At 43.6% G+C, this 121,997-nt stretch overlaps 2 protein-coding genes across 3 annotated transcripts; one reads left to right on the top strand and one right to left on the bottom strand.

Annotated features, from left to right (window-relative positions):
• The first annotated feature begins 33,629 nt into the window (after positions 1-33,629).
• Gne (glucosamine (UDP-N-acetyl)-2-epimerase/N-acetylmannosamine kinase) lies at positions 33,630-72,843 on the top strand. Of its 2 annotated transcripts, none has more exons than XM_048333392.1 (12): positions 33,630-33,978; positions 50,681-50,886; positions 53,371-53,822; positions 57,166-57,318; positions 60,538-60,750; positions 63,817-63,904; positions 64,695-64,905; positions 65,844-65,973; positions 66,312-66,533; positions 67,386-67,568; positions 69,935-70,051; positions 70,719-72,843. In XM_048333392.1, exons 1-12 carry the CDS (start codon positions 33,928-33,930, stop codon positions 70,952-70,954), a joined length of 2,262 nt encoding a protein of 753 aa, XP_048189349.1. In that variant the 5' UTR covers positions 33,630-33,927; the 3' UTR covers positions 70,955-72,843. The 2 variants fall into 2 exon arrangements, with proteins under 2 accessions (XP_048189349.1, XP_048189432.1); XM_048333475.1 differs by lacking the exon at positions 33,630-33,978 and adding an exon at positions 42,361-42,640.
• Positions 72,844-75,210: 2,367 nt separating this feature from the next.
• On the bottom strand, positions 75,211-99,230 carry Clta (clathrin light chain A). The gene is made up of 5 exons (XM_048333569.1): positions 98,883-99,230; positions 88,357-88,394; positions 87,074-87,191; positions 82,728-82,839; positions 75,211-75,659 (listed from the first exon to the last, which is right to left on the bottom strand). Exons 1-5 carry the CDS (start codon positions 99,097-99,099, stop codon positions 75,488-75,490), a joined length of 657 nt encoding a protein of 218 aa, XP_048189526.1. The 5' UTR covers positions 99,100-99,230; the 3' UTR covers positions 75,211-75,487.
• Between the last annotated feature and the right edge of the window lie 22,767 nt (positions 99,231-121,997).

Genomic DNA, 121,997 nt, shown 5'->3' with positions numbered 1-121,997 from the left:
CAGTGCCCTGAGGCTGCTGTCTTAGATAGTTGACATTTTTAATGTCACTCAACATGTAATTTCAATATGTAAGCAGCATATTACTGAGGTATTCTGTTTTTTCATACCAGTTCTCATCATGTGTAAGGACACTTAAAGCACACTCATCTTGGACCAGCCATGCCATTAATGGTAACACTCACATGTAATCCAAGGGTCAGGAGTTTCAAAACAGCCTGAGCTACCCTTCCCTACCTAGTCTCAAGCCGGTGTTTTGTGCTCCAAGCTAGCACTCTACCACTTGAGCCACAGCCTTTTTTTTTTTTTTTTAATTGGTGCTAAAAATCTCTCAGACTTTCCTGCCTATGCTGGCTTCAAACTGCAGTCCTCAAATCTCAACCTCCTGAGTTGCTAGTATTAGAGGCATTAGCCCAGCCTAATCTCTAGCATTCTTTCCTTCCAATTTGGGCCCAGAAGAATGGCTTCTGAAAAGAAGGCAAGCAGAAGAGCTATTCTGCTATCAAGTTAGTGGTGATTCAAGAACACACCAGCATTCACAAGTTCATCCAGGGAGTGGCTTCAAGAAGTATGCCCTTCGACTCACACCCATTTGCCTTGAAGAAAGTGGGAACTTGAGATGTGTGCACTGAAACCAAGCTAAAAACAAAAAGAAATGCCCCATAGTGTATGTGTGATTTATCCAGAAAATGTAACAAGGGTGAAGATTGACCAAACAAGCTCTGTTCTAGTAACATTCCTGTTACTACTGCCAAAAAAATCTACAGAGTGGATGAGAACTAATTATCAATGTTATAAAACTGCCAAAAATAAAAACTGGTAGGATAGGTGTGTGGTTCAGGCAAGTTAAAGAGGCCAGTGTGAACAACATGGTGAGACCATGTTTAAAAACAAAACAGCACTGGTGGCTCATGCCTCTAATCCTAGCTACTCAGGAAGCTGAGGTCTAATGATCAAGGTTCAAAGCCAGCCTGGGCAGAAAAGACATCTCCAATTAACCACTAGAAAACCAGAAGTGGCACTGTGGCTCAAAGTGGTAGAGTTCTAGCCTTGAGCAAATAATTGCTCAGGGACAACACCCAGCCACTGAATTCAAGGCCCACAACCAAAACAACAAAACTAATGGTAGGCCATACTCTAATCTACTTAATAGAAATACAGTTATGCATACACAATGGCAAATTTTCATCATCGTAAATGAACCAGAGACATTGCATATGTTAAACAAATTGGAATTGGAAGCATTGAGCACCAGCTACGAGTGGAAAAGTCACGTGAGTGTGAGGCTAGGCTATGAGTCCAAGTCCCAGTATAGGAGTGAGCATGCACACATACAAAATAACGGTGTAGGGGCCAGGGATGTGGTTCTGTGGTAGCGTGCTTGCCTAGCATGCATGAAACCCTGGGTTCGATTCCTCAGTACCACATAAACAGAAAAGGCCAGAAGTGGTGCTGTGGCTCAAGTGGTAGAGTGCTAGCCTTGAGCAAAAGAAGCTCAGGGACAGTGCCCAGGCCCTGCATTCAAGCCCAATACCAGCAAAGAAAACACTAAACCTCCAAATCAAACATTTCCCCTATTTCAAAATACTTGTTTTAAACTTGCTTTTTTAAGTTAAGAATATGTGCCAGACATAGTACTACATGCCTGGAATTGCAGCACTAAATAGGTGGAGGCAGGAGGATCTCAAGTTTGAGACCAGCCTAGTTACATAATGAGATCCTTTTCCAACACCACCTTCCAAAAAAAGCAGTTTTCTGTAATATTAACCTGTGCAAATGGTAAACAGTGAAATCATGGTGATTTCATGCTCTTGTACAAAATGAAATGCACAGATCATGATTGATAATGGTTATAAATCTAAATTGGTCTAGGCTGGGTGTACACACCTCTAATCTCAGCACTCAGGAGGCCAAGCAAGAATATCAAGATTTTATCTCCCAACTAACCAGCAAAAAGCAGAAGTGGAAGTATGTCTCACATAGCAGAGTGCCAGCCTTGAGCTGGGTTTTTGCTGGTATGAGACATTGAACTCAGAGCCTCACACTCTTAGTGTCCTTGTGGAGCTGACACTCTACCACTTGAACCATACTTTCACCCTGGCTTTTTGCTAGTTATTTTAGAGATGGAATCTCTCAGACTTTTCTAGCTAGCCTCCAAATCTCAGCCACCTGAGTAGCTAGAATTGTAGGTGTGAGCCACCAGCACCTGGCACTGCTTGTTTCCTAATACCGCTTCCAGCCCTGCCCCTATGGCTTTCATAGTGACCTTCTCACTATATCTTCTTTGGATCTCAGCTTTTCCTCTTTCCTATCTATGTTTCTTTTTCCGTGGCTCAATTCTAAGGCTAGAACAACCTGGGGTACATCCCCAGCCTCTGTCTTCCCACGCTGCCCTTAGACTGAATTGTCTCCTAATGAATGCCCTGTTAGGCCTCCAATTCACTTTGTCCAACTATCAACGTGCCCTTTCCCCGTCCTGTATTCTCTGGTTCCATAGCTCAGCACCCCAACCAGACACAGGGGAGTCATCTTGGCTTCCTCCTCCCTCACCCCCTCTTCCTCGCCTACATGTAGTGAATGGTGATTTGTTTCCATGTGTTCCCCAGTCTCAGCTCACATCTGTCACCTGCATTTTCATGGCCTCACTTCTGGTTCCCCCAAATGCAAACCTCACTGTGGCTCCCTTCATCACCCACTCCCACCCACTGCCTTAAGCCCCCGAACCTCCTCCTAGCAGGGCCTCCTCCTCTTTTGACAGAATGATTGCCTTTTCCAGGAAGTCTTTCCTGAACCAGCATGGCATCCAGTGAGCTGCTCCAACACCACACTCCCTCCACTGAAGAAACCTTGCTAAACTGTCCCTTCCATTCTCGGGGCTTTGGACACACTTGTGCTGTGTTCCTCATGTCTTCACTTCCAGGACCCAGAACAGGGCCTGCCCCTCAGGTAAAGTGAATAGATGTTTCTAGAATGAAGGGCTGGATAGTGAACTCGGGTTTGAGTGGTGAGGCAGCAAGTAGGGGTGAATATCAGGAGAAGCAGGTGTTGGAGTGTGAGGAGAGGAATGTGAGTGAATAAGGAGGCCATCCTGAGGTCCCAGGGGTGCGCACATGCCAAGTGTCCCTTGGATGAAAGGACCTAGAGCACAAGAGAAGGGTTTGCTGGGCACCAGTGGCTCACGCCTGCAATCCCACTCAGGAGGCTGAGATCTGAGGATCATGGTTCGAAGCCAGCCCGCGCAGGAAAGTCTGTGAGGATGTTCTCTCCAGTAAACTACTCAGAAAAAGCTGGAAGTGGCACTGTGGCTCAAGTGGTAGAGTGCTAGCCTTGAGCACAGAGAGGCTCAGGGACAGAGCCCAGGCCCTGTGTTCAAGCCTCAGGACTGGAGAGAGAAAGAAGCCTGGTCCCTTGGGTGTTAGGGGTGTTCCACTATGGCAGCTGCAGCAAGGCTGGCTCACAGCAAGTCTTGGTGGGATGGCATCCCACCACCTTCCTGTGGGAAGATTATACCTCCCTCAGATTACACCCCAGAACAAAACCTTCAGAAGGGCCCTCAGGGAGGAACGTGGCCTCCCGGACATAGGAAGGCTGGCTAGGAGCCAGCCCCCCACCTTCTGCAGGAACTGGAGTGTCCTGTTCTGGGTAAGGCTCCACGTGGCTCACACCTGGCAGAAAGTAAACAGACACTGCCAAGACATGCCAGGGAGAGGCTGTGTCTACTCCCACTGCTCTCCTAGTTCTGAGTGACCCACCGTTCCTGGATTTGGGGATCAAGTGGATTCCTTTCATGTCACTAATAGCCCAGTTAGTGAGCATTGCACCCACAAACCACACAAATGAGAGGACCACCATTAGAAAGCCTGGCCCTGTGCAGGGAGCACAAATGCCAGGAGCTCCCTGGGAGCCCAGGCTGCAGCAGAACTACTGTCCAGAGACACCTTACCTGTCCCACAGGGGCTGGCTGCCATGACTCTTCCTAGGAATCCACCACGCAAGCCTCCCCTGGAGCTCTGGACCGCACTGGAGGAAATGTCCCAGAGTTCCATCTCACCAAGATGTGAACCAGGCACTGCTGGCTCTTGCTTGTAATCCTGTCTACTTCTCAGGCTGAGTTTTGAGGATCAGTTCAAGCCAGCCCAGGTCTGTGAGACTCTTCTCTCCAATTAACTACCAAAAAAAAAAAAAAGCTGGAAATGGCTCAAGTGGAAGTGATAGCCTTGAGCAAAAGCTCAGGGACAGTACCCAGGCCCTGAGTTCTAGACCAGTTCCAGCACACACACACACACACACACACACACACACACACACACACACACACACACACACACACACACGAAGGCAAATAGAAGGTCCTAAACAGCTATTTCCTTTTTTTTTTTTTTAAGCTGTTTTGATCAAGCTGGTGCTCTATTTGAGCCATAGCTTCACTTCCAGGTTTTTGGGTGGTTAACTGAAGCGTCTCAGGGATTTTTCTGCCCCAGACTGGCTTCAAACTATGATCCTCAGATCTCAGCCTCCTAAGTAGCAAGGGTTACAGAGCTGAGCCACCAGCACGCAGCTGAGCAGCTGTTTGATTAGGGTTGTCTGTGCATTGGTGGATTGAACCACTGCAGAGGTTGCCTGACCAATGTCCACTTTAGAAAGAAATGGTAAACCGCAGAAGCTGAAGCCTCAAAACTCCCGGCAGCAGCCCTCATGCAACCAGTCTGACTAAGCTCACAAGCCTTGGGCCTCTCTTCTGTTCTCCATTGTCAACTCAGCTCCCAATAATCTGACTCAACTGACAGCCAGGAGAAACCCTTCTGAATAACATAACCCCCACCCCAGCCAGTGGGCAGATCTTCTCCAGAATTCTGGATCCAAAGGGGGGAAAAAAAGTGACTTTAGTGGCCACTTTGTTTTTTCTGCCACAATACCCAAGGAAGCAGGAAAGCCTATTTGCAGAAAGAGGAAAGAAAAGAATGAAGCAGGGCTGGGAATATGGCCTAGTGGTAGAGTGTTTGCATCACATTCATGAAGCCCTGGGTTCAATTCCTCAGCACCACATGTATAGAAAAAGCCACAAGTGGTACTGTAGCTCAAGTGGTAGAGTGCTACCTTGAGCAAAAAGCCAGGGACAGTACTTAGGCCCTGAGTTCAAGCCCCAGGACTGGCAAAAAAAAAAAAAAAAAAAAGAACAAAGCAGAAACAGCAGTGTAGATGAGAGGAGAGAATTCTCATAACACTTGGTCCCCTTGTCCTTGTCTTTCCTGAATCCCAATCACACATTTTCCTTTTTTCTTGTTCTTTTCTCCTTGTTTGTTTGGTAAGGTTTGAACACTTGTGAGGCAAGCACTATACTGTTTGAGCCATGCCTTCCGCCCTTTTGGCTCTGATTAGTTTTGAAATAGAGTCTCACTTTTTGCGTACAGGTTAGCCTGGACTGTAATCCTCCTGTGAACACTTTCACAATAGCTGGGATGACACTTGTCATGACACTTGCCAGTGCACACAGACTTTTCTGTTGAGAAGGGGTTTTGCACACTCATTGCCTAAACTGGCTTCCAATTGTGATCCTCCTGAGCTACACTTTTGGAGTACCTTAAGATTATAGACATGAGGGACTGGGAATATGGCATAGTGGCAAGAGTGCTTGCCTCATATACATGAAGCCGCCCTGGGTTTGATTCCCCAGCACCACATACATAGAAAATGACCAGAAATGGCGCTGTGGCTCAAGTGGCAGAGTGCTAGCTTTGAGCAAAAAGAAGCCAGGGACAGTGCTCAGGCCCTGAGTTCAAGGCCCAGTACTGGCCAAAAAAAAGAAAAAAAAAAAAGATTATAGACATGTGCTACCAGTGCCCAGCCACATTTCCCATGTTTTGACACAGCTAACCATCTCCAACACAGAGAACCCTAATAGCAGAAAGGTGCCCCTATTTAGCTCTACGCCCACAAGTAATTTGCTTGATTGCTTTGAGCACCATTTCCTTCTCATCCAGCAGGTTTGGATAGTAAGATTCTCCATTGGATCAAAGGAACCAAATTAAATCATTTAGTGCAAGTGTAAGTACTAATTACTGAACCCCCCACAAGGCAAGCTCTAACCTTCCCTGGGATACCAAAGGTTTGGTTGGAAAGAATATTCTGAAGTCATTCACATACTGATGATAAATAGATGGTGCCTAGAATTAGATGGGAAATATCCTTTTTTTTTTTTTTTTGTCTCCTAAAAGAGGACTGAAGCATTCTGTTTCTTTTAAAGTTGAAGAGGCAACATTTTTCACTGAGCTGAGCTTAGTCTTGCATATCTAGACTTGAACTGTTTTCTTTTTTTTGCCAGTCCTGGGCCTTGGACTCAGGGCCTGAGCACTGTCCCTGGCTTCTTCCCGCTCAAGGCTAGCACTCTCCCACTTGAGTCACAGCGCCACTTCTGGCCATTTTCTGTATATGTGGTGCTGGGGAATCAAACCCAGGGCTTCATGTATACGAGGCAAGCGCTCTTGCCACTAGGCTATATCCCCAGCCCTTGAACTTTTTTCTTATTGCCTACTAGGATATCCATTTCCTAAATCCCTAAAAGTTCCTAAGCACTCATCCTGTCTTCCACTGTACCACATGTTCAAGAGGAAATTGACTGCAGCCCTGCGGTCAGAGCAGGCCCTGGAGGATAACACCATTGGTCACAACAGGGCACCAGCAGATATTGAGGAGGTCATGTGACCTAAGTAGGGCAAATTAAGATTCTTCTAATCATTCTTAGCATGTAGCCCAGAATTCTTCTGTTCCCAGGATGGAAACATGAAAGGGTGTATAACACCCGATGGCTACATGTAAGCTGTACTCGCCTCCAGATGAAGCTAACCCCATGAAAGCACTGGAGAAGTAGAAAGAAATGATGCACTGATGATATTGTTGGTCTGCTATGCTGAGAAACACCAAAATACAGTCATATTCTTTCTCCGTAAAGCTGTTTAGGAAAGCTGAAGTCCATTCCATCTGGTTTTCCAACAGTGAACACAATAAAATACAATAACTGATATAACCACAACAATATTGTCTGGACTTGTGCTCTCCTAAATAGCAGCCATTTGTTTATATAGTGCCAGGCATGGTGGTGTATGCCTATAATCGAGCACCTGGGAGGTTGAGGCAGAATGACAGAGAGTGCAAGATTAGTCTGTGTTACATAGCAACATTCCATCTCAAAGTAATAACCCAGAGCAAAGGAGGATATTCTTAGGAGAGGAACACAAAGGCTCAATGCCTATATGCTTCTTCTGATGCTATAAAAAATAATACTTATTGAAATGAACTCTAGGGAATGGAAACGGGAGGTTTTTTAAATTTGTTTTTTGTTTCCTTGTTTTCTTTTTGTCTTGTTTGCTATCTGTCTTTGGGAGGGTAAGAGGAGGGCACAGAAATGGAAGGACAAAGGGTGAACAAATGCAGCAGTGGTACTCATTAGATACTATGTTAAAAATGAACTATACAATCTGTGGGTAAAGATGGGAGGGAAAAACTGGGAGAGAGAGAGGAAAAGGGATGACAGTGTCCAAAAAGATATGTATTGTTACCTGACTTATGTAACTATAACTTCTCTGTATATCACCTGTATAATAACATTTCTTAAAAAAAAAAAACAGTACTAAGCATTTTATCAGAGCAACACTAGTATTTAAGATGAAAGGTCGGGGGGAGAAAGATGGCGCCGAGACAATAGGGAGGCACCCCGACTCGCACCAACTGAATAGCGAGCTGGGAACTCCAACACCCAACACTCCACCAAGAACCCAGCAAAACCAGCATCCAGAAGCAGTGGAGAAACGCAGGAAAACAAAAAGGAGCAAAAAAGAAGAACCGAAAACCTACACGGAGCCGGAGATTAATCGGGGCACCCTCCCCCCACCAGCCGGCCCTGGCCCAAACAGGGTCAGGCTGGGAAAGGGAAACCCGGCGATCGGCAGACAGGTTGCCAGGAGCGCAGAATCCATATAGCGGGAGACCCCACGGACACAAAGCAGGGTGCGGACCAAGACACACCCAGCAGCGACGAGAAGTTCGGGTCCACACCGGATTCGGACAAGGGAACCCAGCGCGGCAGAAAGAGGGAACGGGGGAGCCACCACGACACTTCGCCAACCCCTGAAGGGCCAACGGCGGTGCGGGACACACACACAAAGCAGCAAAAGTGAGTCCCCCATAATCCCTTCCCCCAACGGGAGACCCAAGCCCGACAAAGACGATATATCTCCCTCCCTCCCCCTCCCCACTCCCGTGGGAACAAAGATTCCCCAAATCAGGCGGGAAGCTCCCAGCAGGCACTGGGAAGCCAGTCTAGCAGGGGAAGGGCGGAACAGCCCCAAGCCCCCAAAGGTTCCTGAACTGGCAGAACCGGCCCCGTCCCCTTCCCAACAGGGGCCAGGGACGGCCGGCAGGGCAAGCCCCACCCGAGGCGCCTAGACCTTGCGGACTCTTACAACTAAAATCACAGGCGCTGGTGGGCAATACCAGCCCAGCAGGGTCACCTGAGCCTGATCTCGTTCCCCCTCCTCGAAGCGGAGGCGAGGTCTGAGGGTGCCAAGCCACACCCGGACAGTCGATCCCACTGGGCCCCACACATACTGCTTCCCCCACCCAACGGACTCGCGGGAGGGCGCAAGCACAACCCAACAACCCAGGGCTCGCTCTGGGAGGCAGACCCCACTTAAGTGCCTGTTGTAGGGGACTCACAGTGCACAGGAGGGCGGGGCCCCGGCGAAAGGGCCCGCTCTGATAGGCGTGCCCTGCACTGGTGGGCGGGGCCACAGCGACAGCACCTGCTGACGCAGACACGCCTACACAGAAGGGAGGGAAGATCTACACAGACTTCCAGATGCGCAAATCACAAAGAAACATAACTCAGTTCATCAAAGGACAAGCCAACTCGCCAGCTCCAAAAAGCAGCACGACTGGAGAGGAGATGGAGAATAAAAAAGCAAATGAGGACATGTTAACAGGAATGATCGAAACCGTCAGAAATGAAATCAGAAAACAATTCCAGGAGTTTAGAGCGGAAATCTGGAAGGACACCCAGGAAGCCAAGAAAGAAATGGAAGCAAAACTGGATACAATGCAAGCCTCGTTTAAAGAAATGGAAGCAAAAATGGATACAATGCAAGCCGCCTTTAAAGAAAATCTCCACACCCTGAGAATTGAAATGCATGAAAAAATAGATTTAAAATACAACTCTTTAAAGGAAGAAATTTCCACGATCAGAGCTGATATGACAACCATGAATAGCTCTCTGACATCCATAAACTCCGCAATTGAAACCATAACACAAAGAGTGGACCATATGGAATCCAGAATCTCTCGCCTGGACGATGAAGCAGCTGACAACAACCAGAAAATGACCACACTCCAAGAAAAGGTGAAGCTTCAGGGAAGATTACTCCAGGAACTAATGGACAAAGACAAGAGATATAATCTGCGTATAATTGGAATAGAAGAAGGAGCCGAATATCAGAGCAGAGGGCTTAATCATGTTCTCAATAAAGTTATTGCAGAAAACTTCCCCAATCTCACAGGGGACCCCATCCAGGTAACCGAAGCCTATAGGACACCTGGCAGGCCAGACCCCAGGAAAACCACCCCAAGGCACATAATATTCAAGACTACAGACCTCAAGATTAAAGAGCAAATTCTGAATTCAGCCAAAGCGAAGAAGGAAACTTTTTTCAATGGGAAGAGGATTCGAATAACATCCGACTTATCCACACAAACTTACCAAGCTCGAAGTGAGTGGAAGAACACCATCCAAGTACTTCAGAATAACAATTTACAACCTCGGATCAAATATCCAGCGAAACTGGAGTTCACATTCGAAGGGAGAACCAGATCTTTCCACACCAAAGAGGAGCTAAAGGAGTATGTGAATAAAAAACCAGCCCTACAGCGAATATTAAGAGGGGAAGCCCACCCAACAGAGATCGTAAAAGACACACAGACAGATTCAGAAAGAAACTTCAATAGCCAAAGTCCAGCAGAAACACAAGCTCACTAAAGACAAGAAGGAAAAAAAAAAAAAAAACAACAGGAAAAAACAGCCCAACAAGAAAATGGAAGGAGAAAAAACACCCTTATCCTTGATCTCTTTAAATATAAATGGCTTAAACTCCCCGATCAAGAGGAGCAGACTGGCAGAATGGATCCGCAAGCAAAAAGTTGACATCTGTTGTCTACAAGAGACCCACCTTACAGCAAGGGACAAAAACAGGCTTCGAATGAAAGGATGGAGCAAGATCTACCAAGCAAATGCACCCACCAAAACGGCAGGTGTAGCCATCCTGATCTCAGACAAGCTGGATTTCTCTTTAAAGTCCACTCAAAAAGACAAAGAAGGACACTACATATTGATACAAGGAAAAATCCAGAATCAAGACATCACGGTGATAAATGTATACTCACCGAACAAAAGAGGCCCGACATATGTCAAGCAAATTCTCACAGAATTACAGAGCAAGATAGATGCAAACACAATCATAGTGGGTGACTTTAATACTCCTCTCTCTCCAAGAGACAGATCCAACACCCAGAGGATTAGTAAGGGAGCTGAGGACCTAAATAACACCATTGCCCAAATGGATCTAACAGACCTATATAGAACCTTCCACCCTACAGAGACCCAATACACCTTCTTTTCAGCAGCCCATGGATCATATTCCAAAATAGACCACGTCATAGCCCACACAAAGAACCTCAGCAAATACAAAAGAATTGACATCATCCCATGTATTATATCTGATCACAGTGGATTAAAGGTAACCCTCAACAACAAAGGATACCACAGAGCCTATACACACTCTTGGAGGCTAAACCCCACGCTGCTATCCAACACTTGGGCCACAGATCAAATTAAAGATGAAATCAACGAATTCATAAGCCACAATGACAAAGAAAACACATCACAAAGAAACCTATGGGACACAGCTAAGGCAGTACTGAGGGGCAAGATCATTGCACTCAGTACCCACATTAAAAGAATGGAAGCAGAGCAGGTGAATACCCTCACGATGAAACTAAAACAACTGGAGAAACAAGAAATGACAGAATCTAAAATGACTAGGAGGGGAGAGATTACAAAGATTAAAGAAGAGATAAATCTGATTGAAAATAGAAAGACCATTCAACAAATAAATAAGACTAAAAGCTGGTTCTTTGAGAAAATAAACAAAATTGACAGACCCCTTGCAAGACTCACAAAAAAAAGAAGAGAAGAGACTCATATTCGTAAAATCAGGGACTCCACAGGAAAAATTACAACAAATACACACGATATTCAAACAATCATAAGGAGCTATTTCCAAAACCTCTACTCAACAAAAAACAATAATTTTACAGAAATGGATCAATTCTTAGAGAAGTACAAACTGCCCAAACTGAACCAAGAAGAAATAAATCAACTAAATAAACCAATAACTTACGGTGAGATACAGGAGGTAATCAAGAACCTCCCTACTAAGAAAAGCCCAGGCCCAGATGGATTCACCAATGAATTCTACAAAACCTTTAGTGAGGAGCTAATTCCAATACTCCTCAAACTCTTCCGCGAAATAGAAACGGAGGGAAAAATCCCGAACTCATTCTACGAAGCTAATATCATACTCATCCCCAAACCAGGCAAAGATCCAACAAAAAAAGAGAACTACAGACCAATATCACTAATGAACACAGATGCAAAGCTCCTCAATAAAATATTAGCTAACAGGATCCAGAAAGTGATCAAGAATATCATACATCATGACCAAGTAGGCTTCATCCCTCAGTCACAAGGATGGTTCAACATCCGTAAATCAATCAATGTAATTCACCACATAAACAGAACTAAAATCAAGAATCACATTGTTATCTCAGTCGATGCCCAAAAAGCCTTTGACAAAATACAACATCCATACCTATTAAAAGCTTTGGAGAGAACAGGAATAGATGGAACATTCCTCAAAACAATAAAAGCCATATACAACAGACCAACTGCTAATATCATATTAAATGGAGAGAAACTTAAATCATTCCCCCTAAACACAGGAACAAGACAAGGATGCCCACTCTCCCCACTTCTGTTCAACATAGTACTGGAATCCCTAGCCATAGCAATAAGGCAAGAGGAGGACATCAAAGGGATCCACATCGGCAAGGAAGAAATCAAGTTATCCCTATTCGCAGACGACATGATCTTATATCTCAAGGACCCAAAAAACTCAGTACCCAAACTCCTACATCTAATAAACCAATTTGGCAAAGTAGCAGGATACAAAATCAACCCACAAAAGTCAGCAGCTTTTCTGTACACCAGCAATAGACAAACAGAAAAGGAAATTATGGAAACGATTCCATTTACAGTAGCCAAAAAAAGAATAAAGTACCTAGGGATCAACTTAACCAAGGACGTGACGGACCTATTCAATGAAAACTACAAAAATCTAATAAGGGAAATCAAAGAAGACACAAGGAGATGGAAAGACCTCCCATGCTCATGGGTAGGCAGAATCAATATAGTGAAAATGGCCATACTGCCCAAATTGTTATACAAATTCAATGCAATACCTATCAAAATCCCAGCCACATTCTTCACTGAAATAGAGAAACCAATCCATAAATTCATATGGAACAGCAAAAAACCTAGAATAGCCAAAGCAATTCTAGGCAAAAAACATAGTGCAGGAGGTATCACCATACCAGACTTCAAGCTCTACTACAAGGCCATCATAACAAAAACAGCATGGTATTGGTATAAAAACAGATCGGAAGACCAGTGGATTAGAATTGAAGACCCAGAAATAAAACCGCACTCTTACAGCCAACTGATATTCGACAAAGGAGCTAAAGACATACAATGGAATAAACATAGCCTCTTCAACTACTGGTGCTGGGAGAACTGGGCAGCCATATGCAGAAAACTCAAAGTAGACCCAAGCCTATCACCATGCACCAAGATCAACTCAAAATGGATCAAGGACCTCAACATCAGACCTGAATCCTTGAAACTACTGAAGGACAGAGTAGGAAAGACACTAGAACTTATAGGCACAGGAAGGAACTTCCTGAATAGAGTCCCAGGCGCACAACAAATAGGGGAAAGACTCAACAAATGGGACTACTACAAATTAAAAAGTTTCTGCACAGCTAAGGTCATAGCCACCAAAATAGAAAGACAGCCAACGATATGGGAAAGGATATTTACCAGCACAGCAACAGACAAAGGCCTGATATCTGTCATCTACAGAGAACTCAAAAAACTAAGCCCCTCCAAGCCCAATAAACCTATTAGGAAATGGGCAAAAGAGCTAAAGAGAGACTTCACAAGAGAAGATATAAAAATGGCAAAGAAACACATGAGGAAATGTTCAACATCCCTGCTAGTAAAGGAAATGCAAATAAAAACAACCCTGAGATACCACCTCACCCCAGTTAGAATGGCCTATACTCTGAACTCAGGAAACAACAAATGCTGGAGGGGCTGTGGGGAAAGAGGAACCCTTCTCCATTGTTGGTGGGAGTGCAAATTAGTACAGCCACTTTGGAGAACAGTATGGAGGTTTCTCAAAAAGCTCAATATAGACCTACCCTATGACCCAGCCATACCACTCCTAGGCATCTATCCTAAACAGCAAAACCCAAGATATCAAAAGGACATTTGTACTTCCATGTTTATCGCAGCACAATTCACAATAGCCAAAATTTGGAAACAACCCAGATGCCCCTCCACAGATGAATGGATCCAAAAAATATGGTACTTATACACAATGGAATACTACATAGCGATTAGGAATGGTGAAATATTGTTATTTGCAGGGAAATGGTCAGAACTCGAACAAATAATGTTGAGTGAGACAAGCCTAGAACACAGAAAACAAAGGGGCATGATCTCCCTGATATATGACTGTTAACAAAGGGAGATGGAGAGACAGTAGAGACCAAGTCTGTGAACACTGTATATGTGCTTGATACATTGTATACTGCATATGGGTCTACCTGACCTAGACAAGGGATGGGAAAACAGGTTGTAAGATATCACAAGAAATGTACACAATGCCCTACTATGTAACTGCACCCTCTTTGCACAGCACCTTGTAAAAAAAAAAATTTATGTTCAATTGATAATAAAAAAAAAATTTAAAAAAAAAAAAAAAAAAAAAGATGAAAGGTCATTTATTCAAATATTTCCCTAAACACTGGAGTTCCCAACCAAAATCCTTCTCCCATGGCAACTCTCCCTGTGGGGCACTGCCCTGCAGCGCTAAGAGGCGGTCCTGGCAGGGGCTGCCTGCCCACCAGCCCCGCCTCCCGTCTCGGAGCACGTGTCTGCCAAAATGGCACCAGGCGGAACCCAGGGGGCGGTCCTGTGGGATGTGACTTTGGCCCATGGAGGAGGTCCTATGATGCCGCCCTTGGATGGACAGCTCAGATCAGCCTGTCACTAGTGTCTAGCTAGCCACTCCAGATCCCTCCCCTTCCTGCCGCCATTACTGTCATATAAACCCCTCCCCTGATTAAATCGTCGGAAATCCGAGAAGCTTTCCCCGAGATTGCCTGTGTGTCCTGCGTCCTCATTTAAGCATAAGAGGGTGGGTGGGCGTCATTGCGACTACACAATCCAAGGCTTTCACGTAGGCCGTACCCCAGCCCCACGCGAGGGTGAAAGGGCCCTACATCTCCCATCTTTTGATTTTAGCTATTGCTTGTAGTCAATACATTTTCTAGCCTCTCAAGCATTTGACTAGCTGACCCCCCAACCCCTAGGAACTCATGGGTAGAGCCACACTCCTCCTCCTCCCCTAGCTTCTCAACCTCCTCTGCTCTCAGGTTTGATTCATGGCTCCACCATCATCAAACCATTCAAGCTCAGAAAGTCAAAAAAAATCCCTAAATGTTGCCCCTTCCCTCTCCCAAACCACCCCCATGTAGCCACCCAAGTCCAAAAAATTGACCTCCTAAACATTGCTCTGATCTGCCTCTTTCTCTCTTTTATTACTGCCCTAGTCTAGGCTCTCTTTTTTGTTGTTTTCATTACTCATTTAAGTCAGAGTGATTGTTTTTCCTGATAGTAGTTCTCTTTTTAGCAGAAATCAGGATCTTGCCAAGTCGCCAGCATGTGCAGTAAAAAGGGAGATGTAGATAGGCACCAGTTGATCACACCTGTAATCCTATTCAAGAGACTGATATCTGAGGATCACAGTTCAAAACCAGGCAGGGGAGGAAAGTCCATGAGACTCTTATATCCAATTAACCACCAAAAAGCCAGAGTAGAGCTGTGTCTCAAGTGGTAGAGCCTTAGCCTTGAGCAAAACAGCACAGAGAGAGTACACAGGCTCTGAGTTCAAGCCCCAGGAGTAACACACATACACACACACACACACACACACACACACACACACACACACACTGGGATTATGTGCATAACACAATGGCATTCTCACTCATCATTAAACAATCTTTGGGAAATGATTATGTATACTAATATATATGGGAGAGTTGCTGATACTGGAATTTGGACTTAGGACCTTGTACTTGCTAGACAGGTGCTTTACACTTGAGCCTTATCTCCAGCTCTTTTTTGCGCCTATTATTTTTCAGATAAGATGTCATGTTTATGCCTAGGACTAAGATGGAATATTGCTAAATTTTTGCCTGGGTTAGTCATAAACATCAGTCTTCCTAATCTCCACCTTCTGAGTAGCAGGGATTACAGGCATGTACACCATACCCCCTGCCTGCAAAATGAGTTTTAGTAGTGGTATAAGAATCCATCATACGGGCCTCTACAATTTACCTAATCGTTTCTTGCTATTGAACTTTTCATTTGTTCTACTTTGGGCCATAAGAACCTCTGATGATCCAATTATTTTCCCACTTAACCCCACCCTCCCTTTGGTAAATTGTGACATGTCATTCTTAAACCTCCTTTCTGGCTCCCCAGCTCCTACAGGATAGAGTTCAAGGCCTTTAACACACTATCCAGGACTTGTGGAGACCTCCCCTCCTTTCTCATTTTCTCTCTTGCTAGTCTCAGTTTCATAGTTCACATCCAAGAGATGGAAAGGACTTGTGATTCCCCTACACATGCTCCACGCTGCTTCATACTACACATTTATTTTTCTTTTCGTATGAGTCCTGGGGCTTGGACTCAGGGCCTGGGCACTGTCCCAGAGCTCTTTTTTTTTGCTCAAGGCTAGCACTCTACCACCTGAGCCACAGCTCTATTTCTAGCCTTTTTTGATTAAGTGGAGATAAGAATCTCTTGGAGTTGCCTGCCTGGGCTGGTTTTGAACAATACTCCTCAGGTCTCAGCCTCCTGAGTCACTAGGAACACAGATGTGAGCCACTCAGCACCCAGCCATGCTACAAGTTTTTTTTGCCCCTGCATTGCCCTCTCCTGATTTCCCCTTCCAACCCCCTTCTTTGACTGGAAAACTTCTAATTATTCCCTGAGACTCAAGGCAGGACTCAATTCCCCCAAAAAATTACATACTAGAAAGAAACCTAGCTCCCAATGTAATATGTTAATAGCATTTGCAGATAGGGCCTTTGGGAGGAAATTAGGTTAATAAAAGACCATGGGGCTCCTTCATGCTGGTGTTAGTACACACACACACACACACACACACACACACACACACACCTTATTTTAGATAGAGTTTTACTATGTATCCCAGGCTGGCTTCCAACTGGAGATCCTTCTGCCTCAGCCTTCCAAGTTCTGGGATTGCATATGTGCACCACCATGTGCAACTGAATTAGTAGCTTTATTAGAAGAGTGGGCTGGGAATATGGCCTAATGGTAGAGTGCTTGCCTCATATACATGAAGCCCTGGGTTCGATTCCTCAGTACCACATATATAGAAAAAGCCGGAAGTGGCACTGTGGCTCAAGTGGCAGAGTACTAGCCTTGAACAAAAAGAAGCTCAGGAACAGTGACTAGGGAAGAAGGAGGAGGAGGAAGGGGGGAGGGGGGAGGAGGAGGAGGGAGGCATCATGAGATGCCCTCTGCCATGGACAATGCAGCCAGAAGCCCTCACCAGATACCAGTGCCATATTTTCAGACTTACAGATTCCAGAACTGTGAGCTAAATAAACCCCTATTAAAATTTACCTAGTATTATCTCACTGGGGCAGAATAAAGACAAAGATCTCATCCTTTCTGCCAACTGTTATGGGTCACACAAATTAACCCTGGCACACAGGGGAAGAGACTACCCAAAGGTACAAACAGCAGGAAGCTGGGTCTCAGAATCCAACCTGGACAGCAGCCCATTCACCCTGTGAATACTACATCCCTGGGAGCACCCTGTGAATACGACACCCCTGGGAGCACAGGAGAACAACAGGAAATCACAGCATATGGCCTCAAACTCTGGCACAAAAGCCTAGACAGTTCACAGCTCCAAATGTGTTACCCTTGAATTAATCATTAGATTTGTATGCCAGTACTAGGACTTGAACTCAAGGCCTCCTGCACTTAGCTTTTTACTCGAGGCTGGTGCTCTACCACTTGAGTCACAGCTTTGCTTCTGGCTTTTGCTGGTTAATTAGAGATAAGAGTCTGATGGACTTACCTGTCCAGGTTGGCTTTGAACCATGATCCTCATATCTTAGCCTCCTGAGTCGCTAGGGTAATAGGCATGAGCTATCAGCACTAGCTCAAGTAACTAATTTTGTTACATCAACCTTTTTACCAATCAAGTACATGTGACAATCTCACGGGCTTAAGGCAAGCACCAAGCACGTCCAGTGGCAAGCTTCTTCCATTGTGATGTGTGGCAAGAGAATGTGCTTAGAGACTGGTCAGAAGGTCTGGAGGTGGGGGTGGGCAGATCAGCAACTATATTACAGCCTTCCTGATGCCTGGCTTGTAATAGCTTGAGAGCTCAGGAGCTTATGGACAGGTGTGCTCACACTTACACTCACGCTGGAAGCAAGGGTGGAATTATATGTAACCACTCTTTAAGATGGATGGAATCCCTTCAGTCTCCACCTCAGCTGAGATCTCCAAGTCTGAGGATGTGGGAAAGATCTTAGCTCCCCTGTATCCCGGGGGAGGGTCTGGACCACACTTTCAGGACAGTGTTAGATATAGTACTTCCAAAGCAGCTGGCACCGACGTTCAGTCCCAGCTTACGGATGAGAGCACACAGGCTGAGGCAGTTTCTGTGTGAGGGGGGAGGTTGTTCTAGTTCTAGGCTGCCCAGTGCTTAGTACTTTAGGGGCTGAAGAGTGGGGAGAAAAACTATTAAAAAAAATAAAAAACTTCAATGTTGTCCAACATATACATGTTTAGATAGTATTTTTTTTTAACAAAGACACAGGAATAAAGAAAGGGGAAAAGGGAGGAAAGGATAGAGTGAGAGGAAGGAAAAGAAAGAATAGAAGCCGGGTGCCAGTGATTCATTCTTGTAATACTGATACTCAATAGGCTGAGATCTGAGGATCTCAGTTCAAAGCCAGCCCAAACAGACAAATCAGAGAGACTCTAATCTTGAAGCAAAAAGTTGGAACTGATGTGGCTCAAGTGGTAGAGTGCTGCTAGCCTTGAGTGTAAAAATCAAGCAAAAGTGTAAGACCCTGGATTCAAGCCCTATTATGGCGCAAAGAAAAAAAAAATATATATATATACAATGAGCACACAGTAAGTGGTTTGCCCTGAGAGCTAATGCTGGGAAAATATTTCCAGCAATGTCAGATTATTGTTATTTTAAAGTCTTTGCTGTGGGCACATTTTATTTTTAGAAGGAGAGAACAATCCAAATACAGAATTTTATAAATAATTTAATGAAATAAAGGGCTAGTTTTTCATCCCACTCTTGACAGCACTCAGGGCCCCCCCACCCCCGCCCATCCCTTCTCCTTCTTGTTCTCTCACCCTTGCTGTGCTTCATTTACCCTTAGGAAACTGAGGCACACTGAAAAAAGAGAGTTGCCTAAGATCAAGCAGGGCCTCAAAGGCAGGGCTGGAGCTGAGACATTTCCAGATGCTTGACACAAAATACCCTAAGTGATGGAAAATGACTTAAATGGAAAACACTTAACTTCCCCCCATCCCAGCCTGACAGCCATGTCTTAGAACTGTCCTTGCTGTCCACCCCACTGAATCATCTCCCCTCCTCTACCCCCTGGAAAAATGCACCATCGGACGTGCATGAGAGCCTGAGCCCAAGGCCACCGCCTGAGACTGATGGCCCTGATGAACACAGATGAGCCCTTGAAACACCTCAGTCAAAATTACGTTGCCCACTCACCTTGCCTCCATCGCACCCCACTTCCACTTGCCCTGCCCCTGACTTCACTCTTTCTGCCTAGTATTTAGAGGTCTAGTTGCAGGGGGTGGGGGGATTTGCCCTTCAGACAGGCTGAAGGAGACGATGTCACCCTTTCCAGGCTTCACTCCCAAATAAAGCCTGTTGAGTTTTCTTCCTGCCCTTTCTTTATTCTGATACTCTCATGACTCAGTTTCCTTACACTAACACCGCCACACACTTCATGGCTTTCGCTGGACCCTCTCTCACCCTTACCATGTTGATTAGCAAGAGATGGAAAGCCAGAAAACCATAAAGGAAATAACAGGCCTTTAAACTCCTGAAGTCAGGGCTGGGAATATGGCCTAGTGGCAACAGAGCCTGCCTCGTATACATGAAGCCCTGGGTTCGATTCCCCAGTACCACATATATGGAAAACGGCCAGAAGTGGCGCTGTGGCTCAAGTGGCAGAGTGCTAGCCTTGAGCAAAAGGAAGCCAGGGACAGTGCTCAGGCCCTGAGTCCAAGGCCCAGGACTGGCAAAATAAATAAATAAATAAACTCCTGAAGTCAAATTAGAAGGTAGATTATCGGTAGCAGAAATCAGTTTCTTAACTTCCCAAAGCCTTGTTTTCCTCATGTGGATTTTTTTTTTTTTTTTTTGCCAGCCCTGGGGCCTGGACTCAGGGCCTGAGCACTGTCCCTGGCTTCTTTTTTTGCTCAAGGCTAGCACTCTGCCACTTGAGCCACAACACCACTTCCGGCTTTTTCTGTGTATGTGGTGCTGAGGAATCGAACCCAGGGCTTCATGCATGCTAGGCAAGAACTCTCCCACTAAGCCACATTCCCAGCCCTCCTGATGTGGATTTCATAGTTCCTACTACCTAGCACTGATGTGGGAATTGAATTAAAGGGTAATAAGCAACAGGCACATCATAAATGGTAACTGGTTCTATGTCTCCCCTCCCCCCCCCAACTATTCAGGAGCGATTTTGAATGGGGTTCATCTGGGGTGGAGGGGCATAAAGGCACTTTTTGTTTCCCTCCCCAACCAGTGATATATCTATGTCCACTTTGAAACCATGTGGGTTTGGCTTTGTTCTTTGCTAAAAGCACTAGATTTCTAAGAAAAATGAAGAGCATACATTCTACCTTTTATACTTCTAGGTAAACATTAGCTTTCCCAAGTAAGAAACTGGAAGCTCTGTTTCCTCTCTCTCTCTCTCTCTCTGTGTGTGTGTGTGTGTGTGTGTGTGTGTGTTTCAATTGGTTGTGGGGCCTGGACACCATCCCTGAGCTACTTTGCTCAAGACTAATAACATTCTCTCAGTTTGAGACACAGCACCACTTCCAATGTTCTGGTAGTTAATCAGAGTTAAAGTCTTACGGACTTTCTTTCTTTGCCCAGGGTACCTTTGAACCTAAATCCTCAGATCTCAGCCTCCTGAATAGCAAGGATTACAGGTGTGAGCCACCAGAACCTGGCTTGGAAGCTATTTCACATAGGAATAATCTCCCTATAATCTCCACTTCATTTTTTAATCCTCTGGTGGTAATGGAGATTGAACTCAGGGCCTCTCACCTATACTGTCAAAAAAAAAGAGAGAGAGAGAAAAGACTGTTCATCATATGTGGGACATTTTTTTTAAGCCACTAAGCCTATGGGCCTTTATTTTGCAGCTGCAGGTGTCTGTTTGCTTTGAAATGGAATGCTTGCATAGTGCTAATACCATCTCTAGAGCCAGGATCTTCACTATATAAACCATCTGGGTATATTTGTTTTCCAGGGGGGGGGGGGGCGGGGGGGAGAGTCCTAACCTGAGAATCAGTTTGCTTACGTCCTAAACTTCATGTGGATGGTTAATCTTTCCCTAATGCAAGCCCCAAGCTCGTTGGCAGTGACGAGCAATGTGTGATCGAGGACCTTGAGCATGCCATTTGGACAATTCTGAGTGTTGTTTCCCTATTCTTTTGTTTTTCACAAGTTGGTGGTTTACTTCCTTGGTGCTGGGTTGGTCGGCTTCTCAAGGCTGATCCTATATCCTCCCCGCACGGCAGGATTTGCACAGGGGTCTAGGGTTAGCTTCTGCCCATGCACAGGTGTGGCGCAGCCTGGAGGGTGAGTGTCCATTGAGAGGATTCTGCTCACTCCAGCATGGTGGGTAGGTGAGTGGACTTTAGCAGACTATGGAAATTAGCCACATGCCACATGTTATAGGTGCCCTCCAGCAAATCACCCACTTCAGTGCTGCAGGTAGCCAAGGACCTGAGCATCCGCATTTCCTGAATGTAAGCAACACTTTCCTGCCCTTCCACACATTTTTCTTGATTTATTTTCTCTTTTCCTTCCCTTCCTTCCTTCCTTCCTTCCCTCCTTCCCCCTCCCTCGCTTGCTTGCTTTCTCTCTTTCTTATTTGTTTATTTGTTCTGTTTTTGTTACTAGTCCTGGGGCTTGAACTCAGGGCCTGAGCACTGTCCCTGGCTTCTTTTTGCTCAAGGCTAGCACTCTACCTCTTGAGCCACAGTGCTACTTCTGGCTTTTTTCTATATATGTGGTGCTGAGGAATCGAACCCAGGGTTTCATGTATACGAGGCAAGCACTTTACCGCTAGGCCATATTGCCAGCACCTCTTTCTCTCTTTTTTTCTTGTGTGAATACTGGGGCTTGAACTTAAGATCTAGGCACTGTCCCTTACCTCATTTGCTTAAGGATGGCGCACTACCACTTGAGCTATGGCTCAAGTGGCTCTGGCTTTTGGTGGTTAATTGGACATTCCTGGTAGGCTGGCTTCAAACCACTATCCTCAATCTAAGCCTGCTCAATAGCTAGGATGACAGATGTGAGCCACCTGTACCCAGCTTCCAACCACTTTGCAAAATAACAGATTTACTGGAAAATTAATAATATTTAATCAAATTCATCCACTTCAAGTATACAATTCAGTGGCTTCTTCATACACACAAAGCATGATGTAATCACCACAATGAATTTTAGAGCATTTTACCACCCTCCATAGAAACCATACTCAATAGTAGTCATTGTTCATTTCCCCCACGTGTGACCATCTCCCCGTCCGCAGTCCTAGGCTACCACCCCCCACTCTCTTCCTTTACCAATTTGTCCACCTAGAACATCCTATACATGGGCCTGTCTTGTGAGCAGTGTCACAAGAGGCTTATACTTTACACACTGAAAGTTTGAGGCAAACTTCTCTGGGTACATCTCCACACCCTTTTTCCAGCAGCATGCATCTCTTCCTGCCTCTGTGCCATGTTGGGTAATTCTTGCAACATTTCATACTTTTTTCATTATTCTTTTGTCATGGTGGTCTGTAATCAGTGGTGTATTACTATACTATTGCAGCTGCTATAGAATTCCACAAGCCTCACTCATGTGACTACACAGTTAACAAGTGAAGGCTGTTGCCCCATCTCTCTTTCTTTCTTTTGGACACAACAACATTGAGTTTGGACCAATTAATAATCCTACAATAACACTACCCTATTAAAAAATCCCTAAAGTGCCAGGCACTAGTGGCTTATGCCTGTAATCATAGCTACTCAGAAAGCTGAGATCTGAGGATTGCAATGCAAAGCCAGCCCGGGAAGAAAAGTCTGTGAGACTCTTATCTCCAATAAATTATTCAGAAAAAAGCTGGAAGTGGCTCTGTGGCTCAAGTGATAGAGTGCAAAAGAATCTCAGGGGCTGGGAATATGGCCTAGTGGTAGAGTGCTTGCCTCACATACATGAAGCTGTGGGTTCGATTCCTTGGCACCACATATATAGAAAAAGCAGGAAGTGGCCCTGTGGCTCAAGTGGTAGAGTGCTAGCCTTGAGCAAAAAGAAGCCAGGGACAGTGTTCAGGCCCTGAGTTCAAGCACCAGGAGTGGCAAAAAAAAAAATCTCAGGGACAGTGCCCAGGCCCAGATTTTAAGCCCCCAGGAATGGCAAAACCAAAACAAAAAACTGAAAACAAACAACAACAACAACAAAAGTTGCAGAGGGGGGGCTGGGGATATAGCCTAGTGGCAAGAGTGCCTGCCTCGGATACACGAGGCCCTAGGTTCGATTCCCCAGCACCACATATACAGAAAACGGCCAGAAGCGGCGCTGTGGCTCAAGTGGCAGAGTGCTAGCCTTGAGCGGGAAGAAGCCAGGGACAGTGCTCAGGCCCTGAGTCCAAGGCCCAGGACTGGCCAAAAAAAAAAAAAAAAAGTTGCAGAGGGAGCAAGAGCAAAGCAGGCCCAGGCCGGTCCTCCGCACTAGTCAGTTAGATCTTCCAGGCCAAGAAAAGGCTGCCAGGAGGGGCCTCCACCTGGAGGCTCAACGGCAGGGATCCACAGAAAGAACTGAGAGTCTAACCTTTACTAAAATCTAGCTGTTCTGAGGCTGAGAATATGGCCTAGTGGTAAAATGCTCACCTCATATACATGAAGCCCTGGGTTCAATTCCTCAGCACTACATATATAGAACAAGCCGGAAGTAGTGCTGTAGCTCAAGTGGCAGAGTGCTAGCCTTAAGCAAAGAGAAGTCGGGGCAGTACCCCGGCCCTGAGTTCAAGCCCCAGGACTGGCAAAAAAAACAAAAACAAAAAAAAAAAACAAGAATATTGGCCCCAGTCAGGTGTCAGTTGCTCATGCCTTTAGCCCTAGCTATTGAAGAGCTGGGATCTGAGGATTGCAGTTCAAAGCCAACCGGGGCAGGAAAGTCCAGGAGACTCTTACCTTCAATTCACCACTCAAAAAGTAGGGAGCTGTGGCTTAAGTGATAGAGAGCTAGCCTTGAGCAAAGAAGCTCAGGAACAGCACCTAGGCCCTGAGTTCAAGCCCCAGGACCAGTACACACACACACACACACACAGCCAACTGTGATCAGTTATTTAAGACTCTGTCACCGAATCACAAGAGCTTTCATATCATCTATGTGTTTTGCAGAAACCAAAAAGTATCTCTTATTTTGATGACTTCCCCTCAAAATTCACAGTTGTGGCTGGTGCCAGTGGCTCATGCCTGGAATCCTAGTTACCCAAGGAGGCTGAAATCTAAGGATCATGGTTCAAAGCCAGCCCAGGCAGAAAAATCCCCATGAGACTCTTATCTCCAATGAACCACTGAAAAATTGGAAGTGGTGCTGTGGCTCAGGTGGTAGAGCGCTAGTCTTAGGCACAAAGCACTTCCGGGACAGTGCTCAACTGACAAGGAAAAAAATCACAGTTGTCATTACGGCCTATTGTTAAGATCTTGCATTAATAGTGGGGTTTTCCCCCCTATGATGTATTTGTTTATGTTTTCAAAGTCATTGATTCTATCCCAGAGTCCTTTGTGCTTCTTTTATTAATTAAAATGATTGAGAGCCTGCTGGCTTCTCCAGCCTGCAGGAGTTCACCTCACAAAGAAAGGTTATGAACCAAGAAAAGCAGTTGGCCAAGGGAGGTTCTGAAAACACTAGAGATGTGAAGTTCCGTTTCCACATCCTTCTCAGAAGACACAGAGTCCCTTTGTTTCTCATGCCTGCTGTCCTCCAAAGTTGATCAACAGCCAACTTAGAGGACAGGACAGAGCTGTTGGGGGAGGAATGAGTGGAAGGCCAACAGGAAGGTCAGGCAGGACTAATGCCCTTGCCCCCCAATCTCATCCCTACCCTACTTCCCCCCTCCCTCCCTCCCCCCTCTCCACCTCACTCCTAACCCTTAGCACCTGGGAATCTAAGCCTGGGCTTACAGCCAGGCCAGCACTCATCAACACTTGTCTATGAGTGAGTGTCTCACAGATGAAGCCCCATAACCCCAGCCCCTTCTATCATCTGGGGAGCATGGCTTTGCCTATTCAAAACCAACCAAAAACTCAAAGAGCCCCAACATCTCCTTAGGAAGGTAAAGCTGAACTCAATGGCTTTCATTTGGATTCTACTAACATTTCAACACTGAGTCCAGCCTCAGCACTCAACACTCACTTGAATTCTGCAGTTTCCCTGTTTCACTAAGAAGGTTATTGTAGTATCCGACTGCATGTCAAGGACGTCAATTCCTGGAGTGTCCCTTCTTCCCAGTTGTTTCTGGGTGATGGGAGGGTGTGGCCAGAAACCAACAGGAAGGGGCGTGGACTGGAAGGCAGAGATTTTGTGAGCAGCTGGCTGCCCTGAAAGGGCAATTCGGGCTATAGACATCAGATACCCTGCAACAGGAATCCTCACCTGAGTAATACCCATGAATTTGTAGGTTAAGAAGTGGGATTGGCATGCATGACATCCAGGGTTCAATTCCTCAGTACCACATAAACAGAAAAAGCCAGAAGTGGCACTGTGGCTCAAGCGGTAGAATGCTAGCCTTGAGCAAAAAATCTGGGACAGTGCTTGGGCCTGAGTTCAAGCCCCATGACTGGCAAAAAAATTAGGTGGGATTGGCCCCATCCAGTGGCTCAAGCCTGTAGTCCTAGTTACTTGGGAGGGAGATATGATGTATCTCAAGATTCCATCTCAACTCAATGGCTGGGTACAGTGGTATGTGCCTATCATCCTCAGTGCCACGGAGAAGCACAAGTAGAAAGGTCACAGCCCGGGTATTCCTAGACTTAAGGCGAGACCCTACCTCAAAAATAACCCAGTGCTGGTAGCTCAGGCCTGTAATCATAGCTACTCAGGAGCCTGCGATCTCAGGATTGTTATTTGAAGCTGGCTGGGGCAGAAAGGTCCATGCGTCCCTTATCACTAATTACCAAAAAGCCAGCTGTGACTCAAGTGATAGAGCACCATCCTTGAGTGAAAAAGCTAAGTGACCGAGTTTAGGCCCTGAGTTCAAGCCCCAATACAGCATTTGGCCTGGTAGGAGAAAGAGGACACATTGAGGGAGAACTTGGACTTTCTGGTAAGCAAGTGGTTTGCACACTATTCTGAAGGCAGAAGGAAGTCTTAAAAATTTTCCAGGGCAGGAAAGAATTATATTCTCACACCCTCTATCCTTTAAGTCAACAAAGATTTATTTAACACCCAAGACTAAAGGTTGAGGGGAACATTTCCTGCTGTCAGAGAGTAACAAAGACAAAAGACCTGGGACCCTTGGTATAATTGGAGACAAGTGAAAAACAATACAAGAGAAAAATAATCATAATGGGATAAGGTAGATTGTGAAGGAGAGTGGACATGGTCAAAATATTTTATGTACATGTGTGAAAGTTGTATTTTCTACTCCAAACTTAGTCCTGAATTTGTGCAATCACCCCTCACTGGAAGTTGATGCCTTGATACCAGTTGTCTCAGGGGATTCTGTGCTGCAATTTTGTATAGATTCAATGCTTTCTGGTACAACACACTGCTGTCATTCAAAACATGATTTCTGTTTGTGTCTTCTACTCACAATTGGAATGCCTTTTCTAAGCTTTGGGGTGGGGGTGGGGCGGTTAGGGGGCTTGAATTCAGGGCCTGGGTGCTCTCCCTGAGCTTTTTTGCTCAAAACTAGCATTCTACCACTTTGAGTCACTTCCAGTTTTCTGGTGGTTAATTGTAGTTAATTGTAGTCCCTTAGACTTTCCTTCCCTGGCTGGCTTTGAACTATGACTCTCTGATCTCAGCCTCCTGAGTAGTTAGGTGTGAGCCACCAGCACCCAGCAACTTGCAGAATTCTAAATGGAGTCTTAAACAGATGCTCTATGAGAAGTTAGAAAAAAAAAAGAAAGAACACTATGTACATAATTTCCCAATTATTACGCTATGTGATTACATATATAATACTGCTTAATCCTTATGAAACTTTTGAAATAGGTATTATCACTATCCTAATTTTGTAGGTGAATAAGGAAATCTTGAATAGGGTTGGTAAGAGCCATTTGCAGGGCAAGCCATCATATAAGTGGAAAATTCCAAGCAGTGGTTCATGAACCCCCCAATAGTTCAAAGGATGAGCTGTTAGGTATGGTATTCAACAACCAGGTGAGTGAGAGGACAGCCAACGAAATGAAAGCCATAAACAAGAAAAACCGGTGCCAGTACTTGGGCAGGTGTTCTGTAATTACCCTGGAGAGCTTGAAGGCTTCAGTTAACAACTCGCCCCCCCAACACACACACACATTGTGGTCTTCCTCCCCTCCTAAGCAAGCAGGAAGTCTGTGGTCACATCAGCCGCCACACCTCCGTGTGACTATTGCAGGGCTTCGCCCTCCATGGCCGGCCAGACATGATATAGCCTCTTAGAAACAGGAGACTAGCAAAACATCAGCATGCTAAAGTCTAAAAACAGTTAGAGCCAGGCACTGGTGGCTCATGCCTGTAATCCTAGCTACTCAGGAGGCTGAGATTTGAGGATTGTAGTTTGAAGCCAGTCTGGGCAGAAAAGTCCCTAAGAGACTTATCTCCAATTCAATTAACCACTCAAAAACCAGGAGTGGAGCTATAGCTCAAAATGGTAGAGTGCTAGCCTTGAGCAAAAGAGCTCAGGAACAGCACTCAGGCCCTGAGTTCAAGCTCCGTAACTGACAGGAAAAAAAATAAAGTAAAATAAAATGAATAAAAGCAGGGTTAATATTTTCTCAATTTTCATCTCTACATTTGATCTAGTTCATAAAAAATAGAATTATTGTTACAGTTGGATGTGGTGGTGCCTACATAATCCCACTTATTCAGGAAACCCAAGAGTTCACTTCCAGCTTGGGCAATATACTACCCAAACAAACAAATAAAAATAGTATTCTATAATATCACATTAATTACATAATATGTTAATGAATAAAATATCTGAAAATGAACTTTGTTAAGAAAAACAAAGGAAATGTGAATAGAAAATTGTTAACTTAATCTTACCTCTGGTGGCTCATGTCTGTAAATCCTAGCTACTCATAGATCTGAGGATCATAGTTCAAAGCCAGCCTGGGCAAGAAAGTCCATGAGAATCTTATTTCCAATTATCCAGCAAAAAAAACTGGAAATAGAGCTGTGGCTCAAGTGGTAGAATGTTAGCCTTGAGTGAAAAAGCTAAGGGATCGTACCCAGGCCCTGAGTCCAAATTCTAGTACTGGCACATACAAAAGAAAATGATTGTTGGGATTGGGAATGTGGCCTAGTGGTAGAGTGCTTACCTTGCATACATGAAGCCCTGGGTTAGCCTTGAGCAAAAAGAAGCCAGGGACAGGGGCTGGGAACATGACCTAGTGGCAAGAATGCTTGCCTCATATACATGAAGCCCTGGGTTCGATTCCTCAGCACCACATATATAGAAAAGGCCAGAGGTGGCGCTGTGGCTCAAGTGGTAGAGTGCTAGCCTTGAGCAAAAAGAAGCCAGGGACAGTGCTCAGGCCCTGAGTCCAAGCCCCAGGACTGGCCAAAACAAAACAAAACAAACAAACAAACAAAAAGAAGCCAGGACTGCCAAAAAAAAAAAAAAGAGAGAGAGAGAGAGGAAGGAAGGAAGGAAGGAAGGAAGGAAGGAAGGAAGGAAGGAAGGAAGGAAGGAAGGAAGGAAGGAAGGAAGGAAGGAAGGAAGGGGATTTAAAAAAATTATCCTTTAGGGGCTGGGGATATAGCCTAGTGGCAAGAGTGCCTGCCTCGGATACACGAGGCCCTAGGTTCGATTCCCCAGCACCACATATGCAGAAAACGGCCAGAAGCGGCGCTGTGGCTCAAGTGGCAGAGTGCTAGCCTTGAGCGGGAAGAAGCCAGGGACAGTGCTCAGGCCCTGAGTCCAAGGCCCAGGACTGGCCAAAAAAAAAAAAAAAATTATCCTTTGGGGCTGGGAATATGGCCTAGTGGCAAGAGTGCTTGCCTCGTATACATGAGGCCCTGGGTTCGATTCCTCAGCACCACATATACAGAAAATGGCCAGAAGTGGCGCTGTGGCTCAAGTGGCAGAGTGCTAGCCTTGAGCGGGAAGAAGCCAGGGACAGTGCTCAGGCCCTGAGTTGATGGCCCAGGACTGGCCAAAAAAACAAAAACAAAAACAAAAATTATCCTTTGGTTTAAACCTACCCAATCACAGGAAAGAGTTATGAATGGTGCTGGGTGGGGGTGGGATTATAACAACCCCTAAGGATCTCCTGCCATCCCTGCTTCTCCCATCAAGGGTTCTTCTTTGTTTGTTTGGTTTGGTTTTTTTTTGCCAGTCCTGGGGCTTGAACTCAGGGCCTGAGCACTGTCCCTGGCTTCTTTTTGCTCAAGGCTAGCACTCTGCCACTTGAGCCACAGCGCCACTTCTGGACATTTTCTATATATGTGGTGCTGAGGAATCAAACCCAGGGCTTCATGTATAAGAGGCAAGCACTCTCCCACTAGGCCATATTCCCAGCCCCAAGGCTTCTTCTTACTAATCCCTTTTCATCCTCTACTTGGTAGATACCCCCTTATCTTGGATATTTTCTTTTATAAATTCAAGAACAGTTCGTGAAGGTTCTATACAGAACAGATTTGCTGGGGTAGTCCATGAAATTCTCTTTAGGCCTACTTCCTCCTCTAGCTTGCTGATTCTGACCTTCACTTGTGTTCATCTTCTCTGTGTAGGCATATTCATTTATTTATTTGCTTATTTTTGTTGTTGGTGGGGCTTGTACTCTGGGCCTGGGTGCTGTCCCTGAGCTCTTCAGCTTAAGGCTAGCACTCTACCTCTTGAGCCACAGCGCCACTTCTGGTTTTCTGGTGGTTAATTGGAGATAAGAATCTCATGGACTTTCCTGCCCTGGCTGGCTTTGAACCGCGATCCTCAGATCTCAGCCTCCTGAATAGCTAGGATTACAGGCGTGGCCACCGGCGCCCAACTGGCACATTTATTTTATATTCTTTTTTTGTCTTCTGCTTCTTTCAGTGCTATAGTTTTAGTCAAGGGCCTTGTGTTGTCAAGGAAAGCACTCTACCACTTGAGCTATGCACCCAGCCCTTTTATTTGTGTTTTGCCTTTGAGATGGTATCTTGCTATCTGCTATCTTTTTGCCTAGGCTGGACTTGAGCTCCTGTTCCTCTTTGTGCCCAACTGAGTAGCTGTGATTACAGATGTGCACCACTATCTGAGCTATTTGCTAGTCTCACAACAGTCCCCATTCCCTCACACATGGTCACGCTGCCTCACTCTGTGTCTGATGTGTTCTACAGCTCCTAGGAACTTTCTGTCTGGGTTACCCAGAGCAGCTGTTATCACCTTAGTCCAGCAGGTCCTCCTAGTACTATGAAGGAACTGGGGCCCCAGAAGCACTGGGTGCAGTTCTAGAAAAGCACTTACTCCACTGTTGTGGGCCTGCTGACTGAATAGAGAGATAGGGGACCTCCTGCAGCAGTCAGGGCCTGCTCGTTGTTTAAAACAGTGTCATCTGTGAGGGCCTCTGGGTTCCCACAAACAACACTGGAGAGCAGAGCTGCCCTGAAATAGCAGCAGGGACTAGTGTGTGCCCGAGGTGTCCTCCGCCCTTTGTTTTCCCCTTCAGCAACCCATAAGGCGCCTGGGATAATTCTGACAGATGTGGTGCCCCTGGAGCCTTTCCATTCCTGAGGTCCCATCCACAGGCCTCAGGATAAATGGCTTTACTTCCCCTCACTGGCCCAGACCTCCTTGTCCACATGGCTATGGACACAGCCTTTGGTGGACACCACTTGAAGCCCCGTGGGCCTCTGTCTGATGGGCTGACTAAGTTGGCAGAACGCACTGCAGTGGGTCTGGTCTGTCTCTTCTCTACAAAGCTCTTTGTTCTGCACCACTGGGTCATGGATCATGCTTCTCTCAGAACCCCTGGAGCTGTTTCCAGAGACTCTGAGCTTTCCTCAGGGCCTCATCACGAGCTGTTGTTCATCTGAGCTCTGAGAGGGAACAGAAATGAAGCCACACTGCTGCCTTCCTCTCCGGGGAGGCAGGCCCTGTGCTGGCTTCAGGCAGGAGATGACACAAGTAGGCTCATCAGAGACAGGAAGAATGTAAGGAGGCAGCCCTGTAGGCCAGGGGCCATGGCCTTGTGCAGTCTCCAGGGAATGGGGAGCCGGGGGATGAGGTAGGCAGAGCCTGGGGAAGGAGAAGGAAGGAGCCAAGAGGGTTAATCATCCATGACAGGCTGCAGAGGTGGATGAGGATCATGAGACATGGCTGCTGACTTTCAGGAGAGTGGTGGCACCTCACAGGGACTGGAGAAAGTTAAGGAATGCCAGCTGGCAAGTGGAGGGCCTGCAGGAAGCCTGCTCTCACAACATTGTGTTGTGAAAAGGTGACTCAGACAGGGACCCATGGAGGACTGGTTTGGGTTGGTTGGTATGTCTTGGAGAGAGAAAGGAGGGGACTGAAAATGCAAGAGACCAAATGTCAGTGAAGTAGGAAGTCACACTGGTGAGGGGCCATGGTGTTACTTGAAGTAGAGGGTGGCCCGTCTGGGGCTCTTAGTCTACAAGTGGCATCTTCAACTCCTATCTTCAAATCTTCATCTTGGGATCTTACCATACTTGATAAGTAATGTGGTGAAACAAAGGAAGCCTTTAGGCAAGGTTAGCATGACCGGCTTGCTCTGACCCTGCAGGCTCTGAGCCAATATACTGGCGTAGCTTCCTGGACACAGAGTACATGGGCACGCATGCGCAGGCTGGCCAAACCCACTTGGTCACTTGTCAGCTGAAAAAGCAAGAACACGATGTTAGAACAAGATAATTCTAACACCCCTGTCTTCACTGTATGGAGGCAAAAGTAGAAGAAATACTTCAGCCCAAGACCTGGTTTTGCACTCTGACTCACCTCCTTAGTAAATGCTTGTATGCCAGAACTTGTTCAGATATCATTCTTCTCAGTCATAGGAGTACAAGAGCCTGGGATTCATGTGGTTGCTAAAAGTCTTAGAACCAGGTAGGTCTGTGCTCCCAGATTCAGGAGGCAGAGAGGTAGGAGGATTGTGAGGCTGTGGCTAGCTGAGCTGCATAGCAAGTTATTTCTTGAAATTATTTTCATTTTAAACAATCTAAAGCCTAGAGCTGGGATGTGGTCCAATGGTAGAGTGCCTACCTGGCAAGTGGGAGACCCTGAGTTCAAAATCTGAGTATCATCAATAAAATTAATAAAAGAGCAATCTAAAACACGCTTAATAACTGGATTTTCTATAGCAGGTCTATGATAAGTTATTTGGGAGAATCAGCATTTTTCCCATAAGGAATATAGAATGTCTGTATATTTATTGAGATCTTTTCTTAAGTCTTCTCGTAAAGTTTGATATCACGTTCTTTCTAAAGTAAGTCTGATCATTTTAAATTAGGCTAATTCTTAGATACTCTTTTTCAGTGCTTCTATAAATTCAGGTTTTTGTGTTACTTAAAAAATTCATTATTACTGGCAATTTTGTAGCTAGTCACCTTGGTAAATGCTCATTAATTATAATGTTTGTTTATTGTCTTGGGATTATCTAGATAGACAACTATGCAATCCGCAGTAATATGTTTTGGTTCTCTCTAATGTTCTTCTTACTATATATTTGTTGCATGGATTAGAGTCTTTAGAACAGGCTAGGTATGGTGGTCATGCCTATAATTCTAGCTACTTGGGAGAGAAAGAGATCAGGAGCAATTTTTTTTTTTTTTTTGCCAAGTAGAATGAATAATTTTTGAGACCTTCATCTCAACAAATAAGCTGGGCTTGTACCATCTCCTAACTACATATATACATTAATCCTAACTACATGAGAGGCCATCAGTAGGAAGATTACAGCCCAAGCCTGGGAGTATGGCTAAAGTGCTAGGGAGCCTGCCCATCGAGCTTGGGAACCCCAGTTCTGCACGATATGTATTTTGTTGGTACTGCGATTTGAAATCGGGGCCTCACACTCTTGCTTAGCTTTTTTTTTTTTTTTCTTCTCACTGCTGAGCCACACTCCATTTCTGGCTTCTTGGTAGTTAATTGAAAATAAGAGTCTCATGGACTTTTCTGCCTGGGCTGGCATGGAACTGCAGTCCTCTGGCCTCAGCCTCCTAAGTAGCTAGGATTACTGGAATGAGCCTCCAGTGCTCATCAAGAATCGAGTGTATTTTTAAAACAATTTGTAAGCAAAACTTGAATCCTAAAGAGAATCATATTTGCCAACAAACCTATTACCAGCCAGTATCCATGGCCTCCAATCTGGCTGGGGGTGGGGTGGGGTGCTCCTGGGCACCAAACCTGCAAGGCACATTCTTTGTGACATGTGCTACACCTTCTATTCCAATTAGCTTAGGTAAAATGCAAGATTATCAATTTTCCTTTAATGTCATGAAACAAATGTTTCTAAATATCTGGAAGTTTGTGTTTATTGAAGAATCCTTAAAAACCAAACAACAACAACAAAAACCCTTCCAGTTTGAGCTCTTTATTTCTTTGCTAAAATTAGCATGTCAACAAATGTTTTGAATGTACCTGAGTGTGAAAAAAAGACACTTGAGCTTATGATTAAACACGTTGGGCTTTCTATTCAGAAACTCAGAAGAAAATCTTTCTAGGGGAAAAATAAAATCACTGGGTAGAACAGTGTATCAAAACCAGGGAGGTCACTCAGTTGCCAACTCTCCTCAACTTTCAAGTCACTGTCCAGGAATACAGGAAGAGTTCAGAGACACCTCCCTCTTTTTTTTTTTTTTTTCTTTCTTTTCAAGGAGGCGGAGCTGAAGGTTTAGTCTGGAATTCAGATGCTTCTTAGTGACTTGCTCTGTGGGAGCTAGACCAAGGGGAGACCAGCGAGCGGCTCTGCAACACAGGACACAAAGCTTGCACCCCCAAATGGAAACCACTGCCTGTCCCTTTAGGGAGTCGGGTGCTCTGGGACCTCATGTAAGTAATGGAGCCATTCCATAATGCTTTAACCCAGCGCTGCTGTCCAGAGGAGGAGGGAAAAGCGCTGGCTTTAACTCCGTTGCATCCATTACTTTTTTCACTGCTAATACAGGCTAGTCATTTTGTCGTTGCTATTTAGTTCAGTTACTGTGCTGAAAATCCCTGGTCTCCTTGCATTTCCAAACTGGTAGCTGAAAACAAACTCTTTTCTTCCGATTCTGCATGTTTTTGTCAGATAAATTGGGGTTGCTTTTACTTTCTTGAGTTCTCTGCCTCATAAATGCAGTTTATTTCCAAAAAGCACAATGTGTGCTATAGTTGTGTTCATTTTTCCCCCTCTTTTGAAACATGGCAGGGAGAAACTGCCTTGTTAAGACTTCCTCTCCTCAGCTACTTAACGGGCCAAACGAAGCCAAAATAAAAGGCGATTATTACCATGGTTAATTTTCATATTTGTCACTATATAAATGACAACATTCATGACCATATAAATGGTTCCCAGAGAATGTCATTTGATAATGAAGTTTGGACATAATTATTCATTGAGGCATATGGGTGGCCAGATGTTTCAGGAGATTGCCACATGTGCCCTGTAGTCATACTGTATCCAGCAGGGAGGGAATGAAGACTTACTGCAGTATTCCTGAGGCATGGAAATAACTTGATAAAAACAGTCTTTTAAAGATGTTCATCAGGTAGCAGTGCACAGGGAAGATTAGAAGAATCAGGGGACCTGGGCCAGAAGGGCAAGTGAATGCTAGGCAATCAATGACGTCAAACCTCTTTGAGACCTTATGACATCATGACAGATTTTTTATCACTTGAATACTTTACAATGCACAATATACATTGATTATAGTATAGCCTTTGGTTTTAGTTGTAGAAAAGTCAGACCCTTCAGAAATAATTCCTTACTTCTGCTGAAGAACTGAACTAGGATAGGAGGAATGGGAAGAGAAGAACACATTCTAAAAACATTTTGAAGAATCTGAAAGATCAAATGTTAGAATTTAGAGTGAAGAATATGACTTCCTGATTGAGTATAGACATAAGTGACAAGTTGGGGCTGGGAATATGGCCTAGTGGTAAATTGCTCACCTCGTATACATGAAGCCCTGGGTTCGATTCCTCAGCACCACATATATAGAAAAAAGCCGGAAGTGGCACTATGGCTCAAATGGTAGAGTGCTAGCCTTGAGCAAAAAGAAGCCAGGGACAGTGCTCAGGCTCTGAGTCCATGCCCCAGGACTGGCAACAAAAACAAGACAAATAAACAAAAAGTGACAAGTTAGGGCCATTAAAAAAATATGGGAATATGGCCTAGTGGTAGAGTGCTTGCTTCATATTCATGAAGCCTGAGTTTGATTCCTCAGCACCACATAAACAGAAAAAGCCAGACATGGCACTGTGGCTCAAGTGGTAGAGTGCTAGCTTTGAGCAAAAAAGAAGCCATGGACAGTTCTCGGGCCCTGAGTTCAAGCCCCAGGACTGGCAATAAATAAATAGTAATAATAGGGGCTGAGAAAGTGGCCTTGTAGTAGAGTGCTTGCCTAGCATACGTGAAACTCTGGGTTCAAATTCCTCAATACCACATAAACAGAATAAGCTGGAAGTGGCACTGTGGCCACTAGCCTGAGCAAAAGAAGTTCAGGGACAGTGCCCAGGCCCTAAGTTCAAGCCCCAGGGCTGGCAAAAAATAAATATAAAAAAATAAGAATAGTGGTTGGGAATGTGGTTTAGTGGTAGAGTGTTTGCCTAGCATGCATGAAGCCCTGGGTTCAATTCCTCCATACCACATACACACACAAAAAAAGCCAAAAGTGGTGCTGTGACTTAAGTGGTAGAGTGCTAGCCTTGAGCAAAAGAAGCTCAGGAATATTGCCTAGGCCTTAGTTCAAGCACCAGGACTAGCAATTAACAACAATAACAACAACAACAATAATGCCTGGTACTGGTGCTTCATGCCTTGTGCCTGTAATCCTAGCTACTCAGGAAGTGGAGTAGTTCAAAGTTCAAAGCTAGCCTGGGGAAGGAAAGCTCATGAAACTCTTATCTCCAACTAACCACTACAAAAAGCCAGAAGAAGAGGTGTGGCTCAAGCAATAAAATGCTAGTAAAAAAAATTCAGTGACAGTTCCTAGGCCCCGAGTTCAAGCTCCAGGAAAAGCACACACACACACACACACACACACACACACACACACACACACACACACACACACACTAGAATGGGTGCCAGTGGCTCCCACCTAAAATCCTAGCTACTCAGAAGGTTGGGATCTGAAGGACCTCTGTATGAAGCTAGCCAGTGCACAGAAATCTGTGAGTCCATCTCCAAAGCAAAAAGCTTGGCTGAAGGTGTGGCTCGAGTGGTAGAATACCAGATGAGCAAGCAAGCTGGGCAAAAATTAGGGCTTGAGTTGAGGGAATATCTAGCAGGAATTGGAAGGGAAGGTCAGACTGGAGTATATAGCTAAGGAGTAATTGGCTATACAGGAGTATACAGAGGTTAACATGAAAGGCCTAAGAGAGATGACATTCTAGGGCTGGGGGCAAGGCTCAAATGGTAGAGCACTTGTTCAAACCCCTGAGTTCAAACCCCAGGACTGTCCAAAATAATAAATGAAGTCCTGCAAATGGAGTCCATAGAGGACTAAGAAATATAATCATGAAAGGGTTTACATTTTGGGACAGGAAGAAAAACAGATGGTCTGAAAGGTGGAATTAGATTCATTGCAAAGTAGGGGCACAAAAGACATCAGAACAGAGGCCACGGCCTTCAGGTTCATGCGTAGGCTTTCCAGATGCATATTTGAATGGGTCTTTAGCATTCGTGAAGGGTTTTTATTTTGAGATGGGTTCTTCCTGTGTTGCCCAGGCTGATCTCAAGTTCCTGGGCTCACGTGGTCCTCCTGACTCAGCTTCTCAAGTGCTAGGGCTATAGGTGTATACATGGTGCCCAGGTTTATGTAGGTATTTAAAGGCCACTTGAACCACCACAATCTCTGTACTAGGTGCGGAGGCAGGTGGATCTCAAGTTCTGTGCCTGCCTTGACTATATAAACAAGCCCCCCCCCCCCCGTGTGTGTGTGTGTGTGTGTGTGTGTGTGTGTGTGTGTGTGTGTGTAGGTGTCCTTTACTGAGCATTGAAATCAGGGCCTACACACTGTCCCTTAGTTTTTTGTTGTTGTTGTGGGTTTTTTTTTGTTGTTGTTTTTAATCAAATCTAGTACCCTGCCACTTGAGCCATAGCTCCAATTCCAGATTTTCAGTGGTTAACTGGAGGTAAGAGTCTCACAGACTTTCCTGCCCAGGATAGCTTCAAACTGTGATCCTCAAATCTCAGCTTCCTGAGTAGCTAGGATTACAGGCGTGAGCCTCTGGCATTTGGCAACCCTGTCTTTCTTTTTTAAGCCCACTTGAGTTCTCCAGAGGAATATCCAAGTGCGACCCTTCGTTCATCCTTAGCTACATGCTACCTGCCTGGTGTGGACTAGTTTCCAGCTCCCAGAGTTCTGGACCAGTAACTTGGTTATTTCCTTAGCCTATGCTGGTAAATCATAAAATTTTGCCAAGGCATATTGCTGGTGTTGAATGCTGTTGATTTTACTAGATCTTTAAAAGTCCAAAAGAACATGCATCCTACATAACTTTTAACAAGCAGTTGTTTTCAAACATAATTGTGTTGATTCAACTTTTTATAACAGAATCACAGTTAAAAGAAAACCAGATTTTAAAATTGTTCTAGTCTTTCTAGAATAGTTGTGTCCATTAAATGTTCTGAACTTCTCTTAGTCAGGGAATGATTGTATTCTCTAGCTTATAATTCCCTAGAAGACCGGCAATAAAATAATTTATCTTCATAGACTATTAAAAAACATTTAAAAATCCTAATTAAGTGAATTCTCACGAAACCTCACAGTTATTTTATGTGTTATATATATCTCCATTATGGCTGGGAATGCTAGCATAGAGTTGGCTCGCTACCACAAGCACTGTAAAAGACCACCTGACCGTCAGGAGAAACCGATTGTTGGTTTAACAGTCTTGACATATGAATTTCAAATATGAACTTCAAAAAGGCTTCCATTTATAAATAGCTTTATCAGTAAATTTGCAAACCTATTGTTTAATCTCATGCTCTTGTAAATCTGAAGTTGACACACATGGTATAGGGAATTATTTTCAGACAATGCAATTTTCAAAAAAAAATATTTAGTTGTCCAAACGAGTTTCAATGTGTCAGTTTATAAATATATCAATGTATCTCTGTGTGTGTGTGTGCGTGTGTGTGTGTGTGTGTGTGTGTGTGTGTATGTACCAGTCTTAGGGCTTGAACTTAGGGTCTGGGCACTGTCCCTAAGCTTTTGTGCTTAAGGCTAGTGTTCTACCACTTGATCCACATCTTCACTTCTGGCTTTTTTGGGGATGGTTAACTGGAGGTAAGACTCTCACAGACTTTCCTGTCTGGGCTGGCTTCTATGATCCTCTGATCTCAACCTCTTGAGTAGCTAGAATTACAAGTGTGAGCCACTGTGCCAGGCTTTGCATCTTGATCAATATCACCCCTTCCATCTATCTCAACCCTGTCCATCCCTTCAAAATGACCAGGTTCCATTTTTCATATATGTACATTGAATATCAACGACTATATTTTAAATCCTTAAATGTCTTTCCTAGGGAAAAATTAATTTCCCTATTTAGTGTAGCTAATCATAATTATAGTCATAAGGATAATCAGTGCCAAAGGATGAGTTCTTTGTTCAGGGAGGTTATATACAATCTGGCTTATGTGGTGGTAACTGCTTTGTAAGATCTGCTTTACCTCCACACTCTATAGACCCTCTGGCCATTAAAGTATTGTAGTTGAGGTACAGATTACTTTGAAGGAACACCTTAAAAAGAGATTAAACAGGGGCTGGGGATATAGCCTAGTGGCAAGAGTGCCTGCCTCGGATACACGAGGCCCTAGGTTCGATTCCCCAGCACCACATATACAGAAAACGGCCAGAAGCGGCGCTGTGGCTCAAGTGGCAGAGTGCTAGCCTTGAGTGGGAAGACGCCAGGGACAGTGCTCAGGCCCTGAGTCCAAGGCCCAGGACTGGCCAAAAAAAAAAAAAAAAAAAAAAAAAAAAGAGATTAAACAGAATTATCCAGCTTGAAGCATCATTGATTGCTAGCGTTTTTGTTTTTGTTTTTTTTCCTGCTGATTGATTTATTTCATTATATTTGGTCAGGACAAAGAGCAAATACATGACACCATTCCTGCCTCCCCTCCCTTAGAAAGCCATATGGTGAATACTAACGTACTCCTCTTCAACTCCTACTCAGCTCCAGGGTCCATCTGATAAGAGTTCTCCAGGCAGCCATCAGCAATGAATTGGGGTCACGTCTGTGACTTTCAATATTACTTGTGATAGAAAGAATGGCTCCCCCCAAATGTCTACATTCTGATCCCTAGAACCATGAACATGTACCTTACAAAGCCAGACAGATGTGATAAGGATTTCTAGATGAAAGATTATCCTAGACTACTGGGTAGGCCTAATACAATTCTAAAGTTCTTTTGTTTATTTATTTTAACCCCAGTACTTGGGCTTGGATTCAAGGCCTCTTGCTCTTACTTGGCTTTTTCACTCACAGCTGACATTTTTTCACTTGAGACATACCTCTACTTCCCGCTCTTTGCTGGTTAATTGGAGGTAAGAGTCCCTTGGGTTTGTCTATGTAGACTGGTCCCAGACTGTGATTTTCTTATGTCTCAGCCTCCAGGGTAGCTACAACTATAGGCATGAGCCACTGGCATGCAGCACCAAAGGTTTTTTTTAAAATAAAAGAGGTGACAGAAGAGTAAGAGAAGATCTGATAAGAAAAGCAGAGGGTAGAAGACCCATAAACCAAGGAATGTGGGTAGTCTCTACGAGAGAAAAAAGATGAGATTTTTTTCCTGGATTCCTCAAAAGGCAGGGATCTCTATTGACACATTAATTTTAGTCTCCTGAATTACTTCTCAATTTCCTAACCTTCAGAACTGTGGCATAGTAAATCTGTGTTTTTTCCAATAATACATTTGTGGTAATTTGTATGACAGTAGTGATAGGAAACTATAAACTGGTGACTGCAATGTATACTTTTGCCTCTTCAGTTATGCCTGACTATCTCATAGGTAGCTCCTGTCCCAAATGAGAATTTTACTTTTTCCTTCCCCAACCTATCTATTTCCCTTGCCTTTCTTAGGAAATAGCAGGACCACTACCCAATTGCTAATGATAGAATTTGCAAGTCACTCAATTCCTTCCTTTTCTCTGTCATCTCCTTCTAACTCATGATTAAGTTTCATTAATCAAATCAGTCATGTATCTATCTACTTCAGTTGAGTTTCACTGCCAATTCCTGCTTCTCAATCTACTATATTCTCCACTTAAATGCCAAAATGATACTTAAAGAAATCTGGGGCTGGGAATATGGGCTAGTGGCAAGACTGCTTGCCTCGTATACATGAAGCCCTCGGTTCGATTCCCCAGCACCACATATATAGAAAATAGCCAGAAGTGGCGCTGTGGCTCAAGTGGCAGAGTGCTAGCCTTGAGCAAAAAGAAGCCAGGGACAGTGCTCAGGCCCTGAGTCCAAGCTCTAGGACTGGCCAAAAAAAAGAAAGAAAGAAATCTGATGTCTATTGAAAGTGGACTGTTATCATTATTAAAAAAAAATAATCCTGGATACAGTGGCTCACTTCTCTAATACTAGCTATTGCCATAAACCAACTCATAGTTCAAGGCCATCCAGGGGAAAAAAAGACCCTCCCCCATCTCAGTCAATAAGCTGGGAATGGTGGTACACTTCTGTATTTGCAGCTATTTGGAAGGCCCTATGTTGGATCATGGTCCTAGACCAGGTCAAAAAGCCTGAAACCCGATTTGAAAAATAACCTAAGTAAAGAAGGACTGAGAGTGGTAGCTCAAGTGGTAGTGCACCTGCCTAGAAAACATGAGGCCTTGAGTTTAAAACCTAATTACCACTCCCTTAAAACACTGGAATGAGACAAGAGGCCTTGTATCAAACACTGACATTGCCATGTTTATGAGACCTTGAAATTCGTTTTATAGGAAGAACTCTCAATGAGCAGTTAGGCTGTTTGGTTTTACTAGTGATCATTGTTTTTCCTGGCCCACAGGGTAAGAGTTGAACTGGAAGGGGCACCATAGGGTCAGGGTGATTTGCAGGTAAATTACCTTTAAGGGTGTTTTTTTTTTTTTTTTTTTTTTTTTTTGTTGGTTGTAGGGCTTCTACTTAGGGCCTGGACACTGTCCCTGAACTGTCCCTGAGCTCTTTTGCTCAAGGCTAGCTCTCTACCACTTTGAGCCACAGTGCCACTTGCGGTTTTCTGGTAGTTAATTGGCGATGAGAGTCTCATTTCCTGTCCCAGCTGGCTTTGAACCACCATCCTAAAATCTCAATCTCCTGAGTAGCTAGGATTACAGGAGTTAGCCACTGGTGCCGTGCTCCATTAACTTCTTTTTTTTTTGGGGGGGGGGGCAGGCTTGAACTCAGGGCCTGAGCACTGTCCTTGGCTTCTTTTTATTCAAGGCCAGCACTCTGCCACTTGAGCCACAGTGCCACTCCTAGCTTTTTCGATATATGTGGTGCTGAGGAATCAAACCCAGGGCTTCATGCATGGGAGGCAAGCATTTTTACCACTAGGCCATATCCCCAGCCCTCCATTAACTTCTTAATAGCTATATATAAAAAAAATTGTTGCTCTAGCCTTGAGCAAAAAAGCTCAGGGGCATTTCAAGCCCCAGTATGGACAAAAAATAAAAAATTGTATATAAATTTAAAAAAAAACACACACAAAACCTCTTAGCATTCTATGTCATCCGCACATCCAAAGTTTCTCATTAGTGGTGACCTAGGAATTTGAAAAGGGAAATATTAAAGTTCTTCATTGGTAACATCTGCAAGCCCTTCTTCTCCAGGCGTCAGGTCTCGGTGGAGCTTGGGTTCCCTGCAGTGCAGGCGGCGCTGGCTGACTGAATCGGTCAGCTGGCCTTCGGATCTGTACTGGTCAACCGATCCACAATGGACGGTGTGTCTTGGCAGAGTGAGGGCAAGGCTTCATTCTGGGGACAGATCAGGGGCGCACACGTTTTCCCGGCAGCCGGGCTGTGAAATGAATGAGAGGAGGCAAAGTGCCTCGGGTCCAAGGCCCTAACAGCTATCTCGTAGGAGGGCCCAGCGCGCACGGCTGGCTGGCTGGCTGGCTGGCTAAAAGCTGCAAGTCCACGCTGAGCCACCGCCGCCACGACAACGGAAGACACCTCGCCCGCCACACTCTGACTGGGCAGGCGGCTTCCTTTTAAAAAGCCGCCGGGGAGGAGGCGGGGCTTTGGGAACAAACCAATCACGGAAAGCCTCGCAGGTGTCGTCAGAACGCGCTGGCTGAGTCGGAGCTTGGAGGGGGCGTGGCCTGCGAGGAGCAGGGCTGGAGGGTGCCAGGGTCGAGCGACGAAGTCATCGAGCGGGGTGCGGAAGGCGCGGGGGCGGGTCTGCCCCCCCCCCCCACAACACCCACTGACTTTCGGTGCCAGGTTTGACTCCTGCCCTGTGGAGCGCGGCGGCGGAGGCAGCGGCGCGGGCGGAATCTCCTGATCCACTTCTGGTGAGAGACGTGACATCTGGTGCGTGACGTGACAGCCGGGGACCCGCGGGCGAGCATCCTGCCAGACCCCGGCGTGGCCTCCGCCTCCCGGCCGCGGCCTCGCAGCTTTCCACGGCAGCGCCGCGCGCCCGTGCGCAGGCGGGCACCCCGGCCCCCGGGCCTCGCCCTCACCCCATGGCCCCAGCCAGGCCCGGTGTGGACTCCGGGTGGAGGGGGGCGGGTGGGGGTGGGGGACAGGAGGCGCCGAGAAAGGCCTAGCTTGCTCCATCCCCCGCCAGCCCTGTGGTCCAGCCCGGGAAGAGCGACATTGAGGGTTCCGTTACCCCGGGGCGGGAGGGAGGGTGGGCCGCTGCCAGGCTCCTCGCTGCGCTGCCGGGGCGCAAAGATGGTCCGGAAGGCCCCGCCCAGCCCGCAGTCCACCTGGAGTGTCGGCTGCCTGGCAAGTTTAGGTGATTATTGGCCTGAGCACACTTGTAAAATTGCTGGAGCACGAGGAAATGTGCTTTAAATTGTCTGGTAGGAGGGATGGGTAACAGATCACTGTTTAGTCCAACACTAGGAGGTCGGGAAGGAGAGGACAAATTGAATTATAGGTTAGGGGAAAAACAAGGTTCTGAGTTACAGAACACTTGATACAGTCCTTCCCTTCTTATTGGTGGTAGTCTCATCCCCTCTGTTTCGAAGGGGGAGGTATCATGTTCTCTGCGAGGAAGGTTTGCATTTTAGAAAAACAGACACAAAGCAGACTGGGTATGGGGCAGCGTCCTGAGAGCAGAGGGATCTGGGTTTGAATCTTGGTTCTGTCAATTTAACTGTGATGGAACAAGGAAAATTATTTATTCTGTGTCTCAGTGCCCCCGTTTGGTCAGTTGATTGAAGATTGGGTCTTACTATGTATTCCAGGTTGGCTTTAAACTGTTGATCCTCCTGTCTTGGTCTCCTCAAAGCTGGGATTACAGTTGTGAATCACTGTACCCATCTCACAGTGCCCCTGTGTAAACAAGGAGGCTAAGGAAGGCTGTGAGAATTAAATTAGTTGATACTTGTAAAGGTATTAGCGATGTGCTTTGATGAAAGTGCTTAACAGATGTTTTTCCATTACTGTTTTCTTAGTTCAATCTGCTTGAACCAATTTGCCTACCTAAAACAATTCTCTTCTCAAAAAAATTCTTTAGCTGAGTGGGATGAATTTTTTTTTCTAGAAAAAGTTGATCACCTTTGGCAATATTTATAATGGACAGTCTTGTGTTGAAAGTGATCATTAACAATTGTTTCTAGCCAGATGTGGTGGCAGTGAAGGTAGGAGAATAAAGAGTTCCAGGCCAGTTTGGACCACATAGCAAGACCTTGTTTCAAAAAAAAAAAAATGTAATTCTTGGAAACTGCCAGAGTTCAAGTTGAGTTGTACTTTTTTATTCTTTCTGGAAACAATCTATCTTTATGTATCTAAGTATCGGTGGTTCTAGTTACAAGTATGGAATTCAGGAGTGAAACAAATACATTGTACTTATAAACTGATTTGTTGACTTGAAACTCTTTTGTACAACTCCGTAACAATAATTTTTAAAAGAATGAAATGAATGCAAAATCGAGCTCCTCTTTGTAATTTTCTGAGCTTTAGACTTAAGGGATTGTGGACAACAGGACTACATCCTGTTCAATTGTGCTCATTTAAAAGATTTATTTGGCCAGGTGCCAGTGGCTCACACTTGTAATTCTAGCTATTCAGGAGGCTGAGATGTGAGGACTCCAGTTCAAAGCCAGCCTGGGCAGAAAGGTCCATGAGACTCCGAAGTGGTGCTGTGATAGAGTACAATCCTTGAGCTGGGAAACTCAGGGACAGTGCCCAGGCCCAGAGTTCAAGTCCCACAACTGACCATAAAAAAAAAGGATTTATTTGTGGTATTGATGGTTGAGCTCAGGGCCTTCCCCTGGCTACACAGGTGCTCTGCCATTTGAGCAGCATCTCCAGCCCTTTTTGTTTTGGTTGTTTCTCAGATAGGATATTGTATTATTGCCTGGAATAAGCCTGAGATCTTGAAGCTTCTTTACAGCAGCAGTGACAGCCATGGGTCATCATGTCTAGTTAAGACAGAGGGTGAGGACTGGGAATATGGCCTAGTGGCAAGAGTGCTTGCCTCCTATACATGAAGCCCTGGGTTCATTTCCCCAGCACCACATACATAGAAAATGGCCAGAAAGGGCGCTGTGGCTCAAGTGGCAGAGGGCTAGCCTTGAGCAAAAAGAAGCCAGGGACAGTGCCCAAGGCCCAGGACTGGCAAAAAAACAAGAGGGACAAAAGACTACTAATAAAAAGGAACCTACTAACGTAAAAAAAAAAAAAAGACACAGGTGAGAGGTCTCACTAACTTTTTTTTTCAGTCTGGCCTCCAGCCACAAACCTCCATCAAATCTCTGCTCCTCTAGTTGCTGTGATTACCAGCATGAGACAGTTTGCCCAGCTCTTGATTTCTTGTTTTCAGTAATGAAATATTTGTCCTGAAAAGGACAGCTAGCACATAACTTCTATTAACCACCCAAAACTAATATATATTAACATGTCATATTTTTTCTGATCTTAATTTATGGTATACTTTTTGAATAATGCTTATCTGGACATGGTGACTCATGACTATAATCCAAGCTATGATCAAAGTTCATGGCTAGACAGGGAAAACGTTGGCAAGATCCCATCTCAATAGGACAAGCACAGTGGCTCATACTTGTCATCCCAGCAATGAGGAAGATCTTAGGTAAGATTGTTGTCTGAGGCAATTTCTAGGGAAAAAATGTAAGACTTTACCTAAAAATAACTAAAGCAAAAAATGGCTTGGGGCATGGCTCAGGTGGAAACATGCTTAACAACCAGAAGGCCCTAAGTTCAAACACCAGTACTGCCAAAAACAAAATGAAATAAGTTAGATTCAAATTACTTTTTAAAACACTTCCTTTATAAAGGTTTTATTTTCTGTTTTCATTTTCAGGTATAACTTCTTTCCTTAAAGAAGTTTTTTTTTTTTTTTTTTTTTTTTTTGGCCAGTCCTGGGCCTTGGACTCAGGGCCTGAGCACTGTCCCTGGCTTCTTCCCGCTCAAGGCTAGCACTCTGCCACTAGAGCCACAGCGCTGCTTCTGGCCATTTTCTGTATATGTGGTGCTGGGGAATCGAACCTAGGGCCTCGTGTATCCGAGGCAGGCACTCTTGCCACTAGGCTATATCCCCAGCCCCCTTAAAGAAGTTTTGATGTTAAAAATAACATGTTTTTTCATAGATTATTTCCATGGCTGGCTCACTCAGTTTAGGTAGAATAGTTTAGTAAACACTAGGCACTGGCAAGTAGAAAGTTGACTGTTCTCTGTAAAGCAAATAGAAATGGACTAGGTCAGAACCATTTGCTTTGTCTGGCAAATTAAATATCACCAATTGATTTAGCCCAGACTCAATCCCTAATTTTAACTGTAAGCATTTTGGTTTGCTATACTTAGGCACAGAGTGAAAGTAATTATAGACAGGGAAGACAATTTTTTAGTTGTTTTGTGTTTTTTTTTTAAGTTAGGTCCAGATCAGTAGGTGTTTTTGTTTTGCTTTGCACGAGTGCTTGTATGTGGGGGGGGAGGGGGGTTGCATGGGTTTTTTTGGTGCTGGTCCTGGACTTGAACTCAGGGCCTGGGCACTCTCTCTGAGCTTTTGTGCTCAAGGCTAGCAGTCTACCACTTGAGCCACAGCTCCACTTCTGGCTGTTTGCTGGTTGGTTGGAGATAAGAGTCTCACAGACTTTCCTGCTCTGCTTGGCTTCAAACCACAATCCCTGAGGATTGTGATCAGAGCCTCCTGAGAAGCTAGGCTTTCAGGCATGAGCAACTATACCAGTTCAGATCAGTAATTTGGGATTATGTAGAAAAACACTGGAGACATATTTTAGAAAAATATTTTTGTCTCTTTGGTATTGCTTTGTTTTACTGAATATGACTTGGTAGATTGTTCATTTTATTATAAAATAAAATTTGATTTTGCTAGGGATTGTAAATTTGGAATGGGTCTAATGCTGGAGCAGTTTATGTGGTCACAGGATTCTACTCTTAAAAAGATGAGAAGAGGGGGGCTGGGGATATGGCCTAGTGGCAAGAACGCCTGCCTCATATACATGAGGCCCTGGGTTCGATTCCCCAGCACCACATATACAGAAAATGGCCAGAAGTGGCGCTGTGGCTCAAGTGGCAGAGTGCCAGCCTTGAGCAAAAAGAAGCCAGGGACAGTGCTCAGGCCCTGAGTCCAAGGCCCAGGACTGGCCAAAAAAAAAAAAGATGAGAAGAGGGGCTGGGAATGTGGCTTAGTGGTAGAGTGCTTGCCTAGCATGCATGAAGCCCCGGGTTCTATTCCTCAGTACCAAATAAACAGAAGGAGCCGGAAGTAGTGTTGTGGCTCAAGGGGTAGAGTGCTAGCCTTGCGTAAAAGGAAGCCAGGGACAGTGCTCAGGCCTTGAGTTGAAGTGAGTCCCCAGGACTGGCAAAAAAAAAAAAAAGATGAGATAAACTATGAACGGTAGAGAGCTACCAAAGTTTCAAAGGGCAGATGCCATTGTACCCATGTCCTTACCCAAGTTCTCATAGGATCCCTAGTTACACATTCTAAATATTGATATATTTCGTGAAACCAGAGCTCTGTGATCAGAGCCCTTGAGGTTAAATAAAACAAATCTCCCTTCCTCTTTCTCTCCTTTCTTCTCTTTCTCTGTCCCTGCCTCCTGTATCAGGATCTGGCCATGTAGCTGCTCAGGCTGGTCCTAAACTCACCATCATTTAGTCTCGAAAGTTGTAGAATTACAGATATATGCCACCATATCTGGCTTGTAGAGAAGTTTGAAATATACCATAAAACCAATTTCTCTTTTTCTTTCTCTCCCCTCTCTCCTCTCTTCTCTCTCTCTCATTTGGCTTGAACTCAGGGCCTAGGTGCTATCCCTGAGCTCTTTAGCACTCTACCACTTTGAGCCACAGCTCTACTTCTGGTTTATTGGTAGTTAATTGGAGATAAGAGCTACACAGGATTTTCTGCCTAGGCTGGCTTTGAACTGTGATCCTCAGATCTCAGCCTCCTGACTAGCTAAGATTATAGGTGTGAGCCACCAGTGCCTGGATATAAAGCCATTTCTTATCTCTTAACCCAAATTTTACTTTTCTGAATAGAAGTATATAAATATCAGGGGTGGGGATACAGGAGTGGGCAGAGGTTTCATGTTTTTGTTTTCTGCCAGTCCTGGGGCTTGAACTCAGGGTCTGAGCGCTGTCCCTGGCTTCATTTTGCTCAAGGCTAGTACGCTACCACTTGAGCCACAGCGCCCTTTCTGGCCTTTTCTGTTTATGTGTCCTGAGGAATTGAACCCAGGGCTTCATGTACATGAGGCAAGCACTCTACCAGTAGGCCAAATTCCAGCCTCCTGGGTAGAGTTTTTAAACCAAGTATATTTGTTACAGTAGGGCCATAGTACTCAGAGGAAGGTGGAAACTAAGAGGAGTGGGCTGAAGAGGATGAGAGGTACATGTGAAGGAGAGGCAACAGACTGAGCTTTGTGGGGTGATAAGAGTCCAGGCAAGAAGGAAAGGAAGTTTTAGGTGGAGGTATTTGTATCTAAAGCACTTTGGTATGGCCAGTACTTTGAAACAATGTAAAAGTAATTATTACTGGGTACTGATGGCTCATGTGTGTAATCTTGGCTACTCAGGAGGTGGAGATCTGAGGATCCTGGTCCAAAACCAGCCCAGGCAGATAAGTCTTGAGACTCTTTTTGCCACTCAACCACCAAAAAGCCAGAAGTGGAGCTGTGGCTCAAGTGGTAGAGTCCTAGCCCTGAGCACAAAAATCTCAGCCAGGACTCAGGCCCCGAGCTCAAGCCCCAGGACTGGCATGCATGCATGTGTGCATGCAGACACAGATACGCATGCACGTGTGTGTGCGTGTGCACACACACACACACAGTAATAATAGGCCAGACAGAATTTTAAAAATGGTTTATGTTCAGATCAGCAATTGGATTTTGTTTTGTTTTGTTTTTTGACAGACCTGGTGCTTGGACTCAGGGCCTGAGCACTGTCCCTGGCTTCTTTTTGCTCAAGGCTAGCACTCTACCACTTGAGCCACAGTGCTACTTCTGGCCTTTTCTATATATGTGGTGCTGAGGAATGGAACCCAGGGCTTCATGTATATGAAGCAAGCACTTTACCACTAGGCCATATTCCCAGCCCAGCAAGTGGATTTTATCGCATAGTGATGATCATAGTTTGATGATCAGATTTGAGAATTTGGGAAGAAGAGTCACTTGGAACGTGTGTGGGAGGTCATGTAGGATAAACTAACATTGTGACAGTTCTTTCACTAGTTCTCACTGACAACCCCCATTGGACTGGGCACAGCCTGGAGGTAATATAGAGGAGACACATTTAAAAGATATTAGAGCCTGGTGTCGGTGGCTCACACCTGTAATCCTGGCTACAGGAGGCTGAGATCTGAGATCCCAGTTTGAAGCCAGCTGGGGCAGAAAAGTCTCTGTGAGACTCTTATTTCCAATTAACTACTAAAAAACAGAAGTAAGTCTGTGGCTTAAACTGGTAGAGCATTGGCCTTGAGCAAAAGAGCTCAGGGACAGCACCCAGGCCCCACAACACCACCAACAGAAAAAGATATTCAAGGAGGTAAATTGACAGGACTTAAAGTTGCTGGACCCTTTAAGGAACAAGGCATGTCAGGGCATTTCGATGAGTGGAAATGTATAGCTGAGTTAGAAAAGAAAATGAGTTAGCTTGGGGCACTGGCTTTAAAAGGTGACTGTGGGACCTAAAGCAAGCTCTCTGGCAGGCTTCAGGATTTGTCTGTTTTGGAGGCACTAGCGTATAACTGAGGATGAGGTCTTAAAGGGAGGGCTTTTATCCCGCTCACCCCACTCGTCTTTCTCTCCCCAGCACTAGGCACAATGCCTCATATTTAAGGGAGTGCACAGTGTGAGGGTGAATAGACTGTGTTTCTTAGGTGATCTTGAACTTGGAGAAATAATTCTTCCTTTCAAGACCTGTGTTTTCCTTTCCCTAAAACATGAGAGCTAAACTAGATCAGTGGGTTTTTAACATAGTTTTGTAATAGTTTAGATGTTGGACTCAATTTTGAGACATAGTAAGTAACTTTTAACTAACGAAGAGTGATATTTGAGCTGAGTGTGGTGGTGTATGCCTGTAAGCACTTGGGAGACAGTAGCAGGAAGATTGCTAGCTTAAGGCCAACTTGGGCTCCACAGTGAGTTTCAGGATAGCCTGAGCTACTGAATAGACCCTGTCTCAAGGAAAGAAAAGACAGAGAGAGAGGGGGGGGAGAGAGAGGAAAAAGAGGGCTGATATTTGCTCACCTTTTGAATGAGTGTTGATTTCTGTCACTCAACTGTGTTCCATTGTGCTGAATGTAAAATTACAGTCTTACAGTCTGCTGGAATTTCTCTTTCTTTTTTATTTATTTATTTATTTTATTTATTTATTTTGCCAGTCCTGGGCCTTGAACTCAGGGCCTGAGCACTGTCCCTGGCTTCTTTTTGCTCAAGGCTAGCACTCTGCCACTTGAGCCACAGCGCCACTTCTGGCCATTTTCTGTATATGTGGTGCTGGGGAATCGAACCCAGGGCTTCATGTATACGAGGCAAGCGCTCTTGCCACTAGGCTATATCCCCAGCCCCTCTCTTTCTTTTTTAAATTTAGAAACTACTTCATTTCTATGATCAAGCCCATATTTAACATGATCAAATACATATTTAACATGCCGTGTTACTCCTCTACAAATGCAAGTGAAATTTAAGTTTCACAGTTCTAGATCAGCATGGCCAACTCAACATAGTAATCTGGAATTCTTCATACCTGCGTATACCAATGAGAGTGTCACACGAGATGGGGGTGGAGACCTAAAATGACCAGTACTATTTAGGTAGGACTTGCAACCCAAACGCTTTCTTATATCTAGGAGTTGTTCTGATTATGGATAATGATTGTTATTTTTGTGACTTCAGGAACTCTATTTTAAGAAACTTTCGACAAGAAAGAAACAAGTCATGGAGAAGAATGGGAACAACCGGAAGCTCCGGGTCTGTGTTGCTACTTGTAATCGTGCTGATTATTCAAAACTTGCTCCCATCATGTTTGGCATCAAAACGGAGCCTGAATTCTTTGAACTTGATGTGGTGGTCCTTGGCTCGCACCTGATAGATGACTACGGGTAAGATAAGCATGTTTTCTTATTCTCCCCTGCATCTGGATGCTGGAGAAAGCTTGTGTTTTGTAGCCATACAACCTAGCTCCAAAGCCCCGTTCTACTACTTAACATTTATGTGATCTTGGAGAAGTTGCTTCACATTTCTGAGCCTATTTCTTCAATTATAAAACAGTGAACACCTGTATCATAAGTTATTGTAAGGAATAGAGATGGTGACCTAAAACATCTGTCACAGCGATGCTGCTTAGTAGGAACCAGATAAGTAATTGCTGTACATTATATCATTACTGTTTGTTATAACTTGCAGAGAAATACTGCTTCCAAATGTAGGTTGTGTGACTATAATAATAGGATTTCATGTCATCTGATTTGTGAAGGGTTGTTTTGGTACTGGGATTTAAACCCAGGGCTCCATGCATGCAAAGCATACAAGCTACCACTGAGCTGACCATCCACCTCAAGACTATATTTTATATGAGTTCTAATGGCAGTTTTTTTTAAGACTAGTCAGAAGCTTACAAAATAGTATATATGGAAGATAATTTAAAACATTTAACTGAACTGTCAACTAAAATACAATATTACATTACCATGACCATTGCATTTATTTTGGTGACATTAGGTTTATGTTGATCACAGTATATATCTGAAAAATGAAGGATGACCTTTTAGAGTTCAAAAATGTAGAAACCAGAAATAAGCATCCATTTTGCTCTAGAGCATTTAGTGCACCCTTGTGGCATGAAAATGTTCATGCAATCTCCAAAGACAGTTGAAAATACGCGATTACAAATGAAAGAAGAGGTGTTAAAGTAAAATCGAGCTTCTTCAGACTACAACCAGACTTTTAAATTTTTTTTAAAGCCAACCCCCCCCAAAACCAAAACCCTGCCTCCAAAAATCAGCATATTAATTTTCTCTAAGAAAGTATCTAAAGAATAGGTACAAGCCAGTCATTGGTGACTCTTAGGCTGAGATCTGAGGATTGCAGTTCAGAGCTACCCCAGGCAAGAAAGACTGTGAGACTCTTATCTACAAGTAACCACCAAAAAGCTAGGAGTGGAACTGTTACTCAAGTGGTAGAGCACTGGTCTTGAGGAAAAAAAAGCTCAGGGACAGTGGACCCAGGGACTCAGATCCTAAGTTCAAGCCCAGGATCAGCAAAGAAAAAAACAGCTAAAATGGATGCCAGGTGCTGGTGGCAAACACCTCTTATCCTAGCTACTGAGGAAGAAAAGTCTGTGAGACTTTCATCTCCAATTAGCTTTAGTCAAAAGGCGGAAGCATAATTTCTATCATTCAAAAATGCATAATATAGTGGTATGCAAGACATCCTGGCTTCATGCAATATTTTTTTTTTTTGTTTTGTTTTGTTTTGCTTTGTTTTTTTTTTGGCCAGTCGTGGGCCTTGGACTCAGGGCCTGAGCACTGTCCCTGGCTTCTTCCCGCTCAAGGCTAGCACTCTGCCACTTGAGCCACAGCGCCGCTTCTGGCCGTTTTCTGTATATGTGGTGCTGGGGAATCGAACCTAGGGCCTCGTGTATCCGAGGCAGGCACTCTTGCCACTAGGCTATATCCCCAGCCCTTTTTTTTTTTTTTTTTTTTGGCCAGTCCTGGGCCTTGGACTCAGGGCCTGAGCACTGTCCCTGGCTTCCTTTTGCTCAAGGCTAGCACTCTGCCACTTGAGCCACAGCGCCACTTCTGGCCGTTTTCTGTATATGTGGTGCTGGGGAATCGAACCCAGGGCCTCATGTATACGAGGCAAGCTCTCTTGCCACTAGGCCATATCCCCAGCCTTCATGCAATATTTTAAAATTTATTTAAGATTTTTCTTTTTGGTTTTGGTACTGGGGCTTGAACTCAAGGGTTGGACACTGTCCCTGAGCTTTTGTGCTCAAGACTAGTGCTCTGCCACTTGAACCACAGCCTCCACTTTTGGCTTTTTTTGGTGGTTAATTGGAGATAAGAATCTCACAGATTTTCCTACCCAGGCTGGATCCAAATAGTCTTAGATCTCAACCTCCTCAGTAGCTAGGACTATAGGCATGAGCTACATGCACCCTGCTTTTTTTGTGTGGGCGGAGGGAGAGGGGAGACATGGTTTTATTATGTAGGGCAGGCTAGCCTTGAACTTACTATGCAGCCTAGCCTGTCCTGCAACTTGAGATTCTCCTGCCTCAGCCCCCTCAAGTGCTGGGCTAACAGGTCCACGTCACTGTGCCTGAGAGGGGACAGATGAACCTTCCAAGGGGCAATCAAGTCTTATGTGGATCTGGGTGGTGGCTACAGTGGCGTTCATGTAAAAAAAAATAATTGGGAATAAGAACATTTATGGTCCTTGCTCTTTACTTTGTAAGTTATTCTTTAATGTATTTACTTTGTTTTAATAAGGAAACATTTAGATGTGTTTCTCCCTTCAGGGTTAGCATTCGATTGCTTTTCTTATATGTTAACACCCTCCCATCCTTTTTTTCTCTCCTGCTTTAGAAACACATATCGAATGATTGAACAAGATGACTTTGACATTAACACAAGGCTACACACGATCGTTAGGGGGGAAGATGAAGCAGCCATGGTGGAATCAGTAGGCTTGGCCCTAGTGAAGCTCCCAGATGTCCTCAATCGTCTAAAGCCTGATATCATGATTGTTCATGGAGACAGGTTTGATGCCCTGGCTCTGGCTACATCTGCTGCCTTGATGAACATCAGGATCCTTCACATTGAAGGAGGGGAAGTCAGTGGGACTATTGATGACTCCATCAGACATGCCATAACAAAACTGGCTCATTATCATGTGTGTTGCACCCGAAGTGCAGAACAGCACCTGATATCCATGTGTGAGGACCATGATCGAATCCTTTTGGCTGGCTGCCCGTCCTATGACAAGCTCCTCTCAGCCAAGAACAAAGACTATATGAGCATCATTCGGATGTGGTTAGGTACATGTATGACATTTTATTAAGCCTAAACGCTGTTTTTGTCAGAAAGTATTGAGTATATTTCAATCCTTTTGGAAACTCACAGACATAGTATTCTGTTAGCAAGCAGAAAGCTACAGTTTTATATCGTAGTTCCCACTGTTATACGACTTTACCTCTGAGGTCCACCTGTTCTATAAAATAGGCTTACTGGGTTTATTTTCTTTTTTGAGCCAGTACTGGGGCTTGAAGCCAGGTCTGGATGCTGGTGCTATCCCTTAGTTTTTCTACTCAAAGTTGACACTCTACCACTTGAGCCACAAATTCACTTTTGTCCTCCCCCCAGCCCCACCTCCCGGTTAATTGGAGGTAAGAGTCTCACAGGCTTTCCTGCCTTAACTGACTTCAAACCATGGTCCTAGGTTCTCAGCCTCTTGAGAAGCTAAGATTATAGGCATGAGCCGCTGGTGCCTGGCAATACAAGAGGTTTTGTTATTTTTTAAGTGAAAAAGTTGAGCAAGAGTTTGAGGCCTGGAGTTCAATTCCCAGTACTGGCACATATGTACACAAAAGTATAAGTCACAGTGGTAGCATGTTATTTTTTCAAAAAGAGCCTTAAAGTCCAAAATTTTCAGTGATCATGATTGAGTTTCATGGAAATTAACTTTCACTAATCAGAGGCAAAGAAAGACATTTACAAACAATATCAATTAGTTAATTTGTAGTGAGAGTAATATGTAATAGAAAATTAGAACTCATCATCTATCTAGAACCTTCCTTTCTAAAAGGTTGATCTATTGAATGAAGTTAATGAATGAAAAATGGATTTGATAAGTTGGGTTATCAAAGATGTTGGATCTGGGGATAGAGGTGTGGCTCCATTGGTGGTCTGCCAGCCAATGAGGACAGCATCAGGTACCAAGTTTGAGTCCCTGCTTCACAACAAAAACAACAACAAAAAATAAGGATCTGCTTTTATTCTATATCCCATTAGAAGTCTTATCATTAAACATATTTGTAATGATGAAGAAACCTGTGAGATGATACTGGTAGAACAAACTTCTGTGTCTTCATCTCTCTGTCCTTGTAGATGTCCTTTCCCCCACCCCCCACCCTGTACTGAGATTTGACTCGGGGCCTTGTGCTTCCTAGTCAGAGGCTCTACCATGTGACCCTCTCCCTGAGTTCCTTCACATGTGATTCTAAGTAAACACTCTTGCATTCTGTAACTATATATAACTATTTCATATAAGAATACAACAAGAGTGTACCCTGGAAGGCTTAAGTTCCTATTTGGGATCTTATCATTCTTTGTTGCAAAGCCAGCATCTGTTTCAACCTGCAACTTCTGACCCTGTCACTCTACCTTTGTTCTATAATGCAGCAGCCTTTGCCTTGAGATGAAACCCTTTCTATTAAGGCGCCATCATTTTGTTTTGTGTTATAAAGTTCTATGTTTACTATAGGATGTCTTTTATTGTTAAGAATTTAATGTGCTTTTAACTTTGCAATTATATTGATTAGGATCATTATAAAGGAATGTTCTGCTTATACAGTTGCATGCTATAAGTGCAACACTAATACCCAACACTATTTTCCTACGAAATGCTTGTGAAGAAGCAGCCACAGGCTGTGGACACATGATTGTGAGGGTGTTCACTGAATTCTGTTTTCTTTTCCATAGTTTAAAAAACAAAACAATTCCTCCTTCTTTGCTGATTTCACAGTTTTTAGACTTCTACTAACTCTATATGAATGTTAAATGAACAGGCTATTTTTGGAACTCCTGTGTTTTATCAAGTTTCCAATAGGTTTTGTTTGTTTAGTGCTGGCATTGAACCCAAGACGTTGTGCATCCAAGGCTGAGCTGCACTCCCAGTCCTCCAATAGCTCTTTTAGGCCTTTAGATCTTTTTTTGCTTCATATCAAAAGTTAACAATTACATTTCCATTTTAACCCAGTTTAGAAGCTAAGATGGGATTGATAAGTTTTTGTGTGTTTGTGTGTATGGGGGGGGGTCTTTTTAATAATGATTCTCAAGCTAATTGGCAGTACAGAAGGAATTTCACAGGATCAAAATAGAATTTTTAGAGCTGATTTAGTATTTTTAATTCAAATATTATTGAGGTTTCTAACCTAATAAAAACTCTCTATTACTGTGTTTGTAATCTCAACACTCCTGCAGCAGAGGCAGGAGAAGCATGAATTTGAAGCCAGTCTGGGCTACACAGTGAGACTATAACCCCACCCCTTCACCCCCCCCCCCAAAAAAAAAGTGAAATGAGAATGTTTGCATTTTTGTGCTTTAGAACATTTCAGAGTTTATAAATGGTGAATTCTAGTTCCTTACTATTGAAAGGTATGTTTTATGTCTTTAAAATAATTATTTTTATTATCTTTAAGTAGCACAAAAGGTTTTTAATTCACCTTGTCAGTTTATGCATACACAGCACACTTTTATTTTATTTTATTGTTTTGCTTGTCGGGGGCTCAAACTCAGGGACTGGGCACTGTCCTTGAGCCTTTTGTGCTCATGGCTAGCACTCTACCACTTGAGCCACAGCGCCACTTCAGCTTTTTCTGAGTACTTTATTGGAGATAAGAGTCTCACAGACTTTCTTGCCCAGGCTAGCTTTGAACTACCATCCTCAGAGCTCATTCTTCTGAGTAGCTAGGATTCCAGGTGTAAGCCACTGGCACCCAGCTTCATACAGTGCATCTTGATCAGTGTCACCCATTCCATCCTCCAAGTTACCTGGTTCCCTTTTCACATATGTACATTGAAAATTATGACCGTATTCACCCCCGCTTCCTTTCTCCATTCATCTGCCAACCCCACACACTCTGACAAACAAAATCATGCGTCAGCTTGAGATTCATTGTTACATAGTACATTAGTTTTTAGGTGTTAATATGTAAAATGTTAATTTTGCTGCTCCCTTGAACGTGATCCCACTTTGGATACTCTGCTTGGAATATGACAAATGGTCTTTTCCTTAGGTTGGGTTTTTTTGTGTGTGTGTGCATATCCTGAGGCTTGAATTCGGGGCCTGAGCGCTGTCCTTGAGCTTTTTTGTTCACCGCTCATACTCTACCACTGGAGCCATAGCCCCAATTCTGGCTTTCTTTTGTTGTTGTTGTTGTGCTTAACTGGAGGTAAGAATCTCAAGAACTTTTTAAGGCTGGATTGGAACCTGGACCCTCAGATCTCAGCCTTCTAAGTACCTAGGACTATAGGCATGAGCTACAGGCATCCTGCTACCTTAGAATTTTTTTTTTTAAAGCTTTAGGGATTTGTTTTAGAATGTGCTACTGCTGCTTTCACGATTCTAATGAAGCAATGTAATTTTATCTCTTTAAACAGGTGATGATGTAAAATGTAAAGATTACATTGTTGCCCTGCAGCACCCTGTGACCACTGACATTAAGCATTCCATTAAAATGTTTGAATTAACACTGGATGCGCTTATCTCGTTTAACAAGCGGACCCTAGTTCTGTTTCCAAACATTGATGCAGGTAATCGAACTTGAAAATGAAACTATGAAATGAAACTTTTATATTTCATGTTTCTGTTACTTTTTCTCTTGACTGCTTTTTGGTCTTGCCCATATTGTCATTGAAAGCCACCCTGTTCTGAAATGCATTTCAGTTTGCAAAAGGTAACTATTTTGCTATATAGATCAAAGAGCTGTGATATTTTTGTCAAGTCTAATAGAACCTTAATACGGAAAAAAAATGCTAAAAAGAAGTCTCAAACCTCCACTTAATTCTCATTTAGTCTCCTCCCACCAGTTCCCATCCAAAAAGAAATTGTAAGAGCCACAAGACGTAAACCTTAAATGTCAAAGTGGAAATGTCTCTAAGAAAGTAATATTGCCACAACCACAGCATAAACAGCCTTATTGTTATTATTTATTTGTGCTAGTACTGGGGCTTGAGCTCAGGGCCTGGGCACTGTCTGTCGCTGGTCTTTCCCACTCAACAATGATGCTCTAGCACTTGAGCCATGGCTTATCTTCCAGCTTCTTGGTGGTTAACTGGAGATAAGAGTCTCATGGACTTTCTGCCTGGCTGACTTTGAATTGTGAGCCTCAGATCTCAGCTTGTTGAGCTAAGATTGCAGGTGGAAGCCACCAGAGCTTGATATTTTCCTTCTTATTTATGTTTGCTACACTTCAAAGTAGTTTTTGAGCTTAAGCAGTTCAGATGTGGAGTCTCCCATGCATTGATCCTCAAGCCTGGCTGATTACCTACTGGTGGAGGGCTCTGTGGGCTCTGGTGCTGGCGAGACCTGAGGCAGGTTAATGGGGATCTGAGATGCAAAGGACAAGCACTGGAGCAGAGCCTACATGGAGGCATGTTCAAATACTGGACCTTGTTAGTCAACACTACCCACGGCATTTTTGATAAACGAGGCAAGATCCTTTACAGTGCCAAGATGTTGTCATACTCTGAAAGAACCCCTCTGGGTCCCTCTGCTGGGAGAAAAACAGATGTTAGCTTAAAAAAAACCCAAAACCTTAGATTTTGTTCAGATGTCAGTATTTCAAAATCCATAATATTTTTTTCTAATTCCTTAAATTCTGTATACATATATCTCACCATGATATCTTCTGTTTATAGTATACTTTGCAGATTTAAAATTCAATATTTTTACTTTAGAATTAGATATTTTCCCTCCATAAAAGAAAAAAGCCCAGCTATGCGTGGGTCCTACAGGAGTGAGGCAGAAAGATCCCTTGAGACCAGCCTGGACAGCTTAATGAAATACCATCTCAAAGAGATAAAAACAAGAAAGAAATAAAGAAAAGTGCCTGTGTGTGTGTATTTGTGTGTGCGAGCGTGCGCTGTGCTTATACGCAGGTTCTTATGCTCTTGCTTGGCTTTTTCCCTTAAGGCACTCTGCCATTTCAGCCACACCTCCACTTCCAGCTTTTGACTGGTTAATTGTTGTTGGTTTTTGGTTGTGGGACTTGAACCCCAGGCCTGAGCTCATTAGCTCAAGGCTAGCGCTCTACCACTTTGAGCCACAGTGCCACTTCCATTGGCTGGTTAATTAGAGATAAGAGTCTCTTCAATCTTTCTGCCCAGGCTGGCTTTAAGCTGTGATCCTCAGATCTCAGACTCCTGAGTAGCTAGGATTACAGATATGAGTGACCAGCGCCCATCTAGGACTCTGTGCTTTTAAGATAATTATTTAAATCCTGTCTGCCACTTGTTTCTGCTCTCCATAGGGTTTTTGTAAGATGCACACGGGGAACTAACTGTAAAGGCACCACTTTATCTAGCTTGGTGCCCCAGTTGTGCCTGCAGGAGGACCCTCTGGAAAATGGGATTAGTACATGTGATTTAGGCTTCAGTCCAAAGAGGAGCCTAAACCCAGATTTGGATTTGGGAGTACCAAGTACGGTAATTCTAAAGGACTGATCTGCTCTGGCAAGAGCGAGCACAGAGAGAAGTGGCCAGTCCTGCTCTAAGGAGTTGGCTTGACTGCATCTGACTCCCTTGCCACAAGAGAAAGTTAAACACAGAGAATAGGGGCATTCACCCCTTCTGTTAACTAGACGGATGGCTTCGGCCCCTAGTGAGCTTGTTGTGGTCATTGTGCTGCCTTCACCCTCTCAGGTGAGCACCTTTCCCTCCAAGGGCTATGAGCAAGGAATAAAGAAGTAAGCAGAGAGACAAATACTGCTTCTCCCTCACGTTGTCAAATTATTTTAAAACCATGCATTTAAAATGAATGATCAACTACAGTAGCAGAATTGACTTGTATTTATTTCCTTGGAGTTTAATCCACACCAACAGGAGTACTAACCAGCTGAGGTATTAGCAACAATGTGAGCGGAATGTGAGGCTGTCTGGTTGATTTGGTCTAGTGTAGTCTGTGACATTCCCATTTAGAAACTGTAGGCCTATCTTTAGTCTCTTGTTACTTAAGGTAAAAGTTTTTCCTGGGGTCCCCCAAAAAGTTACTATCATAGGGAATACAGCTGACTCCATCTTGACTAGGGAAACACGGTAGGAAATGTTGGGGGGAGTAGGTCAATTTGACCCCCAAATTCTGCTTCTGTAAATGGCTTGCTTGTTGCTTGCTCTACCCCTGCGTCAACCTCCTACATCTGTGCTACACTTTTACCTTTATAAACCCTTTATAAATTTGAAGACTGCTCGGGGTCACGGTGGCAGCTCCCAAGTCTGCACTGTGTCCCTGGCTAGTCAGCCCACTTTTCACTGTCACAGTTTCAGCTCCCGAGTCTGCACTGGCTCATCAGTTCGCTTTTTGCTTCCCCAATAAATCCATCTTTCTGCTTGAGACTGTCTCTGAGTGGTGGACCCTTGGAGGGATGTGGAATATAGTTTATCTCCTCCCTCGAACCCCGTAACAGTTACTTGCTATGCTAAATTATGGTTTGAAAAACCTCAGGTGCTGCTGTTTTGAGTTCCAGAAGAGTTGAAGCAGGGAACTAGCCAGACATTGTAAATGCTTCTCACAAATGGTGGGACATGTACCATCATGCACAGGACACCCCACCCCCTCTGTGACCCTGCACATCTACCTCACACACCTGCACACATGGATTGGGAGAAATGAGTGATCAAAGCCACTGTTCCCTTAACATAACAACTGGCATTCCTTTTTATGAGGAGTGCTCTCTAAGTGGTGCTATACTTGCCAAGGAATGATTTCTTTGTCTCACAAACCATTTTAATGATTGGTTCTCTCCATTTTCACAGGGAGCAAAGAGATGGTTCGCGTGATGCGGAAGAAGGGCATTGAGCATCATCCCAACTTTCGTGCTGTAAAGCACGTCCCCTTTGACCAGTTTATACAGCTGGTTGCCCACGCCGGTTGTATGATTGGGAACAGCAGCTGTGGGGTACGAGAGGTTGGCGCTTTTGGAACACCTGTGATCAACCTAGGAACACGTCAGATTGGAAGAGAAACAGGTGTCTAGCTTTTTGTGGTTGTTTCATGCCTTTGCTGGTCATGTTTTCTGCATAGTAATTTCATGACTATAAGGGCTGGGCCTGTATTTTATGAACAGTAGGTAAATAAGCAGAATGACCAATTGTCTATAAATTGCCTTTAAGTGGTGAGTATGGCAAGTTCTAGAGCTCTAGTTACATTTTTATTGTCTTTGTGCAATCAGAGATAAATGGTTCTTAGTTAATTGTGGTCTTTAATGGTTTGTTTGAGAGAGGATGTGGTTGAACATGTCATGAATACATGAATGCTGGTGTGTCTGTTTCTGGGCTAGAGTTCCTTCATAAGTATGTTATAGTATGGCAGTTCTAAGCAAGGTGTCTATTAATGAAAGTATAACTGAGAGCTGGTGGCTTATACTTCTAATACCAGCTACTCAGGAGGCTGAGATCTGAGGATTGAGGTTCAAAGCCAGCATGGAGAAGGAAACTTCATGAGACTCTCCACTAAACTACTCAGAGAAAGCCGGAAGTGGCACTATGGCTCAAGTGGTAGAGTACTAGTCTTGAGAGAAAGAAGCTCCAGGACTGGCACACACAGTGAAAGTATAAGGAATGCCTGGCACATTCTTATTAATGAGTGTGCTTAGTGAGCGCCAAGAGTATCTACATGCAAAGACTTATCTGTAGCTAATGAGAGAAAGCATATCATTAATGAAAAACAACTGAACTAGAACCAAAAAGATTAGTTCCAGCTCTGCTTTCTCCATTCTTCCTAATTGCCATCCTAACTTTCCCCCACTTGCACTGTAAGTACTTTGCTCTCCATTTCATAGAGAAGATTAGCAGGCACGTGATGGAAATTCTCTCATACTCATTGAGGAAATACTCAGTAAGCACTTGCTACGTACTAGATGCTGGGATCATACAGCAAACTATACTTACAAATGTGAAACTGGGGGCTAGGAATATGGCCTAGTGGCAAGAGTGCTTGCCTCCTATACATGAAGCTCTGGGTTCAATTCCCCAGCACCACATATACAGAAAACGACCAGAAGTGGCGCTGTGGCTCAAGTGGCAGAGCGCTAGCCTTGAGCAAAAAGAAGCCAGGGACAGTGCTCAGGCCCTGAGTTCAAGGCCTAGGACTGGCAAAAAAAAAAAAAAGTGAAACTGGCACTCTAGCAGGAACAGAAACAGATGATAAATTAATAGAAAGAAAAATACCAGGATTTGTACGTGCCAGGCAGACTGTAACAGTACATTAGATGCTAAAGAGATGACACTTAAGTAGAGCAGTAATGACAAGCTGTCCTGTGTGAGGATAGAGAGAAGCAGAGGAAACAGCTGGTAAGGTCACTATGCTGCAGAAATCAAAGGAGCAGACCAATTGAAAACCAGTGGGTCACAGATAAGAAGGCGTAGATTAGGTCGTTTTTTTTTTTTTTGTTGTTGTTGTTACCAGTCCTGGGGCTTCAACTCAGGCCTGTGGCTGTCCCAGAGCTTCTTTTGCTTAAGGCTAGCTAGCAGTGTGCCACATTAGCCACAGTGCCACTTCCAACTTTTTCTGTGTATGTGGTACTGAGGAATGGAACCCAAGGCTCCATGCGTGCTAGTACTCTACTCGTAAGCCACGTTCCGAGCCTGCTGAGGTAGTTTTGAATGCAGTGCTCCCAGTTGCTGACTCAGCAATCACGGCGTACCAATGCTTCTTTGGGGCATCTTGTCTCAAGGATCATAGCAAATTAGAAATATAGGTTTGTTTCTTTCTCCCTACCTTTCTCTCTTTCTTTTTCAGTATGGGGGTTTGAAATGAACACCTCACACCTATTTGGAAGCACTTCTACCATTTGAGTTATACTTTAGCCCCCCAATACAGACTTTGATAACAAAGCAGTATTAGTCACTGGCTTTATCCTCTTTAGAATTAAGACTGTTGAAGGTCCATAAAAATCTTTCTTTCTTAGGAATGTATTTCCTAGTGATATAGAATTGGTTGTATTACATGTTGTGTATGACTTAGTAATATACTTCAGACTAAAAGATACTAAGTGCTGTGTAAAATCAGCCCTGTGTGTTAAACTAGCACATCTTTGTGTTTACATTAGTGCAAATGGAAAATGTTTTTTAAAGCTGATTTTTTCTTCTTTTTTCTGCTGGTCATGGGGCTTGAATTATGGGTCTGGGCACTGTCCCCGAGCTCTTCAGCTCAAGGCTAGCACTCTACCACTTGAACCACAGCGTCACGTCCAGTTTTCTGGTGACTAAATTAGAGATAAGAGGGGGGAGGGAGGGGGGCATGAGGGACAAGGCAACAAACAGTACAAGAAATGTATCCAATGCCCAACGTATGATACTGTAACCTCTCTGTACGTCAGATTGATAATAAAAATTTGAGAAAAAAAAATAAATTAGAGATAAGAGTCTCATGGACTTTCTTGCCTGGGCTGGCTTTGAACCGTGATCCTCAGATCTTGGCCTCCTGAGTAGCTAGGATTACAGGTGCAAGCCACTGGCACCAGGCTTAAAGCTGACTTTTAAAAAAAATTTTTTTTTTTTTTTTGGCCAGTCCTGAGCCTTGGACTCAGAGCCTGAGCACCTTCCCTGGCTTCTTCCCGTTCAAGGCTAGCACTCTGCCACCTGAGCCACAGCGCCCCTTCTGGCCGTTTTCCATATATGTGGTGCTGGGGAATTGAACCCAGGGCTTCATATATGTGAGGCAAGCACTCTTGCCACTAGGCCATATTCCCAGCCCCTGATTTTTTTTTTTTTAAAGAAAGCACTTGAATGCATTTTGATATTGCATTTATTCAATCAAGTATTTAATTATTTTAATGAGCCCTGTTGCTCAACCCTAAAACATGCACTCATGTCCTAGGTAGAAACATATAATATTGCCACATTGCTCATGTCCAAATGAAGCTTGAAAATGAAAATTTTAAACTTGCTTTTAAAAATAAGACTCTAGGATCCTTAAGTATTTGCTATATGGAAATCTCTGCAGTGTGCTGGGTTTCAGGATTAAATGCTAGCTTCTTTATTCTTGGGATAGTCACACTTCTAAATCATTGTGATGTCACTGGATTTACCTAGGAGAGAATGTCCTTCATGTCCGGGATGCTGACACCCAAGACAAGATATTGCAAGCACTGCACCTCCAGTTTGGTAAACAGTACCCTTGGTGAGTTTCCCATCAATCCCCATCAGTGTATATGTAAATGAGGATCAGTCATCTTGGCAGAACTTCCCTGCTACTTTAGAGAAAGGGATGGCTGGCTGGGGATATGGCCTAGTGGTAAGAGAAAGAGATGGCAAAGAACATCTCCCTATCTACTGCCTAGGGGTTTTACATAGAATACTGTTGTCTCCATGAATGACTGTAGGACTACTATTAGGAAATACTTCTTTAGCCTAGACCTTCTGTAAAAATTAGAAAGTAGCATAATTGATTTTCTGAAAAATGGTCTAGATTGGCATTTTAATGATAATTTTAGCTGTCTTCCTTTCTATGTCAAATTGAAGGTTTCTCAAAAATGTAAGTAAGACTTCTAAAACAGCAAAACAAAAACCAAATGCAAGTTCTTAATGACTGTGTTGCTGAGGCAGTCCTGTTGTTTAGTTCTTTATAATTATGATTTCTAAGTTTTTTTTAATTGACAGATAAAATGGTATAGCATGATTTATCCTGTGCATGATGTTTGTAAATAAATATGGGTGTGTGTGTGTGTGTGTGTATTCACACACATTGTAGGTAGGTTATTTGTTCGTTTGTGGTGCTAGGGATGGCATCCAGGGCCTTGTGTATGCTGAGCAAATGTTTTACCAATGAGCTTTGCTCCCAACCTAGGGAAGTTATTTTTAAAAGAAGCATACAGAAAAGAAGTTTCAGATTTTATTTAGCCATGCCCTCAACATCACACTTCATGCCAGCAGCATTTAATTTAGCTGACATTTTTTTTTAAATGTTGCAGCTCAAAGATCTATGGGGATGGAAACGCAGTTCCAAGGATTTTGAAGTTTCTCAAATCTATTGATCTTCAAGAGCCGCTACAAAAGAAATTTTGCTTTCCACCTGTAAAGGAGAATATCTCTCAAGATATTGACCACATTCTTGAGACTCTGAGTGCCTTGGCTGTTGATCTTGGTGGGACAAACCTCCGAGTTGGAATAGTCAGCATGAAGGTAAAGCCGCTGCTAAGCTCTTAACTTTATATCAAAATTACTATAGCTAACTAAAATTCAACTACTTAGAGTATCTACCCAGATGGCTTAGTATCGAAACAGGGAAATTTTGTCAACCTGAAAGAATAATATAGGGACCCTTTTTTTGAGACAGAAACTTACGATATAGCCCAAGCTGGTCTTTTCTTTTCTTTTTTGCCAGAGCTGGAGCTTGAACTCAGGGCCTGAGCACTGTCCCTGGCTTCTTTTTGCTCAAGGCTAGCACTCTACCACTTGAGTCACAGCACCCCTTCTGGCTTTTTCTATATATGTGGTGCTGAGGAATCCAACCCAGGGCTTCATGTATGAGGCAAGCACTCTACCACTAAGCCATATTCCCAGCCCCTGAAGGTGGTCTTGAATGTAAGAACTCTTGCTTCTACCTCCTCAGTGTAGGAAGCATAGGTATGAAACACTACACCTGGCTAAAGTATGATTTTTTTTTTTTTTTTTGCCAGTCCTGGGGCTTGAACTTAGGACCTGAGCACTGTCCCTGTTCCTGGCTTCTTTTTGCTCAAGACTAGCATTCCACCACTTGAGCCACAGTGCCCCTTCTGGCTTTTTCTGTATATGTGGTGCTGAGGAATCAAACCCAGGGTTTCATGTATGCTGGGCAAACACTCTACCACTAAGCCACATTCCCAGCCCAAGTATGATCTTTTCCTGAGCCTAGACTGAGATAAGCAAATATTTACCCTCAGCCCAGGAGAAGGGCTCTTTGGGAGTTCTCACTGCCTCAATTCCTAATGTAAACCTGGATTCTTACACTTATCCCAAGCCATCATTTAAATCTGCTGCACTGTCTCATGCAATGTCTTATTTGAAACAGGCCCCAAATTTACAATAAACTGATCAGCTAAGACCAGAGAGACAGATCTTAATTTTTTTCCCCTCTTTAGGGTGAAATAGTTAAAAAGTATACTCAATTCAATCCTAAAACTTATGAAGAGAGGATTCACTTAATCCTGCAGATGTGTGTGGAAGCTGCAGCAGAAGCTGTGAAACTGAACTGCAGAATTCTGGGAGTAGGTGAGATGATAAGTTACAAATCCAAGCAATGTTCCCTTTATGGACACAGTTTCCTAAGTTCTGATGCTGACTCAGTATCATGCCTGTGTGCAGATGGCGCCAGGGTGTCTGTGGGTCCCAAGTATGGAGACTTCCTGGGAGAAGCATGAATGCTTCTGTAAATATCCATGCTGTGGCAAAGTACAGATTTAGTTCAAACGGCCTGATAAGGCCTTGCAGGCCTTGTTGATGCTTGTGTTTAGGAGAGCTCGGGTGAACTAACTTGTGTTGTTGGTCAAGAAAGTTGCTTCCCTAAGATTGCTAATTAGAATTCTCTTCATGTTTGTGATGGAGCTCAGGCATTTCCACAGGGGGGCGTGTAAATCCTCAGGAAGGAATTGTGCTACATTCAACCAAACTGATACAGGAATGGAACTCTGTGGACCTCAGGACCCCCCTGTCTGACACGCTGCATCTCCCCGTGTGGGTAGACAATGATGGCAACTGTGCAGCCATGGCAGAAAGGAAATTTGGCCAAGGAAAAGGACTGGAAAACTTCGTTACACTTATCACAGGCACAGGTAAGAGTTGCTTCAGGAAGTAGAATGTGTGCTAGGGACATGTCTGTCCCCAGCCTTCGCGGGTCTTTTCTGAGCAGCCCTCGTCATGTGGATGGTCTTCTAAATTTCCAGAAGCTTATCAGCACTATTTACTCTTCCCCCAAAGCTTCTTGTTTTATCTCCCCATACTGAGGCTTGAACCCAGGGCTTCAAACTGACTTGGCTTTTTGAGTCATGGCTAGAGCTCTACCACCTGAGTCATGCCTGCAGTTCTGGCTTTTTGCTGGTTAACTGGAGATAGTGTCTCTTAGATTTGTCTTCTTGGGCTGTCTTTGAACCACAGTCCTCAGAACTCAGCTCCTGAGTAGCTAGGGTTATAGGCTTGAGCCCTACAAATAAGCATTTTAAAAGGCTACAGGCATGGCACAAGTGATAGAACGACCGGTAAGAGCCATGAGTTCAAACAACAACAAATTAGAACAGAACTGTCTGCTTGGGTCTAAAGGCTCCTGCCTCCCTGGGCTACAAGTTCCTCTGGGCACTGGGCCTCCAGATTGGATATAGTGCTCATCTTAGTGTAGAAGACCCTTGTGCACAGAAGCAAGGAGGCTGACTGCCTACACAGGGGCTGCCACACATACTCGACTGTGCCACATCTGTGTCTGAAATCATAGCTGAGCCACAGGGCATCAGAAGATCCACCAAAAGTATCTGCTTCCAGAATGCCCCTGAATAAAGTCCAACAGTTTAGAAAGCTTCAACTGTCTAGAAAAATGGGCATTAGATAGGCCTTGCATTCAAAGCTTCACTACAGAGACAGACATTAGCTAATCATAGTTTTCTGACATCGGTGACTTTTGTCTCTCCCTGCAGGGATTGGCGGTGGGATCATCCACCAGCACGAACTGATCCATGGCAGCTCCTTCTGCGCTGCAGAGCTCGGCCACCTTGTTGTGTCTCTGGATGGGCCTGACTGTTCTTGTGGAAGCCATGGGTGTATCGAAGCCTACGCCTCCGGCATGGCCTTGCAGAGGGAAGCAAAGAAGCTGCATGATGGTGGGTATCGTTCCCTTGAGGAAGCCAGTCACCAAATGGTAGACAGGTACTTCAAAGCTGAAACTCCAAGCTGGGCCCCAGGGCTCATACCTGTAATCCTAGCTACTTAAGAGACTGAAATCAGAAGATTATGGTTCGAAGCCAGCCCAGGAAGCAAAGTCTGTGAGACTCTTATCTCCAATTAACTAGCAAAAAAAAAAAAAAAAAAAAAAAGAGAAGTGGAATTGCGGCTCAGGCAATTGAGTGCTGTTCCTGGGCATAAAAGAGCTCAGGAGTTCAAGCTCCAAACAAAACAAAAATAGAAACTACAGAAAGCTATACTCTGAAGCTAGAACTTTGGACCATTTCACTCCCCCCCCCGTGTGTCTTTGGTCTAATATCATTATAACAGTGTGCATAATGCGCTGTGAACGTGGGCCAAGGAATGTAGCTGAGTTCTTTTCACCTCTCTACGCAGAAGGGAGTGCCAGGGAGCCATCCTGAGAGCTGAGCATCAGGAGACATAGAATTAGCCAGGCATGTTTGGTGGCAAGGGAGCTCTTCCAGGCCTGGAAGGTGACACCACTGCAGAAGTGTGGAGACAGGGTGTCCTGTAGGAAGAGAGGAGCCAGGCCCAGCTGGTCAGAGAAACCATTACACAGTCTTGGGGAATTTGATATTCTTTACTAAACTGTAACCTTGTTTCAATAGGGAGTATGGAGTGGGAGTTGAATAAAGGATGGCTTCAGAGTGGATCAAGTGTAGTGACTCAGTTTTCTGGTTGGACAGTTTGGGATTGGGAATCTGAATAAGGCAGAAGAAAGCAAATAGGGGAAGGAGGAAGAGAGATAGACGGGGGGGGGGGGCGGTGAGGGGTGCCTCTGAGGCTCAGGAGCATCAGTGGTATCTAGGTCATAGTCTGTAAGGTTGGGATTTTCTTCTTTCATCTTCCAAGAATAATAGTTCTAGAGCCAGGCACTAGTGGCACACTTGTAATCCTAGCTACTCAGGAGGCTGAGACCTAGAGGATCTAGGCTTGAAGCTAGCTAGGGCAGAAGAGTCTGCAAGACTCCATCTCCATAGTAGTAACAAAATGCCAAAATAGAGCCGTGGCTTCAGTGGTAGAGCACTACTAATAAACATGAAAGCTGAGCAAAAGAGTCTGAGACCTGAATTCAAGCCCTGGGACCTGCCCACATACAAAAAAAACCAGTTGATCAGGAGGCAGGTTGATCTGGGCTGATGTGACAGTATATTTGGGATAATCACCTTAAAAAGAGGAAGGGTTTATTTTACCTCAGTTTCAGGGTTCCAGTCTGTGAGTAGTTGGCCCTGTTGGCCTTGGGCCTGTGACTGCCCAGTACATGAAGGATGGCAGCTGCATTTGGCAGAGGCTCGCTCACCTCATGGTGGCCGGGAAACAAGAGAGAGAGTCTGGAATCCCATGTCCCTTTAAAGAGCATGTCCCCAGTGACCTAACATACTCCTCCTAGGCCCAGCCTCCCTGAAGCAGAGGATCGCAGCCTGGTGACTCAGCTCTGACACCTAGGCCTTTGGAGGAGACTTAGCTAAACTACAGCATACTGCCAGACAGGGTCTCTTAGGCCAGCACTGTATTTTTATGGCATTTATCTCATCTAACCCCCAAAATAATTCTAGGTATTGTTGCCTCAATTTTTTTTTGTCATGGGGCTTGAATTCAGGGCCTGGGCAGAGTCCTTGAGCTTCTATAGAAGCTCAAGACTAGCTCTCTACCACTTTGAGTCAAAACTCCACTTATGGTTTTCTGGTGGTTAATTGAGAGCTAAGAGTCTCGTGGCCTTTCTTGCCCAGGCTGGCTTTCAACCTTGATCCGCAGATCTCAGGCTCCTGAGTAGCTAGGATTATAGGCCTGAGTCACCCATGCCAGGCTTGTTGCCTCAATCTTGTAGAAAAGAAACCTGGAGATAAGTGCAGGGCAAGTCCATGCCACTAGCAGTGCTAGGGCTGGGACTTGCTCCAGGCCTGTCTGTTCCTTGGCCCTCAAGCCCCACTGTCATAGACCAGGAGGCACTGGCGGGCCATACAGCTGTACATCTGGAACAAATGGGGGAGGAGCAGCGTGTGGGAGTCTGATGATTTGGGGGGGGGGGCAAGAACATTTAAGGACTGATGGAAGTAAGGGAGCCGGGGGGGGGGGGTAGGAAGCTATGGTGAGACTAGAGGATCTTGTGGATGTTAAGTTGTGGACTATGTGTAACCAGGCACTATATATATAGATGTTTGGGAAGGAGAGCCAGGTCTGCACATGTGCAAACTTGGCTAAGTCATGCTGCCAGCAGGTGCCATTGAGGGGCCTCCCCGTGCACTGCAAGCTCACTAATGTTTGCTTTTCCTCACTTGCTCAGAGGACCTGCTCTTGGTGGAAGGGATGTCAGTGCCTAAAGACGAAGCGGTGGGTGCACTCCATCTCATCCAGGCTGCTAAACTTGGCAATGCGAAGGCCCAGAGCATTCTAAGGACAGGTGAGGCTGTGGCTCCAGGTACCTCTGTTATAGAAGGCAGGCTATCCCAGCACAGTGAGAACCCTGCTTCCCAGGGGAAGGGGCGGGGGGGGGGGGGTTGTCAGTCCTCTGTATGTCTGCTCAGAGGGATTTTTCCTACTTAGAAAAAGAAAATGCATTCAGAGTATTTGGCAGCCTTGCCAATTTAAACAAGTTTTAATTTGTAACAACAAAGAAATACTGTTGGACTAGGAATGTGATTTAGTGGTAGAGTACTTGCCTAGCTTGCATAAATCCCTGGATTCGGTTCCTTAGCACCACATAAACAGAAAAAGCTGGAAGTGGCACTGTGGTAGAGTGCTAGCCTTGAGCAAAAAGAAGCCAGGGACAGTGCCCCAGGCCCGAGTTCAAGCCTCAGGACTGGCAAAAAAAAAAGCTCCAAGTACACACTTGTAATCCCAGAAGGGAAAATTGTGAGCTGGAGGTCAACCTGGACTACATAGGGGGTTCCTGGGTTACACAGTGAGGCTTTGTCTCAAAAATTAAAATTAAATCATGCAGTCTTGAAAATAATGCCCCCACTACATAGTCTGAATGTACTTGGCCTTTACTAGCTGTAGGCTCCTTTCCTTCTTCCTCCTTGGCATTTCCAACTGTGCTCCAGCAGCTCACATTTGTTTTCTCGTAGCTGGAACCGCTCTGGGCCTTGGAGTTGTGAACATCCTCCACACTATGAATCCTTCCCTCGTGATCCTCTCTGGAGTCCTGGCCAGTCACTATATCCCCATTGTCAAAGATGTCATCCGCCAGCAAGCCTTGCCCTCTGTGCAGGATGTGGACGTGGTGGTGTCGGATCTGGTGGACCCTGCTCTGCTAGGTGCCGCCAGCATGGTTCTGGACTACACAACTCGCAGGATCCACTAGACTGCCCATGAGTGGGCGTGGACTATGACCCAAGAGCTCCTCCCAGGAATCCAGTTCTCCTTTAGATGAGTGTTTCTTTAAAAAGCAAATTTGGTGCCAGAGGCATGGCTTATGGGGTAGAGTGCCTGCCTAATAAGTGCAGGATTCTGAGTTCAAATTTCAGGAGCACCAAAAAAAGAAAAAGAAAATTTGACATTCAACTGCTGGTGACATTGGAAGCCAAATATTTTTGCTTTTTGTCTTCTCTTCCAAAATCTCCTTTGCCCATGCACATTTCTGTAGATACAGCTTTTCTTCATATTTTCCTAGTACATTATCATTTTAGTGCAAACCTTGTAAATTCTGGTCACAATTTCCTGTGCTGCAGAAATACACCAGGAAGCCTTTAGACTCCACTTACTAATGTGCCACTTAGACGCTGTTCTTCCTTGGGATGGAGCTTTAATAATCCTTCCTCCTCCAAGCCGGGACTCTTCAGTCAGGGGACAGAAGAAAACCTTACCAGGAAAGGACTTCCTACACTTTCTTCAAATGACTTTAAGTAGTTTTTCAAGTGAACAATCTGATGTTTTGATTAATGTATAATGAAATCACTGCAATCAAGATATTGAGCATACATACTTGTCATCCCCAAATGTCTTTTTGCAAGGTATTTTACTCTAGTGGAACTTGAGACTTTAGGGATCTGAATTACAATGGCCTTAGTGACCTTGTCCTTATCTTCTTAGGGACTTAGAGCCTCTGAAGGGTGGATGTCCTAAGATCTATGCTACTGACCAGCAAACACCGCTCTCTTCAGCAGCTTTCATGCTGTGTTGCTGTGACCCCAGAGAATCTACGAAGGCAGTGTTTGTACGTTTTATACCTGGAGTCCAGATCTGTCACCTGGATTTGGGCTAAATAAGAATCTGTGCCTTCTTGTTGATGGCAAATCACAAAAAATCAAAGTTCTGCCTATGAATTGCAAACTGGAAGACTGTCAACCACAACTTACTAAGTGCCTACTGTGTCCCAGGCTCCCAACAGGTGCTTCATATACCTTATCACAACCCCAGATTTAGTGTGAGTTCCAGACCCAAAGCTATGGGGCTAGTGATCTTTAGAGTATGATTCAAGGTCCCTCTGAGTTTTCTGATAAGCCAGACTTATTTCAAAGACTTTCTAAATGCCAGTATATCCTCATGTACTCTAGGCTACCAAAAGTTTTAACAAGAATATCTGATTTGCAAATGACTTTATTCCCAAAATCCTTATCAGCTGTGAATTTAATCAGTACTCTTCTCTGCCATATTCCTCACCAGAACAGTATTTGGTCTAGTGACAGTACTTCTAAATGATCTAAAAAGCATATGCATATGTTTTTCCTTTTTATTTGAGGAAAAAGTTTTTATAATGTATTGTTCAAATTGACTTATAAACTGAGCTGAAGGATCAATACTGAACGATTTCCTTCCTGGTGAGGAGTTAACATTAAAAGACAGATTGGTTGACTCTTAGAACTCTGCTAGGCTCCTCCAACATCTCCAGGGGCTGGTTACTGTTGGGCGATTCCACATGACTGCTGGGCAGGACGCCAGCTTCCCAGGTGGCAGTGTCTGGGGCAGAGGGTCCATATGAAAAGGCACCAATCATTCCTTGCTTAATCCCATAATCATGGTACACCAAAACTGCATTGCCACCAAGTTTCATAAGTTTCATGCCAAATATTTGAAAGGACGGTACAAAGTTAAAAACCAATTCTTAAGTTTTTGCTAAATCCAAGGAAAGACTAATATATTCTGATGATTACATATGATTAAATCACATCTTTATTTAATGTAAATATTTTCATGTTACTGTTCTGAGCCAAATTCTAAAGAAAAAAATATATTACCCTGTTTGTATTTCAACAGTATTTTTTTTTTTCTTAACTCACTAGCTAAAACATTTCTCTTTCGGGCTGGGAATATGGCCTAGTGGCAAGAGTGCTTGCCTCCTACACATGAAGCTCTTGGTTCGATTCCCCAGCACCACATATATGGAAAACGGCCAGAAGGGGCGCTGTGGCTCAGGTGGCAGAGTGCTAGCCTTGAGCAGGAAGAAGCCAGGGACAGTGCTCAGGCCCTGAGTCCAAGGCCCAGGACTGGCCAAAAAAAAAACAACAACAAAAAACATTTCTCTTTCCACAAGAGACTTAAATGGCTGCTCCCTGGCTTTTTGAAGGTCATATAACAACACATTTAGTATTATTCCCTTTCTTTTTGTAAAGGTAATGAGAGAGGGTTTGTGTCACCTCTCCCTTCATTTTCTGTTTTTCCCCCCCCTCTCTACCACTTTGAGCCACAGCTCCACTTCCAGTTTTTTAGTGATTAATGAGAGAGAAGAGTCTCATGGACTTTCCTTGCCCTGGCTGGCTTCAAACTGTGATCCTCGGAGCTCGAGTCTTCTGAATAGTTAGGATTACACCACCAGCGCCTGGCTATTATTTCCTTAATGACAAAAGCAAGCCTAACAGAAAACACTGCAATATTTAAAATTTGACATTTAAAAAGGAGCTTTTTTGTCAGTCCTGAGGCTTGAACCCAGGGTCTTGACACTGTCCCTATGCTTTTTGTGTAAGGCTAGTGGCTCTACCATTTGAGCCACAGCTCTACTTCCAGTATTTTGGTCTTCAATTGGAGTTGGCTTCAGATCACAATCCTCAGCTCTCTTCCTCTTGAGTAGCTCAGAAAACAAATGTAAGCCATCAGCACCTAGCTAAGCAGCTTCTTTTAACAAAGTTTACAACTAAAGGTTGAGCATCCACTCAACTATCTCTGACCAGCTAGCTCCATCCTCCTAAGTAGCTCATTAGAAACAATTCTGTTATATCTGTTAACAAAAAGATCTGAAAATGTCAACAATTATTTTTCAGTTTCTGTGGATCAGGAATTATTTGGTAGGTCTGGCTCACAGTCTTTGCTCACCTATAATCCTATGCAGAAAGCTAGACCTGAAGATGCCAGTTTAAAGCCAACCTGGGCAGCAAAGCCTGAGACTCATTTCCACTACACTATCAAAAAAGCTGGAAGCAGAGCTGTGGCAAGTGGTACATAATATACTACCTTGAGCAAAAAACTCAGGACAGCATCCAGGCCCTGAATTCAAGCCTCAGGACCAGCATACACACACATATGCCAGGTAGAGGGTTATGGGAGTTCATGAGAGGGAGCAAGGCATTATGGACATGGCCTCTAGGTCTCAACATTTTAAATGGCATTAGAAATGCAGAGGGAGGGCTGGGGATATGGCCTAGTGGCAAGAGTGCTTGCCTCCCATACATGAGGCCCTGGGTTCAATTCCCCAGCACCACATATACAGAAAACGGCCAGAAGTGGTGCTGTGGCTCAAGTGGCCGAGTGCTAGCCTTGAGCAAAAAGAAGCCAGGGACAGTGCTCAGGCCCTGAGTCCAAGCCCCAGGACTGGCCAAAAAAAAAAAAAAAAGAAATGCAGAGGGAGCTAAAGAAGGGGTACAAACACAAACATGCCAGAAATGTCCAGATCAAGGAAATGCTCACTAGGAAGCTGAGAAAAAAGGAAAGTGCTTTCTCCATGCAAATATTCAGTGTTGAGAGATGGACTTTTTCTTTGACCATGGCAAGACTTAAGCTGCCTTCTGAACATACTGCTATAGGAATCTCTATTTTATAAATACAAGGCGACAAGAGCAGGGTTGCTGCAGATGACTTTAATTGCTTAAAACAGTAAGTGCCACATTCTACACAGGTATTCTGAAGGCAGAGAATGAACATGTGAGACAGTCAGCATGTTCTAATACAGCTTTCTGGGACAGCCATTGGCACTGATCAATTCAGATGCTCCCTGCTCACATAGTGGACATATGGAATATGACTAGTGCCAGAAACACACACACACACACCCTGCCCAGAGTCAGGTTCACTTAACTGAATCCAAAGAATGGTAAAGGTCTCATGACAAATGATACCAACACAGACTCCTGGGGAAATATGCCGTAGAAAACCCTAAACTAAGGGATAATGATGAACCCACTTTGTAGAAAATGTCTCAGGTTGGTGAGAGGATTCACAGGCATCTTAGGGACACAATACAGGTCAACTTTTAGTCACTGAGTTCACTTTTCAAACAAAAATTTCCACAGAATTCCATAGAAGAGAGAAATGCAGAACTATTGTAGTTTAAGGGGAGGGGGTAGAGGTCCCTAAAAATGATGAGAATTGCTGCAGCGCAGCTAGAGGTCAATAAAGAAGCTTCATGTATAATGTTTGAAACAGAAATTTATTCTCAGAATAATGCACAAAAGCACAGGTTGAGGCTACTGGTGGGAGTGTCCCTCCTCCTCTTCCTCCTCTCCCCTCCTTGCTGAATGCCAGGGAGAACACAATTGAAGGAAACATGCAATCACAAACAATGATCAACTCTAAAGACAAAAGGTTTGGTCCAAAAGAACTCAACATAATTAATCCAATTACTGTGAACAGCCTCACTGAGCAGGATTAAGATATTGCAGATGTAGTGTTTCACCAGGGTGGCTCTTCAGTGCACCAGGGGGGCCTGCTTGAGGGAGATGAGCACTGAGCGCATGCGGGAGACGTCTTTGGCCTGTTTGCTGGACTTGGGGTTAAAGTCACACAGGCGGGCCACCCGCTCCCATTCAGTGCCTGGGGACGATTCATCAATGTCGTTTACAAAGGCTTCTTCTGCTGCCCTAGAAACGATAACAAAACGTGTTGGTTTAATGTGGAAAACCCTATGAGCAACCTGGTGGCTGCCTTGCTACACAACAGTGATGGCCTTTTCCTCCCTGACTTGATGGCAAGCTGGTCTTCCCTGGCCCGGGTCTGACTCAGGGGTGGACATGTGGCTCGCTCTCCTAGGCACAGGGTGCCTAGGCTGCTGTGTAAAATGGTGGAATACAGGTGTTTGGCTCAGGGCTTACTCTGTCTCTCGGTCTGGCTGTCTGCTCATAAAGAGCATTAGCAAATTGTTGGCCAGCTACATATTACTTTTAGGAACTGGAGCGAAGCGGCAGGCTGGTCAGTAACTCGGAGGTAGCTGTACTGAGTTTCAAGAAAATTTGAAACTTCTAAAAAGTCCACAGGTCATTGCACAGTTAGCCTCTAGATTTATTCTTAAGGCTGGAGAGAAACAGGGCAGATCAAAAGGAATTTAAGACGAAGCTCCCATGCTAGCAGGCACTAGAGACTAAAGCCATTCTTGGAAAGGGGGTTGTTAGGACATTCTCTACTTCGGCCAAAAGTTTGCCATTTTCTCTCCAGCCAGGTGCCCAGGACCACTCAGGGCACACCCTGGCAGGAGAGCCAATGTTAGCTGCTTTTTGGCAGGATGCCACTCTAAGATATTTTCATATCAAGTTCAGCCCACCCCCAGCTGGGCAATAACTGAAAGGACAGGGGTAAGAAGTGGGAAGACACCATAGATTCATCTACTCCAACAAGCATCACGGGCAAAGCAAAAGCAATGGAGATGACCGGTCTGTGGGGACAGGGGTGGGGGGTAGGGTAGCACTATCACAGGGATGGCCGTGGCAAACACCGCTGAAGCCTAGAGCCACTACAACACTGCGACTTCATGGCACACACAGTTAGGGGCAGTGAGAAAGGTTTACTTAACTGTTCTAGGCTGTAGCAAGGATGGTTTATGTTTGTGCTTAAAGGTGAAGAGAAGAAACAAGGAGAGAAACTTTAGGTCAGATATAGAAAATGAGAATGAGCTCAATGCAGATGGTCAGTAAGCTAGACATGCCCTTGCCACTCTTCTCTATGCTTGGGAACGTGCAGCTGGCTTTGCTGGGCTACCCTGCTGCTCAGCAAAACCAGGCTTGACCTTTCCAGTCTCCATTTCTACTCCAGAGAGAATGTGCAAAAGTCAGATCAAACACCACCTGTAAGTCCAGCATTTCACAAGTCTCATTGTAAATGTCCTCTGAGGGCCCGGGAAACCCAGTCTGACTGCTAACAAGGTGAACATCTCAAGGTCATGGGCCCTAGAAGTATTTACAGACCTCAGCTTGCCACCCACCTTCTACAGGCTTCTTTCTTCCTCCATTCTACCCCCATCTCCCTCATGTAGGAAGTTGGCTCTAATTTTTAAGGATATAGTGGGGACTGGTTCCAATTCTTCAGTAACACTGCTTTGACAACAGGAATCCTTAAAAAAAATACTTTCCAAAGATGTAGAAAAAAAAATGGTGTGTGTGTGTGTGAAGTGGCTCCTATGAGACAGCTATGGACATCTTGGTATCACAGCTGGGGGCATGTGCTAGGGTAGGGGATAGGGCATCAGAAGCTGGCCACTCAACAGCAATTTCTGATATGTGAGAGCACAGAAATGACAGACACCCACTGGAGACAGTACCCTCTGCCAGAGAGACAGGAGCCCCACCCTCTCTGAAGTGCAGAGTACAATGCAAAGCACTGCTCTGCTGCTGTGGCTGCGGCTGTTCACAGGCTCCTATCCTCCTGGGATTTTTACCTGCTCTGGGCAGGAAATAAACAGGGCCTTATTGGTAACCGTGCAGCAACAGAAAGAGGTCAGAGTCCACCTAGGCCCCAAACCCTCCCTAGACAAGATCACAAAGGATCCACATTTTGAAAGGGCATTAGTGTGCCTCCCTCCAAGATCCCAAATATGAGAAATGGCCATCAGAGGGAGTGGGGATCAAGATTAGCAACGGATCATATATATGCGCTTATCCACACTCAGGCAGCCCCCAGTGCCAATGTGAGATAGTTTAAAAAAGCAAAGCAACTGTGACAAAAAAGGAGCTTAACTCTTAACAAAAAGTAGAAAGAATCAAAACAAGAAAAGGAATTAGTTTTGCAACATACACATAACCAATCACGTCAGCGAAGGGTTGTTTGTAGAAAGCTTCATCTGCCACCCTAGACAGCAAGAGGTCCAAAAGGCAGGCAAGCAGGCAGGAAAAAAGAGAGAACATTGAGAAGCAGAAACATCTAAAATCCACAATTGAGGCGCAAGTGGGCTGTGAGAGCTGCTCGCAAGGCTCCCTCCTGAACCCCAGGAGGCTTGCAGTCGTCGATACGCTGGCAGGTCCAGCCTTCCTGGAGTTGCTGCTGCTCTGTGCGTGGCTCCCCCACGATAGCGAGCAGGCAGCTTTGGCTCTAGGGCTTACCCGGCAACAACCTGTTTTAGGCAACCAATGATAGGTCAACCCCCTTCACATACATTATGCTGATTTCAGTCTTCAATGTCACAATCTATGTATGCCAGTGCCCTCTTTACAGATGAGGTCACTGAGGCTTAGAAATGAATGAGATTGCTCAACTACAGCACGGTAGAGGTGTTCAGAAGATGCTCAAGAGGTCGAGACAATTTGAACTATCCTCCCTCATAGTCAAGCCAACCTGGCTCTAAGTACATGGTTCTTTCAACTGTATATTTAAGTTGCTTTCTAGCTGGTGCATGTGCAGGAAGTGATGCTGTGCCATGCCATGTTTCTGTCAGCTCCAGTAAGTAGCACTGGGTACTCCTCAAATGCTGCCTGGTTCCAGATGCACTCAGCCCTAAAGATTTGACCTCAAATCTTGAATTATCCAATTCCTGCTTCCCTTCACTGGCTGAGCAGGATACATTTTCAGTATCCTAGAAACTTAAGGTCATTTCAAAATCCCTACTTAGAGGGAAAAACAAAAAAACTGAAGCCAAGTGGCCTGCTGGCAGGAACTCCAGACCTGGGTCTTGTGTGTTCCTGAGTAAGGCTGGGCTGGCTTTCACTAAGTGCAACCCAGAAATCCAAAAATCCTCCTTAACTCTCCCTCAGATGGGGAAGTAAATATGGCAGGGCTTCCATCTAAGGAAGCAGACTGACTAGAAGAATTTTATATTGCTGAGGATAGGCTGGATTTTGACTCCATTGTTCCAGGCTGCATGGCTGGGAACAGTCCCCCTTGTCCATGATAGCTAACCTTTGCCAGGCCAGTTTATGGTGGGCAAATGGGAAGGAAGAGACATTTGAAAGGCTAATCACTTCAGTTATTAACTTAAGTGTGCATATTCATCTAGTTCTAGTAATTTTTTAGAATTCTAGAAATTTTCAGTTTATTTTTAAACTCACACATACTCTCTTATCTTTCCTGTTTTGGTTTATACACAGGAGGTGTTTTGTGGAAATTTAGAGATGACAAAAGGAGCAGCCTGGTTGTAACTTGAAGTGACTCAGCAGGGAAACAGAGAGTTGTTTGTGGGCTGACTGAGTGGGAGGCAGAGGAAAGACCCGCCAGCTTGTAAAACCATAATCCTTCTAGTTTACACAAAGGGCTCAACCTAATCCATTTCAACTTCATCTTGCTCTCACTGGAAAAGAATAAAGGTTTAATGACTCTTGTCAAGGCATCAGTTGACAACAAAGGCTTAAATGCCAGACTCTGCTCCTTTGCAGCTAGTCCTAAGACTAAAGAGCTTGTCAGTGACAGAGTCCCTGAAGAACAAACAGCAAACACAGCAGCCCAAGGGACTTGAAAGCAGCAATTATTAGCCTTGGCAGGTCTGATGAGGCTTGGGACAGCCTGGGAGAGAGTGAGGAGAAATTGACTACCGACAAGGTCTTCAGAACACTTTCCTTCTATAAATTATCCCACAAGAGCATGGAAAAATAATGCCTACCATTGGTAGGAATCAGATTCCCTCAAAAGGTTTTCAAGCCTTGGCAGAACTGAAAAGTATCAGCACAGAAGCCACCTGAACTGGGAGAATGCTTCTCTTCTGGCTTGGGAAGGGCATGATCTGGGGTGGTCTTTCATGACTGAACTAACTGTAGAAGCTAGTTTTAAGTCATCAGAACCACATCCGCAGGCTGTCTGAGCAATTCACACTCTTGTGCAGTGACATTTTAAATGGAGAAGATAAAAAAAAAGGGAGGGCTAGGAATATGGCCTAGTGGTAAAGTGCTTGCCTTGTATACATGAAGTCCTGGGTTCGATTCCTCAGCACCACATATATAGAAAAAGCCAGAAGTGGCTCTGTGGTTCAAGTGGTAGAATGCTAATCTTGAGCAAAAAGAAGCCAGGGACAGTGCTCAGGGCCTGAGTGCAAGCCCCAGGACTGGCAAAAAATAAAGCAAACCAACCAAAAAAAAAAAAAAGGAGGGAGATGCAGTGTGAGAATAGACAACAAACTTTTATTAGGGGAAAGAAATCCACGCTCCACAAGCACAGTGCCTGGCCTGGATGTGCTGCAATGGCTCTAATGGGTGGAGGGCATCTGGAAGACAGCAGATCTGAGGTCACAGTCAAAACCACCTGACACTCTTTCTACACCCAAGCCTCCTCTTCTGAATGCCTCTGATTTTCTGGGGTCCTTAACATATAGCCACTATAAAAATACTCATGGAGAATGACACCTGATAGAAATGAGTACCCCATTATCTTTTCTAAAAATATAGAAAAAACAGCAGGAAATTTTATAGGCATTAATGGCAGAAAAGAGTAATCACCCAATATAAAAATCTCCAGGATAGGTATATGATTATAATTTCAGCATTCAGAAGGCTGAATGAAGTAAGACCACAAGTTCAAGGACAGCCTAGAATATATAGTGAGATTTTCAAAAAAGAGTGGAAAAGAAATCTCTAGGGTAAGATGTGTACCACAGGAAGCACCTCAAAGTCATTTTTTTTTTTAAAAATGAGGTCTAACTATGTAGCCTAGGCTAGCCCTGAACTTGTATGCTGTTGCTTCTGCTTCCTAAAAATCTGGGATCATATGTACACGTGGTGTAATATTTATTAGTATTGAGGACGAAACCCAGGGCCTCACACATGCTAGATGAGTGCTCTACCACTGAGCTATATACATCCCCAGTGTCCAAAATGATTCTTAACTGACTCCTGCTTCCACTCTTTGAAGAATCATAAATGTGAAAAACACTCCTTCTGTCCTATGATCATGGTGACAGGGGAAGCGTACTGTTTTATGTAAACAGGTTCAGTCTTTTACTGAGGTTTCCACAAGGCAAATGACTGGGTTTCTAAACAGCCCTATGCTCTTTGTATGAAGTATGTAAGTCCTTTCTCCTCTCTGGAACTTGAAGGTTCACCTGAGACCAGCCAAGCCAATATTCTATAGTCCCAAGTAAAAAAAGAATCGCAGCCCTATCCCCACACTCACAGACTCAACCTCTAAGATCCCAATAGGAGAGGAGGGAGCCCTTTCTCTACAGGAGTTCAGCAAAAATGTGTTGAAAATTTCTCCAGCATGGAATCTATTCTCAATACATTCACGACTAAAATTTGAAAATCTTTAGCTAAGTTGCTGAAGTCATATGGACCAGTATCACAGGATGTCAGCTTGTCGTGCCACGCACTTCAGAGCAGACTCAGTGCTGAGGCAGCTTTGCTGGGGGGTGGGGGGGAACGGACGGACATCACCATCACCAACCTAATCATCTTTACAGATCTGGACTTGCTCCTGCCAGGAGTGGGGGAGACACCCTTGAGTAAGTGTAGGTTCCCAGAGTCTGAAGCCATCAGCATTCAACAGAAGGCCAACATAGCTGCCTGGCAGCCATCTCCTCACCAGCAAATAGCAACAGACAGCAGTTGCCACCATTCTTTGCTACAGAACTTCAAATGGAACCTTGGCAGTCACTCCTTGAAGTATCCCTCAGAGGAAAGTGACCAGTATCCAGGTTTAGGCCTGGCATCCAAGAGCAGCTGACAGACTCACGGATGACCACAAAGATACAAGGAGTAAAGGGCTGAGTGTGAGAGTCCATCTGTTTCCCACAGCTGCCCCACAATGCATCAGCTGGCTACAAAGCCACTGGCTCCCTCTTTCTCAGCAGATTTCTATCAACTACAGCTGCCAGGGACAAGGGCACTTGACCCAAGCCACTGTTTGAATAAGTACAGGAACCTATGGCTCTACTTTAAAAAACTCATTGCAGGCCTGGTCTGGCTTATTCCACTGACTTGAGTGGAGTGACTACTATTCAGTGAAAGACAGGCTGGAAACCCAGGAGAAACAGCAAGCCAATCTGCCTCGCCTGTGGGGAGCCATGCTGCATATGCTTCTGGGCTACTTCCAAAAATGAAGGACTTCTTGAGGAGGTAGGACTTCCAAGAAGTGAGTGCACTGAAGACTACAGCTGCTACTTGGTAGTGATATGAGAATACATGTATTTTCTCCCTATTACCTTCAGTAAGTCAAAAATTCTGGGGGGGAAAAAAGCATTATTCAGAAGCCAATCCAATATTTCCTTAGGCACAGGTTAAGTACTTAGTGAACCCATAATTCTGAAGTCACCCACTATGTTGGAACATGTAGTTACAGGGCCTATTCCCATGCTAAGGATCCCTTTGTGAAGCCTCTTTCAGAGGGTTGAGTTGTATTTAGGAGACATAACATGACCGGGTCTATAATCATCTTCAAAGTAATGAGATCTTGGTGTAGTCAGGAAAGTGATCTTTCATTTCAGGGCTATTTTTGCCACATGGACAGAATCTATGAAGTAACTTTCTCTTTCCTGAATCACACTATGATAGCAGAAGCAAATCAAACCTTCAGTTTAAGAGCTAACCCCACTCTAGAGTTGGGATGGCTAAAGAATGAGCCAAATTATGCTCAAGAGACCCAGGAGACTTGCAGCCTCTGTGTTCCAAATATTTTCTTCCAAACCTGCCTCAAGACCTTTCCCACTTCAAGAAGAAGAGCTAAGAACCATCTAGACTGGACACTGGGCAATGATCTGATTCACTCTTGGGAAACAAAGAGTGCTAGAACCACCGTGGACTGACCTGTTGTTTGCTTTTGTTTTCTGTAGCTGCTCGTCTTGTCTCGCATACCACTCTTCTAGCTCCTTTATTGCTTTTTCTTTCCACTCTGCTTCTTGCTTTCGAGAATTGGCATCTTTGAAGGAAGGGAAAAAGACAATACAAATAAGACAAAACATAAGTTTAAGTTTGTTTCACCAATTTATTTTTTGGTCTTATTGAACTTGTGGAGGTGGTGGTGAGTGTGGGTGTTATGTGTTTGTGTGTGTGTGTGTGTGTGTGTGTGTGTGTGTGTGTGTGTGTGTGTGTGTGTGTGTGTGTGTCTGTATGTAGGGAGAATAGTAGGGAGATAAAAACTCTGGTTTCATTCTCAGTACAACCAACTCTTGGTCTCAGTGATTTTATTCCTGGTCTTTTACCCCATCCTATCCCAGACCACTGACACCAGCATAATTCTGACACTTTGTTCATTGGGCTAACTGAATTTAATTCAGTTGGAATTGTTTTTGGCAGGAGAGTGAAGGAGTGTGGAAATGTGTGTATGTTCTAGGCACTATCACTGGAGTGCTCTATCACTATGCCTCCAGTCTCTTTTGCTCTGGATATTTTTGAGGTAATTTTTTTTTTTTTTTGCCAGAGCTTGTCTGGACCATTTATACTTTCCCATGGGGGCTGGGATAATAGGTGTGTACTACCATACCCAGCCTTGAATCACAATTCAGTCTCTGCTTCCTAAGCAGCTAGCATTATAAAAGCTGGCTAATAACTACTTTTGGGGGGAGGCAGAACCTTTACTAGTGGTAAAGATTGTTCAAGAATCAGAGAATGCAGAATATAGATCGTCAAAATCAGTGAGGACCATAAAATGTCTACTCCTACTTAGACTGCAGAATTTGTGACAGAGCTAGGACAGAGCTGCAAGATAAATTTCAATGAAGAGAGAATCCATAGGATAGAGCAGGAGATCATTATTAAGGGTAACCAAAAGAGGGAGAAAATGCACACCTAGCAGTTTGCCAGACTGGATTATCAAACATGAAGTTCCTGAAAATTAAAAACATTTAGCTGAAGGGATATTCATTAGGATTTGAAGCTACAAAGAAATCATGCCACAAATAGTAGGACAGTAGTTGATATTCCGAAACTTCAAACATATTCTTAAGGCATTTTCTCTGGCAGGTATTTTGTAGACATCACATTTAAAATCTTTAGAACAATCCCAAAAAGATAAACTCTAAGCTCATTTTCAGTAGTGGGGAGAGAGGGGAAGCTCAGTAAGTTTGAGTGAATGTCTTATAGGTGCTAGTGAATAGCAGAGACAAGACTCAAAGGCTGGTCTGACTCTAAAGGTAACTCTCATTGTCACCAGAAATCTAGAAAACAAGGAAAGGAGGAGAAGAGGAAGTAGGGAAATTATCAAACGACTTGAAGGCAGAAATGAAGCATCTTTGGTCATTTCATAACAATCTGTAGAAGTTGTATCTGTAATAAGAAATAGCCTAATAGCAGTTAAAAACAAAAATTTAAGATCATGAAGTTTAAAAAAAAATTTTAAAAAAAGTCATGAAGTTTTCACTTTGTTGTCTACTTTATCAGAAGGCGACCTTAGCATTCAGGAGGTTCATTTTACTCAGACTTTCCAATGACTCTCATGTATCAGGAAACTTCTGACCTGTGTCCATCTACGGCACAGTGGAATGAGAACCCCGTGCTACATACAATGAGATGCTGTGGGCTGATGGTACGGTACTAGTGAGCAAAGAATCTGAATGCAAGGTCTTCTTCTTTCAGTGAAAATACTTTTAGAAAAGTGTTTTTGATAAAAAGTATTTCAGTGTAATCTAATGATTACTACAACTTTTATTATATATTAAGACAAATTATCATGAAAATTTGTCTGAAAAGAAGTTTAAATAAAATCGGGATCATCTATAATAGGATGTGGTTACTGTACAAGGAAAAAACGTTTAAATTATCTCCAGCATTTACAGATTAGCAAGTGACAATGGAAATAAGAATTCAGAATCAAGCCAGGAGCTCACACTTCTAATCCTAGCTACTGAGACCTGAAGATTGCAGTTTAAAGCCAGCTCTGCAAGACAAATCCAATTAACCAACAAAAAGCTGGAACTGGAGGTGTATCTCAAATTGTAGAACATTAATCCTGAATGAAAAAGCCAAATGAGTCTCAGTACTGGCACCAAAAAAAGGCTACCCCCTCACTGCTCCCCCCCCCCGAAATCATAATACTTCAGTCCTTAGCTTGGTAAGACAGAACACTAAGCCTGAATACAGATGTGGGGAGACTGAAAAGCAAGATATACTGACAAGCCCCTTATCTGGCCACCCTCATTGCTGTTCACAGAAAAGTAAATGATTTGACAATGTGGGCAACAGCTAAGTTGTGAACTGCTGACAGTGGCCCTGATTCTCTATTTTTGATTTTCTCACCGTTTTTGCAGGGAAAAAGGTGAAACTGAAGAAACACCTTATTTGTGGACCAATTCAACTAGAATGCAAGGCCAAGTTTGACTTTTCTCAAGAAGGCATCTTGAATTAAAAAGCGACTTCCCATGGCTTATTCCTTATTCCCAACTTGCCAATTCAAATTTTTAATTTATTCAAGTTGAAGAACTGACTCAGTAACAACAGCCACATGTGACCAGTGGCTTCTATTTTGGATAGTGCAGTTACCAAATATTTTCATCATCAAAGAAAACTAGTATTGCAGTGCTGCTGTATAAAATCAAACAGTATGTCTTGTTCTGAAAGCCAAATAAACTGGACTAGAGATAAAAAGATCTGGCACTAATTGGCTATGTTATCTGGGTCAAGGCCTTTCCTATTTCTGGGTGTTAGGTACCCCTTTTGAAAAATAAGAAGTCATATTTTCACTAGGTCAATGGTTCTCAAGAGAGAATAATACAGCTGACATTGTGGCTACATAATGAATGCTATTATTTCTAGAAAATAAATAGTAATATATTCAGACAGAAAGTTGTATCTCTATGTTAAAGTAGATCAGTCAAAACAAAAGATGTGTATGTATAAGATATACAAATGTGCCTAATTTATATAAAAATAACCTATTATGGCAAAATAAACGCAAACTATTTAACCTATCAATTTCCTTCTTGGAACTGTTCTGTATTTGAAATTGCGACAAAGAGCTAACAAAAGAATACATCACAGATTATATCGTCATATCCTGCTATACTTCTCCAAACCACCATGTACAATACTAGTTCTCTCATGATCTTACGAAATAAATGACAGTCCAGGTCCACAACACTTCACCAAAGGCCAAGGTAGCTTGTGTCAATACTGGGCTTGGCTTGCTTAAGTAGTTGGTTATATACACAACTATGTACCTTAAAGCAAGGCAGACTCAGATTGAGACTTTACTACTTCTTAGCTGTGTGTTTCAAATACTTATTCTAGCTATGACCCACTTTCTTCAACCATAAAAGGTAAAAATTTTCCTTACAGGGATGGTAAAGTGAAAAAAAAATTGTACACATTTTTTTTCCAGTCAGGATTTGGGTGTGTGTTCTCCACCACTCCTCAAAAAACTCTTATGATTAAAACCTGGTGCCCAGCCAATGATGTTATTAGGAAATGATTAGTTCATAAGGATCTGACATAATTAATGGATTAATCTATTGATGGAGTCGGCATTAATAAAACTATAGAGAAGGGACAGAAACTGTGGAATCTACCTTCCCATGGCTTATTCCTTATTCCCAACTGATTGAAGGAGACTGGTGGCTGGGTTTGCCTTCAAAGGGTATATCCTGTCCTTGGCCTTTTCCCCTTCCTGGCTGTCATGAGGTAAATAGCTTTCCTCCATCATGACCTTCCATCATGATGTTTCAGCCTTGCCAAAGGCCCAGAAGTGCCTTGCCATGGGCCTAAAAGCAATGGTGACAGCTGACGAAGGACTGAAACCTCAGAAGCTGTAAGCCAAAATAAATCTTGACTCTTAAGAATTTTGCCAAAGCAGAAAGTAAATAACACATCTTCCATATTTTCCTTGTATGAATATCACTTTAACTTAATCATTCAGATGATAATTGAACCATGAAGATCTCTTGCATGGAAATAATACCTTCAAGTTTACAAAGAATTCTCATAAATACTACCTTAAGACTACCCTAAGGTCAGTAATGCTAATCTTCCTTCTCTGATGACAGATTCTTAAGTTACCATATTACTTAGCCTAATCAAAATGAGGCATCTCCCACGAGTGTTCTTATCTTCACAAAGACTAAACAAAAACACTACAATGCAAGTTAAAAAGGATAAAAACAGACAGCTAACAATTCCACTGAAAACAGATACTCAAAGACAAAAAGAGACTGCTTTCTTACCAAGGGCTTCCAAGCGTTCGCTTTGCTCTTCTCTCCATTTACGAATACTTTCAGGCTCTGACTGTAATCGGTCCACTTGTGAAATAGCTGCATAACTGTCTGTCGGACCATTACTCTCCTTAACACAAAACACAATTGCATTCTATCAGTACCAAAGTCTTCCCTGAAACGAGCTTCATAAAAATTAGAACTTTTGGTTACACACAGCACTGGTGGCTATTGCAGAGTGTTAGGAATTACCTTTAAAGCAACAATATAACCTCACATGGCAATAGGAGCTTTAAACTGAATCTTCACTATCTCATGAGGGTGGCAGAATAGTTATTTTACCTGCTATGAAGTGGGAGACAACTAGGAGAAAGGAAAGTTGGGGGTGAGTAGACAATAGAATGTATTAGGAAACTGTGTGAGCAGTTTCCTCACTTGACACAGATTATGTGGTATTTTCAAAGTGACAAAGCTAAGAGCAAAACAAGGCCTAGAGTCAAAGACTTCAAAATATATCACACAGAAAACAAGTCACTAAATACCATCTAATCAAAACATAGTAAATATTAAGAATTTTATTTTATTTATTTTGTTTTGTTTTTTGCCAGTCCTGGGGCTTGGACTCAGGGCCTGAGCACTGTCTCTGGCTTCTTTTTGCTCAAGGCTAGCACTCTACCACATGAGCCACAGTGCCACTTCTGGTTTTTGCTATATATGTGGTGCTGAGGAATCGAACCCAGGGCTTCATGTATATGAGGTGAGCACTTTACCACTAGGCCATATTCCTAGCCCCAATATTAAGAATTTTAAAATGTAGTTACTACAGTTGAGAGAAGTGGAAAAAGGCAAGCAAATATGAGTCACAGCAAATGTGACAGATCTCTTATAGTAGAGGTTAGATTTGAAGACTAACAATAAACAGCTTATTTTTTTTAAAAATCAAGTATTGATCATTAGAGATTTATCCACTTGTTCAACTAGGGAAAATAAATAGCTTAATTTTGCCAGACTAAATTACTTAAAATATTAGTGACTAAGTTATTATAGTACTTAATAGACTGCTTAAATTGACCATTGTCATCATCACAAAGGGTCATTTCTTGAAAATAAAGATGTTAACATTAACTGGCTCTATAGATTCCATCTCTTTAAATTCTCCCCTTTTGATATATGACCTACTAATATATTCAGGAAAGTCAGAGGACCAGGATCTCTATCTAAATCAGTCAATTCTAATCATAGGAAGGAAAGGCTCCAGGATCACTATTATTTAACATTATCAGAGTGTTCTGTACCTGGTAGTATTCGCCATTCATCACTCCATCAACAGCATCTGTAACATACAAGATTTCAGTCTGTCAACTGGGGCTGGTCAAATACAAACCAAAGAATTATACAGTGGAATATAGTATTGAATGCTATAGGTGTTGTGAGTTACTAAATACTATCCCTTTGGTAGATATTAGATACAATTCTTTTTTTCTTCTTCGTTAATGAAGAAACTAAGATATGCTATAACCAAATGACTCCTTCAAAATGTGGACAAATCTGTTCCCAAGCCCAGTTCCATGATTCTATTTACTAACTAAGAGAGATAACAAATGGAAGCCTGATAGACGAGAAGCAAAAATTACTTCTTTTTGAAAGTTCTGGAAAAGGAAAAGTCTGGCCCGTAATTCCAGTGAGCAGAAATATGCAGCTTTATTTTCAAACCAAGCTGCTTTTTACAAGGGGCCATGACTCCTCATCCTGTGATGGGTTTTTGTTTAGAGTAGGGTTGATACTAGCGTCCACACTGAGACTTATTGATTCTTCTTGTCTACTTGGAATTAGGGCAAAACAGTTAAGATTTCAGCATCCCAGGGCTATTAAACTGTTGGTGTGAATGTAAACTAATACAAACTACGCTGGAAAGCTGTTTGGTGATTTTTCAAAAAACCAAATATAGAATTTCCCTATGACCAGCCATACCACTCTTGGGCAACTACCCAGAAGATTATAAGCCAAGATACAGTAAACACACACTTGCACAACCATGTTCACTGCTGCACTATTCTCAATAATCGTTACGGAAATAGCCCAGATGCCCTAGAGTAGGAAGTGGATCACAAAAATGGTGTGTGTGGGGACTGGGAGTATAGCCTAGTGGCAAGAGTGCTTGCCTCCTACACATGAAGCTCTCAGTTCGATTCCCCAGCACCACATATATGGAAAACGGCCAGAGGGGGCGCTGTGGCTCAAGCGGTAGAGTGCTAGCCTTGAGCAAGAAGAGGCCAGGGACAGTGCTCAGGCCCTGAATCCAAGGCCCAGGACTGGCCAAAAAAAAAAAAAAAAAATGGTGTGTGTGTGTGTGTGTATACATATAAAATGGAATTTTACTCATCCACTAGAAAGAATAACATTATGTCACTTTCAGGGAAATGGATAGATAAAAAATCTTGTTAAGTAAAGTTAGCTAGCTCAGAGAGACAAATAGCATATGCTGTCTCTCATATGTGAAGGCAAGATGTAAAATATAAATATGCATGATAACATATACAGGCTCAATGTATTCAATGTATGTACACAAACAATCCAAGGGTATAATTTCTCTGAATTAATATAACATTTAGGGCTGGGAATGTGGCTTAGTGATAAAGTGCTTGCCTACAGTGCACGAAGCCCTGGGTTTGATTCCTCAGCACCACATAAACAGAAAAGGCCAGAAGTCGTGCTGTGGCTCAAGTGGTAGAGTGCTAGCCTTGAGCAAAAGCACAAGGACAGTGCCCAGGCCCTGAGTTCAAGCCCTAGGACTAGCAGGAAAAAAAAGCAAACCAAAAGAATATTGTACCATTTATCAAAATGAGCAGCAGGAGCAGAAATGTGTTTGTGGAAAGAGGGGCAAAAGGGGACAAACGAAAGGAGAGAGAAGGTGAGCAAATAAATGTAGTCATTATAACTATGTACATTATTTAAAAAATTAATTACAAACTGGGAGCTGGTGGCTCACCCTGTAATCCTAACTACTCAGGAGGCTGAGATCTGAGGAACATGGTTCAAAGCCAACCAGGGCAAGAAAGTATGTGTGATTCTTATCTCCAATTAACCACAAAAAGCTGGAAATAGATCTGTGGCTCAAATGACAGAACACCAACCGTGAGCACAAAATCTCAGGGACAGCACCCAAGCCCAGTGTTTAAGCTCCTAGGACCAGCAAAAAATAAAATAATTACATAAATTGAGAGGAGAAAAGAGGAAGAACTAAGGAAGGGGTGACACTGACAAAGAAGCACTGTACTCATAACCTGACTTACGAAACTGTAATCCTTGTACATTTTGGCCACTCCAAATTCAACCTATACTTTCAAGAATATGTTACAAAAACTCCAAGTGTGGCCAGCTGCCAGTGGGTTATACCTATAAAAAGCTACTCAGAGGGCTGAGATCTGAGGATCATTTGAAGCCAGCCCAGACAAGAAAGTCCTATCAGACTCTCATTCCCAATTTACCCCTTAAAATGCAGGAAGTGGAACTATGGGACAAGTGGTAGAGCACTGGCCTTGAGCAAAAAGCTCAGAGACAGTGCCTAGGACAGTGTGCACACGCGCATGCACATACACACACTCAAAGTATGATGAACCATCATCTAGTCTTTTTGACACAATTAACTATTCATGTGCTCATAAGTAATAATGAGCATCTCAGAAGTGAGAGAAATGTCTAAGACCTATTTATAATCTTGGATTTCTCAGCCTTCCAAAACTTGTGATCAATAAGCTTCATTTTTTTGAAATAAATATGAATAGTTCCATAAGCCAAACCTATTTTAATGCATGGTACTAAGGAAATTTCAAAAAAGAAACCAGAATTTCCAAAGTTTTAGAAGGAGAAAAGGCAGCCAGCCAAAGACTCAGCAATTGGGCCTGCAGTCTTGCATTGGCAATACAGTAATTGTTGTGAACTAAAGGCAGCCATTTAAAGGAGCATATCCTGGTCAACCCGCCAATGACTAGTTTTTTAAAAACTCTTTTCTGTGTCTTACCAGTTTTATTATTGGACTGGTCCAGCTAAGTAGTTTCCATAACAGCTCTGAGAGGAGGTCTGTGCAGAGCTGTATAATCCCTAATGCAGGGGCTGCTCTGTTTTGGGGGGGTTTTGGCCACTCCTGGGCCTTGGACTCAGGGCCTGAGCACTGTCCCTGGCTTCTTTTTGCTCAAGGCTTGCACTCTGTCACTTGAGCCACTTCTGGCCATTTTCTATATATGTGGTGCTGGGGAATCGAACTCAGGGCTTCATGTATATGAGGCAAGCACCCTTGCCACTAGGCCATATTCCCAGCCCCATGCTCCGTCTTCTATTGATAATTTTGGGGAGCTTCTATAAAAGCTTCCACTAACTTATTGTATCATTTATTGGCTGGCTGGTCAATTTATCACCCACTGTACAGGGCTTCTATTATTTTATCTCATTTTTTAAAATTTTGGTTTTTTGCCAGTCCTGGGGCTCGAACTCAGGGCCTGACCACTGTCCCTGGCTTCTTTTTGCTCAAGGCTAGCACTCTCCCACTTGAACCACAGTGCCACATATGGTGCTGAGGAATAGAACTCAGGGCTTCATTTATACGAGGTGAGCACTTTACCATTAGGCCATATTCCCAGCCCTATTTTATCTCATTTTTTCTTTAAAATTTGGTGGTTATCTTATTGAATGAGGTAAAAGAAGGAAGATGGAGAAGATATAAGCCTTTTAATACTCACAAAAGGGGCTAGGAATAAGGCCTAGCGATAGAGTGCTTGCCTCACATACGTGAGCCCTGGGTTCGATTCCTCAGCACCACATATATAGCCCAGCACTGGCAAAAAAAAAAAAAGAAACCCGGACTGAAAGAATGCCTGGTAGTTACATAAGCCATGTTATGAGGCCCTCACAGGGCAATACGTGGAAACATTAGAGCTTCCCTAGAGGCTTGGGGTACATCAAACCATTCCTCTTCCTTCCATCACTCTTAACTAATTAAACCCAACCTGTCTATTTCCAAGTCAATGCTAGTATTTTATCCATTCTTTGTGTCTCTTGCTTCACCCAAGTCTCTTCCTTTTGGCTTAGTGGTACTAAATGTTTTTATAGATTATATTTCCACCACACACTCCCTGATACTAAAACATTTGTTATTTTGCAAAAACAAAAAAAGGGGGGGGGAATGAAAACAAGAAAATGCATATAATCTATCACTGAGTCCTATTCGTTTCTGTACTTTTAGTTTGTCTCATGCACATACATTTCTTTTAGCCAAACAAGGCTCCTCTGACATGTCTTCTAGTAATCCATTCATTTTTATTATTAAGTTTTTTCAGCTTTCTTAGTAATTGCTACTAATTGCTTCTAATGTGGCAGGCAAAAGACTTTATAATTTTAATCCTTATAGCAAATGACTACATACATGTATCAGCACTTCAAAAAAAAACCCCCAAAAAACCTGACATGTGTGTAGGGTTCTTTGTAAGGTGAATAGGTAGGCATTCCAGAAAAAGCATATAATTAGTAATATCATTTTATCTTTTGAGAATATTTATGTATATTTTTAAAAGTGCATATGAGACCAGATGCTGGTGGCTCACATCTGTAATCCTAGCTACTCAGGAGGCTGAGATCTGAGGATGGTGATTCAAAACTAGCCCAGGCAAAAATGTCCATTAAACTTTTTTAAAATTTAATTTAATTATATTTGTTTACGTGGTATTGAGGAATAGAACCCAGGGCCTCATGCCCTCGAGGCAAGCAAGCATTCTGCCACTAAGCCACACTCCCAGCGGTGTCATGAGACTCTTATAGCCAATAAACTACTCAAAAAGGCAGAAGTGGGGCTGGAGATATAGCCTAGTGGCAAGAGTGCCTGCCTCATATACACGAAGCCCTAGGTTCGATTCCCCAGCACCACATATACAGAAAACGGCCAGAAGCGGTGCTGTGGCTCAAGTGGCAGAGTGCTAGCCTTGAGCGGGAAGAAGCCAGGGACAGTGCTCAGGCCCTGAGTCCAAGGCCCAGGACTGGCCAAAAAAAAAAGGCAGAAGTGGCATTAAGGCTCAAGTTGTAGAATGCTAGCCAAGAAAGAATCTCAGGGACAGCACCCAAGCCCTGAGTTCAAGCCCCAAGACTGGCCAAAAAAAAGCATGTGAGATAACCAGTTATTAGTGTTGCTAGGGCCACTGTGTAGTAGCTTAGTAGTAGTGTTTGCCTAGCACATGTGAGAGCCTATATTCAATCTCCAACATGGCTAAAAAAAAAGTGCTAAACTTGCTGGTGGCTGATGCCTGGCTCACACCTATAACCAGGAGGCTAGGATTGCTGTTCAAGGCCAGCCAAGGCAGGAAAGTCTATCAGACTCTTCTCTCCAATTAACTACCATGCGATAACAAAATAAAAAGCCAGAAGTGGAGCTGTGGCTCAAATGGTAGAATGCAAGCCCTGAGCACACAGAGGTTCAGGGACAGTACCCAGGCCCTGAATTCAAGCCCCCAAACCAAGGAACAAACAAAACCAACCAACAAAAACAAAAAAGCGCTAAACTTGTGCAAGCTAGAATAACAGAAGAAAGACTATCTGTTAATTTGATATATGAATACAAACCATGGGATCTAAGCAGATCGCAACCTACCTCAGCTTTGATCTGTTCCAATTAGTTTTGTATATTTCCACTAGTTCAAAATACTTCTTATATTTTTAAACTTGTTTTCCTGAACTATTTTACGTCTGTGATATTTACTTTTTAGTCTTGTTTTCCTAGTGCTAGGGATCAAATCCAAGGCCTCACAAACACAAGCTCTACAAAGGATCAGCATTCCCAGCTACTCCAGTGTTGTATTGAAGACAGTACAGTTTTTTGTTTGTTTTTGCCAGTCCTGGGCCTTGAACTGAGGGCCTGAGCACTGTCCCTGACTTCTTTTTGCTCAAGGCTACCACTCTGCCACCTGAGCCACAGCGCCACTTCTGGCCATTTTCCATATATGTGGTGCTGGGGAATCGAACCCAGGGCTTCATGTATGGCAGGCAAGCACTCTTGCCACTAGGCCATATTCCCAGCCTTTTTATAGATTTTGTAAGGAGCCTTTTAGTATGTTTTTGCTCTTTGCTTTAAAAACTACAAGCTTTGGAGCAGTAGAGCACTAGCCTTGAGCAAAAGATTTAAGGGAAAGCACTGGGGCCAAGTTCAAGCTTCACTTCAGTACTGCTGTGTGTATTCACACATGCATACACACATGCACAGAAAATACATCCAGTTTTAAGTTGTAAATGGTGGTGCATGACTGTAGTTCTAGCACTCAGGAGGCTAAGGCAGGAGGAATGAGGATTTAAGACCAACCTAGGCTATATAGTAAGACTCTGTCTTAACCAAATCAAACCAAACCATGAGTAGGTAGCACACATCACTTACTGAAAACTGGATTTAAAAGTGTTTGGCATATTTAACTGTTCCTCTTTATTAAGTTCCTTGTTGTAGAATTGCTGGATCACCAGATATATCTCTCCAATGTTCTCTGACACTAGAGACTGCTTTATCATGCTTTTAAACATGTGCTAAATAAACAGATAATAAGGGAGAAAAACAAAACAAAACAAAACTTCATGGAGATTGTGCCACTGACTTGCTATAAGGTATTAATATACCTCACACTTGATTTTTTTTCCTTTACTAAACTGACTCTTGCCTATTTTTTTTTGCTATATCTTGATTTCTAAGTGTTGTGTATATGTAGCCCAGTCATATTGCAAATATTTTCCTCTGTCTCTTAATTTCTCTACTTGTATGTAGATACTGCCAATTCCTCCTTTAAGGTATCTCCACCTGCTTTTATACTGACTGGCCTTTCCCATCATGAGACAGATAAACCATTCACTTCTTTTTATTATTTTTTTAAAAGCCTCTCTTTAGGGCTGGGAATATGGCCTAGTGGTAAAGTGCTCGCCTCATATACATGAAGGCCTGGGTTATTCCTCAGCACCACATACACAGAAAAGGCCAGAAGTGGCACTGTGACTCAAGTGGTAGAGTGCTAACCTTGAGCAAAAAGAAGCCAGGGACAGTGCTCAGGCCCCGAGTCCATGCCCCAGGACTGGCAGCAGCAACAACAACAGCAACAACAACAACAACAACAACAACAAAAAGGTCTCTCTTTAATAGACCTGGAATTTATTTTTGTGTAAGAGAGAAGAGTGAGATACTTTTAAATCCTACAGCCTATAAAATGGCTAGTCTGGGCAGTCCCATGTAATGATTAATATATTACAACTAACATCTCAACTATCCAGTTAATAAATTCCATCCCAGGGCCACTTTTGAAAGAAAAAAGTTTTGATCACTACTCCATACACAAAACTACAAGTAACTTTCATCCTATACCTCCTAAACTACATGCTGCCTGCCCTTTGCTTTGAGATGGAGCCTAGCAAATTTTTCTGTTCTGTTGGCCTTGAACTATGATCTTCTAGATCTTAGCTTCCTGAGTAGCTAGAATTACAGGGGTGAATTATCAGCAAGTATAAATCAACTGACCTAAGTCAAAGGTTAGTCCACTGCTATAGAAACATACAGAAAGGGACACCTAGGGGCATTGATTAGGACAGCTGAGCTAAGCAACTCAATAATTCACAAGGAAACTTTCTAGGCCATCTTAGAAACCCCAGAAAGAAACAAGGACCAGAGTAAGCTTCCAAAGAGGAAAAAAACAGGAGTTACCATGTTGCTGAAACATTTAAAGTCAAGCAGAACTAGCTCTGAATTCCAACTGAGAATGGTTAGCTTGTACGTTAGAATCACTGCTTAATTTCCAGGGGTAATTTCTCATCTGAAGTGTAACACTACCACTTAGCTTGCAGAGTTACAGAACGATTCAGAAAGAATATGGGATAATGGTATTTTGTATTCATGCAGTACATTTTCAGTATTACACATGACACTTCTACCAATAAAATTAATCCAGAAAGCATCCCTTTCATTTACCTACCTCTTCCTTTTTCTCTGAGAAAGGACTTATCCAAAGCACAATGCCTTGTACTTCTCAGTTCCTTGACCACTTCTGTTCTCCTCCCACCTCGGCCCTCATGATGGGGGGGATTTTCAATAGCCCCAACTTATGCTGTCTCCCTGACCAGTCAATTGTTCAATAACCCCACCACCACCACCACAAAGCCATTTCACCTAGCTGGTTATCTCCGGCCTTTAAATTTCTCTTCTGACTTCCTAACAACCGAAGTCATAGTTCTCTCCCTGTACCCATTTTCCACAGGAATTTTCCTCAAGGCTGAATAAAACAAGTTTAACTTTTTTTTCCCCTGTCTCTTCAATCTTACAGCCTTTTAGCTCTCTGATAGCACATCAGAAAGAACATCCTAAGTACACCTCCAAAGCCTATAAGCCTTATAATTCCTTCTCCTTACCTTAAGGAAACATAAGCTAGAATTAAGTGGATACTTACTGTATACCAATAAGCATTTTACAGACACTTCTTTTTGGCTGTATTGGGGTTTGAACTCAAGGCCGAGCATTTGCTAAGCAGATGCTCTACCACTTGAACTATGGCCCCAAGCCCACACTTCACCCCATATATTAAGCACTTTTTACAGAAAACAGGCTGAGTAATGATGCAGTTACATAAATTGCCTCCAATCACAAAGCTAAAGGCCACATTCAACCTAGGAAGGCCTAAAATAGTGTGTGTGTGTGTGTGTGTGTGTGTGAAAGACAGAGGGAGAGGGAGGTAGGGAGAGGGAGAGAGAGAGAGAGTTCTCTTATCCCCTAAAGTGCTGAGTGCTGCACTACTGTCAAGGGTTGGGGATCTGGCCTTAAGTCACTAAATGCTTAGTTCACTAAGAACAGCTTTCCCAGGAACTAAGTCAGCAATCATCCCTTTCCTTCCCTTTGCTGAATGCTTGATGAACAAAGACCAGAGTATCCAAAGCTAGTCTCTCCTTTTTACTTTCCCAGTGTCTACCACGAAGAGCTGTGTATTTTGGCCCATACCTTCAATGTGTCAGACACCCTGCTCGCAAGAATGATCAAGAATAACACTGTTGGGGCTGGGGATATGGCCTAGTGGCAAGAGTGCTTGCCTCGTGTACATGAGGCCCTGGGTTCAATTCCCCAGCACCACATATACAGAAAACGGCCAGAAGTGGCGGTGTGGCTCAAGTGGCAGAGTGCTAGCCTTGAGCAAAAAAGAAGCCAGGGACAGTGCTCAGGCCCTGAGTCCAAGCCCCAGGACAGGCCAAAAAAAAAAAAAAAAAAAAAGAATAACACTGTTTTTGAATCACAACAGCCTTCTGAGTCCTGCTTCTCCCAATCCTAACCTACACAGATCAGCCACAATCTTTTATCTCAAGACACTTTGCCTAAACAAACTGCAATGGAATGCAGTACAGCTTAAAGGTCAGGAAACTTGGGGCTCCGGTATTAACTCATCTTTTTTTTCTTAAGCAAGTCATCTCTTGCTAGGATTCAGTTTTCTGTTAAATGAAGGGGGAGGGGATTAATTAAGGAGTAAAAACTTTTAATCCCAGACTAAGGAAAATAGCTCCTAATTACTAAATCAACTTCATATCCTTATCATTGCCTAGTTCTGTCCAATCTACTTGCTCTAAGTTGTATATTTGCACAACTTCATGTATTCTCATTGAAGACCTTTTTGGGAGGCTGACTTGCCTAAGTAGTAGTACAGTGTAGTATAAAAACTCAAGAGGCTGTAATCCCCCTCTCCCTAAAAATATTGTCATACATAGTAATTTGAGATTTCTGAATTTAAACAATATACAGAGCACCACTCTATTGAACTCCTTACTATTCTATGCCCAGCCTGTTTTACTCATATATGTTCTGTGCCTGGCTCCTTAAGGATGGAGTTTAGGGTAGTATAGACATTCCTATTTTCCCCAATGACACCCTACTCTCCTATAACTGGATTTTTTTTCCCAGACAAATTCTATGTTGTTCAGGTTGGTCTTGAATTTGTGATTCTCCTGCTTCAACTTTCTGAGTGGCTAGGATTACAGACACTCAGCTTGGTTTCTTGTTTATAGTACAAGAAAAGCTATTGTCCATTCTTCTAATTCCCTACTCTCTGATACTATTGAACAGGTCTTCCCCATTTTCTTTTCTCCTACACCACCATCTTAAGCATCAAATCCATGTAAGGCATTCAGAGGTCAATTGTTTTCTTTCTCTTCCCCAACACCCTTTTACTCTCCCTAGTCACCTCCTTCCCTTGCTAAGTAATGAAATCTTATGGGTTCTCCTTGGACAACATTACATAAGAAAAACTCGTTCCAGAGGAAGAAGAGACCCCCAAGTCCCAGCCGTGACACAACCGAAGAATGCCAAGCATCTATCACTCTTAGCCAGTTTTCTTTCCCAGAGTCAGACCATCTTTCTTGAGTTTCATATTGATGGTTCCTAGCCCCACACTCTGCACTGCCATTTTTGATCCTACGTCTCAATAAGGATATTGCTCTAAGTCTGGCCAAACGCGCCAATGCGGCTGCTTCTGAGTTCCGGCTTAAAGGAGGGCGAGCGCTGAATGAAAAAGTTAAAACAGGCTTCCGGGGCTACTGGGTCTCCCGGTCAAGAGGCTTGCTTCTCTCGCTCTGCCGGCGCCCGACCACACTCAGGCCCCCTGAGGGGCCGCGGCAGGCCCCCAGGGCCCAGGTTTGAGCCGGCGTGACCGCGTGGGGGGTCTCGCGTGCTCTTTGCGCTCGCTTCTAACCTCTCTGGTTCGGCCGGGAGAACTCACACGGAAGGGCTCAGACAGACCCGGGGCCGCCGTCCCCGCCCCAAACGCGCCCGCATTCTCACCCGCACCTCCCGGCGGCTCGCCGTGCGGCTGAGGCCCAGGGGCGCCGCCGTCCAGGATGGCGAAGGCCTCGTCGTTCTCGATGCCCGCGATTTCGCTCTCCTGCTGCGCCAGGAAGGCCGCGGCAGGGTCTTCCTCACCGGCGCCGGCCACTCCATTCCCCAGCGCGGGGCCTCCAGGAGCGCCGGCGGGGGCGCCGAATGGATCTAGCTCAGCCATGGTGGGCAATTCAACGGCGCAGACAGCAACGTTAAGAGACAACCAACTGACCCACCAGAACCGCACTGGGCAGCAGCCGCTGCGGTGGCAACTACGACCGGAGGACAAGCCGGAGGGAGGGAGAAATGGAAGCGGAAGCACAGCTCCTATATCCGGTTGGGTTGGGAGTCCTAAGGGAACAGCCAATCAAAGGACGGGAGCTACCCAATCCGAAGGCTTGGAGGGTGGGCTCACAGAGACAACTCGTGACTGGGCGGCGAGCCTCCGGCTCAGGGAGGCGGAAGTGCCACCTGACCGAAAGTGATGTTAGCTGCTCAGCGCCCGACCGCCGGCTTGGCGGGTGCCTTCCCTGCAGGGGGAGGTGAGTGGAGTGTGGGCAGCCTTGCCTGGCTAAGTCTGAGGTTTTCGCTTGATCAGTTTCCTCTTTTGTAAAATGAGAAGAATCCTGCATTGCCTCTCTTCTGGGATCATTCGAAGACTGAACTCTTACAGAAATATGTTGACTTCAGGGGCTGGGAATGTGGCCTAGTGGCTAGAGCACTTGCCTCCTATACATGAAGCCCTGGGTTCGATTCCCTCAGCACCATATAGACATAAAAAGCTGGAAGTGGTGCTGTGGCTGGCTCAAGTGGTAGAGTGCTAGCCTTGAGCAAAAAGAAGCCAGGGACAGTGCTCAGACCCTGAGTTCAAGCCCCAGGACTGGCAAAAAAAAAAAAAAAAAGAAATATAATGACTTCATAAAGTACACTTAATCCATCCATAGTTATTATTATTTATCCACCCATTCTTTCTTTCCTTGGAGCTTTACTTCGATTCAAATTGGCAATGATTTTTCTCCCATAAGAATTTGTTTAAAGGCAAGTGTCTTCTTTGACAAAGCATTCTTTTAACCAGTATGCTTTTTCAGAGCTAGAGAGAAATTTCTAGAATTGGAAAGTACCATAGGGACCACTGGCTTCAGGGGAAAACTGCGAACGAGTGTTTTGTTTTGTTTTGTATGGGGAGTAGGGGCTCTCAGTGGCCAAGAGGAAATCCTGGTTTCACAAGGACTTCCATGATAGATGTAGCCACAACCTTGCCCAGATAGAGGCAGCAGGAACTTTCTTTAGATATGACGTTACTTCCGTATTTCTTTTAAGTCAGGGTCTTTTGAATAACAGCTAGTTTTGTCTACACCAACTAATAAAGTGATCCCAGTAAATCATGATTGTATTAAGGAAGAGAGCTTATGCAGTAGGTAGCAAGACATTTTTATTACTAATTATAAGAAACCTTACAAGGGGGCTGGGGATATGGCCTAGTGGCAAGAGTGCCTGCCTCATATACATGAGGCCCTGGGTTCGATTCCCCAGCACCACATATACAGAAAATGGCCAGAAGTGGCACTGTGGCTCAAGTGGCAGAGTGCTAGCCTTGAGCAAAAAGAAGCCAGGGGGCTGGGGATATAGCCTAGTGGCAAGAGTGCCTGCCTCGGATACACGAGGCCCTAGGTTCGATTCCCCAGCACCACATATACAGAAAACGGCCAGAAGCGGCGCTGTGGCTCAAGTGGCAGAGTGCTAGCCTTGAGCGGGAAGAAGCCAGGGACAGTGCTCAGGCCCTGAGTCCAAGCCCCAGGACTGGCAAAAAAAAAGAAGCCAGGGACAGTGCTCAGGCCCTGAGTCCAAGCCCCAGGACTGGCCAAAAAAAAAAAAAAACCTTACAAGGCCTCTTGTAGGTCCAGCTACTTGGGATGTTGAGGCAGAATTATTTGAGCCCAGGAGTTTGAGGCCAGCCTAAGCAGCATAGCAAAACTCCATCTCAGAAACAAACTACCCCCCAAAATAAACAACACCAAAGGACAAAGATGCCTTCAGAGATGAACAGAGATAAACAGTTTTTAATGAATGTATTTTAATGACAAAAATGGTAATTACTTAAAACTGAAGAGCCAGACTTTGAAGTCAGGCTCCACTTTACCACATGAACCTGAGATAAGCAGGCCCTGTGAGCAAACTCAGGACAAGCTTATTAGGGCCCAGCCGGTGGAGAACTCTAACCACTGGGAATACTTAACTCTAACTTCCCCCAGAGTGCCTTGAGCCCTGAGCCAATCAGATTTGTACTAATCTTGCTTGTCCTAACCTTGCTTGCTTGAACACCTGATGGCTGTAACTTTGTTTTTTGCCTTTATAAGCCCTGTGCAATTGCAGCTCGGGGCTTCCTCCTAACCTCCGCTGTGTCGGTGGGTAGGACGAGGCCCGAGTTGCAGCCCGCCTGAATAAAGCCTTGCTTTTACATTTCGGAATGTCTGAGTCTTGGTGGCCTTCTTGGTGGTTGTTTCGGGATTTGGCATAACAAAAACATTTACTTTTTAAGTAATGTTAGCTATGGAATGAAGAAATATTTAGAAGAAAAGTAACAGGTCAAGTTCTAAGATCTACAACTAATTCAGTTCCCACCTACCCCCCTCCTTAATGCTCCTTCCTAATGTAAATTGGCAATTGGAAGAGGTGCTGCTCCCCTAAAATTCCAGTACACATTCAATAGGCTGAGGCAAGAGGATGAGGAGTTTGAGGCTCTGCCTTAAAAAAAAAAAAAAAAAAGGCAACACATCGGCCTTGTGGTATATTCCTGTGGTAAATGTTATGTCAAGTCGCGAAACAACCACCAAGAAGGCCACCAAGACTCAGACATTCCGAAATGCAAAAGCAAGGCAAGACTTTATTCAAGTGGGGCTGCGGCCTGGCCCTTGTCCTACCCGCCGACACAGCGGAGGTTAGGAGGCAGCCCCGAGCTGTGATTCCACAGAGCTTATAAAGGCAAAAAACAAAGTTACGGCAATCAGGTGTTCAAGCAAGCAAGATTAGGATATGGGTACAAATCTGATTGGCTCAGGGCTGGAGGCATTCTAGGGGCGGTTAGAGTTAAGCATTCCCAGGCAGTTAGAGTTCTTGACCAACTGGTCCCTAATAAGCTTGCCCTGGGTTTGCTCAGACAACAAAACGGGGGCTGCCTGAAAATGGGGTTTACTTTTAACTCTTCATTCCCTCCTTCACTCCTCTCTTCTGATAGGTAACTCGAGAACCAATTGTGGTTCTCCTTGCTTATTAGTTTGATTCTGAGAATCGGTAGGGATAGATTGGTATTGTGCCCGCAATACCATAAGTTGTCGGTGGCGTTTTACTCAGTTGGTAGCAGGTGTGGCTCAGGAGGAGGTCCAGTCTCATAAAGGGCCTTTAGCTTGAGCCAGATCTCTTGGTGGACTTGCTATAGGGCTCTGAGGGGGTGATAAAAGCTCATAACAAATGCAATTAACATTTAGATGACATCACACAAGTCCCTTAGCCCTGCAGATACAGGTACAGATAAACATAGTTTTACACCAAAGCCCCAATTCTGACCCTATTTATATTATAACCAATTTGATTACATACCAACTTTACTCATATGCTCTAATTTTAAGACATACTGATATAATTTGTTACATACTCAAACTTTCTAGGGATTGTCTTTCTCACTTTTAAGATGCCAAAACCTTTTAATCTAAAGGAAACATTTTTTGTTTCCCCAATTCTCTCTCTAAAGTCTTTCCTTATACAGTTTTATAATCTGGTTATAAAATTTAACATATCTCCATTCACACCATCTTCTACTTCCTCATTCCATCAGCGACGTACTGGAACATTCTGTGACAATTTACTTTTTAAATCCCTTTCTTATCCAAAGGAAACCATTTCTCTATCCCTTTCTCCAAGGCTTTCTATACTAACTTTCCTCTTTACATTTCCTGGGGCTTCTTTGCTGCTAGAGTTTTAAACTGTCTACATTTTCCGGTTTATCTCAACTACATCAAGGCAATTTACTGTGACTCCACCCACAGGCTGTTGGGGAAGACAAAGAGGGGGCAACGGTCAGTCCAATGGGACTGCTGTTCCTAAGAAACCAGACCAGAGCCAACTATTCTAGAGTGGATTTCTCCAGTTTCCAGTTCCTCCAAGTGCCTAAGGTTGGCCAGTGGCATCTGTTAAGATTCACCCCCAGGAGGGCTCCATGAAGATGCCCCTGGCAGTTTAAATCTCTGTCCATTTACCTTGGTACCTGGCACACCTGATGGCAGTTACCTCCCTCTCTTCTGAGGTCACACCCTAATCCATCTGGACACATTTAAATACTCTTGGACATACCTCCACTCCAGGCATTGCCTGGAAGTGACTCTCTAGCCTGTCATACATGCTTTGAATTTAGCAGCAGGCCAGTCTGCTTGAAAATTTCTTACAATGTCCAATTTTCTTAATAGAGCTAGTTAACTCCAGTCAACTCAAGAATGTCCCCTCCCCCAAATTTTAGCTTTAGCAGATCCAAAGCACTTTCCAGCAAAGAGTCCCGTCTGAAGATGTAGATTCTTCCAGATGACTGTTAGATTCTCCTTGATCCTCACTCAAATGCAATGGGCAGGGGCCATGGTGGTGTCAGGCAGCAGTGGCTCCCAGTGGTTCCAGTAGAATGTCACACCTTCTGGGTTACCTGCAACTTTCTCCATAGACTGGTTAGAGAAGCTTAACCTAAGTTAACCTAAAGCCTAACTTTAGTCAAATTTCCTAGTATTTTCCTGATTCCTTCTTAAGCACACTAGCTTTTTTTTTTTTTTTTTTTTTTTTTGGCCAGTCCTGGGCCTTGGACTCCGGGCCTGAGCACTGTCCCTGGCTTCTTCCCGCTCAAGGCTAGCACTCTGCCACTTGAGCCACAGCGCCGTTTTCTGTATTTGTGGTGCTGGGGAATCGAACCTAGGGCCTCGTGTATCCGAGGCAGGCACTCTTGCCACTAGGCTATATCCCCAGCCCAAGCACACTAGCTTTTGCAGTCTGGCACATCACTGAAAGTCAAGACAGCTTTAGGCAATCAATGGCCCTTGGGTCATTTTGCCAGGGCAATAAGTTTGAATCAGATATTAAGACTAGGATTTTTTTTAAGCCAACATAGAAGGCTTGGCCTGTAACCATTTCTCACAAGTGCAGTCTCTGTATAATGTTACCTCTGTTTTCCATGCCTCTAGTTTATCCTGCCTCATCTTCCCAAAAACAACTCTGGTCCCTTGGTCCTAAAAGGGGAGGCTGATGGGCGAAGATCATCCATCTTCTATAACTTCTTCAGGCTGACTCAGGGACGTTGACCTTACCTAGCCAGGAACCTGTAACCTTAGTCTACTTTACCAAGGGGCTGCAGGATCAGATGTCCATTAGAAGCTTTACTCCAAACTAGAAATTACATCCAACATTTTAACTTTCAACTATACAGACTTCTTTTTGGGCTATCGCAGTGTAGCCTTTTAACATTCTAGTTTGTAAAAGCTTTTTCCTGACTGGCTAGGGAACTGATCTCTGATGACCTAAAAAATGCCTACATTACTTTTGCAGGCCTTTAACAGATCTCAGTAAGGACACAATCTCAGGTCTACAAGCTTTCTTTCCTGAACAGATGTATCAGCTTAAAATTCTCACTGTCAGTCAGGGCTTTGAGTAGATGCGGGGGTTGGGATTTTAAACTGTCCTCTCATTTGACACTTACCCTTACTATCACAGATGACTGGCAAGTTCCTGCCCAGTAGACAGACATGGATATTAGAAAGGCATGCTTACGAACTATTCTTCTAGGACTTCTCAGCTTTGATTAATTTTTGAAAGGCCAAAAAGGAGTGACTCTAGGATCTGACACCATCTCTGCCATCCAAGCAGTGGCTTACTGCCTCTGGATGCTCCACCACTTTCGTCCTAGGAGGAGTGACTTTCCACTGGACTTGGACTCAGGGCCTGAGTGCTGTCCCCCAGCTCTCCAGCTCAAGACTAGCACCCTACCACTTTGAGCTCCACACAACTCCGTTCCCAGCACTCTGCTGGCTGCTTAGAGACAAGTCTCTCACAGTGACCTTTCTTTGCCCGGGCTGGCTTCGAACCGCAGATTTCAGATCAATGAGTCTTACAAGAGGCCACTTTACTCCAATTAAAAGCAACAAGGTGGTCCACACAGAAGTAGTTTTTAAGCATGCTCTTACCTGGAACTTATTAAGGGCCAATATTAGATCTTCACAAACTTTTAGGAATCACCTGTGCTTCTCTGTAGGCCTGCTGGAAACTGTTACAAAAAACCTACAAAGAAGCTGTAATGGCAATTAAACATTTTGGTAGCCATAATTCTCCTTTTCTCACTTTGCAATAATCATTTCGGACAATTTTACTTCCAAATTTCTCATCTAGAAACGTATTCTTTATTTCCAAAGCCTTTTTAACACTAACACAACACTTTAGCTTTTATCTGCATTGGAAAAACTCTGAAGCTTACAGGCATTCTGAAACCAAGTGCCGCCCTTTGCCTCCGGGCTGCTTGTTTCAAAAGAGCCTCTTCTCTCTCTTTTTTTTTTTTCTTCAGTCCCAGTTACCGCATGGCATGAAGACCTTTGAACTCAAATGACAATTTTTCCTTAATGCAAGAATTACAATTACAGAATTAGAAATACTTATCCATTCAGCTTTCCAATAAATTACTGAGAAACGTTGGCCCATTTTGCCATTTCTTCCTACATACATAGAGTTAATGAGAGTTTACTTCTATCCCCATTAGTTTAATATATATCCTTTAAAATCCAAATTACAAAAATAACATAGGAATCAAATCACATCAGATAAATAAACTTTTTAACCATTTAGTCCAGTTAAATCATTCATTTTTACCACCAGGTTTCCAAAGTTCACCTGAAAACAAAAGAGACAAAAGAAAGCCCTCTATGGCTCCATCCTGACTCCATAGGGCTTGATGAGTTCACACCAGCTTGCCCTTTGTTAAATCAAGTCTTAATTTATTAAGATACCCACTTTTTTTTGACTGCTAATTAAAGAACCCTGAGAAATCTTTTTTTAACTCTAGTTTGTTTTTAAAACAATGCAATAATCCTTTAAAACATTTGGTAATGCCCAAACTTGATGACCATTTGGATTTTAAACTTAAACTCACTCAATTTTACATCATGCTAACAGTCTTGAAGATGTTCACACTCACACATGCACACACACATACATATTCAAAAGATCTTAAAGCGCGCAAAATAAGCATCGGCCGTACATTTTCCAGTGGCAAGAGATATTCAATCTTATTCCTGCAACACCCAAATTTTAAGACAAAACCTTTAACAAAAGATCTTAGCATTCTCCAGCCTCATTTTCCAGGGTTTGATAGTCTTAGTAAACATTTTAGCACACCAAATAATTTTCTGCTTAAGAAGGCTGGGTGGGGGTCCCCCAGAGTCACAGGGTGATCCACTTTTCCTTCTTAAGGGCCACACTCTGGTTCTGAGCTATCTCCTTAACCTGCCTCCAGTGAGGTAGGATTGAGTCTAGGGGACTAGATGGAGGTTCCCATGATAGAACATTACCCATAGCTCTGATCAGATGTTCAGTCCAAAAGGCTACAAAAAACAAAACAATTATAACAATACAAAAAGAGGAAAACACACAGGCAAGAACAAGAAAAGCTACGAGTTGGAGATGGAGATTTCCCAAGTTGGCCCACAACCCCCTGCAAGGATGCAGAAGGAGTGGACCTAAGTTGAAGGTGGGGCTCCAGGGGTCCCCCTTCAAGGGTGGAGAGTCTGGGGCATCCCCAGTCTCCCCAGGATTGCCGAGTAAGCGCGTCCGCTTTGACAACCCCTTCAAGAAATAAGCAAAAGCAAAACAGATAAACAGACACATTACAGGACAAGACAAATGAACAGGGTTGTTTTCTTACCTTCGGAGTCTGGGGTCTCAGGGGTCTCTGGGGCTATCCCGGATGAGCCTCCAAATATTATGCCAAGTCGCGAAATGACCACCAAAAAGGCCACCGAGACTCAGACATTCCAAAATGCAAAAACAAGGCAAGACTTTATTCAAGGGGGCCTGCGGCCCGGGCCTTGTCCTACCCACCAACACAGCGGAGGTTAGGAGGCAGCCCCAAGCTGTGATTCTACAGAGCTTATAAAGGCAAAAAACAAAGTTACAGCAATCAGGTGTTCAAGCAAGACAAAAAACAAAGTTACGGCAATCAGGTGTTTAAGCAAGCAAGATTAGGATACGGGTACAAATCTGATTGGCTCAGGGCTCAAGGCATTCTAGGGGCAGTTAGAGTTAAGCATTCCCAGGCGGTTAGAGTTCTTGACCAACTGGGCCCTAATAAGCTTGCCCTGGGTTTGCTCAGACAACAAAACGGGGGCTGCCTGAAAATGGGGTTTACTTTCAACGCTTCATTCCCCCCTTCAGTAAACACTTGTAAATCTCAGCACTTGGGAGGAAAAGGTCATGAGTAGGAGGCCTTCCCTGGGTATGTAGTGAAACTTTTAATACAACAACAACAAAGACATTAAAGCTGAATGTCAGTGGGTAAGGCCTGTAATTTTAGCTACTTACAAAGCTAAGGTCTGAGGATTGTAATTCAAAGCCAGCCCAGATAAGAAAGTCCATGAGACTCTTATATCTGGTTAACCACCAAAAAGCCCAGAGTGGGAGCTGTGGTTCAAGTGCTAGAGTACTATCCTTGAGCAAAAAGCTGAGGGACAGGGCCAAGGCCCTAAGCTCAAGTCCCAAGACCAGCATACATACAAAAAAGAATATAGCTGGGCACTGGTGGATCACACCTTAATCCTAGTTACTTAGGAGACTAAGAACTGAGGATCTCAGTTCAAACCAACCCTTGGCAGGGAAGTCCATGAAATACTTACCTCCAATTAACTACCAGAAAACGAGAAGTACAGCTGCGGCTCAAAGTGGTAGAATGCTAGCTGTGAGCACAAAGGCTCAGGGACAGCATCCAGGCACTGAGTTCAACCCTGAAGACCGACAAGTTTGTGTGTGTATGTGTGTGTGTGTGTGTGTGTGTGTGTGTGTGTGTTTTAATTGGCAACAATGTATGATGTAGTTTCCTCATTGATCTCTTTAAAACATCTCTTTGAGGGGCTGGGGATATGGCCTAGTGGCAAGAGTGCCTGCCTCGGATACACGAGGCCCTAGGTTCGACTCCCCAGCACCACATATACAGAAAAACGGCTAGAAGCGGCGCTGTGGCTCAAGTGGCAGAGTGCTAGCCTTGAGCGGGAAGAAGCCAGGGACAGTGCTCAGGCCCTGAGTCCAAGACCCAGGACTGGCCAAAAAAAAAAAAAAAAAAACATCTCTTTGAGGATGAGGTCAGGGACCACATGAAAGGGTCCCAAGATAAACAAGTTTTGTTTATGCACAACAATAGAAGTTGAGGGACAGACAGGACTCAAGGAAACCCATGACTAGAAGAAACTTCAAGCATTGCTTAAAGAGGCATCACTTCTCATGCAAAATCAACAAACACCTAGACATCCAAAGCTGAGAAAAGTTAACTGGTATATTTAGAGATGACTTTTCTAAGGTGACTTGATCAGTTTTGAAATACAAGTAAAATTTAGAGTTAAAAAATGGAGATCCAATGTAATTGTTGTTTAAAAGATTAGAAATGGGAAAACATGTGACATACTTAGGGACAGTGGATAAACCTAATGGATTAGGGTCCCCAACACTGCAAACAATTAAAGTGAGGGCTATGAAGCTAAGTAAACCTTGCAACAAATAGGCTGAGGAGGAGGTAATCATTAAGGGCCTACCTGAAAAGAGGGATTAAAAAAGAAAACAAAACAAAACCTATCACCACTTTTTTGTTAGCACCACAAAGGGCTACATGCTGGGAATAAATGTGAAACTAGAGCAAAGCCAAACTTTGAATCATATAAATCTTTCCTTGAATTAAAGTGGCCCAGGCTTTCTAATGTCTGTGGTCTATACTCCCTGCCAAAAGCAAAAGTTATACTCAGTGTGTGCATGGTAATACTGATTTTATGTAACATAGCTGTGTGTCCTTTCTTTGATTGCGGAGAGAACCTTTTCTATTTTTCTACTGTAGGGTCTCAGCATTAACTGCCGGAAAGTGTTTCACCTTGTAAAAATGTCACCAATTTACATCAACAAATTGAAAATAAAATCTATCATCAGATGACAGTTAAAAAAAAAGCAAAATTCTCTCTGATAAGAAAGTTTCATCCAAAAATAAACAAGTATGCAAAGACAAAAGAATGATGTAAACCAACTTTTTCCTTTTTTTTTTTTTTCTTAAAAGATTGGGACCTAAACTTAAAGCCTTATGCTTTCTGGACAAGCACTCTACCACTTGAGCCATACTTCCCAGCTTCCTCTTCTGCTGGTTAGTTCTGAAGTTGATCTTACTTTATGTCTGGAGCTGCAATCTTCTTGTGCCACTGCAAAGAACAGGCTTGCTACCTTCATACCTTTATCAGGCATTGCTTGTGATAAAGTCCTAATCTCCTCAGGCTAGCTTTGAACTGCAGTCCCTTGATCTCTACCTCCCAAGTAGCTAAGATTATAGACTTGAGCCACCACACCCAGCAAAAACCACCATTTTCAAGGAGGCCTAAAGGGCTGGGATTATGGCCTAGTGGTAAAGTGCTTGCCTCATATATATGAAGCCCTGGGTTTGGTTCCTCAGAATATATAGAAAAAAGCCGGAAGTGGAGCTGTGGCTCAAGAGGTAAAGTACTAACCTTGAGCAAAAAGAAGCCAGGGACAGTGCTTAGGCCCCGAGTCCATGCCCCAGGACTGGCAACAAAAACAAAACAAATAAAAATCAAAGAGACCTAAAAGCAGGCCAGAGAATATCCAGACAACGGAGTTATCTGACCTGGTCTTTAAAACAGCTATGATTAACTCTAGGAATTAAAAGAAAATATTGAAAACACCACTGTAATCTCAGCTACTTTCTAGACTATTATTATTATTAGAGCTACCCTAGTGACTATAAAGTAGCATCATGTGGTTTTGATTTGCATTTCACTAATGACCAATATTGAGCATCTTTTCATGTACATAGTGACTATTTGCATATTTTAAAAATGTCTATTAGCCATCTTTTCATTATTTATCCTTAATTTGCCTTTTGTTGAATTGTAAGAATTGTTTATACAGTTTAAATCCCTTGTGATGTGATTTTCACATTTAATCAGTTCTTTTTACTCCCTTTTTTCTTTTCTCTTTTGCACTTTTTCTTGATGCTGTCCTTTGATGCATTAAAAAAAAATCCAAGTCCTTGCATTTACATCTGTGTGAGACTGAGAAAAGTTGTTTAAAAATTTAAAATTTGGGCTGGGAATATGGCCTAGTGGCAAGAGTGCTTGCCTCCTATACATGACGCCCTCGGTTCAATTCCTCAGCACCACATATATAGAAAAGGCCAGAAGTGGCAGTGTGGCTCAAGTTAGCAGAGTGCTAGCCTTGAGCAAAAAGGAGCCAGGGACAGTGCTCAGGTCCTGAGTTCAAGCCCCAGGACTGGCAAAAAATTTGTACTCATTACCTTGTTGTGCCAAGTCGTGAGACCACCACCAAGACCACAACCAAGACTCAGACATTTCGAAATGCAAAAGCAAGACAAGGCTTTATTTAAGCGAGCTGCAACTCGGGCCTCATCCTACCCACCGACACAGCAGAGGTTAGGAGGCAGCCTCGAGCTGCGATTACACAGGGCTTATAAAGGCAAAAACAAAGTTACAACAACCAGGTGTTCAAGCAAGCAAGATTAGGACACAGGTACAAATCTGATTGGCTCAGGGCTCGAGGCACTGGGGGCAGTTAGAGTTAAGTATTCCCAGCGGTTAGAGTTCTTGACCGGCTGGGCCCTAATGGGCTTGTCCTGGGTTTGCTCACAGGGCCTGCTTATCTCAGGTTCGCATGGTAAAGTGGGGTTCACGTGGTAAAGTGGGGCCTGACTTCAAAGTCTGGCACTTCAATCTAACTCATGCACTATTAAAATTATATTAAAAAATTTTTAAATCAGGGCTGGGATTGTGGCTTAGTGTTAGAGTGCTTGCCTTGCATGCATGAAGCCCTGGGTTTGATTCCTCAGCACCACATAAGCAGAAAAAGCCGGCTCAAGAGGTAGCGTACTAGCCTTGTGCAGAAAAAAGCCAGGGACAGTCCTCAGGCCCTAAGTCTAAGCTCCAGGACTGGCAACAACAACAACAAAAATTAAAATCAGGAATGAGAATGGAAACATCATTAATTATTTAAAAGACATAATAGGGCTGGGGATATGGCCTAGTGGCAAGAGTGCTTGCCTCATATACACGAAGCCCTGGGTTCGATTCCCCAGCACCACATATATGGAAAACGGCCAGAAGTAGTGCTATGGCTCAAGTGGCAGAGTGCTAGCCTTGAGCAAAAAGAAATCAGGGACAGTGCTCAGGCCCTGAGTCCAAGCTCCAGGACTGGCCAAAAAAAAAGACATAATAAAGATAATAAGATATAAAATTGTGTGTTAATGAAGTTAAAATTTTAAATGAAACAGAAATGAGAAACTGCAACTTTAAAAACATAAAACATGGGGCTGGGGATATAGCCTAGTGGCAAGAGTGCCTGCCTCGGATACACGAGGCCCTAGGTTCGATTCCCCAGCACCACATATACAGAAAAAACAGCCAGAAGCGGCGCTGTGGCTCACGTGGCAGAGTGCTAGCCTTGAGCAGGAAGAAGCCAGGGACAGTGTTCAGGCCCTGAGTCCAAGGCCCAGGACTGGCCAAAAAAAAAAAAAAAAAAAAAAAAAACATAAAACATGATGAATATTCCCATAACTAGTAAAAAGCACTTTAAAATTAAAAAATTTAAAATTAAAAATTTCACACACAGGCTGGGTGACCATGGCTATTATTTGTAATCTATTCAGGAGTTTAGGAATGTCCATCAGACTCCTAGCTTCAATTAACCACCAAAAAGACAGGAGTAGAGTTGTGGCTCAACTGGTAGAGCATTAACCTTGAGCAAAAGAGCTCAAGGACAGTGCCCAGGCCCTGAATTCAGGATTGGCACACACATACAATAGTAAGTCTCATATACAAAAAGAAAATGCCATTTGTCTTTATCACTAAAAGTCCCAGTCCTTATGCATTCTGAGCATTTCTTTAAAAGGATATTTAATGTCAGCTAATCTTACAGGATTAGTATGATCTGGATACAAAACAAAGACAGGCAAGGTGTTATGTCTCACATTTTTGACCCTAGCTACTCAGGAGGCAGAGTTCAGGAGAAGCAGTTTGAGGCCAGTCCGGGCAAAAATAGTTCATAAGACCCCTATCTCAACCATTAAAAAAACTGGGGGCAGTGTGACATCATCCCACCTATTCAGGAAGCATAAGTAGGAGGATCACAGTCCAGGACTATGTCAAAATAATCAAAGAAGAAAAGGGCTGGTGGTATGGCTCAGGCAGTAGAGTACCTGCCTAACAAGGGTAAGACCCTGAGTTCAAATTGAATTACTACCAAAATAAATGAATAAAAAGTTGACATAGTCAAAGAAAGAATTATAGACTTGGGATATTGTGGGAAAGGCTCAGGGAAGGGAGTTAAATGGAAAAAACATACTTCTGGGTCTCTTCCACAAAACATAGTTTATAAATCTACACCAGCTGAATGAAAGAGATTGATTTGAGGACTCTGACAAATAAACAGTGCCAGGGGACTTTGGAGAGAAGACCAAACTTCAAAGCCTAGACATGGCAATAAGTCAACCTTTTATTTTTTTTGGTATAACTGAAGGTTGAACTCAGGGCCTTGAACATACTAAACGGATGCTCTACCACTCAAGCCATGCCCCAGCCTAGGATTATTATATTTTAAAATGTATTATTATTTTTTGGTAGCACTCAAGTTTGAACTCAGGGCCTTCTGCTTGAGAGACAGGCGCTATACCATTGAGCCAGACCTCAGTCCTAAGTTTACCTTTTTTTTGTCCACTAGTTCTTCCACTTGTCCTGAAGTAGACACAGATGTGGACGTTGACAGCAGAGTCTCTTAAGATCTACATTTCTAGCTGAGAACCCAAAAGAAGAACACCCCCACCCCTGGGAATTGCACATAGGAGATCACAGAGGAGAAAGTTGAGGAAACAGTCCATGAAATTGTTGTTCTTCACTGATCAACATAGAAGACTGAAAACTAAATTTACTGTCAGCCAAGTCCCAGATTGGCCAGTGGGTGTCGCCATGTGGATTAAGTTTCAATACCACTTTAGAGTGAAAACAAAGAAGTCTAACCACAGCCACAAAAGTTAGATCAAAACAAAACAAAATCTGATGGGCTTTCTTTCAGTGTATATGGGTGTAATATTTATGATAGCTATAAAAGAAGGAGACTAAATTACCTATATGGTAATGTTTTTATGTTCAATATTCATCCTAAATTACTATGAACAGTTCAATATATTATAGTATATTTTAATCCCTAGAGCAATTTAATCCCAAGATTTAAGGCAGAGATAATAGTTAAAATAACTTTTCAAAGAATAATTTAAAAGAAAGAAGGGAAAAATATAAAACAAAAAAAGGTAGGCTTAAATACAAACATAAAATTATATTAAATTTAACTGTTTTGCCAGGCTCCAATGGCTCATTCCTGTAATCCTAGCTACTCAGGAGATTGAGATTTGAGGAAGGAAGAAGGTCCATGAGACTCTTTCCTCCAATTACCCACCAAAAAGCCAGAAGTGGAGTTGTGGCTCAAGAGGTAGAGTGCTAGCCTTTGATCAAAAAAGCTCAGACTAGGGCTGGGAATGTGGCCTAGTGGCAAGAGTGCTTGCCTCGTATACATGAAGCCCTGCGTTCGATTCCCCAGCATCACATATACAGAAAACGGCCGGAAGTGGTGCTGTGGCTCAAGTGGCAGAGTGCTAGCCTTGAGCAAAAGGAAGCCAGGGACAGTGCTCAGGCCCTGAGTCCAAGCCCCAAGACTGGTTAAAAAAAAAATAAGTTCAGGGGCTGGGGATATGGCCTAGTGGCAAGAGTGCCTGCTTCATATACATGAGGCCCTGGGTTCGATTCCCCAGCACCACATATACAGAAAATGGCCAGAAGTGGCGCTGTGACTCAAGTGGCAGAGTGCTAGCCTTGAGCAAAAAGAAGCCAGGGACAGTGCTCAGGCCTTGAGTCCAAGCCCCAGGACTGGCCAAAAAAAAAAAAAAAAAAAAAAAAAAAAAAAAATAAGTTCAGACTAGGGCTGTGAATATGGCCTAGTGGCAAGAGTACTTGCCTCATATACATGAAGCCCTGGGTTCGATTCCTCAGCATCACATATATAGAAAATGGCTACAAGTAGTGCTGTGGCTCCAGTGGTAGAGTGCTAGCCTTGAGCAAAAAGAAGCCAGGGACAGTGCTCAGGCCCTGAGTCCAAGCCCCAGGACTGGCCCAAAACAAACAAATAAAAAAAAATTCAGACTACACTCAGAACTTGAGTTCAAGCCCCAGAATTGGTACCAAAAAAAATTAACTTTTATCTGGGTACCAGTGGACCCATGCCTGTATTTCTAGCTACTCTGGGGGCTGAGAGCTGAAGATTATGGTTTTAAGTCAGCTCAGGCAGAAAAGTCTCTGAGACCCCTATCTCCAATTAATCACCAAAAAACTGGAAGTGGAACTGTGATGCAAAATGGTAGAGCTCTAGCCTTGAGCAAAAGAGACAGTACCCAGGCTCGAGTTTAAACCCCTGGATCAGAACCAAAAAAAAAAAAGAAGATGGAAAAAAGGATATATCAGACAAAGTAGACTCAAAACAAGGAAGTGTATAAGAATAAAGGGAGACATTACATAATGATAGTTGATTCACCAATAAAACATAATGTATGTGAAAGGAACAATAATGAAGTATAACAGATAAAAGGCATGCAAATTAGAAATGGATAATGCCCTTATTTGCAGATAGGTTTTATGTAAAGAAAATTCTAGAGTCCACCAAAACTGCTGCCAATGAATAAAGTTGCAGAATACCAAAGTAAGAGTGTGGCATGTGAATCCAAGTAGACTTTCCTTTTGGTGATAGAAAATGTGACTCTCCTTCCCTGGTGAGAAAACAGAACCACTTTGCCCACCATGGAAGTCACTGCAGAGGTGAAGAGTGACAGGACGCACCTTTTGTAGGAGCAGCACTGAAGTGTGGATGGGCTCAAGGGAAAGGCCTGGGCCCGAAATAGAATGGCATCACCCAAAGCCTGAAGGTGTCCAAGCAAGACATTCGTGGAGCCGAATAAGTTCAACAAGATTACAACCAATTTGATAATGGAAACTGAGTAGGATGGAGTGCAGATAAAACACTTTTCTAAAGAGACAGCCAATCAAATCTTCTCCAAATTCAACTTGCTGTTGCAGAAGGATATCATCCTAATATACTGAGATACTGTGCCAAACTTTGTTGTGCTTGTTTAGATTGCCCAGGTCCTCAGCAAGAACTGAGATCTTCTAGTTTCATGGGTCCCTGGTGTCTGCTGAATGAGCAACAATATAGGGTAAGAAACAGCCATACTTCAGGTGGAAAGAATCCAAAGACTTGGAGAGTTGTCATGACAACAACCTGGGGCCCACCTCTTCAAAGATTCTGAGAGATGCAGTGCACCAAACCTATGGGGACAAATAGCACACAAAGATGTCTTGGGATCACAGACAATGAAGGCCAAGCTTGCTTGGCTACAAGCACAATAGCAAGCCTCTCTGGTTCACCTCACATGCCAGGACCCTGGAAGCTCTCAACCATGGACTGAGAGCAACCTCCCTCCACAAAGAAAGCAGAAAGAGGAAGTGAGGCTCCTGAAACTGAAAAGATTAAGATAGATGAGAAGCACTTAGAACTTGCTGACCAGAACTCCAGGAAACGCAAGAAAAAACAACATCAAGAACAGGTCTTGGAGGCTGTAGGAACAATGAGGAAGTAAAAAGCAGAGATTTTCTGGCTAGTTCTTTGGGGAAGGGGAGGAAAAGAAGAGACAACACCATGATCAGGAGCTGGAGCTGGAGACACAAGGCAAGGAGACAGCAGATGGGATCAGGGATAAAAACAAAAAAACAGGTGGAGAGGGCAGCCTAGTGGCAAGAGTGCTTGCCTCCTACACATGAAGCTCTGGGTGCAATTCCCCAGCACCACATATATAGAAAACGGACAGAAGTGGCGCTGTGGCTCAAGTGGCAGAGTTTTAGCCTTGAGCAAAAAGAAGCCAGGGACAGTGCTCAGGCCCTGAGTTCAAGACCTGGGACTGACAAAAAAAAAAAAAAGGTGGAGAGCAGATCACATACTATTTCTTTTTTTTTTTTTGCCAGTCCCGGGCCTTGGACTCAGGGCCGAGCACTGTCCCTGGCTTCTTCCCGCTCATGGCTAGCACTCTGCCACCTGAGCCACAGCGCCCCCTTCTGGCCGTTTTCCATATATGTGGTGCTGGGGAATCGAACCAAGAGCTTCATGTGTAGGAGGCAAGCGCTCTTGCCACTAGGCCATATTCCCAGCCACATACTATTTCTTTTCTTTTTCTTTTTTTGGCCAGTCCTGGGCCTTGGACTCAGGGCCTGAGCACTGTCCCTGGCTTCTTCTTGCTCAAGGATAGCACTCTACCACTTGAGCCACAGCGCCACTTCTGGCCGTTTTCTGTATATGTGGTGCTGGAGAATCGAACCCAGGGCCTCTTGTATACAAGGCAAGCACTCTTGCCACTAGGCCATATCCTCAGCCCCAGGCAAGCACTCTTGCCACTAGGCCATATTCCCGGCCCCACATACTCCTATTTCAAAAGCAAGAAGAGAAGGCAACAAAGGAGGAGGACTTGAACACAAAGGATGAAGGCAGTGATAGAAGATATAGGAGAAGAAAGAAGAAAAGAGTTGCATCAGGAACAAGTGGGCTTGGATGTAAGCCATGAAGATGAGGATAGCAGGACTAGGGGAGTATACAGTAGAGGTAAGACTGGGACGTGGCCACATCTCAAGGTGAGGAAAGCTGTAGTCAACATTAATAAGAGAGCCCCACGTGGTCTTCTTGATATATGACTATTAGGGTGGGGGTTGTGGGGAGGACAGTAGAGAACAGGTCTGCGAAACAAAAAAAAACTTCTTTTCAAATGGCATTTCTACAGGTTTGAGTCAGTGACTTTACATTATGTATCTAAAACCAAACAACTACTAAACATAAAAAGGTCTAGAATAGACCTATCAGTGGATCACAATAGCTCAACAGCTATGTACATATGATCATATAAGATGAGGATAAGCAAAAACAACTCCAGGAGAAGGACACAGGAGGATTCTATTGTTGATGTTACATTTAAAGTTCTAGGTGAATTTCCTTTGGCATATACCAAGTGGTTACTGTATATGATTTTGGTACACTGGGTATTGTATATATGCCTACCTGATCTAGGGAAAGGAAAGAAAAATGAGGGTGTAAGATATCACAAGAAATGTACTCACTGCCTTATTATGTAACTGTACCCCTTTTGCACAACACCTTGTCAACAAAATTTAATTAATAAAAAAAAAGAAAGCCCAAAAATAGGAACAGAAGAGAGACTGAAGATCTGGATGAGGTAAAGATCAATGAGCTACATCCCAGTTGTATCCCAGAGATGAGTTGATGCAGGACTTCTGTGTACTCCTTCCTTTCCCAAAAGGAAATTGAACTCTGGAGCAGCGATCTGCTGAGAGAAGAGAACAAAAGTGCTATCCATGTCTTAATTTAGGGAGGGAAGTACTTCCATCTGCAGCTTCTAACCTAGAGAGCATGCACTCCAATTCATGCAGGAGCCCGGGGACAAGGAATCCTGGGGGCTGTGGGAAGAGGAACATAGAGAAAGGTATTTGCATTTGAAGGAGCATTCCCACTAAAAGAAGCTGAAAACATTGACAAAAATTCATATTTTGTTATTATATATGTCTCTTTATCTTTGATACCATTCTGGTTTGGTTGTTTTATTCACTTATCTATTGATTGATTTTGTCAACTTTTTTTTTTTTTTTTGCCAGTCCTGGTTCTTGAACTCAGGGCCTGAGTGCTGTCCCTGGCTTCTTTTTGCTCAAGGCTAGCACTCTGCCACTTGAGCCACAGCGCCATTTCTGGCCTTTTTCTATATATGTGGTGCTGAGGAATCGAACCCAGGGCTTCATGCATACGAGACAAGCACTCTTGCCACTGGGCCATATTCCCAGCCCCTATTGATTGATTGATTGATTGATTGATTGTGTGTGTGTGTGTGTGTGTGTGTGTGTGCACATGTGCACACACGAGAGACCTGTTTTTGGTTTTGTTGCCAGTCATGGGGCTTAGAACTCAGGGCCTGGGCACTGTCCCTGAGCTTCTTTTGCTCAAGGCTAGCACTCTACCACTTGAGCCACAGGGCCACTTCTGGCTTTGTCTATCCATGTGGTGCTAAGGAATCAAAACTGGGGCTTCATGCATGCTATGCAAGCACGGTACCACTGAGTCACATTCCCAACCCCAGATCTAGTTCTTGAACTCAGTGCCTGGGGACTGTCCTGAGCTTTTGTGCTCAAGGCTAGTACTCTACCACTTGAGCCACAGCTCTACTTCCTGATTTTTTAGTGGTTAGTTGGAGATAAGGGTCTCACAGATACTCCTACTGAGGCTGGCTTTAAACCTCAGTCCTCAGATGTCAGCCTTCTGAGTGGCTAGGATCACAGGCATGAGCCACTGGTGCCAGGTTCTGTATTTGATTTGTGTGTGTGTGTGTGTGTGTGTGTGTGTGTGTGTGTGTGTTCAACAGAAGTTTTTTTGTATATCTAATATCCTCCCATTTATTTTTGCATAGACTTTTTTTTTTTTTTGCCAGTCCCGGGGCTTGAACTCAGGGCCTGAGCACTATCCCTGGTTTCTTTTTGCTCAAGGCTAGCACTCTACCATTTGAGCCACAACACCCCTTCTGGCTTTTTCTAAATACGTGTGCTGAGGAATCAAACCCAGGGTTTCATGTATTACGAGGCAAGCACTCTACCACTAGGCCATATTCCCAGCCCTACCTCCCATTTACTTTTGAGTTCTGCTTTTCCCTTCCTTCCTTTTCCCTGAAGCCCTCATATCAGAACCACAACATTTGCCTCTCAATATTCTATTTTAAATCATGTATTCTTTCCTTCTCTATAGCTTTCCCTCATTTGTACTTTCCAATGTACAAGTAAAACTGCTTTCTTGCTTATAGTCTACTTTTCTATTCTATTTCACCATCCCTTATCCTTTCTTTTTTGTACACTCTTATCTGTTGACTAGATTGCTGAACATCTTTTGTTGTTGTTTTCTTGTGATTATTTTGTATACGAGGCAAGCACTCTTGCCACTAGGCCATATACCCAGCCCCTTCTTGTGATTATTTTGTATATGTGCAAGTGTGATTTTCCTCTCAATTTTCATTTCTCCTTTCTCCCTCCATATCCCAACATAATGTTACTAGATCTTTTTTCTACCGATCTTACTCCACTTTGTGGAGTTTGTGGCCCTATATGAAAACACATCTAGTATTCTTCATTAGTATTATACTTATTGTCTCCTTCCTACTACCACTCTGGTTAATTAAGGTATTCCTAGATATGAAAATACATCTTTGCTTCTATACTCATCTAAATATATTGGGACAATAGTGGTAACTGATTTCATTAGGCATGGCCACAAACACAAGCTTGTGGTTTAGCAATTGTGATAGCTTTTGTAACCACACGTCTTCAACCTAAGTAGAAAAGAGGTCCACACCCAGTGTCTTAAGCATTGAAACTGGTGGTTGGACTATAGAAAATGCATCATCACCCCTCTACTACCCAGTCATAAATAGTCTCTGAGGAATCACCAACTAAAATGAAATAAGAAATTAGATCTCTAATGTACAATAAAGAAGATAAGTTGAAACAAAACAAACAAAAAACAATTACAAGAATGGTCAATGTAAAGCCAGTGCTGGTAGCTCATACCTATGATCCTAGTTATTCAGGAGGCTGAGATCTGAGGATAGCAGTTCAAAGCCAACCTGAACAGGAAAGTTCATGAGATTCCTATCTCTAATTAACCACCAGAAAACCAGAAGTGGTGCTGTGGCTTACAGTGCTAGCCTTGAGTGAAAAAGCTCAGGGACAACACTCAGGCTGAAGTTCAAGCCTCACAACCAACCAAATAAACATAAAATAATAATACACGTGTACAATTATATAAACATAAAATAATAAGATACATACAGTGGCAAGCCCATTAGAATAACATCAGCTTTCTGAAAACAAAAACTCTCAACATAAGGAAGACATGAAAGGATATAATTCAAGCTCTGGAAAATAATAATTATCAACCTAGATTACTGTATCCATTTAAGCTGTTATTCACAGTAAAGCAAGAAAAAAACTTCCGTGATAAACAAAAGCTAAAGGAATTCATGACTGCTAAACCAACACTAAGATACTTAAAGAACTCCTACCCACAGAAGATAATCAAAAGGAAAATACAGGAAGTAATAAACCCACTATTTGAGTAGATTAACAAAGGAGAAACAGGAAAGAAGCTGGCATCATAAAAATAACAAATGACAGGAAATAAAACATAGCCTTCAATATTAATGGTTCTAACTCTCCAATAAAAAGACTTAAATCAGCAACTTGGATTAAAAGGCAAGACCCAGCCATTGGTTTGCCTTCAACAAACATATCTCCCTGACAATGTCAAATGCAGACTTAGCAAAGGGATCAGGAAAGCAAGAATGAGTAGCCATACTCATATTTGACAAAATAAACTTCAAACTAAAGTCAACCAGAAGAGAAAAGAGGTATAGTTCATGTTAATAAAAGGAACACTCCATTGAGAGGAATTATAGTTGTTAACATATGCACACCAAACAGTCTAAGTTCATTTAACAAACACTTTTGGATTTGCAAGCAAAGTGATAGGAGACTTAAATATCCTATTCTCACTACAGGTAAATCATCCAAACAAAAAGTCAACAAAGAAACCCTAAAACTAAACAACACCATAGACCAAATAGATTTAGCACACACACACACAGTCTTTGGATTATGTTCTTCTCAGCAACCTACAGAACTTTCTACAAAATAGATTATATTTTATAATATAAAGCAAGTCTTGACAAATACAAGAAAATTAAATTTGTGTAAGTGTGGTGTGTGTGTGTGTGGTGTGTGTGTGTGTGAGAGAGAGAGAGACAGAGAGAGAGAGAGAGAGGGAGAATATATACAGGGCTTGAACTCAGGACCATGCACTCTCACTTGATTTACTTGTTCACAAATGTGATCTTGGATGATCATAGTTCAAAGGCAGCTCAAGAAGAACAGTGAGACTTCATCTCTAAAATAATGAGCAAAAAGCAGGACTGAGGTGTGGCTCAAGTGGTAAAGTTCCAGCCGAGTAGGCAAGCTGAGCAAGTATAAGCCCTGAGTTCAAACCCCAGTATCAGAGGGGGAAAAAAAACCAATAAAATTTGATATGAAAAAGGAAATATCACAATAAATATTAATTTAATCCCAAGGGATCATGAAGGAATCATTTCAAAATTATATAAATTTATACAAAATTATACAAATATACAAAATTATACTAAATTGGAAAATCTGGATACATTTTTAGACATAATTGACTTACCAAGAAGATATAAACATACCTATAATAAGCAGCTGATATCACAGTAATAATAATCTCCCAATAGCAACAATAAAAGCCCAAGACAAGACGAATTCACTGCTGAAATCTATCAGACCTATCAGATCTAACATTAGCACTCCTCATATTCTTCCATGAAACAGGAATATAAAGAATGCTACTAAGCTCACTCTGTGAATCAAAAACATGAAACTTATAGCCAATCCTGATGAGCATTGATGCAAAAATGTTGAATAAAATTCGTACAAACCAAATTTACCAATATGTGCTCAAGTTGGTTTCATCTCAGGATGTAAGGATACTTCCACACATTGAAATCCGTAAGTATAATAAATACATCACATGTCACCTGATCATCTCAATTCACACACACACACACACACACACACACACACACACACA

This window comes from Perognathus longimembris, chromosome 1 (assembly GCF_023159225.1).
Source record: "Perognathus longimembris pacificus isolate PPM17 chromosome 1, ASM2315922v1, whole genome shotgun sequence".
Lineage (NCBI taxonomy): Eukaryota > Metazoa > Chordata > Mammalia > Rodentia > Heteromyidae > Perognathus > Perognathus longimembris.
Note: the sequence above shows the minus strand (reverse complement) of the source record. Positions and strands in the feature narration are given on the sequence as shown.

Coding starts and splice junctions, on each gene's coding strand:
- Gne (XM_048333392.1), top strand. CDS start 33,928: ATGGAAACCACTGCCTGTCCCTTTAGGGAGTCGGGTGCTCTGGGACCT. Junction 53,823..57,165: donor CATCATTCGGATGTGGTTAG/GTACATGTATGA, acceptor CTCTTTAAACAG/GTGATGATGTAAAATGTAAA. Junction 60,751..63,816: donor TCAGATTGGAAGAGAAACAG/GTGTCTAGCTTT, acceptor GGATTTACCTAG/GAGAGAATGTCCTTCATGTC.
- Clta (XM_048333569.1), bottom strand. CDS start 99,099: ATGGCTGAGCTAGATCCATTCGGCGCCCCCGCCGGCGCTCCTGGAGGC. Junction 88,395..98,882: donor CGAGCCGCCGGGAGGTGCGG/GTGAGAATGCGG, acceptor TGTATGTTACAG/ATGCTGTTGATGGAGTGATG. Junction 87,192..88,356: donor TGAATGGCGAATACTACCAG/GTACAGAACACT, acceptor TTTTGTGTTAAG/GAGAGTAATGGTCCGACAGA.